General features: G+C 35.8%; 2 protein-coding genes across 2 annotated transcripts; both read left to right on the top strand.

Annotated features, from left to right (window-relative positions):
• The first annotated feature begins 44,308 nt into the window (after window positions 1-44,308).
• LOC135084070 (zinc finger protein 358-like) lies at window positions 44,309-129,031 on the top strand. Its single transcript, XM_063978811.1, has 9 exons — window positions 44,309-44,376; window positions 46,177-46,275; window positions 47,854-47,916; window positions 49,601-49,669; window positions 91,325-91,556; window positions 125,829-126,013; window positions 126,527-126,692; window positions 127,643-127,864; window positions 128,010-129,031. The coding sequence occupies exons 1-9, from the start codon at window positions 44,347-44,349 to the stop codon at window positions 129,029-129,031; spliced, it is 2,088 nt and encodes a 695-aa protein (XP_063834881.1). The 5' UTR covers window positions 44,309-44,346.
• Window positions 129,032-132,942: 3,911 nt separating this feature from the next.
• LOC135084069 (uncharacterized) lies at window positions 132,943-134,519 on the top strand. Its single transcript, XM_063978809.1, has 2 exons — window positions 132,943-133,137; window positions 133,386-134,519. Exon 2 carries the CDS (start codon window positions 133,410-133,412, stop codon window positions 134,517-134,519), a length of 1,110 nt encoding a protein of 369 aa, XP_063834879.1. The 5' UTR covers window positions 132,943-133,137; window positions 133,386-133,409.
• Window positions 134,520-144,179: the final 9,660 nt, after the last annotated feature.

Genomic DNA, 144,179 nt, shown 5'->3' with positions numbered 1-144,179 from the left:
TAAAGATTTTTTTAACTGACACGAGATCTATTCTATTCATTGATTAAATTACTAATTGTTCTCTACTCTATCATTAATTACGTCTTTAGAAAACAACAAATTACACTAAGCATAAAAAATACTAGAGTTTTCCTTGTTTCAATAGGATAAGTGGAAAAATTTAAGACCAAATCAAAACTAGCTTCTTAGCCAATCGATTTTGGAGCTTAAGTTAAAGGGCTTTAAGGCACTACTATGTTGTATGTAAGCCAGGTTATTTAGTATTCAAACATATATAAATGAGCGTGTGTGCGGTTACGTAACTAAATATGCAATAAACTGATATGTATGTACGTCACATCTTGAACGTGTTTCCATTTTACTACGGAGTTACTACGATTTAAAATAATTGAGGTAATTTTAAGTTGTACATATGAGAAAATAAATAAATAAAATAACCAAAAGCTCTTCTCATCTGACTCTTAAATCGAGTCTCAACTAGATTCTCTGTTATTGTTTTCTCTTGTGTGTAAACTCATATGACCAATTTCACAATGTATTTTTAAAGTAGCTATTTCCAGTTAACAATGTAAGTTATTCGATATTATCCAGACTACATTTTGGTTGCAAAATAGCATTTGAAACAAATAAATAAGATGCTACTGTTTTGCTCGATGTTCTGCCGTTTATTTATTACTTAGCTTATTGAAGAGCAAACATTTATAGTATGGCGCGCATGTAAGCTTCTTAGCCAAAATCGCAAATATCGAAATTTTGAATACTCATATAACTAACTCATTTTATTTTTGCAAGTGACCTTTTAAAAAGCACTTTTATACGTCCCAGTATTAACCATACCATTACTTCGGGACAATAAATTGGCCAATGATGAGAAGAAGCAGCGCAAGAAACTCAGTCACTTTTACTATTATTAGAATTTAGAGCTTTCCCCTATTCTCTACTCGTTAAGATTTTTAAGATAAAACATATTGATAACCACACGACCAATGAAATATTTTATTATAAAATCAAAAAATATTGACCAGCACTGTGAAGACTATGACCTAAATGATGAAGAAGCCACGGTGAAAAGTTGACGTGCCGTACATTGGAAACAAATATCAAAGGACGAACAAGCTTGCCCATTCAAGAATTTGCATACATTTCAATGGAGCCAGTTGCTCTTGGAAAAATGCCTCGAGCTACCGGGAATCGAACCTGCACTCGCGATACAAATCAGCTGCTATCGCCGTAGTATCTTATACTTTGTCGCTTGGAACCATCTGGATTAAAAAATTAATGTAATATTTTAATTTAAGAAACTTTCTTTAAGAAAAACCTGTCGTGGTAGTAAAAAAAGATTTAAACATTAATCTTTTTTTCTTTTTTATGCATAACAAGGCAGATTTTGACCACAATCAACCTGATGTTAAGTGGGATGCAGTCTAGGATGGTACATATCTGCCCTGTAAGTACCTATTCACTCAAGGTGAGAGTCGGGGGCATTTTTCGGGAAAGACAGCAGCAGGCAACGAATTCCAGTCCCTAGCTGTTCGCATTACTAGTAAAATTTAGTTTTAGCGAAGTTTTTCTGCACCAAAGTAAATTTTTTTTTATAAAACATTTTAGTAGAATATAAACTTCTTTAAATTCTTGCCATTTAATAGAAAATTAATAATTTTGTAATTTTATAACTCCTCTGTGATTAATTAGTTATAAAGGGTCGCTTCTCAGGAACGAGGTCTTAGGTTCTATTCCCAATACAATATAATTGAAATGTCATAATTTTCCAATATTTTGTAATTTTCTTATAGTACCTACCAAAATCTTACACCTTGTTAAGTTTTACACCATCTTACTTTTAATTATCAAACGTCAAAAGTCTATCAAATTCCACACAAAACACCGGTTAAACTTATAGACGGTTCAAGTTATACTTAGTTACGGTTAAAGTTAAGGTTATACAATTGAGGCGTATTGCTAAATAATGAAAACTTGAAAATTTTTGCCTCATTTCCTACGTTTTTAGTATCCATTTTTAATAGTTTACCAGAAATAGGTATCTAAAATGAATAATCGCGAAGTTTACAAACTTCATAGACATTTCTATTGTCCTTTTTCCTGCGACGGTGTGTTTAGACTTTATTATCAAAACACCGCCATTGTTCTTATTGTTTTTGCTTGTTGCCACCCGGCGGACGGATGGTCAAAGCTTGTTTGATTTAAAGCTACTTGCGGGTACTTTTATACCTTTAAAGGATACTATGGAAATTACTAGTAATCCCACTAAGGCTACTTAAACTTTGTTACTCGTATGTCTCCTGTCATACATTTTGCACTGGAGGGTAGTCGAACCTTAACTTCGAACTCCTATGTTCTTCTGATTAATTTCGTTGCGGGTCCAATGACAGTTTAACTTTCCCCCGGGACAAACTTGACCTTCACTGGTTGGGTTTTTATTGGCGGTCAAGCTGTAGATCCTGGCTACACAGGAGTTGCAGCGGTGGGAACGAGAGGTGGAGATAGTCCCGTAGTAATCCCACTATCCTATCCAAGCAAGCTAAATATGTTGGTGTAAGGGGTGGGTTCACTATCACAGTAAAACCATCGACGGGGATCCGGGGACTTTCTTATCGACAGTTCGATCCATCAACATCATCATCATCATCATCTCAGCCACAGGACGTCCACTGCTGAACATAGGCCTCCCCCAATGCTTTCCATGTTGTCCGGTTGGTAGCGGCCTGCGTCCGGCGCATTTCTGCTACCTTTATGATGTTCGATACCGAAACCAAATATGTTAATGTCTCACATAAGACAATAATAGGACCAACTTCACTCTTCCTAAGGATATCGAGGCGGAAGATGAAAAGAGAGATGAAGAACCGCCTCTGTGGTCTAGTGGTAAGACCACCTGCTTCAGACGCAGAGGTCCCGGGTTCGATTCCCAGTGGGAGCAGATTTTTCTGTTCGGTTTGGTTGGTGGTAGGGCTTGTTCTAAGTCCGCCTGGCTAGCTACCACCATCTTACCTAAATCTGTCGCCATAACAACAATGTTAACAGCATTGTTGTCTTCCGGCAGTTAGAGGTAAGATAGCCAGTTCCTCCGTGGTTGAGGATTCCGGGTGAAGCTCGCTTCCACCTTCGGCCTGATCGTCACTTACCATCAGGTGAGATACAGGCCAAGAGCTTCCTCGTTGTGGATAAAAAAAGAGGTGAACCAAATCCTCCATTTGCCTCTAACAAATCAGAGGTCTCTCGAAACAATTTATTCATCATATCAATTTCTTTGAAAACAAGTCCGCTACAAAACTAATTTACTTATAAAAAGCTAGATTACCGCAGGAATGTAATAATAACTTAATGGTGTTAAAAACAAGAGTGAGCTACATGGTGTCAATGTTAACGCGGATTACTGTTATACTGCAAGCGCAACTAGCCCGACTGGTCGGGATTATGGCTTTAATACGAGCTTTTTCCAGCTTAAATAAAGCTTTTTCTGGGGTGACAGACATTATGAGTCGCCATGGTGTCTACATTCCATATCCGTACACCTGGTCAGTTTTTGAAGTGTTAGAAATTCGATGAGACCCAATTTTTTAGGTGTGCTTAGAACAAAATCTACGCAAAGGGAGATTTTATTTATTACTTATTGTCCTGAAGCAGTGGTAGGGTTAATACTTGGACGTGTAAAAGTGCTTTTTTTAAGCCTATTTACAGAAATAAATGAGTTTTATGAGTTTTTACTTCGTACTTGCAAACTTAAATATCTCAAGAAAAGTACAAATGCTAAGGCTATATTTTGACAGATTTATTACTTAGAGCATAAGCTTTAGTTACAGAGGTGACAATAACCCATCGATTTTGGTGTCTAGTTTTTTTCTAAATCAAATCGTGGATTTGAACTTTACATAAAGACAAGCACGTCAATTGTTACATATTTATATAAAATTTTTAATTGAATCAGTGTGTTTAAAACTAAAATTAAAGCTATTAATCACTATCCTTCAGGCGATCACATGATGTCTAGGTATAAAACTTGTATACAGTAGTATACAAAACGCAAAACTTCCAAACGAAAAGCAGTTGTTCGCGCTGTAAACACTGTGTTTGTGTGCGTGGTGCGGTGTGGGAAGCATCACATAAACCAATGTTTGGCTGCCGTGCCAAAAATCACAAAGGAGTGTACGCTGACCGGAGGTGTTTGATACTTGACGCGATTTTTTGGAAAACGGTTCGGATTTTTGAACAAAATATTAAATATAACAAACGGCAAAAAATACCGGTCATCGTTATAGTTACGGTTAAGATTATGTGGTGCGCAACTCAGCCTTAATTTTTAAGTATCCTACTTTTTACTTTAAAAGCTTGCTTAATCTTTTACCTCACAACGGCGGTTAATTTCTAGATATTAAAATTTTGAGATGACCTAAGGATTAAGTAAAAAAATATATTTTTATTGCGAGGTTAGATCCTTGGGACCACACGTGCACACATTTAAATCATGGCGCTTGACTATATTTTAATGCTTGACTGCATTTGAGCTAAATGGAAATAAGCCAAATTTTTAGTTAAAAATTCAAACTTTTACCGGTTTTTGACTTCATAAAGTACTAAATTCTTCACAAACCAGGCAATTGGCCGCCTATTATCCTGTTACATCGGCCCTAGTTAACTGACCTACAGCCGCATGCAGCTACAATTTAACAATATGCTTCAAACTTCACGCATGCGCTTGTTGTCTAGTTGTTTACGAATAATTAACGTATTTTGTCTTACATGTTGTTTATGAGAGTTCAGTGCTAAATTAACTCAGCTAGATGCAAGAAAAATATTGATTTGGTCTAAATTTGAACGGGTTTTAGTTTTTATTTTATTTTAACTAAGCCTAGTTTTAAAGCGATTGATTAAGTAAAATAAGTATCTAAGTATCTAACTATCACACAAGATTTTGCACTGATATAATCAATTATTAGTTTGGCAAGCGAATCAATCACGTCGCTTTTTTGGAAGAGCTTTGATAGCTACTCCGTTTTGCTTCTTCATCATCATGACGAAGTGGAGTACTGAAAAATTTACAGTAAAAAAGTACCAAAAAGTCCCATTCTTAAATTCTTCGACACAATAGAATTAAATCCAATAGCGGAAGATAATATAATACATACATGACGCACTCAATAATAAAACAAATACGCTGCGTCTATCTCAATATAATCTCAAACTGGAAATGCTAAAACGTTTCCAAGTAATGTGTATTGCAAAAAACTTCTTGCACACTGTGATTTTTCCGAGACTCGAAGGCTGACAGGTACATAAGCGTGATGTAGGCATGATCGATATTAGAAAAACATCGATGTTGACATAACCGAAAGCCCAACATAGATATCGTCACCGTCGTGGCAGAATTAAATAACTGACACTTTTGGCAAAAACCACTTTTTCCACTTTTTGTATAGTAGAAAGTGTTACCTATATTTTGGTCTTACTCTCGTGGCAATATCTATGATATTTCCAAAGATATCTTCAGTTTAGTGAAACTATTGACCATAAATTACAACTCTGTTTGTTGTAGAATTTACGTGGCAAAACTGAATAAGTGACTTTATTTAATTCTGCCACAACTCACTGCCAAACATTGCTTCAAAATACTTGTACTAAGGAAGTCAATAAGTGACTTTATTTAATTCTGCCACAACTCAATCCGAAACATTGCTTCAAAATACTCGTACAATTGTGTTTGTGATTTATTTCATTTTTGTAACATTACTTTAAAATTTTACTTTTAATTTCAATGTTCATTACTCAGATGTTGAATCTGGATAGTTACCTTAATCATCATCATCATTTCAGCCAATAGGACGTCCACTGCCGAACATAGGCCTCCCCCAATGATTTCCAATATGACCGGCTGGTAGCGGTCTGCATCCAATGCTTTCCTGCTACCTTTATGAAGTCCACGTTGTGCTTTCCGGTACGTGCCCTCCACTCCAGAACCTGGCTGCCCCATCGTCTGTCAGTTCTGCGTACTATGTGCCCTGTCTCTTGTACAGAAAAACTGAGCATAGCCCTCTTCAAAGCACGCTGTGCAACTTTGAGCTTATTTATAAGGCCTATAGTAAGAAGCCGCGATCCCGAGCCGTCATCAGTGGTAACACATACAGATTGTAGATTTTGGTCTTTAGGTACTGAGATATTTTGGACGAAAGGATGTTGTGTAGTTTCCCGAATGCTGCCCAGCCGAGTTGGATTCGACCTCTTTCTCTACCTAGCTGAAACATTTGTCCGAGGTACTTGTCAACACTCTCGAGATTCAAGCTCCTAACCGAAACTGGGTAGGGCGCAACATAGACATTCGACAAAAGCTTAGTTTTTCCATGGCGTTCACCCGAAGGCTTATCTTTTGGGAGATTAAGGTCTTCGAGCATTGTGCCGAGGTCTGCCAGTGATTTTACCATGACCACACAATATCGTCGGCAAACCGAAGGTGAATGATGTACTCATCTTTGATGTTTGTGCCGAATCCTTTCTATTCAAGGAGTTTGAAAGCGTCTACCAATGCAGCGGTGAATAGTTTCGGAGATCCGGAGATATAACATCTCCCTCATGCCTCGCTGCAGAGGAATTGCCCTCGTACTCCACTCCTGTACTCTGACCAAAATGGTGGCGTTTCTGTACAAGCACTTCAGCACCTGGATATGTATCGATACTTTTCAGAAACCGGCTTGTTCGGGAGGCTGGAAGTCATCGAACCTACGCGCGAGATCTTTCGTGATAACTTTCGAAAACAGCTTGTAGACATGACTCAGAAGCGAGATGGGTCAGTAATTCTTCAGCAAGGTTTTATCCCCGTTCTTGAAGAAGAGTACCACCACGCTTCTGTTCCATACCTCTGGCATTGTTCCCTGGAGTAAGACGAAGTTAAATAGTCTCTGAAAGACTTGACTTAAATGTTCAGAAGCTCCGAGCCGGTACCTTGTTGATCTTTAGGTGTTTGAGAGCCATCCTAATCTCGTATAGGCTGATAAAGCTGATATCCACAATATCTTTGTCGAGGTATATAGCACTTCAATCTCACCCAGAACCTCGGCTTTTGTTGACGTTAAACCACCTTCCGCAGTCTTCAGCTTCGTCAGCTAGCTTCGCCCAATAGAGTTGTCTCTTGCGAACACTTTCGAGCCTTGGTTCCGCTCCATTGCCTCTTTAATACTATTTGTATTAAAGTTGCCAACATCATGTCGCAAGGACTTCCATATCTGTCTATTGAGCTGCCGATGTGCCTTATAGCGTCAACGGAGATCTGCAGTGACATTGAACGTCGTTCTGCCTTGACGTTGAGGGTAAGGGATCACTATGGATCCCTAGGGAGAGATCCCTATTACAGTTTTATTGTTTTTGGATTATTTTAATTTTGATATTCATTTTGATGTTGGTTCTTTCAATTTAATTTCAATGTTATAGCAATCTGATGTTGATGGTTACCATACCAATTTGTTAAACATTTATAAGTATTAAATAATTAGGTATATTCTAGTATTATTTAACAATTTTACAGATTTTGACTAAAATCGCATTAACAAAACAAATAAAATAAAATGAATAAATCAACATTTAGGTCAATAAAAGTGTGGCAAAATTAAACAAGTGTACTTATTCAATGGAAATATTCGTTTTTGTAATACCTTGGTTGTAGCAAAACTAAATAAGTGACATAGAAAAACTAAATAACTGCAACTTAGTTGTAAAATACGGTTGTGGCAAAACTAAATAATTACATTTTTATTTTTTTAATTTAAAATAATACAAAGTAACATCATCAAAGAATATTGAATTAATAAAGGTAACTTTGCTGTATAAAATATCAAAAGACCTACAGTAAAATATTTTTTCCCTTAAAAGTTATCGCCATTTTTAACGAAAAAAAACACAAAAACGTGAATATCTCGCAACTTTGGTTTTGTCAGTTATTTAATTCTGCCACGACGGTGACGATATTTGATATTTATCGCAACATCGATGATTTATGAACTGATAATAAACAACAAAATAAAGTACAATAAAATGGTTTTAAATTTATTAAGAAACAGAACAACTTATTGCATATTCCAATATTTTTTATCAACTGACTGAAGGAAAAGTCTTATTTCTTTGTTGATAAAGAGTAGAGCTAGCTTCTGAAAATAGTCTTTCGGATGTCATTTATGATAGATTCCATTAACATCGATGTTGTGATATTTTTCTTATAGTATTACGATGTTAAAACATCGATCTTTTTGCTTTCAACATCGATGATCATCGAGCATCCCTAGCGTGATGTAGATTTAACATAAAACAAGTATTAGTTAACATTCTAATGACCAGTGCAATGGTTGTTTGGTTATACTATTTATTTTATTACACCTCATTAGCCACTTCTTTTTATTCAATGCATCTGTTGCACTGCTTTGCATACACATAATTTAAGTGTTTTTCTATGCAAGTACACAACAATACTACATAACGTAATGTAAATGGTGGATTACGCAAGATTCTGTTTGAAATATTTGCATTAAAAATGTAGTTTATGGCCCGCACCTTGAATAGAATGAATGCTTATTTTTAGTACGTAAAACACATTGCAATGAAAAAACGTCACTTACTTTTTTGGCCTGCATCTCACCCGATGGAAAGTGATGATCAGGTCGAAGGTGGAAGCGAGCTCCACGTCGTGATCCCCACCACAGAAGAACTGGCTATCTATCTCCAACTGCCAAAACACAAAAAAGCTGTTAACATTGTTTTTATGGTGACAAAATTAGAAAAGATGGTAGCCAGGAAGACTCAGAATAAGGCCCATCACCAACCAAATATTCACGTTTGCGCTACTAACGTCTTTGATCTCAGCAATAACAATAACAAATTAAAAATTATGCATGACCCAAAAAGTATCAAGACTGCCCACTCCCCGCTCGAAAGGGATAAAAACTTGCAATACAAAAATAGACACGAAAAATTAACATAACCGTGCAAACTGGCCAATCGGAATGCTCTCTTCTATGTGTGCGTGCTATATCAGTGTGCGAGTCTAACATTTTTCTAGTGTGATGCCCAATAATCTTACGCCTACAATATTTGAAGATCTTAAAAAATGCGTGTGACTAAACGTTTTTGTTTCGTTCTTTCCTATTACAATTATATGCGACAGACAAGGACGCTAAACGTATCAATGATTAGGCGTTGTACCGATTTAGACTGTCGCAAAGATTATTTATAAATGAATTTATTATAATGCGAAAAGTATTTTATGTTCGCATGGAACATGTTTAGGCAATGTGTGATGTCATCAGTCATAGTGATATTAATAAAATCGTGCTTAGAATTAAATATGGTTTGAATGAAATTGAATTCGTTTTGAATTATACAAATTACATACATTGTAAATACTTTTAAATCTTTCTGTTCGCATGAAAAGTTTAATATGGAACGTAAAGAAATTATATTATAAACTCTTTTTCTTCTTTGTAAAATATAATTTAACTATTTATAAATATTTATACACACTGTACATATACATTCAAAGAAAAAGTCAACATAAATAAATAAGTATTTTTTTATATCATTCAGTCGCTGAAATTAAATTGTGACAATTCGAAAAAAGACATTACACTGACAGTTAAAACCAGGAATTATTATTGAGTTGCAAATTTCGATTTTTTTCAAGGGAAGTGATCAGTCAAAATGATGTTACTGCTCGATTCTAGTATATAATATCTAAAAGTTAACATAACTTCGACTCTTACAACTTTATGCACCACACGAATTTGCCTCTTGCGGGAGTCAAACACGTGACATTGTTTGTGTAACCACTAGACCAGCGCTTGTTACTGCGGTCACGTTGGTGTTATGTCACTGACAAACGATACGAATGGACGAAAGCTTTTTAGACATTTTAGTATCAATGGCATGATTAAAAATAAGTTTTTAAAAAAGGTTATATGTCTCACCTCCTTTTTTGAAGTCGGCTAAAAATACGTGCTAACTGTGGTATCATAAATTTTTTACCTTGTTTGTCTCCTCGGACTCCTCTTTATGTTCTTTTGATAAGTTTCGTCGCGGGTCTAAAGACAGTTTAACTTTCCCCCGGGACAACTTTGATATTCACTGATTGGGTTTTTATTGGCGGTCAAGCTGTGACCTGCACAGAAGTTGCAGCGGTGGGAACTGACCACCCCCATCGGCCAGTAATGCGCAAAGTATTTCCCGACGAAAAAAAAGGCTCTGAAAAACAAACGCTGCACAAAATATTTTGATTGCACGTTACTTTTTTATGAACTGTCAATACATTGATTCTTCATAGATTTAACCCCTAATTTATTATACTATAACTGTAAACGTCTTTTTGGTTGTCTTGGAAAATATTTTTAGAAGTAGGTACTCGCGAGTGGATCCGCGCAACAAAGCTAGTATCTATGATAGTACACGTGTTTATTTTTAATAGACAAGGTAAAGCAACAGAACTATTACACAGTGTATTTTTATTTGAAAGTTGTATTTACTATTACAAGGATTCGAACCAGTGACTCATTCGTCTCGCGAATTTCCTCAACCACTCAGCGTGGGCTGGACATGGCTTTCAGTTAGCTGTTAACATTCATACCTTATTTAAATTTCTAGTACTTACCTACTTATAAAATGGAAGGAAGTTTAAGTATAAATACAGGGTGACAGGTAAAGCGATACATTCCTTGAAAGGGGTTTAAGTAGAACTTATTTGCAGTCATTTAAGTCATATGACACCATGTCCGAAACTTGTTCATTTCCAAGTTATTCAGGATTTAAGTATTTTTAAAAAAATCTCCAGTTTTTATGTTAAAATGTACCCTTGTAATGAAGAATACGAAATAATGTTAACTTTTTTATTGTATTCGTATAGCTAAATAACAAGATTGACATTTTAAATTAAAATTTGCAAGAAAGAATCGTCATTACTCAAGTAAAAGCTAAAAAACCATGTATTATTTTGCAAAAAAAAATTGTTTTAGGTAATTAAACGAAGAATTTCCAAGAAACAATGTATGGAATGTTGTGTACAAATTACAGAATTTAGTTCCTTGATTCATTAGCTATTCAAAAAGGTACAGGTGTTTAACAAACACTACTTAATTATTTTTTTATTTGAATTTAAACGTCTAGTGAGATACTTTCATAAAAAAATAAATAAATAAAAAAGTCACACTAACAACTGTTCTTGGGTCTAAATAAATGAAAAACTTAGTATTTTAATAATAATTGTATCACCTAATTTTATCTAGGTACATTATTTTAAGTCCTGCTCAAACTGTGAGCCCCGTCTTCTAATACAAGCTCGTAGTCTGTTTCTCACTTTTGTTTTTGTGACTCTTGTTGTCAAACTGCTGAATATCTTGAGCTGCCCTCTGAATGCGCTCACGAAGCTCTTGCTCGTTGTTTACGGGGGTTACATACAAGAGATACTTCATGTGACCCCATAAATAAAAATCGCAAGGGGTCAGATCCGGACTTCTGGCTGGCCAAGGAATGGGTCCACCGCGCCCAATCCAACGAAGTGGATATTGTTGATCCATCCATTGGCGTACACTGAGCCGAAAGTGTGCTGTGTGTGTGAAAGCTTCGTGAGCGCATTCAGAGGGCAGCTCAAGATATTCAGCAAAGTTTGACAACAAGAGTCACAAAAACAGAAGTGAGAAACAGACTACGAGCTTGTATTAGAAGACGGGGCTCACAGTTTGAGCAGGACTTAAAATAATGTACCTAAATAAAATTAGGTGATACAATTATTATTAAAATTCTAAGTTTTTCATTTATTGAGACCCAAGAATAGTTGTTAGAGTGATTTTTTTATTTATAAATTTTTTTATGAAAGTATCTTACTAGACGTTTAAATTCAAATAAAAAAATAATTATGTAGTGTTTGTTAAACACCTGTACCTTTTTGAATAGCTAATGAATCAAGGAACTAAATTCTGTAATTTGTACACAACATTCCATACATTTTTTCTTGGAAATTCTTCGTTTAATTACCTAAAACAATTTTTTTTTGCAAAATAATACATGGTTTTTTAGCTTTTACTTGAGTAATGACGATTCTTTCTTGCAAATTTTAATTTAAAATGTCAATCTTGTTATTTAGCTATACGAATACAACAAAAAAGTTAACATTATTTCGTATTCTTCATTACAAGGGTACATTTTAACATAAAAACTGGAGATTTTTTAAAAAATACTTAAATCCTGAATAACTTGGAAATTAACAAGTTTCGGACATGGTGTCATATGACTTAAATGACTGCAAATAAGCTCTACTTTAACCCCTTTCAAGGAATGTATCGCTTTACCTGTCACCCTGTATAAGTAGGCCACTTTTAGGGCATTTAAACACGTTCCATAAAGCACAGAAACTTAATACATAGTCCTGCCCCCATGCCCTACCACCACTTTTGGACTCCACTATTTGACAAGTAATGAAACTGTAAAATAAACTCTTACCCCGTTATTGACAAAGTTACACCCTAGTTGAACTCTGGCTTAAGTTGTCATTTAGTATGGCAATGTCATTTTAATCCAGAGTTCATCCTAGGTGTAACTTTTTATTAATAAGGGGGTATGGTTCTTTCAAATTTATTTCTATCAACTTATTTCTTCAGCAACAAACAAAGAATTCAATTCAAAATTAAAAATATTTTTTTAAACTTTTTTTAAAATTTTGATTCTGCAATATTCATCTTGCCAGTTAAAGTTAAAGCTGTTCTAATATTGCAAAAAAGTACTAATTCAAATTTGAATCGAAAACTTTAAAAAAGAACCGTTTTTCTCTTAAAACTTTTCAGGCGGCGATTTTTATAATCAGCCAGTTCTGTGCCAAGTGCAGTAGGTGCATACAAAAATACCGGCAAATTTCAAGGTCGCTGCAAAAATAACGCGTGCGCAGCGCGCTGCGAATGCATCCTCGTTGGTGATCTCATTTTTTTCGATTGAGATTAAAGATTTTTTGAATAAAAGAATCTTTATTTTGGTATTTTCTTGAATCACGAAAAATTGATCTGTCTGATGTAGCTGAACAATATTTTATTGAGTGACCTGTATGTACCTACATTGTGCAATAAAAATTGTTTGATTTGATTTGGAACTTTAATACTCGTGTACCTACCTAATTGGGAATTTGTATTTTTCTGTAATAGTGCAGTTAACATTGAATAATAATGGCGAGAAAAATTGAAAAGAAAAACCTAGTTATTTTATATTCTATTAAAACCCGTTATGGTTGAAAGAAGGCAACTATACGATACAAAAAGAACTAATTATGTAATAAAAAAAAGTTATTCAGAAATTGTAACAAGAGCAAGAAAAATTACACCCTCGCATCCTTCAGTAAAATCAATGATTAGTTAATTATACTACCTAGCCATTCAGTTCATTGTGACGTCACAGTCACAGGTTTCTATTTCTATACAAACCTATGCAGCTATGGAGAAACCAACACAACAATTGAATAATTGTGTGCCAAATCAATCTCCTTTGACTAAACTTTAAAAAGTATAATAAAGTGTCTTTTGTTTTGATTATTCGCCTAATCGAATGTAGTTTTCTGCCTCTACCGATTTTGATTATTTTGACAGTCTCTATTAATGAGAAAAATATTGTAAACTGTGTCTAAGCTTTACCATTTACAAAATTACACAAATAAAACTGATGCGTTTCATAAAAACCACGTGTCAGAGGAGTGGTTACCACAGACACGCCTAGTCGAAATAAAAGCTGAAAGTAGAGCGTGCTTCCTGTTCTAAAACTGAATTTAAAAATGGCTGCCATCCGGTTGGATTATGCGTAAAACTGCATCGGCGCATTAGCCGATCTAAACTTTAAAAATAGAATTCGCTAGTGAGCTTGGTGTGCACGAGCGGGTTTTAATCTATGGTGAAATAATTATGAGGGCTCTCGTTTTTTTACTTAACAGTTGGCACCACTGGCGAGTTGCAGAACCTTACTCTAACGTGGCGATAGATGGTGAGGGCAAATACCATAGCCCTCATGAGGCTCTGGGCATAAATTATTACGGATTTCATTATGCACAACGGAAAAGCTCTTAGCGTGCATTTCCCAGTTATGGAAAGTGATGTTCAGGACAAAGAAAACGCCTTCACCTGGAATGCTCGAACGCAGATGAATTTTTATGTAATGGGATTCTGAAATTCAAGAAAAATGTCTGTGAATAAGGACAAACGTCTTCCAAGCATTTCCACAATGACCGGTCCTACGCTTTCCGCGATCGGTCTATCCAGTGGTTTTCTGCCCCAGCTGCCTTTAGAACTAAGCAATACTGGCCTTTAAATGGCTCAAAATTGTGTGCCCGCAGTATAGACTAAAGGAAGATTTCTGTCCAAGCAATATTGATCAGGTCGTCTGTCGTCATGTAGCAAGAAGGCGCTGAATGCAGGCCGCTACCAACCGTGCGATGTGGAAGTCATTGGAGGAGGCCTATGTTCAGCTGTGGACGTCCTGTGGCTGAAATGATGATGATGATGAATATTGATCTAAAAAATTGTCGCCTGGCCTTAACCAAAAGTTCTTTGCTGACGTCACACCGTGCGCCCCCAGCCTTACAAAAGCCAGATTGCCTTCTTTCAGCCAGCTAAAATAAACATTCGCGATATTTCCCAGCTCTTTCCAATGCGCTATGCACGTACAGACACCGGCACATTAGTGCATTTATAGATCGCCGGCTGTGGAGCAAAATGGGGTATGTGCGAAAGCTGCTTTTTTTTGAGAAAACTTTTGAAGATACAGTGTAAGATTTAAATTTCAACGTTTTTCTTCAAACTTTGACATCATCATTCTCAAAAAGACTACCAAAAATAAGTTTTTTATCTGTTTTTATGTGAATGAGTAGGTACCTATCGAGCTATCCGAGATAGTATTTGACTTGCCATAGGGGCCATAGTCTGATGATACTTACTCGACTATCACTTTAAAGTTAGAAGGTGTTCTTGGATCTTGAATCAACCCTGAAATGGTAGATAAGGATCGCGAAAAACAAATTCTCTATTATTATTTACCCACCCGAAGTACTCAATTTCAGCCCATATTCCTGGACTCTATTTTTCTAACTAGTTTTTTTGCACTTACACCCTTTTACGACGGAACCGTGGAAACTTCAAGCGCGTATCGTACAGCGTCGTAACTTGCAAAGAAATGTTTATAGTTGCAGCTTTGATCTTGGCTAGATGCGTTTGGAAGTCTAGAACTAAAATCAGTGAATAGGCAGGTTAGTGCATCTGTTACTAGAACATCTATTTAGTTTATCATTGCAAAATTAACCTTATTACAAGTTTCATCAAATTCCATAGTGTTTAGCTTGACGGGCAATAGTACCTACAAAACATTTAACAAGTGTCATCTTTTATAGTTACTTTTGTGAAGCCTCAATGTAACCTTGTTTGTGATCAAATAAATAAATAAATAAAAACATTACGTTTCAGGGACCTTAATTTATAGTTGTTGCAATTCACGAAGGCGAGTAAGCTTTACATATGTGGTGGCTCGCTACTGTTCGTTTTTTTTAAGTTTTGATAGACTTACACTATCGTCATGTACACACACAAGTAAAGCTCACTCGCCTTCGTGAGTTGCAAGAACTATAGTCAAATTGAAAGAAGGTTACGGTTGGTAACTGAAAGAAGCGCGATTACAAAGTAAAAGGACTTAAATGTCAAAAAAGTTGTGAGTTTAAGCAGTACCTTCAAGGTTTGTAGCGTTTTCTCTTTAAATTGCCAATTTGAATAGCGTAATTTAAATTAAACACTAGAATTAAATCTGGTATCATCTAACTTCATATTGCATGTATACTCTATAACTGCTTCTAATCGCCACTAGCTCATGAAAAATAAGAAAAATATCAAAAATTGCGAAACGAAAAACAAATAAATCGCAAAGAAACAGCTCGAAAAGTGTTACACGCAACATGGCGTCTAATAATGCCATTGTCTAAACTAGTAGAATTTGGTTGCAAAACCAGCGCGGGCGCATTGCTTGACTCATGCTGTGGGGAGGGGGGAGGCTGTGTGGGCTCAGAATAAAGGTCATAGCACACTTATCAACTCGGAAAGGGATCAACACCGTATCGCCTTTCGTGTTCCAAAATACTGAACTGTCCTATCCATGACATTGATAGTGGGGCGCCACCGTCAATACCGGATCGCTGGTTCCGATTTTTGCCATGTTGGAAACCATATAGTTGAACGATGGTAGCGCCCCCCTGTCATTGAGTTTGGTGGGACAGTTCAGCGTGGGTCAGCTATACGTTACGGTGCGGATAAAATTAAATCTGCGTTGGAGTATGGAGTTTCATACAAAGAATACTGACCGCCTCGAGTTGATACGGCTACGATCCCTTTACGGGTCGATAAGTGTGCTACGTCCTTTAAGTAACTTCTCGTTTGGTTCAACGTAATTTATGAGTAACTTGATTTAACTGAATTTCGTTAACAGGATCTTTGTTGAATTTTCGACTGATTTCGAGTCTGACGTGGCTTATTAGAATAAAAGGCGCCAGACGACGGATAAGTTGCAATTTAATGTAAAAGCACCTTGGTAGGTGTGAGGAACATTTAAGTAGACCCACTGAGTTCATTCGATTTTTTTAAACGCCACTCTTGTAGCAGAGTTTTGGACTGACACTGTGTAGGTTTGTTGTCGACACGACAAGAAGAAGAAGTACTTACCCGAAAAAATTAAAATTAATTTGAAGTTAAATAAGTATCATACATATTTACTTGGGAATTTTCATTTAAGGTTTTTATTTGTCAACAAAAATACTGATACTGATATAATGATATTAATCTTTTTAAGACATGTATCATTGGCGTAAAAATAACTTCCTGATGAAGATGATTTTGGCAATAGGGGGTCATTTAACCCTTTTCGTAAGCAGTCACCGGGCATTCAAAGGACATTGTCAGAAACCGCCTTAGATTCCTGGGCACAGCAGTAAAGTATCAAAATTAATCTCTTACTTTTTGAATACTTAAATATTAATTAGATTGTAACGGACACTTGAGGATTAAAAAATGAAATAATAAAAGTATTTTATATGTATTCCATAATACTATGACGACATCCGGACATTTTAGGGCGTGGCCTGCTCCATATCCTATGAAGTTCCATAATTTGTGTCGATAAAATCTATGTAAAATCGGCACAAGGCAATGCCGTACTTCATTGTTAGGAATCCATGTAATAGTGATGTTGACTGCGGTCATCATAGACAATAAGATACCGATCTTGTAAATAAAATAAATCGTCCAAATTGCTACAGTATGACTAGATTTTAATTAAAAGTTAAAAATATATTGCACGATACTACAAGAAGCTATCTAATGTGTCCAACTGGTCGAAGGTCATGAATAAAATAAAAAGAATTGTGATCATAACACTGATATAGACAATGACAACAATATGGGATCATCTTTAATATATCTGTTACAGTTTCAAAATTCGATGAAAAATCCAATGCCGCTTAAAGTGAGAGAAATGTCTAAAGTTCTAATAGAATTGAAAGTTTTATTCGCTCAAAATGCTTATAACAATAATTGGTAATACATTTCAAATAATATGTACCTTTATAATGTATCGATAGAACCAAAATGATATCCTCTCAGCTTGGAAAGGGAAAACCCAGGATTGGGGGAGCGCTCCAGGCAATTTTTAGAACATTTCATAGGTGGTAGTAAATAATATTTATTTTATTATTAAAATTGAATATTTTGATATTGATAAAATTGAATATATCTTTCGATTCAAATACCGAATATTTTTCAATCGATAATAATTATCGAGAATTGTTAATAATATTCAATTAAAAGTTGTTCAATCCCTAGTCATGCATAGACTAAGACGGTAACCATGGAGATAGTTAGTTTGGTAAGTCACGTGTTAAATGTCAAGAGTGGAAAGTAAACATAGGATTCATGTTATTTATTTACGTGCAAAATGTAAGTAAGTAAATCATAAAAGTGGAACGCCGAGCTATTTCCAAAACCCGTCCAATATTATAATACAATTTGGCTGCGACAACTACAATACAGAACATCTCCCAAATCGATGTGCATAAAATAATATAATACAATACTAGTAAGTAAGAGGTTATGATAACAATATTGCTATCAATAAGTTTATAGAATTGGTCCGCCAGGAATAATTGTTCTTACATAAAGATTTGTGTCATTTAGAACCTAGAAAGTATTATTTCGGCACTGTTGATCTAACGGCGAACAATGTATGGAGAACGAACATTGTCCTTTCATGGGTTCGAATCTCACTGAAGCAGTCGAATTGTCCAGATAAAAAACATAATCCTCCTTTCTGGATCAGTCCAGTAAATACTGTTTAGATTTCATTTTTATTCTATTCAATTAAAGCTTAGAATTTAGCTACAAAAACGCGTATTAATCACAATAGTTCATACAGATTTCACACGTAAGTAGTATTTCTTACCGGACAGTTAACGTACTCGTGACGTATATGAAACACGATACGGTAAAAAACAGGTAGAACGGGCTGCGTACAATGTTATTATGTTTCTTTTGGACGTTGTGTAACTTGTAGTTGCGCGAACGGACGAGGGAGTTCGCTATTCTGCGTCTGCGCACAATGTACTCATAATATTCAGGAATATAGTAAATATTATGATAAATAATAAAAATATAACTACGGTGGTTGCTTTTGCCTGCGACTTTTCCCGCGTTTTCAATTTCCATCTTTTTAAATGGAAATCGACATAATTATTTCACACTAGCTAAACCCGGCGAACTTTGTTCCGCCTTAATGGCAATAAATAAGCAGACTTTTTTTTTTAAATTTCGAACGGGATAAAAGTATCCTATGTCCTTCTCCTGGCTCTAAACTACCTCCCTGACAATTTTCAGCTAAATCGGTTCAGCCGTTCTTGAGTTATAAGTGGAGTAACTAACACGACTTTCTTTTATATATATAGATTATTTTATCGTTGTTATTTGGCCTAACTCAACATCTTTATAAATTATAGCCTATTATGTTGTTATGAGTATAATAAACAGTGAAACTGTAAAGTTTCAAATAGTTTTTGCTTGTACTCGTATATCCTTCCATCTACCCTCGAAAACTTTCACATTGAATAGGATATGCAAATCGATTAATAATCTTCCAAAATTAAATTCCAAATGGTTAAATCCATGCATTGCTACTTAGCAAGCAAGAGCAAGATGCTCAATAATATAACTTTAAAAAAAAAACCGACTTCAAATGCGTGAACACAAATAATACCTATTCAACAAAAAAATAATCATTCAAATTGGTTCATAATCGGCGGAGATATTGCGTATAAAAAAGTTCATCCCCAATTTTCCACCCTTGGGGGTTGTTTTTTTTATTATTAAATTTAAATGGGACCACCCTTGAGGTATTACCTATACGCCGAAAAAATATTTGTTTAAATCGGTTCATAATTGGCGGAGTTATCGCGTAACAAACAGAAAAAAAAAACATACGGGTCGAATTGAGAACCTCCTCCTTTTTTTGAAGTCGGTTGAAAATAACCATATTAAATCCTTAAAAACCTACTATTGAAGGCATTTCCTTCATATAAAAAGGCCAAAACCTTATAACCTGACGGTTTAATGTTGATTGAAGAATCAGACGTTAGTCGTTAACTAGACGTAGAATTATTCAATCACAGACAATGGCCTTCTAATTACGATCCCAATTAGCTGAAGCTAGGAAGCAATCTGGTACTGAAGAGCATCATAAAAATACGCAATCCAGCACTTAGTATTTAGAACGGGCACTAACCAGTCTGACTAGGTTTTGTTAAGGGGGAGACGCCCGTACTCACAAACATTGGTAGGTCTCACAGTGCGTGTGGATGCACAGGGTGACACACGAACCAATCACAGCTCTATTCAACGCAGTGCGGTTGATTTGCTGCTTCACTTAAGCAAGCATCTTTTATTAATACAAGCGAGAGTGTGTTAATTCCTTTTTATTAGTCTTCTCCCCAATATTTTCCAAAAAGTTGGTAGCGGCCAGCATCCAGCGCCTTCCTGCTACCTTTACGAGGTCATCTGTCCACGTTGGGGGAGGCCTATGTTTAGCAGTAGACATTATTGTAGCTGAAATGATGGTGCTGTTAATCAGTCTTCATCGTTGGTTCGTTTCAACCAAACGAAATCCACTGCTGGACAAAGTCCTTCCTTAAGGATTTCCACAACAACTGATCCATCGCTGTCCGTATCTAGGTTACCGTGGCCTTCACCAGATCGTCGATCTGCCCATCCGTGGTCTCCAGTTGATAATTTTTTGCCCCAACGTTCAGTTTTAGTGCTATGCGCTCCGACCACTGCCACTTGAGTTTAGTAACTCTGCGTGTTATGTCGGAAAGTTTGATTTTCCTGCAGATTTTCTAATTTCATTCGATCGTGCAGGGAATCTCCGAGCATAGAAACTTCCAGCGCCTAACTGTCAAGTTTTAATAATTTGATAGTGTTTTGTTATCTTTTCTCAACTTCGTCGTTGGGAGCGCCTTCCTGAAAATAGAAAACAGATAAACGTCATTTTAATTATTCGTAAATATTTACTTTATAAATCTTTAGGTTCATCATCATCATCATCATAATTTTTTAACCATATGACGTCCACTGCTGAACATAGGCCTCCCCCAATGATTTCCATGTCGATCGATTGGAAGCGGCCTGCGTCCAGCGCTTCCCTGCTACCTTTGTGATGTCGTCGGTCCACCTTGGGTTGGGAAAATCTTTGGGTTATTGTAGTCTAATAAAACTATTTAATTTATCGTCATCAATATCACCATCAAGTCTTTTAGTCTTCAATGCAGGAACACAACTCTCTCTAATTTACCAGAGGCAAATGAATATTTCCAGTACATTATGGCTTCCCCTTAACCCTCAGCTATAAATATGCCAAGAAAAAGCATCAATTAAAAAGACTCCTCTTATGCATTAAATCAATCCGAGACAGTTTCATTATAGGCCGTTGCATGACCCTTACACTTATGCACATAAGGTTCTCTTTCCAATTGATTGTCGAGTTATACTTAAATAGAAAAGGTATGATGCCAGACTTGAAAACTTCATTAAGGTCTAGATCATTGTGGTGTAATGATTATGTTATTGTTTCTATATTGCAAACTTATTGAGAGACTCTTGGATAAAAATAAATACGAGTATAGATCGTTTCATCCACGAAGACGCGCCCCACCATTCTTCCGCTAATGTACACGCTAAATTATCCATGAGTGCACACGCACACTACAATAATGACGCTCGGATTGCTCGGATGAAACTCCCAGCACCCCGCGCTTCCCTCGACCACAAATTGGTGGGTCGCGTCTTCGTTCATGAAACGATCTATGTATACTGTTGGTTTTTCGCAATTTGTTCTTCTTCTTCATAGTTAGGTTTTTAATAACTTAAAAGGATAGATGTTATAATTTAATAATTACTTGATTGTTTGATAAGTTAGCTTATCGTTTTGAGCTAGATACTTATCTACTGTTATTTGCCTACCTTTTTATGTTTGAAATCCTATATTATGTTTGAAATCCTATATTATGTTGGTAATCTTATAAATAAAGAATTTTACAATCATGAATTACAAATAGTTGACTTAATACTCGGTAGCATCTTTTTCCAGTCAACTAGATGGTCGCACTGACATAATTTTATAGTAACTTTTGCATAAGTTCATTATTCCTATCGTCAGTTCCACAAATTGGCATAGAACGGTTTGCATGATTTGATTACTAATTATAAAACTAATTGAAAAATCTAGTTTCAATTTCAAATAGGTATTAGAACTTGCTTCACTATGATTTACCTAGGGTTGACAGTCAAAATACCAAAGGAGAATAATTTTATTATACCTAAGCATGAACAATAACAACATAGGTATCCTATAATAGCTGAATTAATGAAGAAACTTAAAAACTAAAATTTTGGAGTAGGAACGGTAAATTCGAATGAGCCATGTTAAGGCTGAGTTGCACCACCTAACTTTGACGATAACCGGTGGTTTTTGTATGGAGTTTGACAGATTTTTGACGTTTGTCAAAGTTAAAGTAAGATGGTGCAACCGAGCCTAAGAGAAAAACAGTTTGACGCGCGGACATAACCGTTTCTTGCCATGGACAAACAAACACAAATTGAACTATTACAGTTGACTACGATGATTTTACCCAATTTTGATTTTTGTAATAGAATGTTTCCCTAAAAAGCTAACAGATGGCATTAAAAAGTCAGTTTCACAAAAAAGGTGACATTCATTGAATTCCCCGTGTGGTCTTCAATTGAGCTTTGTAAGATGCATATTATTATGACTCAAGCCAGACAATATAGACCTACTTATCTGACACCAGAGATGTAACTTCAGTAGTCTAAACCATACGTGAAAACTTTACTTAGGGACTTACTTAGTCTTCAGTGATTGTGTTTCATTGGACCAACTGTAGATCCTGGCTACACAGGAGTTGCAGCGGTGGCATCGAGAGTTGGGAATAGTCCCGTTCCAAATGTTCAGAGGCTTTTCGAACCCTGGAAATAAGAAATAGACATCTTTTAAAATTATAGAGCAATTGAAAGTTCTTGAGTTTATTTATCATCATCATTATCACCATAATTTCAGCCATAGGACGTTCACCGCAGAACATAGGCCTCCCCCAATGATTTACAAAATGTATGTAATAAGAGTTTAATGCCCGTTTTCACTATCAATCCCTAATTTTTAAGTGACTCCTATGAAAACAAAATTCCTGTTATGTGTTACCATACGGGTCACTTAAAAATTAGGGATTGATGGTGAAAACGGGCATAAGTCTTTGGAATCACTGGACCAATTTTAGATTTTTTTAATACCTGAGTGACATTTCCTACATCTTTCTCTAAAAGAACGAAATCCTAGAGTCGCGAGAAAAAGCTGGTAATTAATAAAATACATTTGCATGCATGTTCATTACATGAACGCGAGTTTAATAATCAGGTTTCTTTAATTGAAATCGTATGCACGATGTCAAACACATCCGTTTTCCGTTGATATGTGTAGTATTAATTTATCTCCATCTTATGCAAATTATTTTGTTAACGGTGTTCATCATTTTATGTTGTGTGTAGATGTCTGGTACTCTCACGGGGATACAGGCAATGGCTGGCATTAATTTCGTTTGGAGGTATAGTTTTTGCAACTCACGAAGGCGAGTGAGCTTTACTTATGTGTGTACGTGTACGTACATGCACATAACGATAGTGTAATGTCTGTCAAAACTTTTGAAAAACGTTCAGTAACGAGCCAGCACATGTAAAGCTCACTCGCCTTCGTGAATTGCAACAACTATAGGTAGTTGGTGTTTAGAAATTGTAATTTTTATCAATGAGAGATATTAATGCCAATCGAGCATCCTTTCTAATACGAGTAATTAGGGGGTTGATCGTCCCAGTCAAAAATTGGTCCAAAGGCCGAGATGCACTTTATCATTTTTAGTAATGGTCAACTAGGCCCTCGCTATATTGGTTAAAGCTCTCTCATACTGCCTATAATGTTCACCTAGGGGTGTCCACTTTGAAAAAACATCGATGTTTTTTTCGATTCGATATATTGAAACTGTACATCGATTTCTTTCGATGTATTGGAAGAAAACATCGATGTTTTGTATAAATCGAGTACTTTTTAAAGATTTTTTATAATCCACTAATTTAAGCATTGTATTATTAAAAACAGTAAAAGCCATACATGAGAAAAATCTTCATTATATATTAAAGTAAGAACAAAAAAAAACATCCGCATTAATTTTTATAAGTTTGTTATATCCTATTTCCAGTGTTCTTTTGGAAGACTTTGCAAAAACAACAGTTTATTTAAACGTTTGCCTTTCAGCCTATTTCTTTGTTGATTGACACAAACGGCTCCCCTCTATCTGGTAGAATCTTGTTACGCAGAAATTCATTTGGCATAACTCACTTGGCATAATCTTCTTTAACCGAATATTTATAAGGCATAAACATTGTTAAATATAATCATCGTTTGGCAGAAATCGGCAGAATGTTTATAAACCCGAATTTTCAATGGCATACTTTTAAGATAGCAGAATTTTATTTGGCATAATTTCGATTAGCATAATGTTTCTTTAGCATCACGATTATTTGGCACCATTATTTAATGGTATTCCAATGGTGGGATACGGCTAACATTTTAGAGTGCCTACCCAACTATTGGGTTTGCGTGTTTAGACGTTTAGTGAATAGAGTCCAGCCTAAGACTTCCTTTTGTCAGTGTAAGATCGGCATGATCTAGTTTTCAAATGTACCAACGAAGATCATTTTAAAAAACTTGTTGGACAACAAAGCTATAGGTTAGGTTAGACTTGCGACCTTACACAGCGGCCGCCGAGCGCTAAGTCTAGAATCGCGTACGTAACTAGTTGATTTCCAATAAAAACTACCCATAAAACGCAACTTAATCTCAAAATTATTCTTGTATTCTGGCAAATAAACGCTTCTTATTCTAATTACATTTTCAGTTTTTTCAGAAACTAAGTTTCCCCCATTCACAGGAGGAGTTGCCCTATCCCCCTCTCTCCCTCCACCTCACCCCTACAACAGTTGATAATGCGATAGGGGAATAAAAATTTTACCTTTAATAGTATGCCAAAAGATGATTCTGACTATAAACTTTCTGCGATATGATGGTTCTGGTTTTTAATAATTCGGGATTTTAAAGTTATGCATAAAGATGATTCTGCCTTACAAAATTATTAGTTTTGAAGGTATGCCAAATGAGTGTATGCCTAACGATTTTCTGCATAAAGAAGATTATGCTATCCGTTGTTATGCATAGTAAAATTATGATTAAAAAAGTTCTGCGAAAAAAGGTAGAACCGACACAAACAAACTCACCAACCGACACGCGTGACGCGACATTGACATAACAGTTTTTTTTTTATTGTCACTAGAGACTCTACTGACTGCACTCGTACGCAGTGTTGCCAACATTTTTAAAATACAAGTTGGGTTGTCCGTATAAGTAAAATTTTAGTAGTCAGACTTGAGTTTTATGAAATTTTAATTGGTTATCATCGATTCGATGTTTTAACACTGAAAACTTAAAAATATCGATACATCGAGTATTTCAATAGCTTTTCAAAACATCGGATCCATTCGATGTATCGCATTGTAAACATCGATGTTTTCAATACATCGATGTATATCGAATATCCCTCGTCGAACGTCCCTGTCACAGAATAATGATCAAAACTCGATTCAGTACTTACAGTCATGGCGTCTGTCCTATGATCTAAATATTGAAATTAAAAAAAACAAGAGTCTCAATTACTTTAAACTGAATCGAATTTTTATCTCCATTTTGTAATAATTAGAGTCTAAAATGCAAGTGATAGAAACAGTAAAAGTTCAAATTCAATCCGTCAGTTATTTAATTTTCTAACAGAATTCAATATTGAACAGCTATCATCATCATCTTTAGAAATTCCCATAAGTAATGAATAGGAAATGATTTATTCACTATCAAATCTAGCCATTAGAAACAGGACTAGAACCATAAACATAACTAATGCATCATACTCAGTGGTGGTCTAAAAAGATCGCGAACCAAAGCAGGAAGAAATTCCCGCGACGCGCGCGCCCCTAGCGGCATCGGTCGGTACTAATTCTCTTTCCTTCTCGCACGTGCGCGCGCGCACGCTTTTTTTGGCGCTAGAAAGGGATGGCGCGAAAAAAATGGAGAACGCACATGTGGGATGTTTCTTCTTATTTTTCGCAGTTCGTTCGCCTCGATGCTTTTAGGATCCGCATTGAGTTGTGGGGCTATTAGCTTGGGGTTATCGTGGGTCTATGCCATTGATACATTTACAATTTTTTTTTAATTTATGACATTTGAGTAAATTGTTTCATAACGAAATCTAATTGTGTAAATAATTAGGTAGGTAACTTCTTTTTTTTTCTATTAGAAAACTTAAAAAAAACTAGTTTTTTTTTCGAAAAATCGTGCTTGCAGTTAATTTTTATTTCATCATCATCATCATTTCAGCCATAGGACGTCCACTGCTGAACATAAGCCTTCTCCAATGCTTTCCATGTTGATCGATTGGTAGCGGCCTGCGTCCAGCGCTTCCCTGCTACCTTTAGTTGTCGTCGGTCCACCTTATGGGTGGGCGTCCCACGCTGCGTCAATTTTTATTTATGCGGTACTTTTTAATTTTTTATTATCCTTTACTTTTGTTTTCTTACATTTTATGAAACGCATCTACCAAAAAGATAAGTAGATTCCTACGTGACAAAAAAGTGTAGTAGATAAAATTTTTACAAATTTTGCACTGTTTTATTTAAATATTTTTTCTTTTATTAAGATTCGAAATGAAATTCCCAAGAAAGCAAAACTAAATTTTAACCAATTCTCGCGTACTAACTACACTCGTAGTGCCATTTAAAAATAAGGAATTAACTTATTCATACTAGAGTTTCAACAATATGAATTTTAATTAAAAGATTTGTGCGTTTAATATTTAAACGCACTGAACTCAAACATATTCGTCTCGCTCGCACTTGCCCGTTCTCTTTTGTTGCTCGTGATCTGCCGTCCTCTTCCCGCGTCGGTCGGGCTGCGTAGGCGCTCTGATTTATTTTTCAAAGCACTCGGATAAGTTTTCTAATGTTGCTTTTTTGCTTTTTGCAATTCTAAGCTGGGTTGAGATGGGTTATTTTATTTCAAATAAGTACGTGGTACCTACTAGTAATATTTTGCAGTTTTTTTTATATTGATAATTTTGTATATTGTTACTAAGTACATATTAACCTAATAAATAGAAAGTAAATAAAACTGAAAAGCCTTAAGTTGATAGCAACTTAATTGACAGCAAATCGACTGTAGAGTTTAATTTAGTAACTTTAGTTTTAGTAAGTAGTCTCATCATAAAAACATTTTTCTTAACTTTTGTATTTATAAGCTTTTGAGAAAAGTTTTTCAAACTGGGTCCTTTTTTTCTTAAAATGCCCGTTTTCACTATCAATCCTTAATTTTAAGTGACCCCTTTGCAAACAAAATTCCTGTTATGTGTTACCATAGGAGTCACTTAAAAATTAGGGATTAATGGTGAAAATGGGCATAGGGCTTAAAAAAGAAATAAAATACTTACATTAATTTTTTTTCTTTTAATTTTTTTTTTGTATTTAAAGTCCTTAGATAGATATTAACTCTTTTCAAACTACAATTACCTACTTAATACTCTTATATTAGTCGTATGTAAACAGTTAAAACACATTGTCCATTGACCCAGATCCGAGGTCCCCAACCTCAGAGAAACCGGTAACCGCCACCAATCTATAGCGCATATTATACAGGGTGTAATACAAGTTGGATTTTTTTAACCTTTGTGCAGAGAACTTAGTTCATTTTAAATTGAAAAGACTATGGAATTTCATCTCAAAAATTCTCATTGTATAAAAAATATTACTACTTGTAGTAAAAATAATACAAGAGTTGAAAATTAAATAATATTATTTTTATTTACTTACCATTTTTACAAATTAAAGCTTCACAAAATTGCTTTTAATACAGATTTGTCTGTAATGATACCTAATTTAAATTATTGATATCAAAACTACCACTATTTTTATATTTCAAAGTATTTTCTAAAAAAAAAAATCTCCTGAAAACTCGATAAACCTGTCTTAAAAATAAATAACAGTAAAAAAATGTATGAAAATATTGTTGTGACGTCACGTTTCACCAACCTGCCTTACACACCCTGTATACCTCCCTCAACCGCATCTCTAACTATTATTCTATTATCAATAACTTATTACTTAATTTTATCTGCAAGCACGAAATCAGATTAATTAAGGTAGTCGATTAATAATGGAATTTTCTAATCAAGTAAGCAGTAAAAAGATTTATCTTCGCTGGAATACAAGACGCATTTACCGGCTCTAGTGAGGTGTAATTGGAGTATAGATATCGATAAAATTTATCTTAACGGTACCCGGTGCCTAATTGGATACAGAGTGATGGGGATTTTGTAATGGTTTAATAGGCGCAAGTTATTGGTGGAGAGCGAAAAATTCATAATAATTTGGAAAAAATACGGGACTATTCCCACCTCTCGTTCCCACCGCTGCAACTCCTGTGTAGCCAGGATCTACAGCTTGACCGCCATAAAAACCCAACCAATGAAGGTCAATAATTTGGAAGTTAACTCGAGCAGTTACTAGATTTCTATATTTAGGGCTATATCTCACTCTTTCCGCGGATAACGTAAGAGAATACCTACTAAGGGAACGCGAAGGCCTCCACAATTTATCTGACAGCGTGGGGAGTGTATGCCAAATCCTCCATTTGCCTCTGGTAAATTAGTGAAGGTCGTTCTTCTGCAGTGGAGATTAAAAGAATCGATGGTGAATATGGAAAATTTTTGAATGTAGTTTGAATCGTGTTTTTTCTTTTTGATAACCTATGTAAATTTACCTCAATTAATAAAATAACTTCATTAAATCAAATAGATTCAGTAATTTTAATAAATTAAATGAAGAAAGAAGATTAATTTTAAAAGCTGAAACCATTGCTAGCTTTATGCTTGTGATTTTCATTTCAGTTAATGCCTGGCAACCTTTGGTAACTCTGAACAGTACTCACTCACCAAATAAATCATTTTGTTTTAATTACTTTGACTGTTAAACACAAGCCAATGTTTCCACCATCGATATCCTGACAACACTAAAACCTACTAAAGAACAGGAACAAAAGGCAGTTAGTCGAGAGTCGATAAATATAAATATTTTCTGTTTACTTTTAAACCCAAGTAACGAGGCTGACTGTACCATTCGTCTTTATTTTGAAACATGCAGCTTTATTAGATGGTGCACGATTTGAACGATCGTTTCTAATAGTTTTAGTTATTAATTGCAAATTAGAATGGTGTTTTAGTCTATTAAAAATAATAACATGGTACCTATAAGGCAGCAATCTTGCATCAGTATCAATTTATATGGAGTAAATAATTAAATGCCTTTTACTCGAAATATATTCCTCAAACTAAAACATTGAGGGTTTTATGAAATTTCAAAATCGAATTTTGAAAAGTCGATAAAAAATGGAAAATCCAAATTTATCGATAGCATCGCCACATCACTACAAGATACGGAAAATGCCAACATTTTATTGGTAACTTGAATGTAGTCGTACCGTTAATTTTAATTTTAGTTAATTTTATCCTTAGAATCTTTAAAAAGCTGACTGTTTTCTTATTAGAGTAGGCGCACACCGTTGATTTTTCGTCGGCCGATAGTTTAGTCGGGCTGTTGATCAGTATGGGCATGTATGGGAGTGCGCACACTACGCCGATTCGATTTGGCCGATTCTTCATACAATTTTAAATCGGGCACAACTATCGGCCAACTAAAAATCAACGGCGTGCGCCTACTCTTAGGCTTTATGGTAGTCAAAAATCTCTTTTCTATTCATGGTGTTAAAGAAAAGGGTGAAATGTGCCTAAAAAATTACGCCCGTATTCACAAACGATGCTTGCATAAGTGAAGCAGCAAATCGAACGCACAGAGTTGAATCACTTCAATAGAGCTCTGTGATTGGTTCGTCTGTCACCCTGTGCGTCCACGCGCACTGAGAGCTCATAGGAATGTTTGTGAATACGGGCGCTGGATTGGCGCTTACCTTACTGGTCATTTTGGAATAAAATGACTGATCATTTATTTTTTACTCAGGAACTATAAGGATGTTAGCTTTCGATTAACTTTAAGGTAACATGATATAACCCATTTGTTCCTGAAATAAAATAAAAACAATTTTTACAACTATGTCTTACGATACATTTATAACCTAGTTGGTAATCATCATGCATTTGTCCCCAATGGGACTCGAATTTGCGATCGCAGGTTCAAGTTTTTGTCAGGCTTTTTAGTAAATATAATTATTTTAATACACATAAAGGGATACCTATCTAACAATAATTAGGGTTGGTTTAATAAATTAAAAACTTTTACTTTGGCTGAGTTGCATCACCTAACTTTGACGTTAACCGATGTTTTTTGTGTGGAGCTTGACAGATTTTTGACTTTTGTAAAAGTTAAAGTAAGATGGTGGCAACCCGTGCAACCCAGCCTTACTTTATAGACTTAGCTTAATCTACTTTTCTATTAAAATATTTTATAAGAACCCGTGCAAGTCACTTTCACAAATTGCAACATAGTCGGTTTGAGTCCGTTGGAGTAGGCAATAACTTTCAAAATAAGTAAAAGTTGCAAATTACTTATTTTAGCACTTTATTGATGATCTTTAATAGGCTGTTAAAGTCTAATTTTCTGTGTGGAAAAGTCTTCAGTCTTCACCCTTAAAATGATCATTGTTCAATAATATACCTTTTAATATTCTATACTTATCATATAATTTTAATAAGTAAAGTTACTTACCTCCCACATTCCATAAATTAAGTTTTAAGTAAGTATTCTCTTTCAATAAAATGTTCTTCTTCATTTCATAGATTCGTAGAGAGCTTAAAATCAATATTGTAGCCATTGAAAATCACTTTCTTCCTTAAAAAAAATAAAGATTATTTTTTGCTTGAACTGTCCTTTTTATTTTTTAAATAATCCTTCTTATGTTATTCCAACACCAAGTTTCTTCTTTATTATGATTTATTGATTTTATAGGTAATTTCTGAAATAACAATTTCGTTAGTGTTTTTTTACTAGATTTTGTCTCATATTCTTTACAATTTTGTTCTGACACTAATTAAAATTACTTTAGTACGTTTGAATTACTTGAAACTAGCACTATAACCTATCAAAGACGTCACTAGATAATTAGTTCAAACACTAGGTATATCTAGAATCTAGGTATAGACCTACCTAGTCGAAACCGTGTTTGTCTTGAAATAGAAGTTTATCTACCCGCACAAAGGCAGTCTGTGCACGCGCACATGCAAAGCGATAAGAGAATAAACTGTTTATTTATAAGAAATTCCGTATTCATAACCATTACTCAAGAATATGCCTCCGTAAAATAAAATAAAATAAAAGAAAGTACTATTTTTTTTAATGCAAGACAAGGCAGGTATTTGACCGCAATCGCACCTGGTGTTAAGTGAGATGCAGTCTAGGATGGTACATATCTGCCCTGTAAGTGCCTAATCACTTTCGCCTTGAAAAGGCCCGGATTATAGTGTTCAGGAAAGACAGCAGCATTTTTTGGTAATTTGAAGTGGATCCTTAACTTCGAAATCCTCCTATGTTCTTCTAATTTCATTGCGGGTCCAATGACAGAACTTTCCCCCGGGACAAACTTGACCTTCACTGGTTGGGTTTTTATTGGCGGTCAAGCTGTAGATCCTAGAATTTGCAGCGGTGGGAACAAGAAGTGGGAATAGTCCCGTATTCTGGTAACCTCTAACTGGCAGTATAGTTACTTCTGGCAGAGTACACTAGGGACCCAGTCTCAGTACATGTCGTAAGAGGCGACTAAGGGACTATAATTCAAATATCAAGCCTCCCCAATCTATTTAGCAAGCGTGGAAAGTGTGTAGAGAAAATTCACCGTTTGCCTCTGGTAAATGTGAGGGTCGTTCTCATGTAGTGGAGACTAAATGACCTGCTAATGATGATTCTTTGGAAGTATGTCTGTCTACGCGGTTCGAAAAAAGATAAGTATATTACGAGTAGTTTATACAGAAACCATACCAACTGAATTTAGAACCTCCTCCTTTTTGAAGTCGGTTAAAAAACTAAAGCATTCTAGTTACAGGTAGTTTTAAAGCGGTGAAACAGTTCTACAAATTGCTTCCACAAGCAAGTCGATTTGTTTACTTCTTAATATTACTATTAAAGATACTGAAATGTGGTCTACTGGTTCTAATTGACCACTAATGGTAATAGCTCGGAGGCTTTAAGAGGCATGACGTCACCACTATTGGTAGTATTTGTATAGTCTATGCCAATAAACCACTACGCAATACTTTTATTTTTATAAGTAGGTACTACAGAAGCTTTAGTTTTAATTTCCAAAGAAACAGTGATATATCGATCAATAATAATAACCTATTTCATTCGCCCGCTGAGAACCAGATTCCTGTTATCAAACCACTAATGAATAAACTGACTTGATTTGTTTCGATTTTAAAAAAATATATAAAAAATAGATACTGTGAATTTTATAAAGAAAGAAAATACTAATTCTTCAGTGAAATTGAGAAATCAATCTGATAAAAATTTACTCAAAAATAGATTAATAGACCTATGTATCAATCGTATTTGGCTGTGTTTTATTACAACCATTTAGAATAGAAAAAACATTTATTTGGCATAAACAGAAAAAATACAAAACTAGACTTAATTTGATTGAAAATAATGCTAAAAAGCATCCCACTCAGCATTTAGCACGGACTAAAGAACCTAAATTAGAGACAAGAAATCCAAAAGTAAGGACCGGGGTATAACTATGGCCGCTTGCAGCTTTTTTCCACTCGCCCGGGCGGGGTTATCGTGGAAAAGTTGCATTTTTCAAAATTTTATCAAAGTGCACACACGCGGCGATAACACACACACGCGCGACTAGTGATGCGCTGTGAGTGTAAGTTGAATCGAGGGAATTTTCTTGATTGTGTCTTAATCGAATCGAAATTATAATAGGTCTCTTTAATTCCTACTGTCTAAAAAATTATGTAAAACTGGCTTAAGGTTTTCAATTGCAATAATTTTTAAGTTTTTTACCTAAATAAAACATTAAGAGAGCAGATAAAAGGAAACCTATTACACTCATTTAAAAAATTAAATGTATGGAAAATCAGTTTTGGCTTTCACGACGGTTTTACTGCACGGTAGTTTAATTTTGAATTTAAGAGCTCGAAAGTTCGATTACATACGCAGAAAAAGCACTAAAGAGGTTTTTTCATTAATGCAGTAATTCAAAACTGTTTAAAAAAATTGACAAACCGGAATCCACATAGGCAAAAAAACAAATTATACTTCATCAAATAATAATAATTCCAAAAACCTGCTAAGTACCATAAGCACTATTTACATAGTAAAATACGCTAACCATGATTAATTCTTGCGTTAGCAATTATTTGTAGTTTTTGTTGATCATTCGACTCCCCGCCCATAACGCCTACATTCTATAATTGGGTGCGCGCTGCAAAAAACCTAACTCATTATTGGTTTATCTTGGTTTGTCTTCACAATCACGTCAAGGTTAACCCTGTAGTCTTAAATGTTGTTGTAATAGAAGCGAATTTGCAACAAAAATGGGTAGGCTGATGTGCTTCTCAATGAATACGATGATTTAAACTTTTTGCGCCAAAGAATTCAGTGGGAGGAGTGTTTAATTCGAATTGATTGGTGTCTGTGTTTAAGTTTTTGTTAATTTTTGAGCCTGTTATTAACCTGAATTTGGATTTAGTTATTTCTTGCTTTGAGTGATTTACGTAGGTAAGCACCTATAAGGGATTTTGTTCCTTACTGTAGAAATAAAATAGGAAGATTTTTAATACATTTTAAGGTTTCTTGTTGAATCAAGTCCTTATATTTAATTCGTGCTTGTGCATATTAGTAAATAGAGAAGATTGAAATATTTCAAAAAATAAGTATTAATATTCTATGAGAATATTGTAGAGTATCTATGATTTTAACAATTTATTTTATGAATTATTAAAAAATTATTAATGTTATTTTTTTTTTAGTTTGTAATAAAACGACTTAAGAAGGCGATATCTTGACTAAGCCTTTAAGACAGTGATTGCACATCACTACCCTTTATGTAGACCAAGGAGTTTCGTTCTCCAATAACAAAGTCACAACTCAAAATACAGTGCAGTGTATTTCAGACCACAGCCGAATAATTTTAGGGTTGTTTTTCAATTGGCATAGCAAGGTTTTTAATACGTACAGTGTTGTGAAAAAAGCATTTTTTCGTTAGAAAAAAGATAATAATATCTGATGTTTTAAATGGGAGTTTTATATGTTGTCGTTGGAGAGGGCGGTTGCTTTTTCATTCGCAAGGTAAAAATTTCCACTGATTATGTAATATTTGCTTTTTTGTACTTTTTGTCAAAAAATAGTCAAATTAAAGAGTGTTTTTTTTTTGTGTTGTTTCGTAATGGATATCAAGGCACGTGTTTTATTTATTGCGTAGGTAGTTAAGTTCAGTTGAAGGTTATTTTTTGGACTCTACTTTTTTGGTTCTTTTTTTGACAATTACAATAAAATAGTTGAGTGTGACGTTTTCTAATTAGTTTTTTTTTTCATAGTAGGTTACTGATTTGATGTATTTTTTTTAATAAAATAATTTTAGCTTGTCTCTGGTAGAGTGTAAAGTCCAACCGTTATCTATACCGGGTCAGTGTGGTACGAAAATAAAATATTTATAGAAATTATATAGTCCAATAAATCTAATAAGACTTTAATTAGTTGTTCTACTCTCCGCCAGATGTCGCAGTTTAATGGGAATATGACTTCATGAATTCTTATTGGATTTTTTGTCCGATGAGGGTTATGTGGGCCAATTAGAATTAAAATTGCGGTTGAGTACTTATGATTTCTAGTAAAGAAGTGAAATTGTTAACTTGAGATCATATTTTACCTAGTTACTTGCCTAAAGTCTTGAAATTGAAGTGAAATTGAGTGAAATTTAACTTTTGTTGAAAATATCTACTGTAAGTAATATACTACCCGTAACCTTTAGATTTTCTTAACGTTAGTACTGACTGATGCTTCTAAACTATGCTAACGTAGAACAAAAAATAAAGATTTCAAATTATCTATTCACAATTCAATATAAGTATTTTCTTCTAAACAAAAACAATTGAATAGGTTGTAACTTTTTGTAAGTCCCAAGAATAATAAAGAACGAACGTAGATAAAAAAGCAACACAAAAAACTAACATGCCTAAGAACTGTTGTAAAACGAAATGAGTTATTAATCTTAAACAATTTGTCGGCTTAACGCTCTACGCCTTTGCCTAAAAAACTCACCCCACGTTGAAAAAGCTTAAAAAAACAACCAGGAAGTCGGCTCAATGTAGAAATGAAAAAAAAGTAGGGCGGCACGCGCCAATTATGTTTTTTTCGAACGCCGTTTAAACATATTACTTTTTTTATTGGTACATCGCGAGGGGCACTTTTTTATTGTACTTTTTTGATACGGACTTTTTTGACGCGTGCTTTTTTTCATTGGTCGCAACGATTAGTACGTGGGATTTTTGACACGCAATGTTTAGACAGGGAGGAGTTTTTTTAGGCTTTTTTATTACGTTTTTTATTCCGATTGGTGTTTCGTGAATTGATATTCGAGCTTCTGTTTAACGGGCCGTTTGATGGATTGTTAGCGTTTTTACGGTTTGGTTAACTGTCTTTTTTCTAATGTGTACGTACTTACTTGGGGTTTTTACGTGTGATGTTATTAAAATTTATGAGCGTCTTGAAGATAAGGACGTTTGTTTGTTTAGTGTATCGTATTCATTGGGTAGATATTAGTTTTTTGTGTTTATACGGAGAGGGTAGTTAACATATTTGGGTATGTGTTTTTCTTAGTTTCTTAAATTATTTGAAACGATTATATTTTAGAAAAAATATTGTCTCTTACACACGTCACGTTATGCTGAACTGGTTGATATAAAAAGAAATGAAGAAAATAAAACATCGGGCTTAAAAAAACCTACGTAATATGTAGCAGCCAAAAAGACAATTTTTTTTATAAAAAAAAAAACAATATTTATTTAAAAATATTTTAGTTTTTATTCCAATCACCATGACGAATGCTATTGATTGCTGGCCACAATTAAGTCCCTTCCCCCAAAAAATGAAGAGCTCAATCAGAACCGTAGTTATCGATCACGCGCACAAGAGGCTTTGTTTCGTGCCACACTTGTCACGGAATCGTACCATCAATAATGTTTTACTTTGTCGTTGTTTTTTGTGGAGACGGACTTTTTTTATTTTTTTATCATAAGATTTTCACCGTTCTTAAAATTAGAAAAAAATATTTTCGAGCATTTTTTAAAATTACAAACTAGGTATTTTCAAGTAGGTAACATGTTTTTTTTTGTAATTTTTTGTTCGTTTTGAATATCAACATTATTGTTGTACTTACCAAAGCTTCATTTTATTTTAATCTACCTCTATGGATCTACCATATGGAATTATAATATGGAATTTTTAGGCTTACCAAAGTTATTAATGCAATTTTCTAGCACTTAAATAGCAATTAAACTATTTCAAACGCCAGATTGTATAACACCCGGGTGAGATATAGTCCAGTTTTGAGTAAAGCGACGTATCACGTGACCGTGCCCACATTCCCACTGAGTTATCGAGTGTGGTGCGGGTTCGACTCCGCACGCGATCTAGATGTTGGTTTTGCAACTTTATCGCTTATTTTGTTACTATTTTCAGCTTTATTTATTAGTTTTGATGTTGCACGTTTGTTAATATATTTCTGGTTTTGGTTAAGAATTTAATCACACTAAAATACAATAAAAATCATTGAGATATGTAACTAAGAATATTACCTATCAGCATTAACACTTTGTGGTTTCATGAATTTAATCAGAACTTTTTCTGATAAATAAATAAAATATAATGTTCAATAAACTATCATTTAATCATATTAATTACAACAGCTGATAATATTATTTTATATTCTGGTTATTCCATTATAGTAACATAACAGAGTCATAGTCGTAGCATAGATCCAGCGATCTGTCAGTACAAAGATTCAACTACTAAGCCAGTGGAAACTAATACAGTAGCCTTTACAATAATGTCACTACAAAACGTTAATGTTTCACATTTAATAACTTTAGAATTATTTAGGTTTGGATTTGTGAAATCTTTTTTTATCTAAAAAGTCTTCTCCACACATTTTTTCTCATAACCCTTCGCTGTTCCAAAAATGATTAAAAATAGGCCTCGGTGCGTGCGCGCGCGGTCGTTATGGACGAAGTTTTTCCAGCCAGTTCCACTAATAAAAACTTTTCTAGCTAATCGTTCAGTCGATTTTCTGTTTGTGTGCCAGGAAACAAAATTACAACATTTTTTTCGTAATATTAAAGATGTTCTTTTGACCATTGACTTATTTTTTTATTATAATTTACAAAACTTTATATTCTGAATAAAGGTATTTATGATTAATGCTACTTGAGCTATAGTTGACATTGGTTAAAGTTAAATGTTTAAGTGATAATTAAATAAAAACAACATTTTAATGAACCTGATATAGCTTACTAAGCTATATCAGGTCAGCACATAAGTAGAGAAAAGTCGTATTAAAAAATTAAAGCTCAAAAACATAAACTTTTAGCAGTTGAACGTTAGAAATATTGGGATTTAACCTTTCATTGCAGGATATTTGCGCTCAATTTTAATTTAATTGTTGTAAGACAAGGGCGCCAAAATCAAAAGCTACTTCATCACACGTCTGCTCCCAAGATTTATCCTTTCTCACGTGCAAAAAACTTTTAAAACTTCAACCATCACTACAAAATAACAATAGTGCACTATCTTACAATCTAAGAATCAAACAAAAGACAACCCTCAAATGCGCAAGCGAAAAAAACCAACCAAACTGGTTAATACTGGTTCATTTTGTTTTATTCCGAAAACAAAAAATGGCGACATTATTAGTGCCCTTGTGAAGGTATTTCGGCGCATTCTATCAAATGAACATTTGCATAATTCGTGAAGGGTCAAATGCATCTTTTGTAGGTTTTTTTGAGAGCGGAACTGATTGTGTTAGGAAAGGTGTCTTGTTTCTACTAGTTTTGAATAGTTGATGTTAAAGATATTTTAGGGCTATTGTAGCAAACATTAACAGTTCAGCAATTTGATTTTTGAAACAATAATATCCTTTGCTGCTAGCCTTTTAGGTAGGTACCATTCTTAGGGACAAATTTTGTCTGTCACAGAAAAACTTTATCGTGCGCGTTTCAAAATACGGGATAAAAACTATTCTATGTCCTTTCCCGGGACTCAAACTATCTCTATGCCTTTTCATCAAAATCGGTTCAGTGGTTTAGGCGTGAAAGCAAGACAGACAGAGAGAGTTACTTTCTCATTTATTATTAGTATAGATTTGTGTAGGTCTAGCTTAAAAGTAGTGTCTATTTCTCATTGATTTTCGGATCACACCCTATATTTTCTTTAAACTCATCAATATTTTTTAAAATGAGTTCTTTGTATTTGCCGCGCTTAAATCAAACTTGTAGCGCATTCGTATATGGAGCGGATATTACTCGATTAATATAATACAGGCCGAACAAACAGCTGTCTCGGGCCGCGCTACAGTGGACGCAAATCGTTTTGGGTCTCAAAAAATGTGGGAATATGAAACTTATTTGACTTCCGGTCATATTACTTGAGCATTTTATTCCTCCAAATAGATGTCTTGTAATTCATTTTTTGCCTTTGTCCAGCAGTGGACGTCTTTCGGCTGAAACGAACGAACAAATTAATTTTGAAATTGTAATAAAGTTTTTTTTTATTCAGGGTCAATTTAAAAGTTGTCCTGGCTCAATATTAATACTTACTCATGATTATGACTTTTTTTACCACTTTATCTTTTGCACCAATACTAAGAATAAACAGAAAAAAACTGTCCCATTGTACTACATTGGGTGGATTTTTAATTGTTTCAATTTACATCTAAGACACTATTGTACCTAAGTAAAAAATAGTCCCTCGTTTAGTAACCCTGTATTTAATTTATAAAAAACATTTCAATGAACGCATTCACCAATGATTACAATTAACGGATCAAACCGGACAAATCTGTTGATTAAAAATAATAAACCGCTGCAGGCCGATTGCAACACCTGCGGTGTAATGGCTTCAAATTAATGACAGCGCCTTTCCTTCGAGCGCTACTAATAACCCAATAACCAGCGAGTCTGTATTAAATTTCTCTGATACGCTTAATGTGTCATGGACTGTAGAAAAATATTAAACCAAGAAAAACAATATTATATAATAAAACAATATATTCGATTCCGAGTGGGGGCAGATTTTTCTGTTCGGTTTGGTTGGTGGTAGGGCTTGTTCTAAGTCCGCCTGGCTAGCTACCACCAACTTACCTAAGTCTGACGCCATAACAACAATGTTAACAGCATTGTTGTGTTCCGGCAATTAGAGGTAAGATAGCCAGTTCCTCCGTGGTTGAGAATTCCGGGTGAAGCTCGCTTCCACCTTCGGCCTGATCATCATTTACCATCAGGTGAGATACAGGCCAAGAGCTCCCATCGTTGTGGATAAAAAGAAAAAAAATTGTGTCAGATCACTCGAGTCTTACAGGATGTCAGTCAGACTATTCTTACAACGTCACCATTCTTATCTTATTTGCTATTTCTAATTATAAAGTTCTGAGAGATGTCAGAGCAAATTCAGTTCGTCAACCAATGGCAAGTTCAGGTAAAATTATTTACCAGTAAGTTTAGTTTTCAATTAAAAATTACAAAGTATAAAAAAAAATCAGATTTATAATTAAAAAAATAGGTAGGTACATTGATTTTAAGCCATCCCTTTATGAGATCAATATATACCTAATATTGTCAAGTATTTTTGTTTTATAAAAAAAGTAAAAGATTTGTCTAACTATATAACTTTGCTAGCGATATAGAAACATGATAATCACATCGACAGTCAAAACCTAATAACTTTTAAAACTAAAACTGTAACACTACTAAACCAAACGCGGCCACTGTGGACGGGCCCCTTAAAAGTGGGGTCACCTCGGGCGGGGTCATTGTTTTCGATATTATTACTAGCTCAGCCCCCGGCTTGCTTCGGAAATGTCATAAACTAAAATAAGTTACACTTCCTGTTTTAAATAATTAACAACTTTTTTCCAAATGGTTTGCAAGATTAAACAAAAATATTTTATTCCACGTAACCATTGAAAATATTGTTATTTATCTTTTCAATAATAATAAAAGAATAGCAATAATTTTATTAAAAAATATTATGTCACTTTTTTATTTTTGATTAAAAGCTTAAAAATATAAAACTTATATTTTCTTTGCGCCTCTACCTTTGCGTAGTAAAAAGCGTCATCATCTATTTATACTCGAGCACATTATTTTAGATATTTTCATATTCATATTCATTTATTCACTTCGCAATGTTACAGAAGTTCCAACAATAAAGGGTAGTAGGTACAACATGTTCAGAATGCTACATTGCTACCTCCTAGAGGTATATGTGATTTGTAAACAATAAAATTAGTCATTTATTAGTCACTTGGATTCCGTAAAAAGTAAAACTAAATTATACTACGAATAATTTAACTAGCTGTATTTAATATTATTTTTCATAAAATACTAAATTCTATCCATGTCTTAATTTCGAGCGATCTAATTATTTCACAATATCGTGGTTCTCCCAAACCTTCGGGTTCATATCGTAGTGCGATCATACCTCTCCCGCCAACCCTCTAAGAATCTCTTTACCACTCACTGGAGGGCGCTGTGAGGTTGCAAACATCCCTCAGATCGGTGTAAGAACCATTGGTTCTTGCTTCTTATTTAGAAAATGAAAGATGATGTGGCTTGATAGAGTCATAGTCGCTATTTAGAATAATAAAATAAATACAATTGGGATATGGGATCTCTATTTCTTTGAAATAAAATTGAGAGTTTGCTCGGAAAATTGAGAGTTTTATTTTATTTTTAAAACAATAATAACAACGGTGGTGTCTGATGTGTCATTTATAAAATTCTAAGCTTATTGAATATGAAATTTCAATGGTTTCAATTTAATAAAGAATTTGAAATCCTTAAATGATTTCGGCATAGGTAACATTTGAAATAAATAAAAATAAAAACATATTTTTTGTATCATTCATAGGAAAATCCCACTGATTCATTGGAGATTGAATATTCTACAATCCTATTATCTAACATTATTTATATTTCAAAGAATACTTTTAAGTTCCTTACCTTAAACAGATACCAATTGCCATTTTGTAACTAAAGTTTCATATAAATTTTACACTTATCTAAGAAATGGTTCAACATTTTCCCCTTCTGTGTGAGGGTTCTTGGTTTGGGCTAAAGGGTTGCGATAACTCGAGTTGCGAATACATTATTAGAACCATGGTTCTAAGATCGCGGGTAAATGAGAACCAATGGTTCTATTTTAGATGAACCAAATGACAAAATGTTTGTTTGGTTCTTGTAAAAAGGAATTAAGGAAAACAAGAATATTTTATTAAAAAGAAACACTAAAAATCTTATAATTACTAAAATTAAAGTACCCGGGTCTTAACTCAATATTTATGAATGAGTTACATTAAGTTCACGGCTTGACTTTTAAAAGTTTAGAATCTTAAATTAGGTAATAATCCATAGACAGTCGTTTAAATGTAGAGCAACAATTTAAAATTTCAACACTCAATTTGGGAAAAGAACAAACAACAAAATTTATTGTTACCCAATGATTAATAAAATCGACACTGGCAGTTAAGACACGCAAGCCACAGAAAAAAAGTCTTTTAAATTTAAAATTCGAACGTAATGATTTAAAAATCGAACACTTGCATATCCAGCGCGCTACAGTGCATCGGTCACGGTTGGCGGCGCAGTCACTCCCATACGCCTGGCGTCACCACGCATTGTCTATGTACACCACATCACATCGGCCTATACATTTTCATTGCAAAATAAACTGTATTGCCACGATATAAGGCGTACTGTGTTTAGCTTCATGTGCTTATATACTGATGATTTGATAACACTGTTTTGTCTCGACCCGCCTATTTTGCTATTGTGCCGCTGATTTTTCCGTGGGTAGGAGTTAGCAGTTCAATAATTGTATAGCTATTATACTATGGACACTTATCAAAATGGATTACTCATGCAATCTAACGTGCTAACCATAGAGTGGAACAAATCGTTTGAAGACATTATGCTGAAAGCATTGCATATTTACAGTGTGATACTTTTTAGATACCATATGCAATTTTCAACTGAGTTTAAAAAAAATACACAAAATATTTTTTTAAACTGAATTTTCATGTCAGTTCTCTAGATTTTGTCTTTTATGGCTGGTAGAGAATGCCTCTTGGTATTAAGTGTACCATTAATTACAAACTACGTTTTGTTCCATATACATAGTGTCAATAAATAAAATATCTATTGCATTAGCAACACAATCATATATTTTAAACTTATTTAACATAAGTGGTTTCATTACGTTACAACACAATATTTAATAATTTAATGTAGAGGTGATAATTTGACTGATTAAAAATTTAAAATATGTATCAAACGCGTTGTAAAAAGCTGCTCATTTACATTTACAGCATGCGCTCGTGTACACGTAGGTACATACATATTATATGTATACATATGTATGATAATACCGAGTTGATTGCCTTGGTTCTTAGACCCGCCTATTTAAAGATTAGATCTATTATGTTGGCTAATTTTTATTGTCTAACTCCATGCCTGGCTGGGCAGCAATTTGATATACATTTTGTGTGGACTACAAAAATATCTGGAGCAGTCTATTAATTGGAGCTAATTGCCTAAGTACTTTTTAAACGACCATTTAAGGGAGGTACTAAATGGTAGAATTTTAGTATTTCATTTTGCATAGCTTGTAATGAGAATAAGCTTACACTATAATAACTTTGCATTCCTGAATTATTAAAAATACTTAGTACTTTACTTTATAAATATTACGGTCTTTAATGCGATACTAAAGATATTTCTTAACTCGTTCGGAACGCAGCACGCCATCTATTGAGGGGTAGTAGTAAACTAAACGTGGCGCTAAGGCGGCAAGACGTATGAACCTTCGAAGTTTCAGTGAAGAAAAGTTAAAGAAATTGAGAAAAGCGATAAATGTATTTTCTCATAACTTTATGTTTAGAAAATAGATTTTTTAAAATCAACCATGAGTGGGCAGTCCCAGATAAAAGGGGCTCAACATTTCCGTGGTAGGCAAAAATAAATGCAAAAGTTCTCAAGTCCCTTTTCCCCAACTTTAGGTAAAGGAAAAACGGTAAAAACCACATTAGTCCACCGTTGGCTAATGCCCCGTAGATAAGCCCCGCCTGGGCGCGAAAAAAATGCCATAATAAAAGAGGCGTTACGAAAAGAAATCCCCAAAAACTCAACCCGCGACAGCGCTATCTAATCCCCCCACGCGCGAGCGAGACAAATGATATTAAGAAAAAATCACAAAGAAGTCCATTCTTTTCATTTCCTCCCTCGATTAGAAAAAAATGGGGAGAGCCGTTCATCTCTTTCTAACTCGAAGGGGTGAAGCGGCCGCGGGGAAGCGCGAGCGAGAGGGGCGACCACCCCGGCGTCCTTCGCGCCCTTTTTAATAGTTCTTATGCGGCCGCGGTCCGAGCGGTCCGTCATGCGTTTTTGGGCACATGTCCGAGCCCGCTGGCGCTCACACCGCGGCCGCCCGCCGCCGGCCGACGTCTTTTCTTGACCGGACGCATTTTTCCGCGGAAAAAACGTCGGGCGCGTGCGCCCGGCGCCGGTGGGGATGTTCTTGAGGACGTCTAAGGCGGCGGGGGCGGCGCCGCATCTTGGTAGTTGGAGCGGCGTCTTCGGCTGGCGCGCGCGTCCGCCCCTCCCCGCAAGAAAGCGTCGCGGCGCCCAAGTTTTCCACCAAGAAGTTAGTCGTCGCCCGCCTGCGTCTCAAGGCGGTCTTCCGCTTTCCCGCGACCGCTTTTCCGGGCTTCGACTTCCCGCTCGTTTTGCCGCGCGATTCAAACGGGTCTCTCTTGCAGGACGCGAGTGCTGCGGTCGCGTCGCATGACTCGGTTGTGACGGTACGCCCGAAGCTGGAATTCATGTTGAAATACTTCAATGAGAACATATCCCTAGCGCTTCAGGAGAGGTACCGGGACCTCCATGAGTATCGGAAGACGGAAGCGTTAGAGGAGGGCTCACCGAGGGAGGCGAAAGTTCCGAAAATAGCGGAGGAGAGTGACCAGGTCGGCGGCGAGGGCGCGTTTGAGGGGAGCGCCGCGCCGCCGTTTCCGCGGCTGCTGGAGCCGCCGAAGGAGGAGGACAGCTTCGTGGCGAGCTGGCTGCAGAACTCCTTCAAGATGACGGCGGCTGAGGGTGGGGAGGCGGCGGCGGCGGGCAGCGCGCTGGACCTGCGAGCGGCGCCGCTGTCGCTGCACATTCCGGCGCTGCAGGCGGAGGCCCAGCGGCAGTTCAAGATGCAGGACTTCTGGGCGCGCAGCCGGCCCGGCTCGCCGGCCGCGGAGGCGCCGCCGGAGCACCCGCCGGGGCCCACGCCGCCCACGCCGCAGCCGCCTCCGACGCCGGACCACAAGATCATGACGGAGAAACTGGTCAACGAAATTCAGGTGAGTGATTTTTTTTGTTGACGAAATTTGTGCTGTTAGGGAATGAAAATTAAATAGGAAGAAGCCGTAGTTTCTTGGAGTTTTAAAGAATATTGGATGTAAATATTGAATTGAAAATTATTTTTGAAGTTAGGATTTTACAAGTGTTGAGTTTTCAGTCGGTTCTGAAATCAAATGCGATTTGTTTCTGGAAAAAACAATGATTTTTGATAGTTTGAATTTTTTGGGAAAAATTCTAAAAATGTGAAATATCAAAAAATATTATTTAGAAAATCCTAAAAAAGTTATTTTTGCATTAAAAATGTGTATACATAATAAAGATTTGGCGCGTGTACTAACAAAAACTCGTTCGACGGCATCGCCGTATCACAACAACAACTTACCGTTCCGCTGATGTAATCTAGTTTATATTTAGAATTACCTTATAAGTACCTCAAATTACTTGATATTCCGTAATTTTTCTCGTTTTATCACTTAGGAAAATTAAGATAACTTACTGAACAAGAGCTGTGTGGTATAAATCGTCTAGTTCAGAAAAAAATGTGTGTAAAAATTAAAATTATTTAAAATAAAATCAACGTGTTACTTCAACGGAGAATCTTGACGAACTGACCTCAAGATATTAACGTTCTCAAACCAGTTCCAAATTTGAATGATCCCTTCTTTAAAAAAAAAGGATAAGAAACACGGCAACATATTGTAAAGCTTTTGTTAGCAAGAAGGGTTAAAGGCCTTGGAGTCAAACTTATTATTAAATCGTTTTTGTCCTTACGTCGCATCCGGTCTCACAAAGGATATGTAAATTACAATAATCCGTGATAATTCTATTATTTCTGTATTAGCCCGTGATCAACTTGTCGGCGTTTTCGATTTCTTTCACCAAATGTTTGTTTTCGACATATGGCATTATTATTTTATTGGTGACGTTCCGGTTCCCGATTACTTTTATTTTGAGCTAATGTTTACTCTTTTCTTCCGTTCGTCCGTGTGTAATTTTAAAAACCAATTGGCCGTAAAAAGGAACGTCGGTATCGAAAAACAAAACAATGCGCGTTCGTAATTCAAACTAAGACGGAAGAATGAGCATTAAAAACAATGGAACTGCAATGGCTGACATTAATTCAAATTTTAAAAACAGAAGATGAAAGAATATTACTTTTTAAATTAGTTTCGGATTCGCTCACCTTGCATTTGTCTATTTCCCACGGCACGGATTAGGGGCTCATTGTGATTTTATTTTTAATTTTTTTGGCCCCGCTTTGTTTCACGGAAGGGGTGTTGACAGTTATTTGTTGCTGCGAATCTGTTCTCTTTACGATTTTTTTTGTTTTAAAAATTGTTTGAACAAGGAACCGGTTTTGATAGTCATGTTTCGTATTCAAAAGTTTTTTTTCGTAAATAGAGATTTAACGGTTCGTCGCTGTGAAGTAGTTGCGCTTTTGTGGTTACCGTTTTTTAAATAACGGTTAATTAAAATTTTGATTTATTAATATCGTCCCGCTGTTGAGTCAAGGGTTTGTAATCAAAATAGTGAATGTCGTTTGTTATCCGCGGAAAAAATATTCTCATAACAAATTGAAACTTTTAAAAAGTACTGTGAAACTCAAAAAAATCAATCATTCACAAAAGCCAAATACCTCTTGTAGCTAATTAGGACTAGAAAGGTTGTTAAAAAATATCTATTTTTTTGTTTACAAAATAATAGCTGGATTTAGATACCTAGGTACCTACTTATTGAAGTTAGGCATATAATCTAAGATGCACCATCTCTTTTTTTCACGCCGCATTGGAACGAAACAGCAACAGCAGCAATCACCATCGGCGGACTCCACCATGAGCGAGAGGTCGCTCGTGCCATTTGCACTGGTAAATTTACTGTCCTCACTCAATAATATCGATGTAATTATTTTTTCATCCTCACTACTTCAATGTGTGTCACGTGATTTTTTGAGTTTTTTTTACACTTACACGGTTTTCGCACGCGACCGCCGTAACAATTTTGCATGCACTTGATTTTTGTTTATTTTGTAACTGCATGCAGCGTTGATTTTGAGTGTTCTTTTTTCGGTTGTATTAATTATTTTTTCGAATGGAACAATATTTTTTTAGATTTTGTTTTCTCGTTATTTTAACAGTAGATAGCTATGTACTTAATTTAGTAGAAACCATTTAGAAATAGGTACTAGTTTAGTACTAAGTTTAATAAATGAATTACCATTTTGCCTAGACTTATCATAATTGACACTTTTAACATTTGAGTTTATGTTTTAAATTCCAATTAATTTTAAAATGGACTTAAACAAAACGAACTTAAATACTTACAGCTAAGTAAATGTACTTAGTGTTTTAAGAATCAAAGTAACACATTGTTTAAAATTTCACAACTCAATTGGCAAGATCAACAAAACTGGCAATTTGAAAATAGAACAAATGGAAAGTCTTAGTTCTTACATCACATACAATGTGGATGAAATAGAAAACATTGGTTTTTCCCCTCAAATGTAATCGGAGATTTAGTTATGTATTTTGCTAACACGACCGTTATAAAGGTAATTCCATTATGTTTTTACCAGTCAATAATGATCGTGTTTTACAGTACCTACTTTTAACATAATACCTAAATTATTTTTAGTAGATAATAAACGAATACGAATATGAAAACTGAAATTTGTCGCCGCGCGTTTATTCTTCGCTGCAAAATTTTGTCGATTTTGGTTTATCTTTAACTGTAATACTATCATGGTTTTTGGGTCATAGTTGTCAAGACCATGTTGCATAAGTATTATGTATAAATTATGCGTATTATTTGTAATATTTGCGGGGATTTATCAATTATTTCTTGGTCACTACTAGTCATCTCCTAAAGCATAATATCATCCTACATACAAAATTAGAGTAGCTTATTATCATAGTTTAAACAATGTTTATTTTTCTCATTAAAACCATTCAGTCACTTGCATGAGATAACATAGTTGCATGTTATGTATAACAATTAACATTACAAACGTCACCCACATTTTCGGGCAAAAGTCAATCGTCAAATCCCACATAAGTAAGGGCTAGTTCCCACGGCGATATCCCGTTTTTTGCAGGATCCCGTTTATTAGTATACTTACTGTTTTAATATTAACATTCACACAAACATTCCGTTTGCAGTGTGCCGGAAAAAACCGATACGTTCGAATGTTCGAATTTGAAATTCTAATTTTAAACACAAATATTAACACGACAGTCCAGTTTTGCGACAGTCCCGATTACTGGATCTCACGAAACCTGTGGGAGCGAGCCCTAGCAGTTGTAATTTTTCCAAAACACCCACAATAACGGTCGTTATTTTTCCAAAACACCCGCAACAAAGTCCGTTATTTTTCCAAAACACCCGCAACAGCGTTCGTTTTTTTTCCAAAACACCCACAATAACGGTCGTTATTTTACCAAAATACCCACAATTTTGACCGCCATGTTTGTTGCACGCAGCCGCAGCAGTCGCCGACCGGGGAAGGCCCTGGCGACCGGAACACGATGTTGCCATTCGCTTTGGTAAATTTCCTGAATAGCCTCAATATTGATGTAATTATTTTTTCTTTCTTTCACCACTTCGGTAGGGAAACTTGAGCAGTTTTCGGGGATTTTAATGTTTGTTGGATTAGTTAGACGTTTAAAATGATTTACATGACTTTTATAGCTGCTTCTATTCTAAGAAAGTCATAGCTATAAGATATAATGAAACTAATACATACAGGGTACCTATTAAATTGCAACAGTCGTTACAATTTTATACCTACCTAAGTAGAGTTTGAAAAGTGGTCTCTTGACACAAAATTTTTCAAAAATAAGGTATTTAAAGAAAGTTAAAAAATATTTTCCATGAATGTGTTTCAATAACTCAAGCCCGAACTGAATAGGATTCCATTGGAGAATGATTTTTCATCATTTAATTAAACCATCAACTAAAATTAATTTAAGCATAGGTATATTCAGTTTACTAAACTATAATGCGTATTCTTTAATAAATTATCTAATAAACATAAAGTCGAACTGTGATGATTCAGAAGGAAAATTCAAATAATTAACACATTCAGTTTTGAAGCTGTTATCACGTAATTTACCTATATTGTAATCGCTTACGTAATGTCTGAAATTATACATTTAAAAACAGGTTAATGAAAACTGCTGAAGTTTCTACTGTGTTACAATTACAGTGGGCTCTATATTTTCTTCTTGTGTTTCTTCTTGCGTGCTCTATCTTCTTCTACTAAGTTCTATACTATGCTTTTTTATTCCAGTCAAAAAATTATCACTTTAACCATTTTCTTTCTTTCATTTAAAACGATTAATAAAACTTTTTAAAACGAAGAAAAAAAATTTATTGACTGGAATAAAAAACGTGGCCTTATTACAAAAAAGTTAAACATACGTTAAATAGGTACTTGTTTAAAATCACATTTCTAATACTATAATATGTCACTTTAAACAAATGTTCAACATGTGTTTAACTTTTTGTAACAAGGCCCTTGGAGTTTAAAAAAACATGATAGAGTCCACTGTATTGACGTAAATGCAAAAAAATCGCGGCCGCGGAAAAAAGTGCCTAAGTAAAAAAGCTTAAGTTTTCTCATGTATATCTCTCAATAATTCATGCGTGAATCCATCATTTTACTAAATTAGCGAGCATTTACTAACACATGTGTTGAGCTAATCTTTATTCATTACTCACCTCTTCTTTGTAACTTAACGCTTAATTATAACACTTTTTGTAAAATGACGATGAAAGGATAAGTTGTTTTAACTTATGATCTACAAGATACTTTAAACTGTTAAAGAGTTTGTTTTGCCTTGGTTTTTTATTTGTATTTTGTTTTGATTGTTCTTTTTTTTTTATAAAAAACGTTACGTAAGTTAGACATGAGTCTAAGTACGTCACTTAGGCTGAGTTTGTACCACCTTACTTGAACCGTAACTCTACCAATAACCGGTGTTTTTTATTTGGAATTTGACAGACTTTTGACGTTTGCAATAGTTAAAGAAAGATGGTGCAACCCAGCCTTAAAGTTATGACACGATACGAGGTATCATCAAATCTAAAATTGATTGTAGAGACCTTATTTTCATGCAATTTCTTTTTTTTTTGCGAATTATGCAATCTGTGCTCTTAAAAAAACATCGTCATTTTACAAAAAAACGTCCCCATTACGTCATAATAAAACCGCGTTCCGTTCCACAGCAACAGGCGCGCTCGGGGCAAAGCATCAGCGAGCGCACGCTAGAAGAATGCTGGTCCACACTGCAGCGAGTGAGTTGGCACCTGTTTCAATGCGTATTGTCATCTTCCAAAGAAACGGAACGCGCGGCGGCGGCTGCCGGAGTTCGATTTTCGAATTTGAATTTGAACTTTTGTTGTTCTTTTGTTTTTTTCGTCTTCGCGGTTTGGTTTCCATATTTTTTTATTGATGACCTTTTTGTTGATGACACAGTTATTTTTTTTATTGATGACACAGTTTTTTTTTAATTATTAATTTAAAATGCAAAGGCATAAAAGTTAAGCGACTTGAAAAGTAATTCGAACTCAACGCAATCGCTGAAACGCGTTACCGAAACGGGGTATTGGTTACAAACCAATCACTCAATATTTAATTTTAAGGTGAGTTTTCATAGCATTTTAGTTTACCACACACTTTTTACCCGACTGCAAAACACGAGGGTTATGTTTTTTTCACAAGATTTTAATCAAAACAACATAGCTGCGGGTGGCGAAGGAAACACTAAGCGGTCAGATAAGAACTTTTTAAACAGGAACTATAAAGTATCTAGTGCGATCTATAATTTGCATATTCATTAGGTAACATTTTCGCATAGAGTCGATTAAGATAAAAAATGTCCGATAAAGGCGCTAGGGGCGTGTTAACAATTTATTTTATCGAGATTTTTTTATATTTTTTAAACAGGCGAAGGAATTGACCATCTGCATACAAGGTGGAGCGATTCAGGAAGTGATGTGTAAGCGCATTTTGTGCAACATCTGCATTTGATAGGGCTGCCTTTAAATTTTTGAGACGCGAATCAATGTTCGAAAATTCGAAATTCAAACAATATTTTTTTTTAACAAAAAATGGCGCAAGTATTGAAACGTTAACTACCACGCAAGTTTTTCAAGTAGAAACCTAACAAAGAAGAGAATTATCTAGTGAGCTCATTATAGGATGGAAGTTAGTTTTCAAGGAAAATCTCTTTTGCATTAAACTGTATACTGATATTTAATTTTGCAAAATATGGACTTCGAATAATAATGCTATCAAGAATTTAAAAATCCCTATTTACATAATCCACCTAATATATACCTACCAAAATTCTGTACAAAAATAAATTAAAACATCTTATATAAACTACACACAGAAGAGAATCATCTCTCTGACAGTCCAGACACCTTATTCCAATCTCCAAACAAGTCTATCATCGAAAAAGCTCCAAAAAGTCCCAAAGAAGCTTAAAAAGTTCGGCCAGCACCAAAAAGCTAGTAAACAATGTAACGAAAAGCACAGGTGCGGGTAAAAAATAGTAAAAAAAGCACCAACGGAAAGTACACGGCGAATAAAAACTGCACTCTTTGTGCTGGATCGCGTACTTGATCTTTTGAAGTAAAGGACAACTGTGGCGTGGAGTCGCTTTAAACACATGTTTTTTTAAATACTTCAGTTAATGATAAAATAGAGAGAAAGAGAGCCAAGCTCATGCCTTGTCTCGCTATAGTGATAAGGAAAAATTTAAATAAACTTAGCTAAACAATACAGACTAACGTGAAGTTTTCAGTGAATAATAGTTTTTTAATTGTTAATAAAAAACATAAAATATTATTTAATAACAAGAAAAAAAAACTACTCAAATTGCTATCACTACAAAGACCGCAATTTGATATTATTAAAACATTTATTACCAGAAATTGAACAAAATATTACATTTACATTGAGTTAATTACAATAAAGTTTAACTTGAAATATTGTTGAGGTACGGTTTCATTAATCGTGTTATTTTGATTTAACTATCGATTTAATCAACTAAGTATCTAAACTCATTTAAATATTTCTTTAGGCTAAGTTGTAACCGAGTTTACGAGTTCTAGTTTCTGCGGAAATATCACCCGTAAGAGCAGTAATCTATTTATTCACTAATTACTTACTTTATTTGGATAATTTTTGAGTTACATAAGGTTTCCTGGTGTAAAACTACTATAAATATATTATGATGAACAAAAATAACTAAAAAGTGAGTAAAAGACCCTAAAAACTAGTAGCTATTAATAAGATTTCATGAAACAAAAATAATGTATTTTATAAAAAAAAGTGCTATTGTATTTATTGCTGTCTTAGATACATACTTGATGATGATACCATCTTAGTACATATACTACATACTTATGTAGGTACAATGTGTTTATTCCTAAGTGCAGCCACTTCCTTGTCACTTACTAAGTATGGACACTAAAAACAAACGAGCCCATTTCGACTCCACTCAGCGCTGTCCGACAACAAAAGTACTTGATACGTTGTCGAAAAAAATCCCCAACATTTGCATGTCGATCGCAATGAATTTATAGTTATTGCTTCCAGATTTATTATCGGACCGCTTTCCGAAAAAATCCGCCCGCTATGACCGCGTTCCGAATTTAAAATTCAAATCCCAATTGTTTTTCCGTTCGAAATTGAGACGATTTTGACGTCCGCCGTCCGCCCGAGACATGCGTGTCTTTTTATTCTTTATTCCCAAATTTATTTCCAGCCAGTACCTTTTTTCGGTTCGATTTTTAAACTTTCGTTTTTGCGATAGTAAATCAATTGCGTTGTCCCAACTTTTTGCTGTGCGGTGTCTTTATAAATATTGTTTTAAAAATGTTTTTAATGATGGACGAAGGATTCAAAGTGTTGTTGAGTAGTTTATGGCCAGAGTTAGATGTGCGGTTCTTTTGAGTGCCGACTGGAGTGAATACTTTTTAAATCGTTCTTTTTTTGAACTCGTGAAAGGTTGAAGCGAAAGAAATTGTTTTTTTAGACGAGTTCGAGTAACATCTTGTTACAAGGGGGGTGGTTGAGGGGAGGTGCGGTAATTAAGAAAAGTGTTGGGGGGACGAAAAATTGTCCGTAGCGAGGACGTTTATAAAAACCGGTTTAATGACCGAAAGGCTTTCGAACTTAATAGGTTCAGAAAGATTGTCTCATAGCGAGACTTTTCTTATAGTTGTATCATAAAAGCTATTAGGGCTGGTATTAGAATGAAAAGTCATTTTTCTCGGAAATTGTATTAGAAAATACAATTTTAATTTGTGAAATAAGAATGAATCTGCGTGTTACGAATTTATAAAATGTTTCAAAAGAGTTTAAATAAAATCTCACAGAGAGCCATAATATGTCGCGGCTAATAGAGCATTTAGGTATTTCCATTAGTAATGTTATTGATGACTATTTAAACTTAAAGCTTCTAAAATTATTTATTCAGAAGTAAATTAAACTATTTTAAGTTACTAGAAATACTTACAGTAACTTTATAAACATACAATTTTACACATTAACTTCTTAGCTAAATCGGTTTTCTCTAGTTTTCTACCACTAAGTAGAATAAAAATTAAGGCAAAAAAAATCATCTTAATTTACAATAAACAGATTTTTTTTAAACTAAGGCAAACTTAACTCTAAACAAAATAAAATATAAACTTATTTAAAAAAAATACGAAACATAAAAAAACAAGAAGCTTGTAAATTTTTAAACTAACTTCTCTTAATGTCCGAACAACAAACCCCTTTTTACAAACCTCCCACTTAACCGGTAGCCCTGCTGTAAATTTGAGGAGATATAACGTTATGAGCTCGCCACACCAGCGCGGTCTCGATTTTTCTCACTTTTCCCCGATCTTTTATCATTTTCTTCAACCCTTTTCGGACGTATTCATAACGCGAACCACTTTTACGACACTCCAGAGCAATTTCATAAAAGTAACGTTCATGAACCTCATTTCTGTAATATAAAATTTAAAATCAGCTAAATTAATTAATTAAAAATATTAGTCACAGTCTCTAGACACAATATTTTAATTTGATACGTAATGAAAAACAAATGCAATAAAAGAAAAAATATTTCATTCAAAATAAAAAGAAAATTATTTTAAAATAAGCAAAACAAATGTTAAATAATAATAAGAAATTACTCAAAATATGCAACTAAATAACATACAGGATTTAGTATCTTGTATCAACTCTACTGAAAACATTTTTAACACGATAAAATTTACATTTCCCAAGTTTTTAGCTAGATTTCGTGTCCGCTATACAAATACGGCCCCACTAAAGCGGTGGATATTTCTTTCGCTTGTTTTTTGCCGTAACTCATCGCGGCCGGTTTTTTGGCGGGAAACTGGGAAATTTATTTTGCAATTAACGTTGAGGCTGCGACATTATTAGAAAACTTCGAGGTGCTCGTAAAAATGGTTTTTTCGACCACCTCTTACACCTGCTTACGAATTTTGAATATTTAACTTTTTTGTTTTACAACCTTTTTTGATGGGCAACTTTTTACAACGGGTTGTGCAAGGGTTTTATGGGTTTTTTAACTCTGTCGTGCAGAGGTTTTGTAATGTATATGTCATAGGTACTTTACGTAGGTACATGTTATGTTTAAATATTGAGCAATATCAGACGCCAAATGCAAGTTTAGAAAGTCAGGACTTATAACCTACTCGTTAAAAAAACGCATAAAGTCACTAAATACTTTAGAAATGTTTCTAATTTTGTTAATTAATACATTTTACTTACTTAGTAAAATTATTGAATAAACTTCAAAAATGTTACTTAAAAAATTAAACAACATTTACCTTCCCATTTCAAATTTGAATTGCAAAGCAAAATAAAAGCTTGTAAAAAAGTGTACATTTTAAGGTTAATTTTTGACAAACACACAAATTGGCGGGAACAGGCGCCCCGAGGAGCGGAATAAGAGAAAAACTTGCTAAAAATTAGATTTCTTCGTTTCGAATACTGCGCTCTACCGGATTGACACTTGAAGCGAAAATTAACAATACAATTTTAATTATTTTTGCTTTATTTTTTAAAGATTTTATAGCAGAAGTAAAAATATTATGAAATAAAAGTGATGCATTTGAGAAATGTCGATGGAATTATTGATTTGTTTATGTTGATTATTAAAAAGTTGCGTAGCTTAATAGAAAAAAAATATAGAAATTTGAAAATATTAAAGATTTAGAGTAGCAAATTAAGGTAATGATATAAAAACATACCAACTTAGTCTAAACCAATATAGCAACCAAAAAATCAGCTGATCAAAATCACCGTCAAGCTTCCCTAACTCCAGCAGTCTCTTAACAAAAACTAACGGTGACGTATTAAAAAATAAATAACACTTTCTTCAATCAAGTACCAAGATTGTTGCGCTTTCTACACGGTAGCTAATGGCCTGTGCTCAGTAAAAAAGCGACGGCGCCAAGATAAAAATTAGCTGAAATTAAAAGATGCTAACGAACGCCATTCTGCGCCCCCCTCCCCTAGACGATCCTGGGCTTGTTCGGGCGATTCTGGGAAAAATGTCTTGTACACTTAGTGCTATTTGTTTTTAATAGATCTTTGATTTGGATGTTTTTGTTTTTAATAATGTTTGTTTTAATAAACTATTTGTGTAGCGTTTGAGTCGCAATAAAACAAAATTGCGTTATAAGCTTAATGAAACTTCGCCCACGTGATTTATCTAATATAATGGTTTATTTAAGTATAAAAAATAAATCTATGTGATATTGTGTTATAGCCTTGTAAAGTTTCATCAAAATGCATGCAGTAGTTTTTTTAAGTGAAGACGTAAGCAACATCCATCTGTCCTCACAAACTGTCGTTCATTGATTCCATAAACCCCTCCAACATAAAATGTGTATTCCAATCAAATTTATTTTTATTTAAAATCATCTATTCTACAGGGTGTTAGGTAAATGGGTATATGAGCCGACACTAGCCCATGTTAACATAGTCATATAAATAGTATGGTGAAGTCAGAAATTTGATATCATCATTTTAATTTTTTTAATTTTCATACAAAATTAATTTTATAAAATCCGATTTGTATGAAAAATAAAATAATTAAAATGAAGATATCAATTTTCTGGCTTCACCATTCTATTTATATGACCATGTTAACATGGGCTAGTGTCGGCTCATATACCCATTTACCTAACACCCTGTATACTATAATATTAATCTCAGAAACTATTGGTCCGATTTGCAAAATTATTTTTGCGTTGGATCCCTGGACATCACCCAATAGGGGCGGAGCAGTAAAGCAAAATGTTGCAAAAAAGGGAAATATTGATCAAACTATTTTCACGCGTACGAGTTCGCAGGCACAGCTAGTTATTTTTATACAAAATCACATTAAAAATATAGGAAAAGGCCTCAAACATCGAATAAAAATCAACTGCACAGCGTTGACAACATAACGTATGCCCTGTACAGCCATTACGAAGGTCCTAATTTCGCCATTTTGCGCTCCGCTGCGCCCTAAGTGACGAACTAAAGACCTAGCCGGGGACAGGATACGTACTTATAGGCTTTTAGAGATCTGCAGGACAGGGGTTTTCTCAAAAAACATTTTTTTAACACTTTTACAAAGACCAGACTTTTTTGAAGGCTCTCTTGGTTCGATTCCGCTTAACAGGAACGTTTGTGAGAATGATCGAGTAAATTATTTGTTTTTATTTACAACTTATTTAAGAACATTATACGTTGTATGACATCAATATACGTCATGTTTAGTTTAAAATAAGATGGTGCTGTATGAAATCTCCAAGAATAAATATTTTGGTTCCATCGTATTGATAATTGATTACAAACAGTGTCAATAAAATTAATATCAAACTTAATATGCGCTTAATTCAAGGTTTGTAGATTGACGTAGTTTAAGTTCTTCCTAGAACTTTCGCCTCCATTAATTACCAAGAATTTTATTTAAAAAGTTATGTCAAAAATAGTGTGTTAAGATGAAAACATTTTATTCATACGGAACAGTCAATCCAGCTCATTTGTACTTAACCAGATACAATTTTTTATTAAAAAAATACGCCAAGGGACACATTTTTAATAGCCGCTTTTAGCAAAACTGTCGTAACTCAATATTAAGCGATTTCATGCTACTGCCGAAGTTAATCGCCATTATGCTTGCCATCGGTTTTTTGTTGAACTTATTAACTCAAATTGACGTTTAAATGGTTGTTTCCTTAAAAAGTTTTGTAATGGGACGGATATTTGCGTTTTTAATATAGCTGTAATTACTATCTTTCGTTTTTTCTTTCACTATTTGCTTTGGTTGTGGTTTTTCTTTTAAACTGACTTGAGGCCAGTTTTTTGTTTTGAATATTATTTGATTCTGTGCGGGCTGATTTAAAAGAAATAATTGTAAATTCGGGATTTAGGTATAAGTACCTAGTTTAAGTACAGACGTATTAATAAATTTAAACATAAAAATGCAACTTTTTACATTCCCGTTGTTCAGTTTTTGACTCAAAATATTTACGTACGTAAAATATTACTGACAAACATACCCAATTAATTTTATTTTATTCATGTTTTAATTATACCTTAATTAATTGCAATTTACTCTTTTATAACCAACACGGAGTATCAGTGTCGGATCATATCAGAAAAACAAGTGTTATCCTTTTTTGTCGCAACGAGACCACCGCGAGTGCTCGAAAAAATATATTCGTAAGAAATCACTGGCGAATAAGGCAAGTTATAAAAACCGCTTGAAAAAAACCCAACTCCGCGCGAGAGTGCAACGAAAAAACTGCATGTATAGCTGTCTCTGTTGCACGCGAGCTATCGCCTACTGCGGCTGAGGTGGCTTGGTGCTTGAGGCATTGATGGCTGCAGAAAGTTTTGTTAAGTAAGCTCTAGTATGGAAAATAGTTTGTTGTGTTATGGAGAAGGTAGCCGTATAAATGGTTATTATAAAAGTGAGATTAACAGCTAATTAGGTTGTGTGAACTCTAATAACTATTATTTTAAGAGTATGACGTCAATGTAGAGCTCCTAATAAATAGGCGTATTATATCTGTAGAAATCCCAATTTACAGTAATAAGTAACAATATTTTGTGATCATAAAACCTTATCGCGACATTATAATGTAAAATTTCAAGATTTTGAAGCAAAAATTGGGAAATAAAACTCTATTTCCTTCAAAAACTAAGTTCAACAAAGTTGAATTCCTAAAACTTACTTGACTCTTTCCATAAAACCATCAGAAGAGTTTTCGGTTACAAACTAATAAACTTAGATTAAAAAGTATTGTAGACTAACCTTGATTAATATTCTATTACAAAAAACAAACTTAAGATTTAATTTTCTGAACGAAACATAAATAGTTTTTTCCTTCTGTATCTAATACTTTAGTCAACTTTATATCCAACAGACTTCGCCGTTACGTAATACAAAAAGTATCAAGACGACTCGCTTACGGCTAGCACGCAAGCCTCAAACTAAGGAACCGCGTGGATATAACAACTATAATAAAAAACTTAGCGAGTACCTACACATAAGTGCATTACGATGCCACACTAACTCTACAACTATAGTACTTATAAACAGAACGCCTACGGCCCACGAGCCGAGTGCACAGCCATTTTTTGCGGCTAACAGACATTTGAAAAATACATTTTGACGAAAACGGACATATTTCGCGTTAAAAAAAGTTTGTGCGGTTTGACAGCGCGCGTTTTCTTAATCTATTCGGTATTTAAAATCTGTGACGTAATAAGCTTACCGCGTTGGGTTTTTCTTTTCGGGCTGGTAAAGGAAGTGTGTTTTTGTGAGGACCGAGTGAGATGCTGGACCATCGAGTTGGCCGCGAGTTCTCGGATGAGTATCGATGCAGGTATTCCATTTTCGAAATTCGATATGCTGGCCCTATGAGCGACAGCTTAGTTTTAATGCTGCCAGTTAAGAATGTTGATGTTTTTAAAAAGTTGTTTGTTATGTAAATACTTACTGCTTTGATAAAATGAAAGTCTGTAAGTTGCCAGTATTGGAAAGTACAGGTTTCAGGTAGGTAATTTTATTTTATCAAAAAAGTAAAACAATACTGGGTTATTACGGCATTTGTAGCGGAATGGCCTTTTTTCAATATTGAGGAAAAATATAAAACATATTTTTAGAATTGCAATGAGGAAATTAAGAACAATGTTTTATTGATAAGCTATAATAGAGGAAAGTACCGAAAAAACTAACAATTTCAACGAAAAATAAATACGGACAACATCATTTTGCAACTTTAGTTTTTAGCTTATTTATGTGTTTTATTTATTTTGTCGTTAGTGTACAATTTGACTGGCTTATTTACTAATGTGTCCGTAATGTATGCTATCTTTTAAATGCAAATATTTAATAGTTAAATAATAGTGTTAAGGGAAAACGTGTTAGAAAAACATTATAATAAGCAAGTAGTACCTAATATGGAATATTATGTAGGTACTAGGTATGTACTTTTACAGGTGCATTAGGTAGCAACTATAATATTATTTCAAAACTCTACTTATAATTGTAAATATCCACTAATCAAGCAGCAATTGTTATATAAAAGGTAGGGTAGACCGGGTACAATAGTACCACGGGTCAATAGCACCATCGGCGATATTTCTTCATACAAGCGACGTTAGATTGTGTGCATAGCGTCAGAATATGCGCTTTTTGTGTTTCCATCCGCTCACCAGTCGGCGGCGCTTGCGCTGAAAAACGAAGGTGTACAGGAAGGATTTTTGTTTTTTGCCCAGCCGCAGTAAGTTTTTATGTCAAATATATGAGCCCATAAGTTGCCTAATATGCTATTTGTTACCAAAGTATTGTTGTCAATAGTTTATCCAGGCTCTAAACTTTGTATCGACAGCGAATTATTGGCATTCACTGTGAAAATGACTGAATTTTAGGTGAAGTTCTCTTGACTACCTACTTGGAACAAATGTACCAGTCTCCATGGGGTCAATTGTAGCGGTACAATCAACCCCGTGGTACAATTAACCCCCGGAACCTTATTTTATACTTAATATTTTAAATTGGTTTTAAAGTACCTATACTTATAATAAAATGAGTTATTATAAAACATTCACGTGGTTATTTTACATTTTTACAATTATATTTTTATAATTATAGGCATACCTACCTACTGAAAAAATAGTTAATGTGTTTTATTAAATAAGTAGGTAGATGTCGATAAAAAGGTGATATAAGTACCTAAATGCCTACTTAAAATATTTTAATATAGGTTTCTAAAACCCTTCTGAATATGTACATTTTAGCTTAATTCAGTAAGTAACTAAGTATTTGAACGTTTTGTTTTAGATGCCTCGACGTAGAGTCAAAAGTACTGATCACGGATCAACGGATCTATTCCTTTATGAACAGGCTTATGAAATTTTTTTAAAAGGGCAAGCATTAGTAGGTATAAATAAATCAGGGTCAATTGTACCAGGGGTCAATTGTACCCTCATACAAAAATAGATTTTTAAGTTTTGATTATTCTATCATTGTTATTATGCTTATTGTTGTTTCAGGAGCAATATCCGAGCCAAATAAATGACATATTATGTAGAAACAGTTAGCTTTTTCGTTTTTATGGAAGAAAAGTTATTGTTTTGTTTTTAAACTTTAGTGTTGATTTTTCATACTTGTTCCTAAATATTTTCGATCTCAATTAATAAAGAATGATGATTGTAGGAGATTAAGAGTACAGAATACCAATAAAGGTGATGATTAGATAAACATAACGACTTTTATAGCCTCATATATTATTGGTACAATTGACCCGTTGTAGGGGTCAATTGTAACATGAGACATCGTACAGTTCAAACTCGTTTTTCATTAAGTATTCGAAAGAATATTTCAACTCTGCATGCTTAAATTTGTAGCTTAGGAGTCTAGTTTTTACAGCATACTAACAGAATAAGTTATATTTCATTAGATTTCTCAATATTGAACAATTTCCAAAAAATGGTACTATTGTCCCCGGTCTACCCTACTTTGTTATGAATATCATTGTGTTTTCCATTTTAGGTATTTTATTAGCTTTAATAGTTACATAATAATATTATTATTATTTTGACGAAGAAAACTTATGTAACTTATTAAATTAACAGCAAATGAGTACAGTTTTTAAAATGTTCTTTATTTTCTAAACTTCAGTCGGCAAACTTCGTACCGCCTTATGTTCATCAGAAATAATGTAGTAAAGATTCTAATGATGAAAGAATTTTTCTAATCGATCTGGTAGTCTCGGAGTCAATTCTATACTACCAACGACAATGAAATCTTTCCTCTTTGTAATATTTTTTTCTAAATTACAGTTATAGATTATGTTTCCACTGGCCATAGGTAAACAAAATTATATTGCACTAAAACAAAAAAAAAAACAGCCTAATTTAAAACAAAAAAATGTGTTTGAATTTTAAATAAGGTACAGTTACTCAAAACCGTGGGCGGTCAAATTTAAAACGCCATAATCGCACGTATGCGCTTAAAAATGGCTGAAATGCACAAAAATGGCCGAAAACGTTGAGATAACAAGATCACGTTTTCGAAAAATGTTTTTATTAAATTAAAAAGACGCTTTTCGTGTCAGTAGGTACTTGGTCACGTACATTTTTGAGTTAAAAATAACTTGTTTTGTTCATCGTTTGAGAGCCAAGGCTGGTTGAATTTGTTTCGATTTTCTTTTGTAAATCTGCATAATGCGCTCTACATTGTTAATTTTTTGAAAGTTTGTATTTTTTAAGTATTGTTCATTTTTTAAATATGATTCGTCTTGTACATTCTGTTTGGGTGAGGAACATAATGTTTCTTTAATTAATGCATCTTGTATGTAGATTCTGCTTTCAAGAATAAGATTCTGTTTGTGTTTTAAAAACTTTTTAACAATGATGATGATGATGTTGGTAATAACCACCTTGTTTTCAACATTCTTGATCTGCAAAATATTATGACAGTATTTAACCACAATTAAAAAAAAAAAAATGCACACAATTCTTTCCGTTAAAAAAGACTATCCAGATTTTGAACCCAAAATTAACTAGACCTAATTTACAATATCCTAAACATAAAGTCAAACAATAATTAGTAAGGGAAACATTCGCCAGGTTTCACACCTGTTCCCCACAGGAATGGCGCAATTATCAGCAATTAAACACTTAATTAACATTGACAAGTCTACCTGATGGTTTATAGGGTAGACGGTTTGCTCTATTTTTAAAGCTAAATGAATTATAAAGCTTATTCTCTTTAAGGGCCTAGCCTTCCCCACGGTTATTTGAAGGAAATGTCTTCCTGATCATTTAATTTTAATGTTACTGAAATTTTAAAGCTGAAGTATTAATTGAGAATTTTTAGTTTTTCTGTGTGATATCAATCTCAATCGAAAGATTGTCCATTAAAAGTTGAACTTCATTTTCATGTTATTAGTCAAAGGATTCCACTGCTTGTATCTACGATTGCGTAAATTTTGCGCATCGATCAATTCACAAAAGTAACTGGCCGAAAACATGAATCAAATCACAATAAAAAGAAAACTACAGCGCCTAGTTCCAGAAATGACTCATAAAAAAACAATAAACAAAAAAAAAGCGTTTGCATCAAAAACGATTGACATTGCGTAACTCGGCGTGACTCACACAGCCGCAACGTGCGGTAGGTCAAGAATCACCCACACACAAACAGCAGAGAGCAATGCACGCAGAAACTTACGGTATCATTTTTCGCAAATAATAACCATTTTTGTTGTAAAACGCAGACATCCGAAACCATGCCCTTTTTAACTAGGACATTGTTATGCTGACTAAAATTGCAAGAAATGTTTACGGTCTATTGGCGTGACGATTACGTTTGCAATTTTGACGTTGTTATGACTGTCCAAAATAGCTTGTAAAATCATAATAATATTATTGTTATTCCAATCCTTTATTAGGCCTTTATCTGTCTCAAAATACAGTTTCCCTAAAAAAACTTTTAAGAAAAATCAATGTTGTTAATAGAGACAAAAAAGAAACAAAATCGAACACTCTATTTACTAGACTTTGACTTGAACTTTCAAATTGAACTTCTAAAGAAAACTTAAAAAAAAAAAAATTTTTTAAATAAAAATTCCGCATTTACATAAAAAGGGCCGCTCAAACTGCGCAGAGACATTTAAAACGGGCACAGAATCAGCAAAAGCCGTACCTAAAAAGAGAATAACATTTCTTCCGTTTGACTAAACTGGCTCGCGCACGCGCTAGGTGTCTCTGTGTGCGTGCGCTAGTGTGCGTGCGGCCCGCGCCTGTGTTGCGTACGCGCACTCTTGTCTTAGGTTAGGGAGGTGAGCGACCTCCAGTTTCGCTGGAGTCAATTTATTTTTATTATGGCAACACGTGGACTGGCCAGATAAAGCGATTTTATTACGTTATCTTCCTCTACCAGGAATTTATGGATGCCATTTACGCGGTTTTTAGGGGTAGGACTAATATGGCAAAAATACGCAGTAATCTGTATAGACTTCTCCAAAACGAGTACCTTAATTCGATGCAGAGTTGGAACGAGTCGATTTTGTTTAACGGCTTTTCTATTTTCGACTGCTATTCATGATTCTTCAATTAAAACGAGCCTTGAATCTTGAAGAAAGAAAAAGGCAGGGAAGGAAAAGGGAAAGAAGGGAAGGAAGGGAAGAACAATGGCTAAGCATTGACAACAAGAAAGAAACAAAAAACAAACCTAAATTTATCGATATAGAAACAGGTAAAGATATACATAAAATCATCAAATCTAATTTGCAAACTAAAACCAATGCTCCAATTAAGACTGCTGTCATTGAACGAGAAAATAAAGTAAATGAAAGAATTTACACACAATCGCTTTTTAACTAAATTGGAATACAATATCCGTCGAATGCGTAAAAACGGTATGGATCGTACGGGCGTTTCGATCGCATTATCAATTCTAGGGTTGCCAGTCTAGGAAACACATTCGACGCGCCCCACCAATTTTTGGCCGAGGGAAGCGCGGTGCACTCATGGATGATTTAGCGTGTACCGATAACACTCAAACATTAACGGAAGAATGGTGGGGCGCGTCTTCGTGGATGAATTGATCTATACAGCGTACTCTTACCCCGCATGACTGTATCATCTTTATTGAGTAAGTCTCATCCTTTAAACAGCCAAGGAGTGGGATTCCCTGCCCTAGTCATTAAACATTCCAAAATTACAAAACCTCATGCCTTCAATGTACACAGTCCAGGAGGCATCTTCTCCTTTTTGCTTAAATTTTGATCAAGAGTTAGGCTGAGCCATCTTACTTTAACTTTGACAAACGTCAAAATTCTGTCAAACTCCATCCAAAAAACGGCGGTTATCGTTATAGTTACGGTCAAAGTTAGGTGGTGCAACTCAGCCTAAGCCAATTTAATGTAAAAAATGAACTATTTTTTTTAATTTATCACCAGATTCTGCGATTTCTTTATTATGAGTATTAAGTGCATTAATAGATTTCTTAGAGCTCTCCTACAGACCCTCGATTTTCTCTTTTTCAATAACTGCAAATTGACAGCATTATGCATATTTTATCATTTACTCTTACCCTTTGCCAAGAGAACACGTCTAGTCCATTAGTTACCGGTTCTATTGCTATTTAATGCAGTCGAACACTGAGCACTATGCTTGGTGACCTAGCACACTTAATAACTTGTGTAATGACACAATAAACGTAAAAACACTGAAGATATTTTCAGCTTCTTCAGTAAAAGCTGTCTTTTTGATTGACAACGCGAATAGAGCTACTCAAAAGTTATTTAAACTTGTTTTTTTTAACGCACGTAGTAGCACTGGCCTAAAAAATGCAATAAATTAGTTAGCAACTAACGTTATGAAAACAAACCACAAAAGCCAAATTTTAGATTCTCTTTTCAACACTTTTTTCTTTTCTTGATGGCCAGGCCAGTCACTAGGGTTTTTCTTTTCTAAGAGTAAATAACTAAAACCTTAGCAACTAAAGTTAGAACTCAAACGACGGAAGCCAAAACTCGTCAACAATCTTTTCTTTCGAATTCTTTTTTCAAATCATTTTTTTTCTTTTCTTGATGGCCAGTTTCTAGGGTCTTTCTTTTCTAAGTGTATTTTTATTACCTGACAGGGCAGCCCTTATGATATCGATTTAAAAATGCAAGTTCGATGTCCCTGATCGTGACCTGCGCACGCATGAATACTGTATGAACGTCACATTGTGGTTTCAAACGTCGAATGTTAGGATGCGGCAGTTCGTAATAGTGACATATTTCTATATGCATTGTTTCCTGGGCGATATGTTTATTATGCCAGTTGTATGGCCAGAAGATGTCGTACGAGGTAGGTGTGGGTGAACTTTGGCGATTTATGAAGAAAACCAACATCTGGAAGCATTGTTGCGTATTTTATTGAACAAACAACACTGCTTAGAATTGAAAATAGGAGGTAGCGATTACTGAAGACAAGAATGTAGAGACTGCTGCTAAAACAAACTCATTTCTCTAACATAAGCTTTACTTACATGGTAATAATTTTATGCTGACAATTCTTTACATTAAACTAAACCAACATACTCAAAGAGGGTAAGGAGCAATCATATTTTCTATATACGTATTTCCTGAAGCAACCAGAATAGTTTTGCCATATTCGTTTCGTCTAAGAGCCACTCCGGCGCATAATACATCCAAATGCGCTCTCCTTGGCTCACGCATACGTTATAAGGACTAGATCTTTCTAAACTGTATTTTTTTACTCCGAAAAAACGATCTTTTTTTACAAGAAAAAAAAATTTTTGTCAGCATTTAAATTGACAAACTTTTACTTAAATCGTTTTGATTAACTACACTTTTGACGACTTATTTCGTTGCAAATATGTTATTTAAAAAATGCTGCAGTCATTTATTTATTACACAATTCTTTAATGAAATATTTAAAAATGGAATTTAGTGGCCGTCATTTAAAAAATAGTAAAAAACCAGGAAATAAAAATGCAATATTGTTTCAAACAACCAATTAATACTCAATATCGCTATCGGTTGTTTTATCGTAAAAATGACGATTCAAGGCCCGAGGGTCACCGGCCTCGGCAATGCTTATAGTGATAGTGGCCTTTGTTGCCTTATCACTGGCCCTGAAGGTGCATTAGCCCTATTTTTTATAAGGCCTCAGCCACTTCATAACTGTGTAGGTACTTTTTATTACGCATTTCCACAACAAAGAGTTTTTATCTTGTCGGTTTTTATTTATATTTGATGTCACTGGCCAGTGTGGCCTTGCAAAGATGAGAAATCGTGTTTTTATTTAAAAATAATATAATAAAGGTACTGTTTTATTGACTTTTGAAAGGCCAACACAAACGTCGACCGCCAAAATTTACCTAAAAAGAAAAAAAGCATTTGAAATTCGAATTATATTTTGAATTAATAAGGTCGTTGTCCTGGCTTGCTAGTAGGTAGTTACTAAAGGAAAACCCAAACATGAATATGAAAGTCACAGAATGACCAATATTTAATACACACATAATAAAAAATATCCAAATAACATAACAACAATGTCCCTGACGTCAAATTACGACACAGTACATCGACAATAGTTACATAAGCGAATAAAAATGCGAGACACATAACTCTACGATAAGCATGATTAGCTATTGCATCACGGGACACGCACACATACGTGAGTGCGGTGACGATGAGTCGTGGGCGAGTGTGAGAAAAAATAATGTGAGTTAATAAAAAATAACATAAATGTACGAGAAGGTTTTAAAAAATGTAAGGTTTAATAAAGTGAGCAAAAAAACTGATAAAAATACAGAATTGTCCTATTGTGAGGTCAATGAACTGTGCCTGAAGTTCTATCAAAAGAACGCGTTTTAAATTCAAAATAGGAACGGAAAATCTGATTCCATTTCTCATTATTATTTTCTTCTTTTTTATGTTTGAATTCAGTCTCATAACCAGCACAAAATATAACAGAAGACAAACTCCATACTAAACGCGCTCGAGCCACGCACACATAGACACCGCTCCTAGCAAGACTGTCTTGGACGAATGCGAGCGCGACGTGGCGCGACCTCAGATCATAGAAGGGAATAGATGTGAAACGGGGGCGTGGCGCGTGTCTCCGCGATATGCCCAGAAACGAACATCGCCCGCGACGCCAGGTTAGTCGCGATTCAGTCGTACTGAGGAAATGTTCTCCGATATTGTTGGATAATGCGTCGTAACGTGCAATAACATAAGTGAAACGAAGAACTACAGGAACAATGAAGTCATTTACCACATGTAAGTATTGCAAATCCATTGGTATTTTGCTTATAAATAAAAAAAACTAAACATTTTTACGAACGAATTCAGTGCCGTGACATTTACTGCGATATCGAAATTAGTGTTGATTAAAATTCAAACACGTTGTACATTGACGATTTAGTTAGCAACCACTTTATGTCATGCGTAACTACTGCGCAATGTATTTTATTTCTTCCGATATCCACTGACGCGTGAAAATACACAGTACGGCCGCATGTGCCGGTCGTAACATAGTGCAGGGCTCGTGTTCTAATACGGTTTCCTATTATCGATAAATAGAAGTAAATTATTATTTTCTATTTTCTAACTTTGAATGAAAAAATCATGAGTTGCTTGCGATTTTTAAGTTTTTACAAAAACAATAACAATAGTAGAAGGGATTAGTAACTGTCAACTATGTAATTACTATAAGAGCTAGTTGAAAGCCTAATATAGGCATTATTTTTGATAAACATAGGCGGTACGAATTTCGCCATAATTAAAAAGTTAATGCGCGATAGTAGTTAATAATAATTACAGTGATCCTGTTATTATTATTAAAGTAAATAATAATTATATTACCAATATTGTAAATACTGGTAAAAATCGCAAGTACCTAAAAGTCATGGGTTAAGCCCATGACTTTTCATACAAACTTTGTCAGTCTATAACTTCTATACTCCATCGATAACGACATTGAGCTTTGGTTGGGGTAAATTAATATAAGGTAACTTCATTTAGTCCCAATAATTGATTCTGAGTTTTTCGTCCATACAAAATGGAACTGACTCCTTTATGCAAAAATCGTTAAAGAACATAATAATAACGTATAATAATAAAAAGGTTTTCATACAAGCATTTTTTAAACCAATTTCGAGCCTTGCCCCCAGGATTTAAAGTATCGATACCTTATCGACTCCATTTTATCTTTCTTCTCTCTAATTGCTTTTTTCAAAGTGTGCGTCACGTCACGCGGCCATTGATTGGCCATAAGGCACGCCTTCTGGCCAATCACAGCACTTTTAAGCCGGTTGCACATGTTGTCGTAGACTCTCAGTCGCTTTGTTTTTACACAGTTGAATGTGTGTGTGGGAGCTGTGGTGGGGGAAATGTGGGGACACTGGTTCTCGTTGTAGTTACGCGCGACTTCATATCTATTCTCTTTCTATGATCTGAGGGCGCGACAGACGTTCGCCACACGTTCGCTGTGGTTCGCTTGAGTCACGCGCCGGTCAACCGCCTGTGATATTATTTTGTTTTGCGAAATTGACGAAAATGAGTGAACAGAAAAAGTCGTATTATAATTGTTCGGTATTTGGTTGCTTAAACTCATCATTAAATACCGAATTTTCATTTTTTAAATTACCAGTTGATTCGGGGAGGTAAGTTATTTATTTGAATTTCAATTGAAATTGAAAGCCAACTCAATTATTAGGAATATCGAATTGTTTTAGAGAGGTTTTAGGAATTATTGGATAACTAGCTTTTGCCCGCGGCTTCACCCGCGTGAAATTTAGTTTGTCACAGATCGTCATAAATTATAGCTTGTATGTTATTCAGGGTTATAAACAATAATACTGTAATGTTACATCAAAATCCGTTCAGTAGTTTTTGCGTGAAAGAGCAACAAACATCCAGACATCCAAACTTTCGCATTTATAATATTAGTTGGATAATAGTGTCAACCACTCAACTAAATACTACTTCCTTCTCGTGTATTTGTTTGCAAACTATTACTATAATAACGTACTAAATATAAATAAGTACACGTGGATATCTGTTATTGTCTTTCTTGCATAGTATTAAGAGTAACATTTTTCTATCATAACGAAATAAACACAACACATGACAAGACAACCCTGGCGCGACGGCCGAGCGTGCGAGCGAGAGAGGTATGCAAAGCGAGGTACATACATGAGTTTACCTTCTGTTATATTTTGTGTAACCAGCCAGTATTTTTATTTAATCGAAGATTGCACTCTTAGCATGTGTGCATTGCTTGCGTGTGCAATGTGACAATTCAATGCGCTAGTGTGCGTCATCAGAAAAAGAAATGAGGTTATCTGGAATGCGTTGTCATTGTACGCCTGGATTCGTATCTAGAAATATCGAAAGCTGTTGACTTCTTATCGCTGAAAAAAGTTTTTAAATAAAAAATAGTACCTATACTTTTTACACACAAAAAAAAATTAAGCAAAAATATAAGCAGATGTTATTTAGTGCAATCTTAGACTTTACCCAAAAATAAAACTGATTTTGTAGGTTTGTTAGAAACTTCCACGTAAATCAAACTACATTATTTATTTGATGAGACTAATTTAAGATGTCGTGGAATGGTGATGAATGAGTCCTCATTCAACAATGTCTCTACATTACATTTTAGTAGCCTTATAATTATTGTTGTCTTACCAGCCAGTTCATTCATATATTGAACCTTCTTTCGTCTTGATTTAAAAAAAAATTAGGCAGTCTTTTTTAGCCAGCACTAAAAAAAGTCTTCACGCGTTCCCTATTCCACACACACGTGCACAGTAGAGACGTCGTTACACTATCTCGGTTTGTTGACATAGGTCAGTGACGGGCCACTCGAGCTGTGGCGATCAATTTCGATTAAAAAAATGTGTGCTTTTTTGCAATTTTTTTTTCTATAATTTTTTGATACGGAGTAAACTTCAGATATTAATTTGATAGTATTAGTTACCTACCTAATTGTTTTTTTAATTCAAGGTGTGGTAGCTAGATAATGTCAATTACCTACCAAAGTTCTTTTTTAAAATAATATGACCGTTTTTTATATTATTTTTTAATCTGCTGGCACGACTAAAAATAATAAGTCTTCGCATAAGATACAGGCAACTAAGAAATAACGCTCTACAACAGTCTTATCGTTTTTTCTTTGTGTGTAATTTTATCTTATTATGTTGACATAGGTCAGTGACAAGCGTCGTTTTATTACGTTTTTTATTGTCATAAGCTCATTGCAAATGTGTTTCGTGGTATGCACCGTCAGTCTATTTAAACGGAACGCTTATGCGAATAGAACCTTTATGAAAAAAGCTTTTCGTCAAAATACTGTCAAACCAAAAAGAAACCCAGGATTGTCATACTTTCCAGTATTTATTCCATGACTCTACCGGCATCATTAATCCATAATAAAACATTCAAAATTCAAATACTTGAATGTTCTACACAATTTTTCTTTTCTTTTAAAAAATGGAACTCATTCAGAACTCAAAAGGTCAGGCCACAAAGAAATTGAACGCCATTTTTCTAGTCAAGGAAGTGGGCATAGTCCGTGGGCGGTCGGCAGATAGTGTATCTCGACTATCTCCGAGCGAGAGCGCGTGTGTTGTCTCGCTCTGTGATGCAACACAGTGAGGTTTGGATTGCTGGTTCTTTTTTCAAAGCATTTTTTTAATAACGTTAAATTTTTTTTTAATAACGTCAAAAATATAGCACAGGAAATAGTACCTAAATCTAATAGCGTAGGTACTCAAGAATACATGCAAGAACTGTATTTGTCATATAAGCTAAAAATCTGTATTTACCTATGAATTTTTAAATACGTAATCTTTATATTTTGATTCGATGTGCGTCCAAGCAATTTTTACTCGATTTTTTTACAATAATTAACATAAATTATTTTTAAAATTTTTGTTTTTTAGTTAACCGACACTAGATATTTCCAACAATACCTAACAATTGCTAATCACTCAATCAAACAAAAAGTGACAATCAGTGCAAATGCGTGAGCAAACTCGCCCAGGGCCAAGGCTGTTACCCGATAAACAGATTTAGGGTTCCGTAATACATTGAATAAAACATTACAGTAACTGAAAAATGCTTTAACTGATTATTTAATTTTAAATCTGCAAAAAATTGTAGCGTGGGACATGTAAGTACTACTGTGCTGGAAAGGTTATTTCTACACACAAAGAATTTTAATTGAATTCTCACCGTTTTAAAATGGCAAGTAATTATATTTTTTGTTTTAACTTCTCTAAACTATCTCAATTTTAAAATCCTTCAATAAATATTTACTCTATCGCGTGAACTAATAAAAATGCCTACAGAACCTTGAGAAAATAATAAAAGTCCCTTTTCTTTGTTAACCCGTGCAAGGCTGTGTATTTAAAGAAAGACGATGAGCAATCGCCTTGGATCGGTTAATAATATCTTTACGATTATTTTTCTCGACAAACAAACGTTTCGTTTTCTTTGTACGGACGAGCACATAAAGCTGTATGGTAAGCTTCTTAATTGGTTGTAATAAAGGCTATTTTGCAATAAAAATTAACAGTCTGATGTGCTGCCTACTGAACAAACCCTTTGAGATATCACTCCAATGCCAAAGAATGAAATTATCATTTTATTGGAATTGAATCATAACCTAACATTTTAAATGTCTTGTAATGATATTGTATAAGTAATAAATGAATGAATGAATGATACTCTGGTTTGAACGCTGGCCTTTTTTTAGATTTTGAAAAAATCATCTTCAAAATAGAGAAAAAGTACATTGATAAAATATTATTCAATTAAAAAAATAGTACAGTGAACTCTACATCCCTAGAATAGGTTAATTCTAGCGATGTAGAGTCCGCTGTATTATTTTTTGAGATTTTTTTCATCAAAAATGATCTCAAAATAGTTAAAAAAATCGTATTTTATGAAGTCAAAATCGATTTTAACTCATTCTAGAAATGTAGAGCCAATATTATTTTGTTATAAGTTTTATTCAAAGATAGGTAACTTTCTTCTAGTACTTACGAGATTTGTAAATACAGCTATGTCCATTGTCCATAATCAATAATTGACTTGAATATTAAATTGAATCAAACCTGTCAATTTATAAAACCAAAAATTCCCAACCGCCGTGCATGTCGCGTTCCCCGTAACTCCTAACCGGCCATTATCAAACTGACAGGTGTCAAAGTGACAATTATCAACTTATCGCTTCCTCGAGGGCGTGGCTGACGTAACTGGCTGCAGAAAAAGGGTTAACAGTGTAATTAAAAGTGGCGTTTACAAACGTAGCAATTTGTTTGGTTTTTTACCTGTTGTTTTTACACCGTGTCCGGTGCGGTTAAAACGGTTGTGATTTTGAGTTATTAGTGTTTGTTATGTGGACACAACTGTTAAAATATTAATTACTGTGCTAGAGGTATGCGTGTTATATCGTTTTATCAAAATTAGTTTAGTAATTTTTGCGTAAGAAACTATTATTCTTTCATGCTCACGTACTTTTGGCTTAGAAGCTGGCTGTGCTTTTAAACAATCATCAGTTTTTTTTTTTAATATTACTTATTTAGGTACTTCAAAATAAGATCTTCTAGGACAAAGTTCACAAACATAGTTAATCCACAAACATTATCTTAGGTCTAGCTAGATTAGATATTTAAATCAGTATGAATGCCTAAAGGCATAGTCTAGGACCTACAATTCAGACTAAGACGTTGTGTCTACTACAGCATTACTTGTCAAGGGATTTAAAACATCAACTTTCTCAGTAAAAACAGCTGTTAAAATTCTTCAATACAAAATCTTTATAATAACTACATACAAACTAAAGTATGAATCACGTTTAAAAACGCTCTGAACTTGGCTTCATTTCTTTTAGGGCGAGTTACATTTTAAAAGTCGAACACGATGATTCAACCGACCTCATTTTTATCTTTTTTTATTTCGCAACAGATTAAAACGTAATAAAACCTTCTTTTACATGACACTGGCAACGCTTTATGCGAGCCACAAAAAAAATCGTAGGCGTAGTGTTATATCATTGAATACAGTCCAATTCAAATTTTTGGAAATAATTATATTTCCAGTTTTTCCTGTAACCTGGCGCTTTTAAGACTCCAGTGAATAGGTATTTACTGAAGCGTGCTCTGTCTTAGATCTCATTAGCAAGATTGAGGTCAAGTTCCAAGAAAAAAAAATGCTGTTCAAAAATAGCTCGAAGTAAGAGGAAAAAAGATATAATTAACATTTAGTGTTAATTGAAGCAGCGCTTATTAAAAGCCTGTTTGCAGAAAATAAAAGATTTTTATTACTTGAATAATTCAACAAATACTTTCTTAGCTTAAAGTCTGCTTAAGGACCGACTAACAAAAATAAAAGATAATTAAATCTTGTTCAATTTGATACACAAAATATCTATGATAAATATTTTAGCTATTTTCATAGTATAATGTCATACGGCATATTGTTGTGGGGCTCAGCCGCGGACATTGAAACTGTGTTTGTTCTGCAGAAGAGAGCAGTGCGGGCCATTTATAACCTTGGACCCCGATTTTCCTTGAAAGATTTTTTTAAGGAAATAAACATACTGACAGTAGCTTCACAGTTCATTTATGAAAACCTTTTATATGTCCGCAAAAATATAGAGCAATTCACGAAAAAGAGCGATTTGCATAACTTTAATACAAGAAACAAAAATAAACTTGCCGTTCCAAATTTCAGATTGCATAAGATTGGTAATTCATTTATGGGAAAATGTATTAAATTCTTTAATAAATTACCACAAACTGTTGTAGAACTACCCATTCATAAATTCAAAGCACATATTAAAAGTACCTTAATGAAAAAGGGCTACTATAAAGTCGATGATTATTTAAAAGATAAAAATGTTTGGGATACGTTACTGCCTAGCTCGCATAAATATTTATAACTTTGTACATTTTAAAGCATGTAAACCTTTGAAAAAGAGGCTGACAATAGTGACTGAGTTTCTTGCGCTGCTTCTTCTCAGCACTGGCCCATTTATTGTCCTGAAGCAGTGGTAGGGTTAATACTGGGACGTGTAAAAGTGCTTTTTTTAAGCCTATTTACAGAAATAAATGAGTTTTAATGAGTTTTTTTAATCAAAGCCATTCCTCCATACAATCAGTTTTCACGTCTTTTTCAATACGAAATAAAGGCTTAATACTCAAAAGCGGTCAAAACAACATTTTCCCCGTTTCCCACGGGCACAAATCACAAACACATCTAAACTCTCCCATTTCCCTAAAACCCGGTAACGTGCGCAGGGAAGTAATTTTTCTTAATAGACCCGTAATAGCGACTGCGTACAATTTGTTAAAATGAACTGTGCATTTTTCATAGCGTTTTTATGCGCAGCGCTCAATTTTTTATGACGCTAATTATACCCTGAGGGTTGTCCGCCAGTTTACTTAGCCGGGCCACTTCGGTAAACGGTTTTTTTATTTCACACTTTTTTGTTATTTTTTTGAAAGATTGCTGTGTTGCGCGAATATTTTATTAATTAGGTTTTGGGCTGTAATTAAGCAGTTTTAAATAAGCCTTAGTAGGACTAATAATTCAATCGATTTCGAAAACTGTTATTATTATCATTATTAATTTAAATAAAGTCATGAAATTATGAAATATTTCATATAATTTGAAATGATGTATTGAGCATATATTATTATTTATGCAAAATAATTTGCTTTATAAAGGAAATGTTTATAATTTATTCTAACATTAATTTGAACATCCTTATTCGTCAACATTTCTATGATAGCGAAAATATTATTAATTGGCCATAATATACAAATATACCTATTTTATATTAGAATACAATTCCCCAGAGTTTAATTTTAGAAAAACTACTGGCAAAATTTTAATAAAACAGTACAATTTACATAATATTTTCCGTATTTTTTATATTTTTCCTGTAATGGTTATAAATAAAAATAATCAATCCTACTTTATCAACTAGTAATTTAAACTAATAATGGTTATTATTTAATCGTACCATTAGGTACGTATATTTGTTATTGACTTATTTTGCTATCAATAACTTATCACCAAAATTTTATTAAACATTTTAATAAACAAAGAATATGAGTAATTTGTAAATTTGTACCTCCAATAAATTAAATATGGATTGTGTGATTAATTTATTGGTCACTAGCTTTTGCCCGCGGCTTCATCCGCGTGACACAGATCGTCATAAATAATATCCTATATGTTATTCTGGATTATAAACAACAATACTGTAAAGTTTCATCAAAATCCGTTTAGTAGTTTTTGCGTGAAAGAGTAACAAACATCCAGACATTCAGACATCCAAACATCCGCATTTATAATATTATAAGTAGGATAAATTAATTTCTAGAATGCGTTAGTCCTAATCATTCTTTACAATTTTTTTTTTAAGTTTTCAAAAAATCCTATTTTTTAGCAAAAAAATATTTTCTAAGAGTCCCGCCACCCCTACCGGCACGATCGTTTTATTCAGTGTCGCTTACCGCGGGATGGTTGAACGTCACTCTTTTTGTTTTTATTGGACACTGCGACTTTCCGCTTTCCCGGCCGCCCTCGGTTTGTGAACTCAAAATTATGTCATGGAACAGATTTTTTGTTCTTTATTCAAATGGAATGTAAACCTCTTTAGTGTTTTTTACTGGTGTAAACGAAAAAGAAGAACGGTCACGCCCCATACAAAAAAAACCCAGACCCGACAGAAACGAGACATACCTCAGTTTTTTTGTCATGTCTTAATTAGTTAAATTATATATTTTTTATATTCGAAATCTATGTATAACACCAAAATATTACCCTTTGTTATTGTTCAGGCGTTATACAAAAACTAATACAAAATGCCTATTTATCACCAAAATTGGTAAATGTATGTACCTAAATGTCTATTACAGCTGCTATGGAATGTATCTAGGTAACCTGGAGATACAACCGGATTATACAGGGTGGTTATACATTTGGAACGATAAGTGATCTCACTCGATTATTTCTAAACTATACAAGATATCGAAAAACAAGTTACTGATTCTGAAAGTGCTTCACGAGCTCTTTCAAATGGTACCAATAATAGGTTACAGATTATGGAAGCTGGTAACATTGAATTTATGGATTTTGTAACTTCTCGTTTCCACCCTGTATAATCCGGCTGCATCTCCAGGTCACCTAGATACATTCCATAGCAGCTGTAATAGACATTTAGGTAGATACATTTACCAATTTTGGTGATAAATAGGCATTTTGTATTAGTTTTTGTATAACGCCTGAACAAAAACAAAGGGTAATATTTTGGTGTTATACATAGATTTCGAATTAAAAAAAAATATAATTTAACTAATTAAGACATGACAAAAAAACTGAGGTATGTCTCGTTTCTGTCGGGCCTGGGTCACAGATGACCGTTCTTCTTTCTTGCCAGTATTATACAAAAACAGATTTTGTTCTTCAAGTTTTGGGATATTTTCTTTAATGTTTTTTTTTTACTGAAGTAATAGAATTTTTCTTTCTTCTTGCCAGTTTTATTTAAAATTGGTTTATTTAACCTAATTTTTTCCGTTAATGCTATTTTACAGAAACTAAAAAAGTTACTGCCATTGAATTGGGAAATAGCTCTTAAAAAGCGCTTTTACACTGCCAATACAATGCTCGCCAAAACAATCAAACCCAAGAACCTCAAACACCCCACGAACAAAATTACACAACTTACAGAAGCCTAATTCCCATACATTTCGTTCGTACAGAAATTGCAAAAATGAAACCACAAATAAGTATCATGTTCGAAAGACATTACAGTACTGGCTTCTCAAATTGCTAGATATCAAATTCGTGGCTGCCCTTCCGGGAGTCGAACTTTAGACCGTAGCCGCATCGGGCATAAATTCTTTGCAATTTCTTAGTTGCGTGATCAAACCGTCTAGTTCCACTTTCTAACACGCGTGAAAGGGCTACACTCGCGAGCAAAGAAATTGGTACACACAATTTTGTAACAAAATTACTTTATAATTATTATTTTCGTGTTGGATCTGTATCCTCATGAACGCCTTCCAAAAGTACCGGCCTCCGCGGCGTGCTTATCAACAGGAGATATACAAATAAAAACAATAATCCTTTTATTTCCCATAAATCATAAAGAATCAATATCCATGCATTATTATGTATTTGACATCATGTTATTATTAAAATTACAATTTACAGATGTTTTTTGCAAGTTATTTTTTAAGCTAACATAGGTACGGAATAAAAGTGTACACTCGTAAAGGAAAAATACAGATGCGTATAAAAATAATCAGGTTTACCTAACATTTTCCCGGAATATATTTTTATTTAGGTTTTTAACAATTACCTATAAAATGATTCACAAAATTTTAATTATAACGACTTAATATCATTATGTTTATGTTTTCCTTCACGTTTGGTTTTTCAGTTTGTTCATATAAAAAAAATATTCACAATGAAACTAGAGAAATAATAAACAATCAAAGACTTTTGTAGTCTAATTTTTTTAAAAGTATTTATCGACTCTCTACTCGAAAACTTTGTAAGTAGTCCCAATCAGGAAATCGATTTTTAATTTGTAAGAAGTCGTGAGAGGGCAGAGTTAGTTAAATTAGTAATTAATGTAAAAACTAAGCGATTTCCATCTGATTTACAAAATGCCAGTTATTAAAGTAATAAAATTCAATACTGAAGCTTAATATAGAAATGACTACCATTACGCAACATACAAAGCGGAAAATAAGCATTTTATCTGCGGAAAAAAGTGGATAACTAATGAGATAAAAAATATGTAATAAACAAGGAAATAAGTTGTTTGAAATAAAACAACGACACAAATAAAATAATTGATATTTTTCGAACAAAACTAAGTTGTTTTTCAATGTTTTCCTTCCTGAAAACGGGAGCAAAAATGAATATTCCTATCAGTATCATCCTGTTGCTTCACAAGGAAGCTTGTTGTTTTTAAGCATTTTGTGTTATTTTTTGAGCTTTTTCATCCAAGATGTGGGAGTATCCTCCAAGAGCGGATTTACTTTTTGAGGTAAATTCTTAAGTAATACTTTACCTTCGTAACTAAGTAGGATAGGTACTGAAGCTTAGTAGCATCTGTATGTATTTAATAATATCTATATGCCACACTTTACTGTAATAATAGTAACTATAGTTTTATGATAATTCGCTGCGAAATAAAACAACTTAAAACTTTTTTATATGTAAATAAATGTTCTGTGTACTTACATGACTTGAATTTTTTTGGAAATACAACTGAGTTAAAATCAAAATAAGCTGTAATGTTGCAATGAACGCACCATGTTATGTATGTAACAATAATCATCTAAAAACGGAAATCTAGTTAACCAATTATTGCAACATTACGTGTATCCAATGTAAATATTTCAAATAATAACCTAGTCTTTTTGAAGAAATAAGTATTTTTCAGCTGCTTCTTTTCCTAAATAAATTCCAAAAAAATCCGTGGCCACTTTCCTTGTCCGCAACTGTACCCTCGCGTGTTCGAAGTCGTTTCTTTGCGATCGCAGAACGAAGGGTTTTCAATAAATACACGAGCAAGTATACAGCGAGATTGGCGAGATAAAACATTTTATATGACGACTGTATTGATAAAACTTTGGCATAGTTCTAGTGCTTGAATATACTAGGCCTCTTTAAATTCCACTGAGTACATGGACGGATGACCTCATAAAGGCTCTTCGAATTAGACGTTTTGAGACGGACTTGACGGATTTTGTAGGACCGAATAAAGTTGACAAGTACCAACAGTGCGACTAGTCTTTCAGTGACTTGGCAAAGTTTTAGATTGGTCCACGGGCCAAGTCACTGCATTGAATTTTTAAATATTTTTCTTCCAAAAATTGGCCCCATTCTATTACTCTATCTATCTATCTATATCTATAATATATAAAGCTCGATTACCACTGACTCACTCACTCACTGACTGATCAGGGGTATTTTTGGGGTATTTAGAGGGGAGGGGGGTAAAATTGTTGGTGTTTATTTTTTACTAGATTTTTTGACACCCAGGTTTTTTAGATTTTTTGAACCAAAAAACAAAATGGCGGCACTTTTTGAAACACAAACTTTTTTGTCTTTGGTCCTGAATTTTTTCCTTTTTGGGAGTTTATTAGGGTTGCCAAGGTGTGTTCAAAAATGTGAGAAAAAAATGGAAAAACAAAATGGCCGCGCCGCCATCTTGGATTGAAAACGCGATTTCAGGGGTGTTTTTGGGGAGGTGTAACTTTTTGATGCGCAATTGTTTTTGAAAAATTCTTTTGAGTATTTGTTACATGTATAGTCTGCTTCAGAGCCCCATTCACAGATTATCAAAAAACAAGATGGCGGCTGAGCCGTCGGCCATTTTGTTGCGATCAAAAAATTCCCAAACTTTGACACCAAATTTCGAATAGATGGCGACACCGGAGTGGGGTACAATGTTCCGGGCGATTGTTGGTCTGTTGTTCGAGTGTTGCCATGAATAGGAAAAAACTACCATTTTGGAAGAAAATTTTCCACCACGGCCCCGGATAGTAGAAAATGGAAATTTCCAAAAATTCCAAAAACTTGGTATGCAGTTTGGTGACGTTTGGGGACCAGAATGACATTTCACCATTTTTATGAAAAAAGTCTGGCAACACTGAAAGTTATGGGGAAAAGTTTTTTTTGCGACATGGGTGACTTTAAAGTTAGTGACAGACAGAAAGAATTGTGGCAGAAAAAAAATAAAAATGACGTTTGGTCGGATATACGACCCAGATTATGGGAAAAATCCGAAATGTCAGAAAATCAAGATGGCGGCTGAGCGGGCGGCCATTTTGTGAAAAGTTGAAAATTTCGAAATATTGGAATTCATTTTTCGAGTACATGGCAACATTTTGGAAAGTCGAGTTGTATGAGACGGTTGTGTGTCCTGTCAAGAGGTTTCGCTTGGGTGAAGAAATTTCTCCAGTGTTGCCACACTTTGGGAGATTTGGTCCAAAAATGTCGAAAGTAGAAATAACGACTTCCGGTCAAAAATTTGGACGACGCCTCCTGCAAAGGGGTCGTGCAAATGACATTTGACCATTTTCATCTCGATCACCTGGCAACACTGGGAGCTACGGGGAAAAGTATTTTTTTCGACATGGGTGTCTTTAAAGTTAAGGACGGACAGAAGGAGATATGGAAGGGAAAATCTGAAAATGGGGTTTGGTCGGTTATACGACCCAGATTATGGGAAAAATCCGAAATCATGGAAAATCAAGATGGCGACCGAGTGAGCGGCCATTTTGTAAAAAGTTTCAGATTTCTGATTTTTCAAATGCATTTTTCAGGTAGTTGGCAACATCTGAGAAAGTCGGGTTGTATGAGGCGATTACGTAGTTTGTTAAGGAGTATCGCTTGGAAAAACGAAAATTTCCAGTGTTGCCATACTTTGAGAGATTTGGTCCAAAAATGTAAAAAATAAAAATAACGACTTCCGGTCAAAAATTTGGATGACGCCTCCTGCAAATAGGTCAAACTAATGACATTTGACCATTTTCAACTCGATCACCTGGCAACACTGGGAGTTAGGGGAACTCAAAGTTTTGAGACAACGGAGGAATAAGGAATTGTAGAAACAAATGAATTCGGGATTGGGTGAAGTTAGAAAAAAAGTGAAAATGGGGTTCGGCGCGGAAAATGGTCCAGATTAAGGAAAAAATGCAAAATTTTGGAAATCCAAGATGGCCGCCAAGCGTTCACCCGTTTTCCTAAAGGGACTAAATTCTCCATACAAATTGTATGCAGGGGGGCTTAGCTAACGTAGAAAAAGGCGAGGCCGAAGGCCGAGCGATAGTTTAAAGCCTGTGAGTCGCCATAGATTTATTTTTAATGCGTCAAAAAAGGACTAGAGCCCAGTGACAGACAGAAAGGCGAGGCCGAAGGCCGAGCGATGGTTCAAATCCCGACAGTCGCCATAGATTTACTTGTGTTGCGTCAAAAAAGCACAAGAGCACCGTGACAAACGACAACGCCCCGTGTAATTTTTGCGAGGCCGAAGGCCGAGCTCCGAATGCGAGGCCGCAGGCCGAGCGCCGCGTAGGGCGAAGCCCGGAGCGGCCAGCATCGCAGATCTAGCTTTTGTAGCCCGCGTAGCGGGCGACCAAAGCTAGTCTATAATATATAAAGCTCGATTACCACTGACTGACTGACTCACTGACTGATCAGGGGTATTTTTGGGGTATTTAGAGGGGAGAGGGGTAAAATTGTAGGTGTTTATCTCAAACTAGATTTTTCGACACCCAGGTTTTTTAGATTTTTTGAACCAAAAAACAAAATGGCGGCACTTTTTGAAACACAAACTTTTCTGTCTTTGGTCCTGAATTTTTTCTTTTTTGAGTGTTAAGTGGGGTTGCCAAGGTGTGTTCAAAAATGTGAGAAAAAAACGGAAAAACAAAATGGCCGCGCCGCCATCTTGGATTGAAAATGCGATTTCGGGGTGTTTTTAGGGAGGTGTCATTCCGAGATGCGCAATTGTTTTTTAAAATTTCTTTTGAGTTCTTGTGACATGTATAGTCTTCTTTAGAGTCTTATTCACAGATTATCAAAAAACAAGATGGCGGCTGAGCCGTCGGCCATTTTGTTGCGATCAAAAAATTTCCAAACTTTGGTAGCAATTTCCCGGCAGATGGCGACACCGGAGTAGGGTACAATGTTCCGGGCGATTGTTTGTCTGTTATTCGAGTGTTGCCATGAATCGGTAAAAACTACCATTTTGGTAGAAAATTTTCCACCACGGCCCCGGATAGTAGAAAATGGAAATTTCCAAAAATTCCAAAAACTTGGTATGCAGTTTGGTGACGTTTGGGGACTCGAATGACATTTCACCATTTTTATCAAAAAAGTCTGGCAACACTGAAAGTTACGGGGAAAAGTTTTTTTTGCGACATGGGTGACTTTAAAGTTAGTGACAGACAGAAAGAATTATGGCAGAAAAAAAATAAAAGTGACGTTTGGTTGGATATACGACCCAGACTATGGGAAATATCCGAAATGTCAAAAAATCAAGATGGCGGCGGCGTGGGCGGCCATTTTGTAAAAAGTTGAAAATTTCGAAATTTTGGAATTCATTTTTCGAGTAGTTGGCAACATTTGGGAAAGTCGACTTGTATGAGGCGGTTGTGTGTCTTGTCGAGAGGTTTCACTTGGGTGAAGAAATTTCTCCAGTGTTGCCATACTTTAGGAGATTTGGTCCAAAAATGTCGAAAGTAGAAATAACAACTTCCGCTCAGAAATTTAGATGACACCTCCTGCAAAGGGGTCGTGCAAATGACATTTGACCATTTCCGTATCGATCACCTGGCAACACTGGGAGCTACGGGGAAAAGTATTTTTTTCGACATGGGTGTCTTTAAAGTTAAGGACGGATAGAAGGATATATGGGAGAAAAAATCCAAAAATGAGGTTTAGTCGGTTATACGACCCAGATTATGGGAAAAATCCGAAATGTCAGAAAATCAAGATGGCGGCTGAGCGGGCGGCCATTTTGTAAAAAGTTTCAGATTTCTGATTTTTCAAATGCATTTTTCGGGCAGTTGGCAACATTTGGGAAAGTCGGGTTGTATGGGGCGATTACGTAGTTTGTCAAGGAGTATCGTTTGGGAAAACTAATATTTCCAGTGTTGCCATACTTTGGGAGATTTGGTCCAAAAATGTAAAAAATGGAAATAACGACTTCCGGTCAGAAATTTGGATGACGCCTCCTGCAAATAGGTCAAATTAATGACATTTGACCATTTTTAGCTCGATGACCTGGCAACACTGGGAGTTACGGAAACTCAAAATTTTGGGACATGGGTGGTTTTAAGGAATTGTTTTACGGGATTGGGTTAAGTTAGATAAAAAGTAAAAATGGGGTTCGGCGCGGAAAATGGTCCAGATTAAGGAAAAAATGCAAAATTTTGGAAATCCAAGATGGCCGCCAAGCGTTCACCCGTTTTCCTAAAGGGACTAAATTCTCCATACAAATTGTATGCAGGGGGGCTTAGCTAACGTAGAAAAAGGCGAGGCCGAAGGCTGAGCGATAGTTACAAGCCTGTGAGTCGCCATGGATTTATTTTTAATGCGTCAAAAAAGGACTAGAGCCCAGTGACGGACAGAAAGGCGAGGCCGAAGGCCGAGCGATGGTTCAAATCCCGACAGTCGCCATAGATTTACTCGTGTTGCGTCAAAAAAGCACAAGAGCACAGTGACAGACAATAAACACCCCCTGTAATTTTTGCGAGGCCGAAGGCCGAGCTCCGAATGCGAGGCCGCAGGCCGAGCGCCGCGTAGGGCGAAGCCCGGAGCGGCCAGCATCGCAGATCTAGCTTTTGTAGCCCGCGTAGCGGGCGACCAAAGCTAGTCTATAATCTATAATATATAAAGCTCGATTCTATCTATAATATATAAAGCTCGATTACCACTGACTCACTCACTGACTGATCAGGGGTATTTTTAGGGTATTTAGAGGGGAGAGGGGTAAAATTGTTAGTGTTTGTTTTTAACTAGATTTTTTGACTGACAGCTTTACCACATTTTTTGAACCAAAAAACAAAATGGCGGCACTTTTTGAAACTCAAACTTTTCTGTCTTTGGTCCTGAATTTTTTCTTTTTTGGTGGTTGGTTGGGGTTGCCAAGGTGTGCTAAAAAATGTGAGAAAAAAACGGAAAAACAAAATGGCCGCGCCGCCATCTTGGATTGAAAATGCGATTTCGAGGTGTTTTTAGGGAGGTGTCACTCCGAGATGCGCAATTGTTTTTGAAAATTTCTTTTGAGTATTTGTGACATGTATAGTCTTCTTAAGAGATACATTCACAGATTATCAAAAAACAAGATGGCGGCTGAGCCGTCGGCCATTTTGTTGCGATCAAAAAATTCCCAAACTTTGGTAGCAATTTTCCGGTAGATGGCGACACCGGAGTGGGGTACAATGTTCCGGGCGATTGTTGGTCTGTTATTCGAGTGTTGCCATGAATCGGAAAAAACTACCATTTTGGAAGAAAATTTTCCACCACGGCCCCGGATAGTAGAAAATGGAAATTTCCAGAAATTCCAAAAACTTGGTATGCAGTCTGGTGACATTTGGGGACCCGAATGACATTTCACCATTTTTATCAAAAAAATCTGGCAACACTGAAAGTTATGGGGAAAAGTTTTTTTTGCGACATGGGTGTCTTTAAAGTTAGTGACAGACAGAAAGAATAATGGCAGAAAAAAAATAAAAATGACGTTTGGTCGGATATACGACCCAGATTATGGGAAAAATCCGAAATGTCAGAAAATCAAGATGGCGGCGGCGTGGGCGGCCATTTTGTGAAAAGTTGAAAATTTCGAAATTTTGGAATTCATTTTTCGACTACATGGCAACATTTTGGAAAGTCGAGTTGTATGAGGCGGTTGTGTGTCTTGTCGAGAGGTTTCGCTTGGGTGAAGAAATTTCTCCAGTGTTGCCACACTTTGGGAGATTTGGTCCAAAAATGTCGAAAGTAGAAATAACGACTTCCGGTCAAAAATTTGGATGACGCCTCCTGCAAAGGGGTCGTGCAAATGACATTTGACCATTTTCATCTCGATCACCGGGCAACACTGGGAGCTACGGGGAAAAGTATTTTTTTCGACATGGGTGTCTTTAAAGTTAAGGACGGACAGAAGGAGATATGGCAGGGAAAATCTGAAAATGGGGTTTGGTCGGTTATACGACCCAGATTATGGGAAAAATCCGAAATCATGGAAAATCAAGATGGCGGCTGAGCGGGCGGCCATTTTGTAAAAAGTTTCAGATTTCTGATTTTTCAAATGCATTTTTCGGGCAGTTGGCAACATTTGGGAAAGTCAAGTTGTATTGGACGATTACGTAGTTTGTCAAGGAGTATCGTTTGGGAAAACTAAAATTTCCAGTGTTGCCATACTTTGGAAGATTTGGTCAAAAAATGTAAAAAATGGAAATAACGACTTCCGGTCAGAAATTTGGATGACGCCTCCTGCAAATAGGTCAAACTAATGACATTTGACTATTTTTATCTCGATCACCTGGCAACACTGGGAGTTAGGGGAACTCAAAGTTTTGGGACAACGGAGGAATAAAGAATTGTAGAAACAAATGAATTCGGGATTGGGTGTAGTTAGAAAAAAAGTAAAAATGGGATTCGGCGCGGAAAATGGTCCAGATTAAGGCAAAAATGCAAAATTTTGGAAATCCAAGATGGCCGCCTAGCGTTCACCCGTTTTCCTAAAGGAACTAAATTCTCCATACAAATTGTATGCAGGGGGGCTTGGCTAACGTAGAAAAAGGCGAGGCCGAAGGCCGAGCGATAGTTACAAGCCCGAGAGTCGCCATAGGTTAATTTTAATGCGTCAAAAAAGGACTAGAGCCCAGTGACAGACAGAAAGGCGAGGCCGAAGGCCGAGCGATGGTTCAAATCCCGACAGTCGCCATAGATTTACTTGTGTTGCGTCAAAAAAGCACAAGAGCACCGTGACAAACGAGAACGCCCCCTGTAATTTTTGCGAGGCCGAAGGCCGAGCTCCGAATGCGAGGCCGCAGGCCGAGCGCCGCGTAGGGCGAAGCCCGGAGCGGCCAGCATCGCAGATCTAGCTTTTGTAGCCCGCGTAGCGGGCGACCAAAGCTAGTCTATAATATATAAAGCTCGATTACCACTGACTGACTCACTCACTGATCAGGGGTATTTTTGGGGTATTTAGAGGGGAGAGGGGTAAAATTGTTGGTGTTTATTTTAAACTAGATTTTTTGACACCCAGGTTTTTTAGATTTTTTGAACCAAAAAACAAAATGGCGGCATTTTTTGAAACATCAACTTTTTTGTTTTTGGTCCTGAATTTTTTCCTTTTTGGTGGTTTGTTGGGGTTGCCAAGGTGTGCTAAAAAATGTGAGAAAAAAATGGAAAAACAAAATGGCCGCGCCGCCATCTTGGATTGAAAATGCGATTTCAGGGTGTTTTTAGGGAGGTGTCATTCCGTGATGCGCAATTGTTTTTAAAAACTTCTTTTGAATAATTGTGACATGTATAGTCTGCTTCAGAGCCCCATTCACAGATTATCAAAAAACAAGATGGTGGCTGAGCCGTCGGCCATTTTGTTGCGATCAAAAAATTCCCAAACTTTGGTAGCAATTTTCCGGTAGATGGCGACACCGGAGTGGGGTACAATGTTCCGGGCGATTGTTGGTCTGTTATTCGAGTGTTGCCATGAATCGGAAAAAACTACCATTTTGGAAGAAAATTTTCCACCACGGCCCCGGATAGTAGAAAATGGAAATTTCCAGAAATTCCAAAAACTTGGTATGCAGTCTGGTGACGTTTGGGGACCCGAATGACATTTCACCAATTTTATGAAAAAAGTCTGGCAACACTGAAAGTTATGGGGAAAAGTTTTTTTTGCGACATGGGTGTCTTTAAAGTTAGTGACAGACAGAAAGAATTATGGCAGAAAAAAAATAAAAATGACGTTTGGTTGGATATACGACCCAGATTATGGGAAAAATCCGAAATGTCAGAAAATCAAGATGGCGGCGGCGTGGGCGGCCATTTTGTAAAAAGTTGAAAATTTCGAATTTTTGGAATTCATTTTTCGAGTAGTTGGCAACACTTTGGAAAGTCGAATTGTATGGGGCGGTTGTGTGTCCTGTCGAGAGGTTTCGCTTGGGTGAAGAAATTTCTTCAGTGTTGCAACACTTTGGGAGATTTGGTCCAAAAATGACGAAAGTAGAAATAACGACTTCCGGTCAAAAATTTGGATAACGCCTCCTGCAAAGGGGTCGTGCAAATGACATTTGACCATTTTCATCTCGATCACCTGGCAACACTGGGAGTTACGGGGAAAAGTAATTTTTTCGACATGGGTGTCTTTAAAGTTAAGGACGGACAGAAGGAGATATGGCAGAAAAAATCCAAAAATGTGGTTTGGTCGGTTATACGATCCAGACTATGGGAAAAATCCGAAATGTCAGAAAATCAAGATGGCGACCGAGTGAGCGGCCATTTTGTAAAAAGTTTCAGATTTTCGATTTTTCAAATGCGTTTTTCGGGTAGTTGGCAACATTTGGGAAAGTCGGGTTGTATGTGGCGATTATGTAGTTCGTCAAGGAGTATCGTTTGGAAAAACAATGATTCCCAGTGTTGCCATACTTTAAGAGTTTTGGTCAAAAAATGTAAAAAAAGGAAATAACGACTTTCGGACAAAACTTTGGATGACGCCTCCTGCAAATAGGTCAAACTAATGACATTTGACCATTTTTAGCTCGATGACCTGGCAACACTGGGAGTTACGGAAACTCAAAATTTTGGGACATGGGTGGTTTTAAGGAATTGTTTTACGGGATTGGGTGAAGTTAGAAAAAAAGTAAAAATGGGGTTCGGCGCGAAAAATGGTCCAGATTAAGGAAAAAATGCAAAATTTTGGAAATCCAAGATGGCCGCCAAGCGTTCACCCGTTTTCCTAAAGGGACTAAATTCTCCATACAAATTGTATGCAGGGGGGCTTAGCTAACGTAGAAAAAGGCGAGGCCGAAGGCCGAGCGATAGTTTAAAGCCCAAGAGTCGCCATACATTAAATTTTAATGCGTCAAAAAAGGACTAGAGTCCAGTGACAGACAGAAAGGCGAGGCCGAAGGCCGAGCGATGGTTCAAATCCCGACAGTCGCCATAGATTTACTTGTGTTGCGTCAAAAAAGCAAAAGAGCACCGCGACAGACAAGAAACGCCCCCTGTAATTTTTGCGAGGCCGAAGGCCGAGCTCCGAATGCGAGGCCGCAGGCCGAGCGCCGCGTAGGGCGAAGCCCGGAGCGGCCAGCATCGCAGATCTAGCTTTTGTAGCCCGCGTAGCGGGCGACCAAAGCTAGTCTATAATATATAAAGCTCGATTACCACTCACTCACTGACTGACTGATCAGGGGTATTTTTAGGGTATTTAGAGGGGAGAGGGGTAAAATTGTTGGTGTTTGTTTTTAACTAGATTTTTTGACTGACAGCTTTACCACATTTTTTGAACCAAAAAACAAAATGGCGGCACTTTTTGAAACACAAACTTTTCTGTCTTTGGTCCTGAATTTTTTCTTTTTTGGCGGTTGGTTGGGGTTGCCAAGGTGTGCTAAAAAAATTGAGAAAAAATTAGAAGAACAAAATGGCCGCGCCGCCATCTTGGATTGAAAATGCGATTTCGAGGTGTTTTTAGGGAGGTGTCACTCCGAGATGCGCAATTGTTTTTGAAAATTTCTTTTGGGTGTTTGTAACATGTATAGTCTTCTTTAGAGCCACATGCACAGATTATCAAAAAACAAGATGGCGGCTGAGCTGTCGGCCATTTTGTTGCGATCAAAAAATTCCCAAAGTTTGACACGAATTTTCCGGTAGATGGCGACATCGGAGTGGGGTACAATGTTCCGGGCGATTGTTGGTCTGTTATTCGAGTGTTGCCATGAATCGGAAAAAACTACCATTTTGGAAGAAAATTTTCCACCATGGCCCCGGATAGTAGAAAATGGAAATTTCCAGAAATTCCAAAAACTTGGTATGCAGTCTGGTGACATTTGGGGACCCGAATGACATTTCACCATTTTTATCAAAAAAGTCTGGCAACACTGAAAGTTATGGGGAAAAGTTTTTTTTGCGACATGGGTGACTTTAAAGTTAGTGACAGACAGAAAGAATTATGGCAGAAAAAAAATAAAAATGAGGTTTGGTCGGATATACGACCCAGATATTGGGAAAAATCCGAAATGTCAAAAAATCAAGATGGCGGTTGAGCAGGCGGCCATTTTGTAAAAAGTTGAAAATTTCGAATTTTTGGGATTCATTTTTCGAGTACATGGCAGCATTTTGGAAAGTCGAGTTGTATGAGGCGGTTGTGTGTCTTGTCGAGAGGTTTCGCTTGGGTGAAGAAATTTCTCCAGTGTTGCCACACTTTGGGAGATTTGGTCCAAAAATGTCGAAAGTAGAAATAACGACTTCCGGTCAAAAATTTGGATGACGCCTCCTGCAAAGGGGTCGTGCAAATGACATTTGACCATTTTCATCTCGATCACCTGGCAACACTGGGAGCTACGCGGAAAAGTATTTTTTTCGACATGGGTGTCTTTAAAGTTAAGGACGGACAGAAGGAGATATGGGAGGAAAAGTCTAAAAATGGGGTTTGGTCGGTTATACGATCCAGACTATGGGAAAAATCCGAAATGTCAGAAAATCAAGATGGCGGCTGAGCTGGCGGCCATTTTGTAAAAAGTTTCAGATTTTCGATTTTTCAAATGCGTTTTTCGGGTAGTTGGCAACATTCGGGAAAGTCAGGTTGTATGGGGCGATTACGTAGTTTGTCAAGGAGTATCGATTGGAAAACCAAAAATTTCCAGTGTTGCCATGCTTTGGGAGTTTTGGTCCAAAAATGTAAAAAATGGAAATAACGACTTTCGGTCAGAAATTTGGATGACGCCTCCTGCACATAGGTCCAACTAATGACATTTGACCATTTTCAACTCGATCACCTGGCAACACTGAGAGTTACAGGAACTCAAATTTCAGGACATGGGTGGTTAGAAGGAATTGTAGAAACAAATGAATTTGGGATTGGGTGAAGTTAGAAAAAAAGTAAAAATGGGGTTCGGCGCGGAATATGGTCCAGATTAAGGCAAAAATGCAAAATTTTGGAAATCCAAGATGGCCGCCAAGCGTTCGCCCGTTTTCCTAAAGGGACTAAATTCTCCATACAAATTGTATGCAGGGGGGCTTAGCTAACGTAGAAAAAGGCGAGGCCGAAGCCTGTGAGTCGCCATAGATTTATTTTTAATGCGTTAAAAAAGGACTAGAGCCCAGTGACAGACAGAAAGGCGAGGCCGAAGGCCGAGCGATGGTTCAAATCCCGACAGTCGCCATAGATTTACTTATGTTGCGTCAAAAAAGCACAAGAGCACCGCGGCAGACAATAAACGAACCCTGTAATTTTTGCGAAAAGGCGAGGCCGAAGGCCGAGCGATGGTTCAAATCCCGACAGTCGCCATAGATTTACTTGTGTTGCGTCAAAAAAGCACAAGAGCACCGCGGCAGACAATAAACGAACCCTGTAATTTTTGCGAAAAGGCGAGGCCGAAGGCCGAGCGATGGTTCAAATCCCGACAGTCGCCATAGATTTACTTGTGTTGCGTCAAAAAAGCACAAGAGCACCGCGGCAGACAATAAACGAACCCTGTAATTTTTGCGAGGCCGAAGGCCGAGCTCCGAATGCGAGGCCGCAGGCCGAGCGCCGCGTAGGGCGAAGCCCGGAGCGGCCAGCATCGCAGATCTAGCTTTTGTAGCCCGCGTAGCGGGCGACCAAAGCTAGTATATACATAATATAAAAGCGAAAGGTCACTGACTGACTCACTCACTCATCACGAAATCTCAGAAACTACAAGTGATACTTAGGAGTCTCAAATTTTGTATGGGGGTTCTTTTTAAAACGTACTTAGGTGCTCACTAAGAACGGATTTTACGAAACTCTACTCCTAAGGGGGTAAAACGGGATCCACGCGTACGAAGTCGCGGGCGGCCGTTTGTACTATTATAAAACCATATTTATAACAATAGCAACATTGAAATCAAATCTTGCATTATCCAAGCATCATAAGTGTTGCCATAAATTATTATCTTAGAGCCATATAACTTTCCTCTCTGGCGCCATTTCTTTAGAGATGACGGTAACCTAACGCGAAGAACATGCTGTATGTTAGATTTATACAGCGTGTTCTCTCTTGTTATGTTTTTGAATTGCTCAATATATTTTTAATAATGGAATTAATAATGACCCTTTTGGATGTAGGTAGAAAGAAAGAATGAAATCTAAGCAAGAACTTATGAAACTAAATGTTTTAAAAATTAAGTTATGTTGATCATTATTAGTGAGAGATCTTCAAGTTCGAATTTTGATATACACTTATTATTATAAACACCTGTATTTAATTTATTTTTATGATTTCAAACTTCAAAAAACGTTTACCTAAGCTTTGTCATTACTCCGAATCAGTATTTTAATCTAGAAAGTGAACAATATTCATAGATTTTTATGAAAATCATATCAGTTATTAGGTAGGTAGGCTCGTTTTGTTACACAATATTTCTTTTTCAAACACCACGATTGACGTAAAAACCGCCTACAACTCGTCCACCCACAGTGATTGTATTTTTCAACATTTTTTTTCCAAGAACTGGGATATTAGAAAACAATGGCCTTCGTGAGATTCAGGGAAACGCCTTTCCTTCGTCTAATTCGGGAAAAACAATCGATTCTATAAATACCACCTTCTTTTTGGTACCTCTGTAACCGTCTTGATTGTATCTTTACTAACAACTAGGTACGTTTTATAAAAGTGACCCAACCCAACTATCTTATTATGTATTAAAGTTTCTCGAAATTTCTTTTAAAATGGTAACATTGATCCCTCTAAGGCAGAGTTGCACCACCTAACTTATGTCGTTACTATAACTTCAACTGGTGTTTTTGTAAGGAGTTTGACAGATTTTTGACGTTTGTTAAAGTTAAAGTAAAATGGTGCAACCCAGCCTAATACTTTACGTGGACTACGTAATCTTGTATAGTTTTTAAATTCAAATTCAAAAAGAACCATCGAAGCTTCGAAATTTAAATCCGACTCCATTATTCATTATCAAAAAAAAACTCTTCCAAATTAAAAAAATAAGTATCCAAATCAAACTTTACAAATGACTATCGCCAACAAAGAATCACTTCGAAGCTTCGAAATTCAAATCTTCAAATTCAGATTCCCAAAGTACAGTCCACAACACTTCAAAATTCGAACGCGTTCTTCAACTGTCATCCCGTTTCAGATCTTCATGCACAAGAACGCCATGCAAATGCACGCGCGCGAACTTCAGCGAGGGTTGGGCGGTGAAGTGAAGCCGCACCAATGCCAGCAGTGCTTGAAGTCGTTCAGCTCCAACCACCAGCTCGTGCAGCACATCAGGGTCCATACTGGGGAGAAGCCTTACAAGTGCAGTTACTGCGATCGGAGGTTCAAACAGCTGAGCCACGTCCAACAACACACGAGACTGCATACAGGTTAGTGTAGAATAAGTTCGTTGTAAGACTGCATCTCACTTAACTTCAGGTGCGATTGCAGTAAAAAACCTACCTGTCTTAATAATACTTTTAATGTTCAAAAACAAAAGAAAAGTTCACATCTGTGACTTATTTCAAATGATTGCATAGCAAAGTTAAATGTGACTGGATGCATAAATGTCAACTCAGAGAAGTATAGATAAATTAATAACAGTGAAATCATAAAAATCTGTTCTATAGCTCTGCAAGTAGTCTAAATGTACCCAAATGTGACACAGGGCATTGTCTAAAATTACAAACTTTTTGTGCAGTCCACTTCCTATGTACTTAAAGGCAGATAGATATGCAATAACACGAGTGTGCACTGGAGAATAAATTCAAACAGTTATTCGTATATTTCATCGGAAACCGCCAATAAAAAGTATATTAATCCAGCAGACCGAACGCATGTCATCGCCGCGCATTCGTCTTGTAATTGAATAAAACGCATCAAGTATGCAGCCGTTAAAATAAACTGGAAACTCATAAACGCACGTTCCAAATTTAAATCCGTACGCCATTGACGCGACGCGTTCCCGCGCAAAATCTTCTGGAACGACTTTGATTTCTTTTTAGTTGCATTTGTCAAGATGCAGACGGTGAAACCTCTTTGGTTTGTTCTTAAGAAGTTTACGTTCTTAATTCAGCCAGTTTTTGTCTAAACGTCAACTTTTCGTTTGCTTTAAATATTTTTTCAAGATATTGAGCATGTTGCTGAAAAAGCAACGAAATAGATCTGATAGTGTCTAAACAAATTAAAAAACTATGTTATCTCAATTGTCCATTTAAGCAAAACAAAAACGAATCAACGAAACACATCAATACAACCCGAATAACACAAAAACTAACTTCCAATTGAACACTAACAACGTCCGACAACTATTCAACGTAACTCCCAACGCGCTAAACTTTAGCAATTAAAAAACTACGTGTCTGCGATTGGCCGAGGTTTTCTACGGGAAAAAATGAGCGTGGAAAAGCGGGAAAAAAATCCGGCCAATGGCCGCCCGCCGCGGCACCGGCCAATCGCACGGTGGGCAGGCCGCAACGTACACTACGTGGCTTAGAAAAAAAAATTCACGTGTTTTTCCACGTTCCCACCGGCCAATGACGACCTCGCTATAATCTCGGCGTTCTTTTGTGAATTTTTAGAATAGTTATTAGCTATTTTAAATAGGAGTGGGATTATTATGAGTACTTTATTTGATTTAGCTATGTCTACTTCAGTTTTAGTGTTCTCTTGTTTTGTAAGATCAGGTGCGAATTTTAGAGTTTGAATGAGTAATTAAGTTCATGTAAATGAGAAAAGTTAAATACCAATTCATACGGTTCTTTGATTTTTTCGAGATCGAGATTGGAAACGTCAAATTTGAATTTAGAATTATGACATTTGTGGTAATTTCGTTTTCTTTTTCTGTCGCCTGCCAGTATTCAGTTGTTTTTCTTATAGCCATTTTAAGCTAGCCATGGGAGGAGATAATTAAAAACTTTCCTACTATTGTTTGAGTGGGCGTAGGTTTAGTTTTGTCGATGCTGTTGAGTCATTTACCTATTTTACAAGTCAATGTATAATAATTATAGTAAAGACAATTTATTATGAGTGACTTAATTAATTCGCGAATGGAAGTTATTGTTTTGCAAGCAAATCAAGATTTTTCCTGTAGATTTAAAATGATTTTGATGATGTTTCCTTGCGTACATCTATAGAGTATTAAAACGGTCCATAAACGAATTTTATTAAGAATAGTACCGGCCGCAACGTTCTTGGCCGTCAACGTCAACCTTGATAGCACCTGGCGTTCTAAATTTGAAATCAAATAAAACAAAAATCCGCCAAATGAAAATCAAACTTCATTTCCCGCATTCGAATTTCAAAATTTTTAACGTAACCAGTTTATAACTTTTAAATCGGAACCAGCCAGTATTTAAAGTGCATTATTAATTTGAAATTGGAACTACAAAGTTACAAAGCGAACCTGTTGTTTTTCCCACGTTTTTTGTCTAGGCAAAGGAATACGCGAGTGGGGAGCCGTTATTAAAAATGTATCGCTGTCAGGCGACGATTGTCGGGCGTTGCGTACAAGGACGTAAATGAGTTTTTTAATTGTCATAATTGGCACCTCGCTTGTCACACATGACGTGTCGAAAGACGTAGCACGAATACCGACTAATTTTAAAATTAACCGATACGGAACAATGTTTAGGTGTTTTGAAGATGGATTATTAAATTAATAATTACGAAACAAAGTTTCAGTGGAGACTTGTGTAAAAATAAGCCACAACAATAACAAATACAAATTAATAATAATGTTGTTATAAAACTATTAATAACATTGCGGTTTAGGTGTTTCCTTGAACTAATTGGTATTTAAAGTATGAGGAATTTAATTTGTTTATTTAAAACGCTATTTATCTGTTTTCAAAATAAAACAAAATTAAAAAAAAAATAGATTTTTTTTCGAGTTTATGAAATTTTGTGAATTATCGATCACTTGTTAAAAGTAATTTTGGAAACAAAACAGGCCAACACGTAAAAAGGTATAACTCGAAATTTCATAGAAATACCCACTCGCCACTATACTCGTATATTCCGCCCTCAAAGAGATAATTACATGTTATAAGTAAGCCTTCGGCGGGGAAAAATACCGGTCGGGCTCTATTTAGTGCTTGAATAATTCCGCCTAACCACAGAGTGAGGCATAAAGCTGAAATTAAAGATATAAGTGAACGCGGTGAAAAATGGAACTACGAAAAATTTTGAAAATTGTTCGGGTTTGACATTTTTGGGAAGAAATGGCGCCCTCCTCATTATCTTTGTCTTTATAGTTGCATATTCACATTTGTTTTTATGAAAACATAACATTTTACAATCAGTCATGCTGTAAGTCATTCCGAAGAAATCATTACTTTTAAAAATGTTTTGTCTTGAAGAGAGAAGGTAAAAAGAACAATGCAAAGTCTTTTTACAAAGAAGTTTCAAAGCAAGGCCCCTGAAAAACCAATCAATCGGCCATTTTATTTTCCCAATTATTTGACTTAGCATGACAATAGGCCAAAAAACATTACGCAAAGTTGGGGCTTCTTATTTTGTTGTCGTACTTAAAAAGGACATTTCAAATGAGAATATTCTAAAGCCATTGTTTGTTTTTTGCTAATGTATTTTTTTTAATAAACTTGATGAGTTTTATAGATATACTTAATCTATAAATTTATATATGCAACTGGTAACTGACGTTAGTAGAAACCAAATTAACTCCAGTTAATAATAAGCAAAACAGGGGCATTTGATGTTTAGGAATAGGTTCTTACTTTAAACAATAATATGTAATTGCTTTTTGTCAATTAAAAACTACAAAACATTCGATTTTTGTTGAAAACAAAGTTTGTCAAGGACTACAGAATCTTTAATAGCGTTTTTAAGCTATAAAGAATTACTCAAAATATCTTTTAATTGAAATTGGCTAAATTTTGCTACAATCTTTGTACTTCAATTGCTGGGTATATGCCTCTCCAAACTCTGCAACCTGTAACCAAAATTTTAATAACTGCATTATTTCGAATAGAAACATCCGAAATATGAACAAAACAACTAAAAACTAATTTTAAAAGAACACAATTTACAGTAGAAAAGCATGTAGACATTAATGTATACTTTTAGTTACTTTTCTATTATTATTGTATTAAAATAATTATTAAAATAAGAATGTTTCTTGCTAAAGATAAAAAACGTCAGGTGGACAGAGTTTCTAACTCGATATTAAACTTTGAAAGTCGGAGGTGAAAAATTCTCAGAAGGCACAAAGACTGTCCAACTCCTCTGGGGAAATATTTTAATAATTTTCAAACGTTTTTCCTCTTTGGAAACTGTTAACGAGTTTTTTTATTAACACGAATTCGGAATTTGTGAGTTTTTCACTTAGACGGTTCTTGTCTTCAAACTGTTTAGGTACAGAAGCTATTATAATAGTATAAAATAAAATATTCTTTCGTTTTATCATAATTATTACACTCAGACAACATTATTAAGATAGTAAAATTAATTTTCGTAGAAACGTAATTAAATTACTGATCTATATTCATGTCATGTCAAAAAACTTTCTTCAAAAGATACAATATTATGTTGTGGAGGAATCGAATTTGAGACACGCCGCACCAATCCATCAGGTCACTAAGGCCCAGTTTTTTGATTCGTAGTTAAAGTAACCAATAGTCAAATTTGATACATGTCAAATGTCAAGTGGTTAAATATCAGAGAAAAATGTTTTTCGAACACTTGTCTTTTCGTACATTTTTTTAACTATTAGTTTACATTTTGTTAATATTTAACCATTAGTAGCAAAATTTAACAATTAGTTATTTTAACTATGAATCAAAAAACTGGGTCTTAATGAATGAAAGACTCATATCTAATTCTAAGTCTGACAAAAGCGGATACCTCTAATTTAGAACTTCATTTGTCTTTATAATATCATAATTTAGGAATTCAAGACTTTACTAAACTGTCTTAGTGAGATCACTCAATGATTCAAACGCTACGCACACTTACGCCCGTATTTATAAACATTACTATGAGGTCTCACAGTGCGCGTGGACGCACAGAGTGACACGCGAACCAATCGCAGAGCTCTATTCAACGCTGTGCGTTCGATTTGCTGCTTCACTTAAGCATTGGTTGTGATTGTTGTGAATACGGGCGTAAGAGGCGTACGGTAGTAAGTGCCTTCCAGACATAATGAATGGAACACCAAAATCTAAGGGTTCTTTACTACGGCGACATCCTTTTATTTGCAGCATCCCGTTTAGTGTATACGTGTCCCGTCCCGCAACACGACAATCCAGTTTTGCAGGATCCTACTGAATCCCATGAAACTGGGTTGTCATGGGAAAAAGCCCATATTTTGCAACGAAACTGTATGACTGATGTACAAAAGTATTGAACCCTTAAACCATGGCACCCCCACGGTGGTAACTGTGGTTATAATCGCATCAAGGCCCGTAAAGTTGTTAAAAAGCAATTAGACAAGGAAAAGTGAAAATTATATGTCATCGGTAAAGAAACCAACACGTTAACTAAAAATTAGCAACTTTATAGTAGAATGAAAGAGCTATTTCGTTATTGATGCTCAATTTGTTTCTATCATTGAAAGTTTCGTTATTTTCAAACCTAAACGACGCGGTCTATTATTTTCTAGCTAAAGGCAATGACATGCATGGTAAAATCGCTCAAAGATTAGGTACTTTAACTAAGGCTGAGTTGCACCACCTAACTTCAACCGTAACTATAACGATAACCAGTGTTTTTTGTATGGAGTTTTACAGATTTTTGCAACTCAGCCTAAGTATTGATCATGACAAAAACCGCTAAAAAATCTACTTTACCTGATGTTAGTTACCTAAACACATTTCAATATCAATTTCAAAATAATCAAGTTAAACACTACGACATCTTATGTAGTTGTGTTTTGCTATAACACCGTATAATCTACCATGTAGTGCTCTTGACTTTACTTAAGCGGTGATGATACGAAAAGTCTTTATTCGTATAGTTTCCGTTCATGACTGCAGTAGTATTTCACAAATCGAATCAACATTATCTACTGCAGAATAGCTATTTACTATCAAATTGTATATTTCCTTTAAAAAAAGTAGTGTTCCATCAGTCAATAAAAACTAAATCAACAAAAAACGGGCCCAGTGGTCCGCACCCGCAAAAACTCCAGACAAAAAACTTCACGCATTTTGTGGAATTCACATCGTATATACGCGTTATTTGTCACATACCCCCACCCTGTCATTAATGTATTTACATAGTGTGTAGCGGGGAGGCATCTCGCACGAGGGGTGGGGGGATAGTGAAAATCGATAGAATCATTGCGCCATGCGTTCGATGATTGCAACCGTAAAAGTGGGGACCGTAGTCGGTTAATACAATGATTTGGGCAACTGTTTTAAAACTATAATATAATTTTAAGTGGTCTTACTAGCACATGTTTATGTAATAAGGCACTGGAAAGTCTTTAAAAAGTAATGTAAATTGATTGGTATATCGACTACTTTATAGTTGCATTGAAAGCAAATCAATTAATTACTCTGAAACTAAGACAGAGTGTATGCTTAGTTCATACTGTCGCCAGCTCATGAGACTGTTCAATTTGGTTGCATAATAGAAATTACTACGACCACACAAGATACTAAATTGTTTAGTTAGAGTCGCACAAAACCAGAAAAACTTGGGCTATAGATTATGACACATTTATTAAACAAAATAAAATTATAATCGCACGTATCATTGAAAACGCGGAGGGTCCGAACTTAAACGTTTAAAATAACAAACCGATCCCAAGTTTTTCTCACCCCAACACCACCTTCTTTCACCTTAATGGGGCGAAATTTTATGTAACTTTCGGTCGTATTCCACGCCGCGTCGCGTACGGAAACCCCGGCTATATTTTACTAAATACTAAAATGGAGGTAGCAAGCCATTTTCGAATATTCCACTCGCTTTGCCTGCATTGCTGATTATGTGACACAAAAACAATATATCAAGTTGTTTTCTAAGAACGCACGTTCGTTCTAAGTGCTACAAAAAGTCACTAAAGTTTCAAGCTACAAAAATCATGTTACTTTGCTGTAACTGTTTTAAAAATGACACAAAATGTATCTTTAGATACTGAAACTAAGTAAAGATCCCCAAGTATCATTACCATTGTCTCAAATTCTTTATTTTAAAAGAGTTGCCACATTTGCATAGAGCATTACCTAATAACTTTTAGCGAATATTAAAATAGAGATAGCACACCAAATTCTGTACCTACGCTGCGACCGCAACGCTGTGGGTTTCGCCGCTCAAATGCATTTCCTTTATACAACTAATGCGTTATTGGCCGCAGCAAATAAATGATAATTCCCGGACCGTAATAGTAATGCGGCCCATTTGCCTCTAAATACGGCATTAACATAATTAAACTGCAAATAAACAATATTGTAATCAAGAGAGTGTGATGTTGTAAATCAGACGAGATTATACCTTGTTTTATGTTAGTGTCAATAATCAGTTTTTTACTGTAAAAATATCATCACATTTAGTGCTTGTTCCCACGGAGGCATCACGTTTTTCACGTTTTCACTTTTATGAACTGTTTTTGAAGGATCCCAAAGTAGTATACGTGTTTTAATAACGTTCACACAGACATCCCGCTTGCAGATTATGATTGGATTATGTAATTCTGTGATTGAAATTAATCACAATTTCCTTCAATTCCAACCTGTTTTGAGATAAATAAATACTTTCTATCAAATATTGAGTGATTTTGAGTAGAACTCTGATTGATAGACTTTATGAAATCAAAATGATAATACAGTAGGTATTATGTACGTAAGCACATGACTGTATTATGAAGCCTATTGCAAAAAAAGAACCAAAAAAATCACATAAGTTATTAACTGGCATAGATCGATCTCAACCCGCCTACTCTAAACCACAGTTCCCATTTGCCCATTAAAATTCCATAAAAAACCTCAAGTCTAAAGGGGATAATGAACCGGGGACCTCTGGGAATCGTAACTCGAGCTTGTAATCCATCTTATCATTTTGGAAAAATTGTCTAATGGAAATTTTTGCCGAAAGAAATCCCCTGCCCACTGGGGAATGGGGAGGCTTATGTATAGGGCCTGTACCACTGTGCACTTATCTCTTAGTTATTATAGTTATCAATTTTACCTGAACCATTTGCCATAGATTTTGACTGAATATTAAAAAGAAGAAATATTTGATTGTTTTTTTCTATTGAATAGGCTCCGAAACTACTGGACCGATTTGAAAAATTCTTTGACCATTAGAAACCTACATTATTTCTGATGAACAAAGGCGGTACGAAGTTCGCTGGGTCAACTAGTAATAAAGATAATTGAATTGTGTGTGATAATGTCACTGATAGTATACAAAGGAGTTATAAATAACTGGCTCTATTTGGCATCAAAGTGTTTATTACGTTATTATTCTTCAGGCGCGTATAAAATCTCAATCAGAAGTAAGGTACTTGATACAAATAAGGCCTACCTAACTTTAAATGCTTATATTTCAATAAATATTAACGCCAGTCAACAAAAACAAGGTTAATTAACTTCTTCCATTCTTTAATTTTAGCAATATTACAAAAAATAACACAATTTTTAACTAAATCTATTCAAAATAAGCAAATTACGAAACCACTGATTTTGGCTTTATTAAATCACCTACACGGAATAAGGCCTATATGATTCAAATGCCTGTAGACCTTAAAATTGAGGTTGTATTAAACAAAATGGGGTCATAAAACATTAAACACGTCGATTTGTTTGCGTTATCAAAATTTTACATACCAAGTAAACAGAAATATACTGTATATCTCTAGATAAACTTAAATTCCACTTATTAAGAATAATACATAAATTATAGATAAAATTAAATATTCATAGTAACAAAGTAATGATTCCTGACTTAAATTATCAAAAAAAATATCAAAAACAAACAATATTATTTTTTTGTATAGGGCTTATTAAAACACCGTGTTCGAATAAGGCCTACACATAAAACCTTTTAAATAAATCAGTTTAGGAACATCATTTAGTCTTGATTTTTTGTAAACAAAATGAGATCTCAATTTTTGTTAGAACCAAGGCATAAAAAGGCTTCTGAATCATCTTTACGAACTCCTACACAATCTTTATGATACCACCAAAAGCAGTCCTTCATGGTAGCATATCTGCTACATTGTCTTCGAGACAAACATAATAATATCAGCTTTAATCCTTTAGAATTATATATACGGCTTTTTTTTTCTTATTTTTTATTGGTTTTGTATTTTGTTTCTTTTTTTTACAGGTTTAGTAATTTTTTTTTACTCTGTTTTCTTTTTATTTTCTGTGCTGTTAGTAACATTCTTATTAAATAAATATTTAGTTACTCTTTGACTCATTTAGTTTAATGAATTTGTCCGTAATCAGGTGTTGACATAAGTATCCAATATGGCCTACCATGCTGAAATAAGGCCTAGGCCTTATTAGATATTTCGCTCTTGTTGTCTTTAAAAATTTACAAATAATGCATCTATAGCCAGTAGTACAAATTAAGGTAATTATTAGCTAGTAAGAAATATTTAGAAACGATTACTAAGAAAAGCTTAATCTAAAACAGCGTTATTTTACCGAAAATTTAAGATGAAATCGCCAGATTTTTATAAGAGAGCACGAAATCACCCACCACCTTAGAAGAACGCGTGCCAATTGGTGCTGGGATCGTGGATCGGGACGCTCTTGCACTCTACCGGGTTGTAGGGCATATGAGTACGTGTCCTTGAAGTATTATCCCGGTTGGATTGGTTTATCTGTGTTTTCTGATGTATAGGCCTTATTAGAACGTAGGCCTTATTTGTATCAAGTACCTTAGACAGATAGCTACACTTTATTTCCAACTTATACTTATAAAACTGAAGTTTGTTTTTGGTTTGGTTAAAAGAGCTAATCTCAGGAACTACTGGAAGGCTTATACCATCATGCTATGACCACACAAGCAGAGATTCAATGAAAAATGTTACGAAAAAGGGAAAATAATTCAAACTATTTACACACGTACGAAGTTGCGAACGCAGCTATTATAAGAATAAAGAAGAGTATCATTATTTCAGATAGCATTTTTTATGCTTTTAAATCAGAAAATAGTTTTCTCTCAGTTTTTCTGCGGGCTGAGTGTGAGTTTACATCAAAAGTCCTCACTAGTGAGTGCGTTGAAAAAATGTATGAAAATTTTAGTTCTTATACGTTTCCGGGCGCTGTAAGTGTACAATCCGTCATACATTTAATCTCACTTACGCGGTTGACAAATTCACAAATTCAAATTCATTTATTCATTGCATCATGTAGTACATTGGATGTTAAATTGTAGTGTCTTAGATCTAAACATCGAATGCTTTTGACGTAAACTCACACTAGGCCCCCTGTGTGCTTACCATGAGTTTACGTTAGGTGTGCTCGCTAGCGAGTAGGTCAAAAAAATCTTTGAAGATTTTTATTTCTTGAAAGTAGCCGCTAGGGGCGCTGCACAATATGTCATACATTTATTGTAATTTTTTTACGTAGTCACTCTAGCGAGCACACCTAACGTAAACTCATGGTGAGCACACTGACCTCTTTACTGAAGTTTTCTAGCCCCACGCTCTACACGAGGTACAAGTCTGTAAGAACGTACCTATATCTACATTATACAGCAGTTAACAAAGCCCGTAGACTTTTATACCTCCAGGAAAGGTCAGGCGGCCACTTAAAAATATATCTGAACTAGCTTTTGCCCGCGGCTTCACCCGCATGAAATTTAGTTTATCACAGATCGTCATAAATTAGAGCCTATATGTTATTCTGGGTTATAAACAATAATACTGTAAATTTTGATCAAAGGCTGTTCAGTAGTTTTTACGTGAAAGAGTAACAAACATCCAGACATCCAAACTTTCGCATTTATAATATTAGTAGGATAAAGGTCCGCATTGATTTTCTAGCGGAACAGATTTTATTTTTACGACAAGTAGGCTGAGTATTGAACTTAAGAGGGTAGTAGGTGTATCGTGTATGTGTTGAAGATTCAGTCTAGACAGAAATAATAGTGATTTTATAAGAATTGAGCTTGTTAGATGAGTTATTGCTCGATAATTTGACAAAGTGATTGAGTTTCTTAGCGCTATATTGACATTAGACTACATTCCAGACTTAAAATAATGAAATAATATCGTTTCTCTTTATTTCATAGTGTGACTTGTAAAACCTAAGATTACTAAGTATATGTTATTATATTTAGATAAGTTTGTGACAATATTAATGGAAACAGCATTGAGATGATTGACCAGTCAAGTTAAATGCAAAATTTCAATAATTTTAAGAGTGTGAAAGTGACTAAAAGCCGTTTTCACGATGTTCAATTAAAGTTTTAAGTACTTACTGCGTCATGGAGACTATAGCAAGTAAAAGTATGAAGTATTTTAGCATCAAAGTCTTGTCAGTGTCATAGTTTCGTTGCTACTCTATTTGTTGCAATTCACGAAGGCGAGTGAGCTTTACATGTGTGGTGGCTCGCTACTGTTCGTTTTGTCAACTTTTGACAGACATTACACTATCGTTAATGTGCATGTACACGTACACACACAAGTAAAGCTCACTCGTCTTCGTGAGTTGCAAGAACTATAGTGTAACTTTAAGCGAGCCTAGTGGACACTTTACTCAGAGATAGAACCTTAATTTTTAACTCCTCCTATGTTCTTCTGATTAATTTCGTTGCGGGTCCAATGACAGTTTAAATTCCTCCGGGACAAACTTGACCATCACTGGTTGGGTTTTTATTGGCGGTCAAGCAGTAGATCCTGGCTACACAGGAGTTGCAGTGGTGGGAACGAGAGGTGGGAATAGTCCCGTTTATGATACTTGCGACTTAAAATCAGAGATAGAGACACCTAAAAAAACAACAAAAGGTCCAAATAAGTCGCTGATAGAAAACACGTGTTTATTTATGTTTATTTACACCCCAAAACACTCACCCCAGAAATAAAAACGTTAACCAATAAGACGTAATTTTCATGATTGGACAGTCGCGAAGGGCTCGGTTATCTTTTTCCATTTTTTCCATTTTCCACCGCGTCTTTGTGCCACCCTCGAGAAAGAGGGCAGCGTTTGAACGAGGACCGACACTTCTTGATACTTAATGAGTTGGGATTTACTTGAAAACACCTGATGTTTTCTTGTTTTTGTAATTCACAGCTTTTTAATAGATAAAATATCACCATCATCAGGTCATTTAGTCTCCATTGCAGGAGGACGACCACTTTTTTTAATTTGCCAGAGACAAAAATGAGGAAATGAGGAGATTACATACTTTTATCGGCCGATACTTTGGTCGGGCTGTTGATCAGTAGAACATACTATAAAAGTGCGCACATTACACAGATTCTTCATACAAATTGGAAATCGACTAAACAATTGACGGACCAAAAATCTGTAGTCTGCGGTGCGTCTAAACAGTTACCTACAAATATTGCTTTTTGAGCACCACAAAGTCTATTTTAAAACCATGCAACTATTATCTGCTATTTCAGTAGCACATGTTGCATTACAGCTAGAATATGATAGCTACGGTGACATCTGTCACTCTATAATAACAATGAGGTTCAGTTCCAGAATTAGATCTGTTATAATGTCGATATCATTAGCAAACCAACAGTGTTCTATTTTGTACGACAAAAACATAAACCTACCTGACATAGGTACAGTCAGCGTCAATAGTTCGTTACACCCAAAGTGGCCAAAAGTTGACAACAACCTTATTCCAATTGTAACAAAGACGTGTTGCGAACTTTTTGGCAACTTTAGGTGTCACAAACTATTTGACGCTGACTGTACAATATACCAGAATACATTTTTGTTACAAAATAACACCTATTACTTCGAAATAAGACGCCATAGTGTTTACCTTGTAATGCTGTCGTCTGTACATAGAAAACTTTAGTTTGCTATATTGAATACTAGCTCTCCGCCCACGGCTTCGCCCGCGTGGAATTCTGTCTGTCACAGAAAAACTTTATCGCGCGCATCCCTGTTTTAAAAACCGGGATAAAAATTATCCTATGTCCTTTCCCGGGACTCAAACTATCTCTATTCCAAATTTCATCAAAATCTGTTTAGTGGTTTAGGTGTGAAAGCGAGACAGACAGACAGAGTTACTTTCGCATTTCGCGTCGGTGAGTTAGGACACCATGGCCTCTCATGCCAAATGAGCGCTGGTCGAGTCTCCCGACACGCCTGCATCAATGACGTCATCCGCAGAGCTCTTGTCGCCGTCAATGTGCCAGCAGTTTTAGAGCCTAACGGCATATTCCGTGACGACGGCAAGAGACCTGACGGCATGACGCTCATTCCCTGGAAGCAGGGACGTCCTCTTGTGTGGGACGCAACATGCGCGGATACGCTTGCTCCGTCTCATACAGGAGGTACCTCCCTTGCCGCAGGCGCGGCGGCGGCCTCGGCTGAGTGCTCCAAGCGGCGCAAATATGCAGCTCTCAATGAGAGTTATATATTTGTGCCGTTTGGGGTTGAGACTATGGGACCATGGGGTCCAAGCGCTCGTTCCTTTTATAAGGAACTGGCAAAGAGGCTCACCGAGGTGACCGGTGATCAAAAGGCTGGCAGCTATTTTGGTCAGAGAATTAGCCTGGCCATTCAACGTGGCAATGCTGCCAGCCTTTTGGGCACCATTCCTGACTGCGGCGCTGGGGGTGAAGTATTTTTTATTTTGTAAATAGTTTTTATCATTAGTAATTTTTAAATTTTAGTTTTTAAGTCATTTTAAGTTAATGTATTATTATAAAATTTATTCTTTAGTATAGATTATAGTTTTCTTAAAATGTTAGCCTTCTTCTTCTTGTCGTGTCCACAACAAACCTATACAGCCACAAGAGTGGCGTTGTCAGTGGCCTTCATTAAAATAAATCTTCCTGCGTGCAGTTAATAGTCAATGTTACCCTTTATTTTTTTAAATTACTATAAATTAATAATACTAATGCATCATTGGCAAGCGTTAAAATCATGTCATTCTACATAATCTCAATAGCTTAACAGTTAATTTGCCTAAATGAAACGTCACAATCACAGATCATAAACTTGTCACATTTTTGACCATGACCATAAAGTGGTGAAATAAATAACTGTCAGTAATTAAATATTTATTAAACCGCCGACCAGTATTCTATTAAATTAATCGGATCACTCCGTCTGTGGTTTATTTGAAGCGCCATCATGCGGATGACAGGGGTAATCAGGTATTTTTAGATAGGGTATTTTTGTTTTACCGCTAGGAAGTGGATCCCAGAATAAAACTATATTAATAAAGAACTACATAAAAATTGTATTTAATTTTTTTTTAAATATTTTGTCACACTTTAGAGCTCAGATTGGACATTGGACACAAAACAAAATTGACTAGAAGAAAATAAGTAGGTAGGTATCGAAGCTGAGAAAGTATGACAGATAAAAAAATTAAACTATAATTTTATTACGAATACGCCACAAAATCTGTCAAAACTTATTTCAAACGCGATCAAGTGTCAAGGTTCCCACAAAAAATTGTTAAATAAGATTGACAAAACCAAACAAGTACCAAAAGTGAATCTAAAAAAACTATCAAGTATCAAAACCTCTGGTCGGCGTACAAAGAAGCCTATTTGCAGATGCCGAGAAAGAAAAAAGGTTGTTTCGCGCGATCGCTCTTTATTTGATTCCGCCGATGTTTGCGTTCAAATTAGTTCGCGTCGGTACCTCTGTCCATTTTTCCTTTTCCTTTTTCGGCGCTGTTTTTCCTTTTTCACAGATTGTTTCGACGGTCCCTACGTATAGTAACGTATCTGAAAACGGCCAATTTTACAGGAGAGCGGTTTGAAAGTTTAAACATGTGTAGCTCGCGTTCTATTTACCATAAATTGATGAAATTTGGTATAATAGTTTTATATGAGGTATATTTTATAAAACATGAAGAATTATCAAAAAATAATCACAAGAAGTGTATTATTTGTCATTTACACACTTATACAACGGAATGTTTCTAATTACAAATGACGTAAGTGGTACTTACTGACTTTTACGTTGGAGTAATTTAATTGTTTAAATTATTAACTGCCATATAAGTAATTGTACACGGGAATAAAGTTCAGCTACACTGACCGTAACTCTCACTCTAGGCCCATAGTCCTGCTCGACGAGGCATAACAGCGTCCCGCCTCGTTTCCCAGATAGTTGCAGATTGGAGGAAATTCAATACCTTAAGATTCTTCCTTATCTAAGGGGTCTTTTGACTGAAGAGTACCTGTAGAACCGGTAAATTCTCTTTGTCAATAGAACCGGCCAGGTTTGACAGCATGTCATCGAGTCCGAAGATCCACATGGGTATTTTTTGAGTTCGATCTTGTGGAACATTGGATACAACTGGGTACTAAATGGAACCCTTTTCAAGGGCATGGACAAGGTATCATCTGTCATGCAGATAGTTTCATCATTACAAGAATATCCCTCATTATAAGAATATATGCCTCCCCTGCAACAGCGAGGCGGCTTGCCTGGGCGCCACAGACGGTATTATGGTCGCCCCAGGCCAGGGACCACAAATATTTAAAAGCATCCCTGACACCCACATCAAATATCTAAGAGTAAGGTCCTGTTAATCACCAGTGGCGCCAAGTAGTGAGCGCGGTGACCTTAATTGTACATAACCAGTGGCAGCTCGCACTTTTTCCAATCCGTCGCCATGCTTATGGAAAACAGCTTGCTTTTTCGTGGCTGCTTTCCTAATTTGGAGGTCCGAAAACTCTTATGTCGGAAGGCTATGGAGAAAGACCGGGAGCTCATTGATTCTGTACAGGACTCCCATCTAAGGCATCACCCTCGTAGGGAAGGGTAACGCTGCCCATCTTCTAAGATCTTAACAGGCCCAGAAAGTCTACAGGGCTACATCGTCGGCTTAACCGCAGCGTGAAGAACCAGGTTAAAGCTCCGCCTTAGGAGGACAGAGAGGCCGATTTATGTGACAATTGCTAGACTATGATGTAGTCTAGTAGTTGATAAACCATCTCGCCGTGGCTAAGTTGGGTCACCGAACCTTATTCGCACTCGTGCTGAAGTTTAAGGTTGCTCGAGCGATCGCACCATGACTGGGCACGGATCCTTCGAGCCCTACCTGTATTGCGGTGGCTAGGAGCATACGGCACACCATATTCTTGCGGGATAGCATAGTCAAAGCTATGTGGACGGTAAAAAAACCTGGGTGGTAATGAATCACCTCTATCTGAGAAGACAAGGTGCCGAAAGAAGCTGCGGTACGATAGCGCGACTACGAACGAACCAAGTGCGGGTGTATTTGAATTCGCTCCAGGGAAGGTTACAGTATGATTGCCTCCTATCTTCCTTCTTCGGTAATGGCCAGCGTAACGGGGGCGTGACGCCGCACGGGAGGCACTGCATAGGCCACCCCACCACCGTCTGCTGACGGTGAGTGTGTGTACAGGAAAGCTGTGTACTTCCAGCTGCTCTCGTCCCAACTGTCGCCGTGTAGGCGGGAGGTCTTTGTCCGGAATCTCAAAGTTAGCACTTATAGCGAGAGACGGGGGCACCAGGGTATTTTTAGTGGGTATACCTCATCCTTCTGACGCAATGCAATATCATATAAGCATTATCATGTAATTAGCTTCTAAATGCAGTTAATTGAAACTTTTGTTTGTATGTGTTACCTGCTTATATTTATTTCTGAATGCCTTATAAATAAAAAAATATGCTTGATAAATAAATAAAATAAATTTAACGATATTTTTACTTATATCTTGTATTATAAAGTAACATAGGAGAAGAACTTGGTTGCGTTAAGTCTAATAAATGACTAGATACTTCAGTCGTGTTGTATATCATATTTTACATTGTTTTGTCTTCACTTTTATCTCCACCAGATATTGCTAAAATACAATTTCTCAGCGTAAAACACCGTTACTGGCACTAACTTATAGACATAAAACAAACTTTTCCAAAGTAAAACATTTATAGTGGCAGTTACGGCTAGAAGATACTTTAATTTTCCAACGTAAAAATAGGTAAGTGCCACCTACTTATAATAGTAACTTTAATTTTCCCTAGTAAAACAACGCAACTACCAGATTCCAACAGTTAATTGATTAAATTGCCGTTGGTCTAATGTTAAGTGAAATAAATTAGGCCAGAAACCATAATAATACCTATTTCCTTCATAAATTACGTATCAATTTACTCGATCTGCGCGAATGAAAGTGGCAGTTGCGGGGCTGGGCGCGCGGGGTTAGGCGTGCGGTCCAACGTAAAATTTCGTAACTCCCACTAATGCAATTTTACTGCGGAAATCGTTCTAATTTTGTAGTTGCGGGATTTGTTTTTTGACGTTTTAAGGTTCAATTTGAATAAAAACTGTATCTTTTTTTAACTGAGCCGTAACTGTTGGGTGCTCTGAAGATTTTGCAAACAAAAACGGCAAATCACGGAACTGGTAGATACTGAATTGTACGTAGGGACCGTCGGTTTGTCGTTTTTTAACGTTTTCGGCCCGTTTGCCGTGTTTTTAAATTTTTCGTTCGGTTCTATTTGAGTTTGTAATTTGATAAGTAACAATGGTTTTTGCGTTTGCCATTTGGTTCATATTTTAATTAGGAAGGTGTTTATAGCTTAATAATAATGTAGATTTTTTTATGTTTTAAAAGAACGTTCACTAATATTATTACCTACATAAAAATGTATTATTGTTTTCATAATAAGTATTGCTGCTTTTCCAGCATTTCAAAAACCTACAATAATATGAAATGTTTTTGAATTTTAGTTAATAAAATCACCGCGAATGCAGCGTACAAAAATAAAATAAGTAAAAAACTCAAACTTTCTGTTATCAAAGACAAAATTACGTGGAACGATTCAAAAGAGCGGAGTTCATAAATTTAAAGTAAACTGAACCTAAACCCTTGCTTTTTTAGAAAGAATCGAACCCTTAAGTTATCTTTTAATTAATTTGGAGTGTTTTTACGTTTCAGAAATTATGATTTCACTCGAACGTCGAGGTAGAAATTAATTTTTGTACTTATTTCTTTTTGCAATTAACTCAATTCATTTTTATTTTGTGAAAACTGATTCTAAAATAGGATTCTCTTTTTAAATCTAAATTGGAACATCATTCAAATTTTGAATTTCGAATTGCTCGGTTCACATCAAATTTCGAACACCTGAATCTTAAGTTGGAACTTATTAATTTCAAATTTCGAACGCCATTTTAAACCTACCTTTTTTCCAATCAGCACATCCCAACGTTATAACCTCTCGAAACACATTAAAGCCTTAACCCAGGGCACTCGAATAGTAATGGGGAAAGAATCACGTCTTACCCCAGCCCCGGGCGCCAGATGGCGGTAGTCGAAATGAGCTTTCGCCTAATTTATTTTTTGCCGCCTACTTTTGCCGGGTAAATATTGACATGTCCCGAACGAATGGAGTGGATGCGCCTCAAATTTTACGAATTTTACTTTTTATTGGCTTTAATAATGTGATTATTAGCTTTATTAATGTGATGGGTGACTATAGGTGACGGATAACATACACATTTCATGTAAATAAACGCTTACCAATGACAAAACTTGTGTATCCATACTAGCGTTTGCTCCTACGGGGTTCAAACTCAACTAAATCATGAAGATGTTCTGATTGTGTGTGTTCGAAAATTCAAATAAGCTTCATAAATCATTAAGATCACTATGTAAGTCCTAAATCTAACTCTATAATGTAGGTATCCATTTATTTTTATTGAATCTATGAGTTTATAACTCATTTATGATCTATTATTCACATTTTTAACCACACTATATCGCATAAACTGAATACAATTTATGCCTTTGCCTTTGCAAGCCTGGGCAAGCCTTTGCTTGCCCAGAAAAATAAAAAATATAAATTCAAACGTCCGAATTAGGGCTTGAATACCGGAATTCCAGAATTTCGTAACTCCGGAATTTCGGATAGATTTTTTCCGATATTTCAACTCCGGAACTGAAGCCAATATCGTATTCCGATATTGAAATTTTTCATAAATTATTTTAAGTTTTCAAAACGTTAAAGTATCAAAATAGGTCCTTAGATAAGGAAGTCCTTGAGATATGTATTCGCAACTTTATTACTAATTATAATTAAAGAGACAATACAGGGTGGAAACGATAAGTGATCTCACTCGATTATTTCTAAACTATACAAGATATCGAAAAACTGGTTATGGATCCTGAAAGTGCTTCATGAGCTCTTTCAAACGGTATCAGTAATAGGTTACAGATTTAACTGGATCTATCTGAAAATTCAATGTTTTCAGGCTCCATACTAAATGTATGCCAGCCACACAATATTGGAAGTGTTAATTTTTTTAATTTAATAATAAACACTTAAATTGAACTCCAAATTGCATTCTTATTTAAAATTATTCATGAAAAACATTGGTTTTAGGCTGTACTTGCTATAATATTATCAAGACGTGAGTGCCATGACTGTGGCGGTACTAAATGTATGGAAGCTGGAAACATTGAATTTTCGGATAGATCCAGTTTATTTTGTAACCTATTATTGTTACCGTTGGATAGAGCTCCTGAAGCACTTTTAGGATCAGTAACCAAGTTTTAGATATCTTGTATAGTTTTCAATATTATGTGATTTTATTAAATGTATGGAAGCCGGAAACATTGAATTTTCGGATAGATCCAGTTTATTTGGTAACCTATTATTGGTACCGTTGGATAGAGCTCGTAAAGAACTTTTAGGATCAGTAACCAGTTTTTGGATATCTTGTATATTTTAGAAATAATCGAGTGAGATCACTTATCGTTTCCACCCTGTAGAGCGGAACAAAAGCTCCAAAATGTTCGCTAGAGACAACTCTAATGGGCGAAGCCAGCTGAAGACAGCGAATTATAGTGTAAATTCAACAAAAACTGAGGGTTCTGGGTGAGATCGAATAGTTTTTATGGACAGCTATATTATACCTCGGTCACCAAACCTGTTAATAGCTCAGCCACAGGACAGTTTCAAGAGCTAAGCTAACTCGACACTATCCCGAAGATATCCCGGACATCAGCCCTTACGAGATTAGGATGGTTCTCAAACAGTTAAAGAACAACAAGGCACCGGGTGATTACGGAATAACCTCGGAGCTTCTGAACGCGGCGGGTGATAAGCCGATACTGAAAGTCCTTCAGAGACTGTATCTCCGTCTTACTCTAGGGAATAATGCCAGAGGCACGGAACAAAGGCTTGGTGGTATTTTTCTTTAAGAAAAGGGTAAAAGTCATGGAGTTACAGACCCATCTGGGTTCTGACTCTGAGTCATGTCTACAAGCTGTTTTTGAGAGCCATCACGAATAGTCTCGCACATAGGTTCGATGACATAGCTTCTCGAGGAAGCCGGTTATCGAAAAGTTTACACTACCATATACCGCATCTATACGCTACGGCAGGTTATACAGAAGACCGAAGAGTCTAACTTGCCTATATGCCTGGCGTTCTTAGACTATGAGAAGGTCATTGAGCCTGGCTGAGCACGAGGGCGATTCCTCTGCAGGGAGCTGTGAGGCAGGGAAATGTATTAATACGTCTAATTCAACTCGGCTGGGCAGCGTTCGGAAAACTACATAACATCTTTTCGACCAAAACACCTCAGTGCATAAAGACGAAAGTCTACAATCAGTGTGTGTTACCAGTAGAAATGACATACGGTTCGGAAACGTGGCCTCTTACTATAGGCCTTATAATAAGCTTAAAGTTGCACACCATGGTATGGAGAGTGCTATGCTCGGTGTTTCTTTTCGAGACCGAACCAGGAATGAGGAGATTCGTAAACGAATTAAAGTCGCCTGACATAATTATAGCGATCGGATTAGCAAGCTAAAGTAGCAATGGGCAGGGCACATAGTACGTAGAACAGACGGCCGATGGGGAAAGGTTCTGAAGTGGAGGCCACATACGTGTACGTGTTTGTCGGGAGGCGCTTTCTTTTTTATCCAATTCCGGAACTAGAACCGGAATTCCGGAGTTGAGTGCCCAATATCGGAAATCAGTTCCGGAGTTGAAAACTATCCGATATTGCAAGCCCTAGTCCGAATCTTATCCACGCAAATCAAATTTCGAAGACGTCTAGTAAGGCCGTATCTTTTTTTGTCCGGAAACGGACGTTCGGCCCAGTGATTAGGAAATTATATTGGGGACGGAATTTCTTCTCCATTTTTTCCCTCTAGGTGTCGCTCGCGATTGGTTATTAAATCGGACTTACGAGAGTTTCCCTCTTTTAATTGTCTTTGGACGTTTTTGAGAAGTTTTTTCGCACCGTTGTTTGAGACGCTGTAAAATTTTTCGAGCGATTTCATTTTGCAATGTTATTAGTTTTTTTTGTAGGTGTCAGATATTTTTTAAATATTGAAATGTCGCATGAAGTTAAAAAAAAATGTTCTAAATGATTCCTAATTTGAAAATTATAAATAACTTGAAAGAAACGAACTGCCTTAGGCGGGAACCCACGACTGGATTTGAGATGCAACTCTTAACGCTAAAAATTAAATAACTAAATATTCCTTTCTTCATTTTATGATTTCTGGAGTGATTATGTGGCATTTGCACAAAATGTTAACATTCTAATTTCTAGCATAACTTCCTTTTATACGATAAGTATCTATTACTTATTATTAGAAAGATGTGTCATAATAACATACAATAGAGTAATTTTTATCTTATTAGCCATTCCTGAAATATATTTTGTAATTTTAAATTATCTTTAACGTGCATACAAAATTTAATAAAACTTCTTTTCTATCTCTACTCCAACTTTCAAATATTAATTAAAAGAATCCAAAGACAAAGTCGACAGACGCGTAAGAGCGTGCTAATGTAATTAAAAAAGAAACAAAAACTCTATGGCGCTTTAGAAAAATGACGTCTTACAATAAGTTTTTGTAAAGGGTAATTAGTAGTATTAATTATAACGATTTTTTGTTTTTGTTCGCACCCTCTTGTTATATTATTGGGGTTGAAATTACTTGTTTTTGATTAATATTACTTACTTTGGTGATAGTAATTATTATAATTTAGTTTTCTTACATCTGGTTTAAAAAAATCTGTAACAAAAAAATATGCCAAATTTTATTTTTTCATTGGGAAATCGATCTATAACTTGTATTTTTTAAATCTTAATCTTGATAGTAAAATAGTAGCTAGCTACTTCATAGCAAACTAACTAGCAAATAGAAACTTTCCGCGCGTTTTTTTCTAAAACCATAGACAACTTGCATAATGAATCGAGGCCGCCATTTGTAAAACAAAGATGTCCGACTTTACATGACAATTAAACCTGTATAATGATGAGACACGCGCTGAACAATATCGTTGAAAAACAGGTTTCCTGCTTTTAATGTGTTTTAATGTTCTTAAAGTGTTTCTAGAAGGAATTTTCGCACGAACGTTTTTTAAGTAGGACAGTTAAGTTTAATTGTGTAAATCTTGCTTTAAGGAGGCTTTTATTTAAATCTTATGAGTAATTTTAGGAATATATTTATGAAATAGTAAATTAGGAGAGTCAGTTGAACAATAACGAAAATTTGTATTGATTATTCTAAAAAAAAATAACTTTATTGATTACCTTTGAATCCTAATTTGGTATCTCAATAAATCACTTTATTTAAGCAACTGAACTTCACTCTTGCAATAAAACAAAAATTAATCTCAACAATCTGTTGAAATAACGGAAACTTTAAATGAAGAATATGATTTAAAAAATGACCGGACACGCGTGTATGCGATCAAGATTACACTGCCAATAAATAACCATGGAATCAATATCAAAAATCGAACGCGAACAAAAACCGGCAACAGATGGCACGGCCGTCGTAAAGGCTTGTTTCCTCACCGATCTCCAAAAAACCGGAAAGCGCTCATCAATATATCCGAGCACTGATTTTTTACAAAGATCTTCGGATCCTACAATACAACAGATGCTCGCTCAGTTACAAAGTAAAGTCATTAACCTTTAGAATAAAGGAATAAAAAACAAAACACGGATTCTACAAGAATAATTCAAAAATGGAATCCCGCAACTGACGCAGACATGCAAACTCGCTCCTGTTCCATTTTCAAATCCCCGGCCGCCGTTTGTTTATTTTTTCCAACTCCTAACTTGCTACTTAACCGTTTCTTTCATTCTGTTTCTTTAATTAGCAACAAAGAATGGGATTGCGATTATGACATGCAAATTGTCGGTTTTTGTTTTAGAAAAAATCTCACGTTTTGTTTAAAGCGGCTGGGCGATTTAGCTGGGATAAGTGCACTATTATGTTATTATAGGCATCAAAAGTTGCATCAGTACCAGATGGTGGGTAACGGGACCCGAGTGTGCAATACCGCTCGTAGCCGGTCAAAACCGGTTGTGTTTAGCAAAAATATGTAGATGTATAACGCTTGGTTTCAGACTTTAGTTGCGTGCGGGCACTCGTGACCTTTGCGTCTGGGAGGGGTTAGGTTATTTATCGTCTAAATACCATTAGATTTTAACTATATTTTATTGGCAATGCTAATTATTAGACGCGGGATTTAAGGCTGACATGTAAATTATTTCTCGTTAAAGTCGTACATGTGATATTTGCGCGTATTATTGACAGATAAAGAAAAGATTTAAATAACATCAACGGTTTTATATATATCAATATAAGTAACACTTGTCTTTATACTTATGTAATTGTTCCTCTAATCGTAAAAAGCTCTATTTTCTCTTTGTAAAGAAAAAACAAAAAAATGTTTATTTTAAACAATTTATGAACTGAAGTGCTACTTAAAGTCTGAAACACTGCCATTCCCTAGACATATTCGACAAAAAACGTTTTTTAACAAGACAAAAACGCGTTCTCATTACAAATGCAGAAGTCCAACGAAGACTATTAAATTCTCTAAGAAATTAAAGTCAACTTTTCACAACTTTTCAAATCCGAGCTCCTTTGTGAATCCCAGACGTTTCTTTTCTTACCTATCGATTTGCTAACCTTTGCCTCCGTTAAAAAACTTTACGAAGTTTTTTCACTTAATTTAAACTCAAAAGATACTCGAGATAATTGCTCTCCGCTCGCCATTCAGTGGAAACGGCGTTTCTCGCCATTTTCCCCATTTTTTGGCATTCTTAGCGGTAGGGGATCGACGGCCATTGTGAATGAAGAATCGGTGATTAAAATTCAATTTATGAACAATCGGTCGTGTGTCTGCTAAGATGACGCGGTGCATTTTAATTGGATGGAACGAATTTGAATCCGGCGATTAGAGCGTTCGATTTTTGAATTCGAAGAAAGGAACGGTGATTTATTTTCTTTGAATTTTCAGTCTTTGTGGCCAGTGTTTAGACAAGAATCTAGTGTTGTCGACGTGAAAACTTTTTCAAACTTTTTTCTTAAAATAAATATTGATGGAGGTCCGATTTGTATTATTGCAAAAACGTTTAAATAAAAATAAAATCACAATCATACCTGAGAACCATGGCAATCGCAACCAACACTAGTTCACCGTCTGAACTTTAACCCCAAACTGCTCGCGTCAACCGGAACACACCATATGCGTTATAATTCATCAAAATTAGTCACGTTCGAACAAAACTAACCCTTCACTACCAAAAAAATTCTGGACACAATAACCGGCCGAGGAAGACGCTACCTGTGAAATAATGCAGAAATTAGCATAATAATAGTGTCAATACTATTATTTGGGATGGCTAACATTACTGAATGGCCTAAGGGCAGCTGCAGGGCATTTTTTACGGGTCATTGTGGATTCTGATGCTAATAATAAGAACGTGAAAGGTCACCCTTTGCGAAATAGTTTTTAAATGCCGACCGCTATCTGTGTAGCAATGCTTGGTATTGCACTAGGATAAAACGATGAATGTGGGCCCGAGAATTTTGCGATAAGTAGCTTTTTAAAACTATTCTTATAAGAAAACAATAGCTTTGTTACAGGTTGGATATTTTATCTTGCACAAAAAGTAAAATTTAAAAAAAAAATCAAACAAAATGAAAAGCTCAGCTCAGCTCAGTTCAAATTAATGTACATAACCTCAATTTTATGAATTCGCACTACCAAAGTTATTTTTATAGCTGAATATTTTTAATAGTAAAAACAACATTAGCATTTCGTTAATACTGTTCACAATTTACACATTCGTAATAATTAAAACCCGCTTAGGAACGCCGAAATAATAATTAACAGTAAAAAATTAATATGGATTGACAGACCGGACCCTTCGAAGCAGGTAATCAAAGGGTTAAGTTTTAGGGACAAATAATAGAGCCAAAATTGATATAAAAAACATAGAAGGGTTGAAACGGAAGATTTATAAATGGTATTGTTTTTTAGCTATCATTGTTAACGGTCAAGTTTGAGCATAATAATTTTGAAAATAGAATTGGGGTCTCATATGGTTACGCGCAATGTTTACCTGGCTACCGAGCAAAGAAAGGGTTAACGTTGGCGTAGATGATTTAAATATTTGTGCAGAATGTTTATTCTTTGGTTCTTTGGTGAAATAAGAAGAGAAATGGCTAAGGAAATGCTTATTTTTTATTATTTATGTTTTTAAAACGCTTTACTAACAATCACGCTTTTTAATTTTACTTTGTAATCTTTTATGATAATTTCTAAAAAAAGTAGTAAAACCTTTGTCTAAAACGAACTGGCAGTAAACAAATTAAAAAAAATCTTGCAATGAAGGTTTCCCTTCTGAATTCGAATTTCAAAAAACTTAAAACCAACCCTGGCAATGCGGATTGCAGATTCCGCTCGCTTTTAACAAAAAATACAAGTAACAAGTAGTAAAAAGTTACAAGTAGTAAAAACTAAAAACCGAGCATTTGGAAAAGTTTCAGTCGGGCTCCGATGGATCTGAACGGGGCGATGAATTTTTAAACCCCTCTGCAGACATCTTTTTTTGGACTTATGAACTAGGGAGGAAATACTAGACTTAACTGTTCGTAGACGTTTGCGTGATTGTTTTAATAACTTAATGTTTTAGTTTAATGCCATGTTTTAAGATTTTTGTATTGAGTTTATGTAGTCTCTCACCTGATGTTACTTAAGTGTAAAATAATGTAGTATACAGTCTGGGATGGCTTACAAAATGTCTAATGTCTAAATTACTTTTGCCTTAAATTGCACAAAATCGTGTTTTAGTGATACAGAAATTAGCAACTAACTTAAATCAATGAAATGGTTGTCTTTTCTAATATTAAGAAATATGTCAGTATTTTTTAAAGGCCACTAACTACTAAATTAATTATTACCGAAGTATTTACAAAGTTTTATGTTGATATTGCAATATTATCCTTTTTTAGGTAATTTATTTAAATCATTGTACATTTGTTTTTCTAAGAAGTATAAAAATCTTCATCAAATTGCTATAATGGCCGACTTCTAAGCGTTTAACCGTTTGCTCAAAGTTTTATTCATTATTTGACGACGCCAAATAAAAGTGGTGTTCAGTAGAATGATGCACTCAACGTTTACTGGCCGGATCTCAGTTGTTATCAGGGTTGCCACTTTGTTAGGCTAGACATGATACCCTTGAAATTAAAATAAACAAAAAGATCTCAGTACATTTTTTGATCAATCTCATTTGATCAATCTGTGTCATTACACAGAAACTGAGACAAATACAATGAACACTGAGGTATTACACAGCACTTTTGTTTTCAGTATAGCATGCATCAAATGAAATAGGTAAGTAGTTTATACAGTACCTACCATAGGCACACTCCAGGACACTTACACATTCCAACGATTTATGTCAATTATTTGAAAAACTAATTTCCATAATTATGAGCTCACTGTAAACATACAAATTCCAGTAATAATTATTCACATTTCACTGCTCTACACGGTTGTGTTACCTATTTGCCTTGACTTTTAAGTCAAGGAACCGTAAAATTACATAAAACTTCGATTTTTAGATTTCTAAAGAACATTTTTCTTTGTAGACATTAACTTCTGAACGCTCTTTCTGAAATCTTAGTGCAAAAAATTAAAACGAAACACGTCGTAACAGATAAAAAACCCTTAATTACAGAACTCAGATAAAAGTAAGCTCGTTAGGCAACCCTGTGCAGTCGCACGGGAAAACTTGCCAAGTGCAGTTCTCCTTTTGCATTTTTCCGAGCACAAACGGTTGTTTTTTTTTGCTTTTCTCTCTCTCCGAGGAATCTTTTTACTGAAACGGTGTACCCTTTTCAAAAGTTGGCTGGCTATCTTTCTTAACTTGACTGCGCTTGGGTGGCGTGGAGTCGAACATTTGGAACAATTTTTTAATGACGACAAAATGTGGTGATCTTTTTAACTTAAGATTTTTTGTAATATGACAACCGTGAGCTATTTATATCTTTAAATTGTCACTTATAGAGCATTTTGACCCACTACGATTTTACGTATTTTCTCCGCCTTCTGTTGTTTCTTGATGGTATGTACCAGAAGAAATAGTTCTTCATCAATTCATCTATGCCATTCCAATGCCATACCATAATTTACGAGACCATCGATTCGAAGCCCTTGGCTAACGCAACGTAAAAAAATATAGACTTAATAAAAGTATACATTTATATTCTGAAGAAAAACATTTAATGTTGAATGCATGTCCGAAAAAAAGTTTGGTAATCATCGTAACAACATAACGAAAAACACACTAAGAAACATCTCATTTTAATATTGAATTCTGCATTTAAAATACCGAAAAAATAACATTTAAAAATGTGTCAAAGACTCCACAGCGTTCTTGCTCCATGAAAACTCTTAAGTTTTTATTTGACCACTGAAGCATTCGCGAGATAGCGCCGCGGCGAAAATTAAAAAAAGCGAAAGAAAAACGGAATCTCAACGGAAAAGTTCGCTGGGAGGGGATTTTTTATTGCTCTTAACCAACTTCGCTGGTTCTCAGCTTGTTTTCATTCATTCAATCCGCGTTAAATTCATTAAATATTCATTAGACTTGGACTTTTTTGCCCGTGGGCAGTTTAAGGGTTAAGTGTTTGAGTTTAGTCTTCAAGTGTGCATTTTTATTGCCCGAAGAAAGATGTCAATCATAATAATTTACACTGATTTTCTTACAAATTCCTTTTGATGAAACTAACTGTTTATGATATTTGTCTTACTTAGTTCTTTTGATTAACTAGTTTTAATAAATTAGTGACTTAAGGAATAACTAAGTACTATTATTCCATAAGATATTAGTTATTACCAATCAAACTGTGTACCTAAGTATGGAATGGAGAACAATAAAATTGTTAGTACAATTTTTCACACAGTTCATTTTTCCGAGTAGGCTATTGAAAAAATACAAACACATTTTCATATTTTTTATTGTCAATCAAGATTTGCTATCGTAAATCTTTTTTACAGCCTGCCAAACGCACAAAAACATGCCCCAACAATGTTATATTCAAACTCATAAAATAATACACAAAACCTATGCCTTTGCTTCAATACGGCAGTAACATAAAAAAGTAAATGGCCAGTTTCAATTTAAAAAAAGAAATAGTTTTATACCACTCACAAGCGAACACATTCGAATTTAAACATCGAACGCACCGTATAAAAATAACGCACACACATCCATGTATTGATTTTAAACAAAATGGCCGCGAATAACTTGCCAATACGCGCAGGTGGAATAGTAATTTTTTTTCTGCCCGCTGCCCACCACCCCTCGAATAGTTGGGGGGTCGGGGGCGGGCGGGGGTGCGTGCCACCCCGGGGGTCACCCCCTGCACCGTGTGTGCACGCAAATTCGAGCCCAATGATTTAAATTTCCGATATGATAAATGCAGCATTAATTTTATGTATTTCCCGTACATAGGCTAGTAATTAATATTTTAGAGGATTGTTTGAAGTGTCGTATTTAATTCTGGGTAGTGTTTAGGTTTTGAATATTTGAAAGCGTGGGAAATGATGATTAGTTTGTATAAAGTAATATTTCAATGCTGTTTGGAATGGCTGCCGTTTGCCTAATTGCAGAAGGGATGGTAATGTTTAACGGCAGTAGGTAATGATACCGTTCGGTTCTTGTAGATTAAAATAGGATAGAGTCAAACTTTATTAAATAAGTCGCAGCGAGTCGCAGATTTTTCGATCTTCTATCAATGATTTCTTCTTCTGTCTTGTCTATAACCCCTACTATCAGATATTGTAAGCCATAAGCATTAAGTACAACCCATGGATGGAACCATCCTTCACTGAAAATCGGGTTCATTCCATCTGTACCCTACCCATTGTTGAAGTTTAGGAGATTTCGCTTTGTGGGACACGTGTATAAAACGACATGTCATTGACATTAAATTCTAGTGAAAACCAGTAGGTAAGTTAACATTTTCCGACTTTTCTTTGCGATTTTGAACAAAGAACATAAAGAAAGCACTATCAATTTCATTTTATCGAATGTTGAATTCTATCTTTCAGCAAAAATATAAAATTATAAATTCATATTTGGAACAATAAAAAACTTTATTTGAGGACCTACAACTACTTGCATAAGTACCTATTCATAGTTTTGTTTTTCACAGGTTAAGTTTCAAATGCGTATTATTGGCCAGTTGCAAAAGAACTGACAAAACAAAATGTGTTCGAAATTTGAATCCATTTACAACGAGTACTCTTTACTTGTCTTGTTCACGCACACATTGAAAGAAATGATTGACCTATAAAAACAATTTTGTTATTGCAGTGTTGTTGACAAAGATAACTTTATTGCTTGTAGGTACCAAGTTACTAACGATTTGATGCGTACTGTATTGTATTATGTAGTATTTATTTAATAACTAGTTACAAATAAATAAGAAGAAAGGATGCCTTAAGATTTCGTCTTATCAAAAAATATTTGTTAAAGACCTCAACTGGTAATCAACTCATGAGAACTGTATTGTATTACATAAGAAATTATATTTTTTATGATAAATGATGTTTATTTTGCACAAAACATGGTAACTTTAGGGACATGGCCTGTGTAAGTTTCCTTTTTTGACGTTACTTATTTTGTAATTAGGTTTTTTTTAAAACTGAATTATTTTGTTATACCTACTTATTCCTGCTAGATTTTAAACTTTTCGTCGCTTTCACATCGTGAATTAAACGAATCAAATAAACTGTAAAATGCGCGGGAATACATGCGAACTCAAAATGGCGCATAAGTCTGCGTTCCAAATTCAAAAATAAATTCGTTACACGCACGCGCGCGAACGACGTTTTAAAATCGACGTCGCGAGACTGCAACCGTGAATCCAATTTTTAAATTTAGATTTTTTACTGTGTTCGTGAAATATTTTTTATCTGCACCAAAAAAAAAATAGGCAATCATTTCTTTTCTAAAGCTCTAAGAAGAAACTTAATGCCTTTGCTAGTTAAAATACAAAAAAAAAACAAGGAAACGGAAACTCAGCAATATTTTCTCTATGGTCGTTTACTTTTTAAATTGCCTGGCATGCTTTATGCCTACGCTATGCCAGTCAGAGACTCTTGTATCGCTGGGAAGTACTTTTGTATGTAAATGCAATGCGTAGGCTTACGGTCTTGCAAGACCTGCTCCTACCTATATCTTTTTTAGGTTCTAATTTTGAATTTATGCGGTTTTAACGAGTGCCGATTGTATGGTATTGAAATAATTCTACGCTTTTGAATTTAATGAGTGTTTGGATTAATATTTATGTGATATTCTTGATTTATTATAAACAATGTAGGTATAATGCTATTAGATTCTCTAAGTTGGAGCTCTATTTAATTACACGTTAGGTATATGACTCAAGAAACAGAATAATCGTCTCACATTTTTAATAACTGTTATTTGAAATACTTAGTCATAGTCATGCATAGAAATCATACAATCTTAATAGCTTAACTTCAATCACAGTTATATGATTAATCAGAATAATATACTTAGTTTCAGACACAAGCAGTGTATAAGACATGAAAAATAACATTAATTTTCTATTCAAAGAACTACTTCAAAATAACTTTTCTTTTCCAACTAATTATAAGTAATTCGAACCAAGTTATAAATTCATGGCATAATCACATCTAATTAAATCAATCGTTAACATTTTAATGGCGGCTAAATCAAATACTAAAGTTAAATTCCCGCTCGATTCAAAGAACATCCTTTATACCATCGTGCATCATGTAAACTGTGCTAAGGCGAACGCCTTTCCCTTCTCTACATTTATTCATAGAGAAATAACAAAAATAGCCATAGACAACATGGCCAATATACGCTGACCCGCCAGAGTGAAGTTCCTCGTAAACTTTTAAGCGCGTTTTCGCGCGCTCAGAGCTCTATTCTCTATGGTCGGTCGAACGCGTAGGTTGTATAGGTTGAAAAATGGCTGCGCAGCTACAATAGTATGGAGACCAGCGAACCCGGAAATGTTGGGCATAGACAATTTTAATACGATGATATTGTGCATTTTTCGTTTGCGCAATCTCTGCTTTGATCCTATTAAGGTAAAATTCACTCTCTATTCTACTTAAAGCAACTATTTCTGATTTATAAGAGAATTTACTCCATCTGGTAACTCTATGTCAAAAAGTTTTACTGCAATTTTTCATTTAATTAGCACTTAGATACTGGACATTATTTTTAGGGGATCTTTTTATTGAACTCTACAACTCTACGTTATTTTTACTCATTATCTATAAACTTAAGCAACATCCAAAATTCTTTCATTTTTGATTCGGACTCAAAAATGTAACAGAAATCATTAGGAACCCCAACGGGACTGCAAAGCAGCTAATTATTTTTAATCTGTGGCAATATGGCTCTCCCAGGCGCTCGGACGCTGTATCCCGTTTCTGGTATGTCCGATAGCCGTTTTTGGCGTGATTAGCATCACCTTATAATGTTCTATGCTAGTTGCTTTTCCTTGTTAGCATTTACACGACTTTAGCTTTTAACAGCCAATAAATAACATCTATAAACGCCCGGACCGTGTCTGAAATTCGAACGCGTTCGATTCGAAAGTTTAAAAATCCGAGTCAGTACCTCTAGTAGGAAAAACTTTCGAGTTCGTTTCGTTGCGTATTCAAAGTGTCATCGAAAAATTTTGTATGAAAAATTAAACAGCGCCCCCTATATTATAGCCGCCCTAGGGGGCGCTGTTTAATTTTTCATACAAAATTTTTCGATGACACTTTGAATACGCAACGAAACGAACTCGAAAGTTTTTCCTACTAGAGGTACTGATCTTTTTTCGTATTTGAAAATTCTGATCCTTTTTTGAAATTGGAATGGTTTATTTTAATTTTTTATTTTAATGTCTTCTTCTTTTTATCTATGGCCAGGATTCGATATATAAAATGCATGATAATATTATAAGTTATTAGCCAACAATAAGGACCAAGCACTAAAATATTGTATACTTTAATGTAATAAATGTTCGTAGGTTTATGTTAGCCTGGAGCTCTTGATTAGATAGGTTACAGTTAAAGACTTGTACATTCACTTAGCCATAAAATAGAGAGGGTTCAATTATCTTAGTGTAATCATTTACAATATTAAAAAATACAGAATAGATGTACCTACTTAACTAAGAATTGCTATTGGTTTTAGATGAAAAGTCGCTATTTTATGTTTTCAAAGTAAATTTATGATGCCTGCATTTAATTACACCTATTAATCAATATGTTAACAATATAGTACGCGTTAATGCATCACTTAAAATAAATCACACACAATACACACTCAACTAGACAATTTTCAAACTAGAACTAGCAAAATAAATCAATACCACAATATGATTATGGGTCCCATAACAAACAATTACCTATAAAATACCCCCAGCCCTAACCATCATAAAGGGCTTAAATATCGCAATATTTTACGTACACTTTTATCTACAAAACCAACCTAATAAACCCAACTCAGTTATAAAATTTAGTGCCAATAAATAAAGCAATCGAACCGTTAGTGGCCGATTAGCTATACAAGGCACAAACCAGCAATATTTCTATGCATTTCGCTGTGTCAAGCCGCACAAAACCATATATCTAAGCTGTAGCATCTAGGAAATAATTCCACAATATCTCTTCTTACAGACGCACTGTGTTATACACACGCATTCTTCTCAAACATGCAAAATCACTAACACAACCGAAGCGCAGGACTATGCAGAAAAGATAGCCTATATCGTGGGTACGTGAGCGCGTTTGTGTGCGTGAGTCATCGACCCCGCCATTTGCTTGCAATACTACAGGCTAAAAGTATGCGTTCGTTTATTATGGTCTTATTTTAAAAATGGAACGGCGGTCATCGCTTTCTTTCGTTGGGTTAGGTCGCGCACGGATTTTGGCGCGAACTTTCCGAAACGGGTTCTCTTGTGTAACCTTTGGGTTACAGTTACGCCGTTCCAATTTCGAAGCCTGGTTTAGGTTCTCTTTTTGAGTTTTTGATTTGAAGGTTACTGGCTGGTTTGGTCTTGAACTCAATCATGAACGCTACAAAAAGCGAATTTTGATAAAAAAGTAGAGCAATTTTTTTTTTCGAAGACTAAGCCATCATCTTTCAAATTGCAGAGCAACTAGAGTAACTCAAGGAAATAATGTAGAGTCAAGTCTTTGCGTAAAACAAGTACTACTAATTGTGCGTTTTTTCTGGAAAACTCTAAATTCAAACCAATTTTAAATATATTTTTTATTTTTTGAACAAAAGGAACTCTCAATTCGAAAATTTTAGTTCTAAATTGCCAGTTACCTCTGAATTTACTCGTGAGATCGCAAAAGTAAGCATTTGAAGAATGTCGCGATTGAAAATTTCCTAACTGGTTTGCCCAGATGTCCGTATTTGATACTGCAATTTAGCCGACGAAGCGAAATCGCCATTATTTGTTCGTAATGACTGAATTAAACTTAATTGAGATAAAACACGGCCGTGTGACTTTTTAACTTGTTTATATGTGTAATATTTGTAATGGCTGTGTAATTTTATTGTAGGATTATGTAACTTGGCATATTTGCGTAGGCTTATTACTTCTTCATCGCCATGTTACTTGTGATTAAAATGATCAAAAACGAGCTTTAAATAGAGATTGACTTCTTTGCCCATATTCTGATAGCACGATTATACACTCAGTCTCTATTTTGTGTAAATCGGAGAATGCAGAAGTCTGTGATTGATCTTTAAAATTAAACCAATCGACTTCCATACCAGAATATGAGATGAACTACTCATTATATAAACGAGGCTTAGATTTTAGAACTCTTTACTTCTCTGTGTTTGAGAAGTCCGGGTAAAGCTAGCTCCTACATTCGACCTGAAGTGGAATTGTGTAAAGCAATCGTAATCATTTGACAATTCATAACGTACGATTATTCTGTCAAACGCTTTGTTTAACTGACTTTATCGTACGTTATAAACTGTCAAATGATTACGATTGCTTTACACAATTCAACCTCAGATCATCCACTTTCCATCAAGTGAGACGCAGGCCAAAAGCTGCCTAAAACACTAAGGCTGAGTTGCGGCACCTGACTTTAATCGTAACTATAACGATAACCGGTGTTTTTTGTATGGAGTTTGACAGATTTTTGACGTTTGCTATTGTTAAAGAAAGATTTGCACCAGCCTTACCTTTTTTTTCTTTCCAGGCGAGCGGCCCTACAAATGCCACCTCCCAGAGTGCGGGCGCGCCTTCATCCAGCTCTCGAATCTTCAGCAACATCTTCGGAACCACGACGCCCAGGTGGAGCGGGCCAAGAACAGGCCCTTCCACTGCAACATCTGTGGGAAGGGCTTCGCCACCGAAAGCAGCCTTAGAACGCACACGGCAAAGGTCAGTATTGAGAGTTTTTTGAGGGGGTTGTGGGATATTTAGAAATTTTTGGGATATTTAGAAATTTTTGAGATATTTAGAAACTTTTTATATTACCTATAATCAAATAATGTTAATTTAATGAAGTCTTTTCAGTGTAGAAATAATGTAAACTCTTACTTATATTTTTTAAGATTTCAATTTTGTAAGATGTTCTCTTCTAATGAATTTAATTTTTTTATATTGTAACTAGTTATAATACAAATTGCACCAACTCTATTTGGCAATCACCAAAATCACATGTTAACAAAATTTTGTTTCACCAAAAATCTCTTTGGCAATTTCAAATTATTTTCCAAAATTACCTTTTGGCCGTTATTGTTATTTTCGACCTTTTAACTCAAAATTCAATTTGGCTGTTTTACTATACTTTACTAAATTCCCTTTGGTCTGTATTTTTGTTTTGATGTGTTTATTTGAATGTGAAGCTAATATTTCAATGCTATGCCCGCATCGCCACCGCCGGTGGAACAGGAGCTTCAGCTGCACCTTGGTGTTTTGCAGCAACATGCCGCGCTCATGATCGGGGGCGCCACCGCCACGCCATGCCCCATTTGCCACAAAGTCGTATTCGGTGGCGAAGCACTTGTAGAACACATGAAGAATACACACAAGGACCCTAATGCGTCCGGCGTTGCCAGTAAGTTTCGAATTCGTGGCGGTTTTTGAATTCCGAAAAAAAGAACGTCGTCCTTGGATCTCTTTCTTTTTTCAAACAGGTTGTCTAGTCTTAAGTAGCATAAGCAACCTCCTTTGCGCTGAGCGTTCCTTCGTTCTTAATTTAAATTTAATGCAATTCGATGTTTAAAAATGACGCTCCCGCAGATGAGATTTATTAGTTTATAAGAGCAGCCACTGGAAGTTCGTACGTTAAATTCGTTGGTCTCCATAAAATAACTGCAACAGTAACAACAAAACATTTTGTAATCAAACATTTTGCGATGCGAGAGCTTCCAGCTGGCACAAAGCCATGAGGGGTGTTGGTTCCTTAAAATCCAACAAAAACGTATCGTTTCCATAAAATATTGCTAACTTAATAAATAAGCGTGTCCGGACGCCATCTTTGGAGCTGTTATTGTTGTAGAATTATTGGAAGGGTAAATTGTTTTGTAAACATTTGTTGCCTCTAAGAGACGACAGATTCTTCGGATGGCGTTCAGACTTTATTATGATAACATGTTTTGTTTGTGTATCTAATAGCTACATTTTCCTCATTTTCTAACGTCAACTTGCGTTTTGTTAGTATTTCTGTTCCGTTAATTGGTTTCTGTTTTGATTTACCTATTGTGTTTCCAAGTCAATTAGTTTGGTTATTATGATTTATATTTCGGTATTCATTTCTTTATTACCATAAGAAATACGACGACTCTTCGCTTTGCGTAAATACGTCCATATTTACGCCACATCCCCTTCATCCAGATCAACTTTACAATTTCAAAGAAAGAAAAAAAGAATCTCCAATTTTTGCGTAACTAAAAGCAGAAGAGTCGTCCCGAAACATTGGCACTAACAATTTGACTAACCTATTTTGTTTTTTCTTCTTCCCCCCTAACCCACTAACCTTCCCAAATCCTGGTGATGATGGCGAAGGTCCACCCGCCACGTCACCGTACCCGGCGCAAGCTAAACCTATTGATCCTTATATAGCCAAGCGGCGGACGGCGAACCACCCGTGCCCGGTTTGCGGGAAGCACTACGTCAACGAGGGTTCCCTGAGGAAGCACCTGGCCTGCCACCCGGAGACCCAGCTCACCAGCGGCCTCCGCATGTGGCCCTGCTCCGTGTGCCAGGCCGTGTTCACGCATGAGAGTGGTGAGTGAACCCATTGAACTCCATTTGTGTTTGGTTTTGACTAACAGCTGTCGATGTACTTCCAAAACCTCCAATCAAAATATCACTAAGAAAACATTTATAATGATTATATCCAAAGAATCTAAGTTAGAATCTCACGTTCCAGGTCTTCTCTCTCACATGGAGCATATGAGAATGGAACCAAAACACCAGTTCGCCGCCCAATACGTCCTCTCCCGCGCTGCGGCCGAGAGACGAGAACGTGACATACTTGCCGCTGTCTCCGCCTCGGCTGGAGGATCAGGCCTTCTGAACCTAGCGCCACCCTCGCCAGCGCACTCTGACTCCTCCTCCAACGGCCGGTTATCCTCCTCAGCCGGGTCCGAAGCGGGCGCCGCCGTCAACAAACTGACTGACCTCCTCCGATCGGCTAACAACGGCCACCAAGCATACCCAGATGAAAGAGTAGCGGCGATCGCAGCGGCAGCCGCGAACATGATGGCTCAGCCAGGAGAAGGTGCCAATGCTGTTCAGGTGGCCGCAGCGAACCTAGTATCAGCGATGAGACAGCAGCTGGCCAGAGAACCGCCACCGACGCAGCCGCCGGCTGAAACACCGCCGGCGCCCTCGGAAGCAGCACTTCGAATTCAACAAGCTGAAGCCTTACTCCGGAGTCAGGCCGAGGCTCTCCGATTGGCCGTGTCGCAGGCTGCGGCGGCGCACAACACGGAAGCGGCCAGTCCCTTGAGACACAACGGAGGCTTTCCTCCCCAACCACCAAACGACGCGAGTGGACAACTATCACCAGAGTTAGTGGAGGCGTTCCGAATCGCTCAGGAGCAGAGATTGGAGCAGGCGTTGAGGTTACACGATCCTAGGATGTTGGGCTTTAATTTGCCGTCGCCGGTTCAGCAGGCGGCACAGCAGGCTGCACAGCAGGCAGCACAGCAGGCGGTGGCCGCACAGCAGGCGGTAGCCGCGCAGCAAGCTGTGGCCGCGCAGCAAGCAGTGGCAGCGCAGCAGGCAGTTGCCGCACAGCAAGCAGTGGCCGCACAACAGGCCGCACAACAAGCCGCACAACAAGCTGCTCAACAGCAACATATGCAGCAGCAGGCTGCCCAGGCCGCCCAGGCCGCCCAACAGGCCGCACAACAGGCGGTCCACCTCCAACAAAACCCTCAACCATGAAAATTCAGCTATTACTAATCCGACGCGATTTCGGCCAAACACAAAATCGTATAGCAGTAATCTAGGTATAGTAAACAAATCGTTCGGTATTTTTTGGACAAAAACATTTTTTTCGACGGAGTGTGAACGTGAAATCGCCTCTGGTTAGTAATTTCGTTGATACATATTTCGGAAACATTTTTGTTTCGATTTATAATTTAAACCGGAAAAATATGGTAAAAAAAAACTAAATTAACGCTAAATCTTAGATAGAACTAACTATTGTAAATAACGGAAGTTTAGTTGGAAATGTTTCTCGTGTAAATATAAAGAGGAATGCGATTAGTTAAATAAATGAGCAAATGGAACAGAAACTCGCCCGAACAAGTAATTAGATGTAGAAAATGTGACAAATAATATTCAGTGCAATCTTCAATAATTATTTGTTTGGTTGTTATTGAGTGTTTTTATTATTATTAATAGAAATGAGGTATTTATTTTTTATTAGCTTTACCACGAAGCAGTGTATTTCTTAGCTTAGTACAAAGTTTTGGATGTGCCAAACTGGTTTAAGCACTTTTAATCGCATTTAGCGAGACTTGCAATATTTAGTTGCTTATTAAGTTTCTGTAGAGTAATTTAGATGCTATTATATTATTAAAATTTTGTTTTTTTATTATATCTTTTCTTGCAATAACACGTCTTATGCTAGTCACGTTTTGAACGCACAAATTATATTCTATTGAAGAGGAAATTTCAAAAAGTTTTTATTTTTATATTTTTCGTTTGAGACTAAAAATGGCTAACTTTTATTGGCGTATATTTTATTTTTATAATAATTGCCATATTAGTTGTTAGTGTACATACGTAGGCCCGTTACGTAATGTTGAAGCTTTTGTTTAGATAAAAAGAAACCGTTTATTTTTATTATTGAAATACTATTTTTTATTTTAACAAAAATCAATTATTTACACAATAATTTGTATAGTTGTATATATAAACTTTATTGATTATTATTTTTCACAAGACTGCCGTTACTTATTCTTTTTATGTACATAAAATGATTGTTTCATGAAATTGTACGTGAATAATAACAAATAGCGATTTTTCACTCCACTAACAGACAAGACAATACAATAATTATTTATAAGACATAAATTGGACATCGTCGAAGAAGAATTATAATAATGATCACTTCACAAGAAAAGAACATCTAACTTCGACAATAAGCTTCGAATAGACATCAGACAACTAACACACAAGACATTCTTTCCGTCATAACGAATGTTGAGAAATAGCCCAAATATTTTACATTTTTATTTATTTTATATGTACTTACACGCTTTTAAATGAACCACAATAGCCCAGTGAATCATTTTAAATGGTTAAAAGAGAAGCAGATCGCTTCCGTTTAACCACCAGAACAGTAACAAAGCATCTAGGATGCATAGCAGTTGCCATTGCAATAGATTTATAGTTCAAGATGAACAAAACGAAATTACAAAATGTGGCACAGATTTTGCAAAAGCTGTGTACCATTTTGCAATTTGCAATAAGAATGTCAAGTGTTGCCGAATATGAATTCTTTTAATATTATCATCATGTATTATAATAAGTGTCGATTGATGTGGACAAAATTGTGTTCGTAATCAATATTGTCCACAGAAATTGTAATATTATACGTATAATCGTAACATAGGTAGGGTATAGTAAGCTGATTTTAATGTACGTAATTATTTCATTCTTGAATTAATATTGGTATTATCGTGGATCAGTGTCGTGACACGTCTCAGGTGCGCACGCTGTCGCGGTTTATCAATGTAAATAAAGAAAAAAATCACAATGCAATAGCCCAAAAATTCATTATAATTTCGTCGTGACATTTGGTTAAGGATGGGAGTTATTATTGAACTTTTAGTTGGTGTATGTCTTTTTTTTTTATGAAATACAAAACTTTTCGGCAAGTGTTAACTTATTATTTGGAATGAAACGGCCAGTACCATCAAGACGCGAAGGTTACTTGATAAAGATTATGTTTTCTAGGAAACGTGAATCTCTAATTAGACTAAAACTACATTTTCGACTGAAAAAATTACGGTTTCGACAATGCAATAAAAAAATCAAAAGTGAACGGATCGCTATTTATGTAAAAAATGTCCTCATAAATTAATATATAAATAAATTTAATATAACAACAAAAGAAGTTCCTATGAATATTGTATAAATGGTATTGTTTTAAATTTAGGTCTTAGTAGAAGGAAAAATTTATGGACGTTTGGTATTTTTAAAGTTGTAATTAAAGAACCATCGTGTTAGGGAACTTAATTCGCAGTGGCGAGTTGTACAAACTAAAAAGCACGGATCGTGAATCCTAACATTAGATTTTTAGATCAAAAGTTACGTTTCCAAGAAAGTGTTCAAGCGGTATTTAGGCTTACATTTTTGTGCGGCATGTGTATAATGTAAAAAAAAATATTTGTAAAAAAAATATAATATTGACGTTGTATTTTCGAGATCGGAATTTAAATTTAAGATTTTTGAATATACGAAAAATACTCTGAATAGGTGTTAGTGTATTGGCATGCCACACGAAAAAGTAAGTGCAATCGTAATTTCTGTGATCATCGAAAAAGGAATAGTTATAAATCAGATCGTGTCTGTGAGTTGACAGAGGTTACTTTTAAGTTTTCGATGGATAAATTTTTTAATGTTGATAAAAATATGAAAAAAGAAAATTTTTTCTACATTTTATTTTACGACAAAAATTCCGTAGTTAAGCTGTGTACATTTAATACTAATGCCTAATTAACAGTAATGCGATGACATAGCTCACCGCGCCATGGCGAATATGAAGAAAACTGCCCCGCTATTTCCATTTAAGCATTTTTCTTCAGATTTGCGTCTTAGTATCAATAGAACTGGATTCAGTTAAGTCGATACACAAGTGTGTGATTTTTACCATCTCCACATACCACATTTTCCATAGAAATGCGCTGTTAGTTTTATTTTTACTGTGAAATGGATATGACGCTTACAATTAATGTTGTAGTTTAATTGGCTATTATAATAATTAAAGTTAAATAATTTTGTTGATGATTTTGTGTTGATAGAAAAATTGGTTAAATATTCTCAAGATAATTTTTATTGTTGCTCGCTCGGTAACAGTTAAACCGCAATTCACGAGTAAACGAATGAAGGTATTTATGTAAAATACCTATTACTAATTGCAACAACATCCAGCAATTACATTACATTTTTTATTTGTATGTTAAGGAAACGCTGTGAATTGTGTGTGTTATGTACACACGTTTTGCAATTTTCCAATTTATGTGTACAAAAATTGCAAAGTTGCAAAACGTGATTAATAAAATAGTACACGATTCACAGCGTTTTTTGTTGAGTTTGTTAAAATGACTTGCTGTTGATTTACATTAAACATCCTCATTGTCTGTTAAAGCTTTTGTTTTGAAGCTTTGTCGTTTACGTTGTTTGTATTTCAGCTTGTTTTACAATATATAGTTAAATATACACAATTATTACACGTAATTTAAGAGTAGACAGGATAGCCAGGTTTTCAATTATACCACACAGTAGTTATTAACGTATATTATTGTAAGTTAGCATAATTAATGTAATGTAATTCAACGGGACTAATTTATAAAATGTAACCATTTTCAGATAACACATTTTTATAAATTTGTCTTTGTGTGACGTATATTAGGCACAGCATTATGTCCTTGATATATGTTACGGAAGTAGTAAACAACGAAATAAAAAAAACACATAAATACAAAAAAAAACCGTGTACTTATTCGTACTTAATGTCATAGATAATCAGATCTATTATTATTGGTGTTTTATGGGAATATTTGTATCCCTACGGTAGATGTTGTATCCATTTCGAAGTGAAAATACCTTTACTTTGAAGACGCTAGGTGGCGCTTTACCTAGCTAGACTGTATAAAGACGCTCCGCGCAATTTTGATAATTAGGAGTGAAAATAATAATCTAAATCAAAGTTACTATACACCATTTTAATTGTAAGGACATGGACCTCTAATCAGTGAATTCGATTCGTAAACAATAAGGCTGCAGTGAGTGTTATTAGCAAATAAATTCTCCAAAAAGTGAGTTATCGACTTGAAGTGACAATCTGTGTTGGTGTATGTGAAACAATTTTGATTGTGTATACCCGACACAAATACCACTTGCGTCCACAGTAGTGTCAAGTACGACTGTTTAGTTCGTTGGTGACTCACAAGAGACTTTGACGCAACGGCTAACACGGCCGGTCTAACCCAGCATACCACGGTTCGAGTCTCACTTGGAACTTTTTTTTTGCCTTTTTTTTTTTTTTGTTTATTTTTTGTTTTAGTCTGCTTTTTTCTTCACTAAGACAATGTCGCTTGAAAATAGAAAAATCTGTGGTGGCTGTTTCGAGCCGATTGAAGATAGTCGAAGATGGCTAGCGTGCCACCTCTGCAAGGAGTTCTTCGACCTGAAGTGCGCCGGGGTTACCGAAAGGCGCTTCCACGGCACGCTGGTTGGTGAGCGCAGGAATGCGTGGAGGTGCGTCACATGCGTCAGTAGGCAGCCCAAGAGGGACAACACTGAGACGCCCGTCCGCGCTGCTGCGGACGGCGTTATGGTGCGGAGGGGGGCCGCCACCATGAGCCCCACTTGTCTCGACGCCTCAATGCTAGAGCAGGCCAGTCAGGAGAATCCGAACGCTACTGCACTGAATATTACTATGGAAGTGACGGATGTGCAGGCGCTCTTCTTGGAGATCAGGCAACTTCGCGAGGAGATGCGCGACGAGTTCAGATCCGTTCGGGCCCAGATCGACACACTGATCGGCAGAGTCTCACTGTGCGAGCACAGAGTCGACGCTCACGACGAACGCCTGGGTGACATCGAGCGAAGACTCGAGGCCGTGGAGTCCCGTCAGGCGTCGATCAGCTCGGCGCCCGGGTCGGAGACACTCACGCAGATGGAGCGGACGATATCGGAGCTCAAGCTGGAACTCAACGAGCGGGACCAGGAGGCGCTCGTCGCCGACTTGGAGATCGGCCACCTCCCGGAGGAGAAGGGGGAGAACGTCCTCCACAGCGTCGCCGTGCTCGCCGGGCGCCTGGGCGTGGCGCTGGACGAGCGGGACGTGGTGTTCGCGGAGCGCGTGGGCGCGCCGCCGGCCGAGGCGGGCGGGCGCGCGCGCCGCGTGGTGGTGCGGCTGACGCGCCGCCACCTGCGCGACGAGCTGCTGCGCGCCGCTCGCGTGCGCCGCGGGCTGGCCGGCGAGGGCGGCGCGCGTGTGTTCATCAACGAGCGCCTGACGCGCTCCAACCGTCAGCTATTCCACCGGGTGCGCGAGGAATGCCGCAGGTTGCAGTGGAGGTACTCTTGGACAAGGCGTGGGCGCATATTCGCTCGCAAGAGCGACGGTGCGCAAGTGTTTCAACTCCGGTCGCTAGGAGATCTTGAGCGGGTGTTTGGTTCATCGTCAATATGACTAATTGAGACCTGCAATTATAACAAATTATTTGACATATGTGCGAGAATGATAAATTCAACTGATTTAATTTTCAAAAATATACTATTACCTGTATTTGTTTCTCTTGTAATTGATGTTATGGTTATTAATATAATATATGTTTTGTATCAATTCCAAATGCATTGGTGTGCCATAGAAACAGTCGTGATGGATGGAATTAATTGTAATCGTTTGTATAAATTATTTATTTTAAACCATAGTTCTTTAAATATATTAATGCATGTACACAGGAGTGGAATTTTGTGCCAATTGATAATTCAATTTGTTCATAAACTTATTATTATACATTTAATTATTGACTCATATAATGGTCGTATTTTTTTGCATGACATAATTCAATCTTATTACATTTCTCGTGTTTATCTAGTTCGTATCTTGGATTATATAATTATTGACATATCTCTTAACCTTATTTTCTACATTAATTCCTGTTCGTTTTATTTGTTTATATTTACAGTTATCACGATTATTAATGACATTTTGATATCCCGATATTGGTGTTTGTATACATATCCCAAATTACAGGCCTTAAGCTAAAGAATCTGTTGATAGGGTTATATAATGCAGGGTCTCTCTGCACAGGGCATGATGAATTTACTGCTGCAATGATGGAACTGGCTCCAGATATTATGGCCATCAATGAGACCTGGTTGCGGTTGGGTGAGGAGGATAGGGCGCCAAAATTGTCTGGCTATCGTCTGAGACATATTCCGAGGCCGGATCAGGTTCGGGGGGGTCGGGGAGGGGGGGTTGGTTTTTATATACGTAGGGGTTTAAATGTCAGCCGACTGGAATGTCCTGCGTCTATACCATCTGTCGAACAAATGTGGCTGAAAGTTCGCTCACACCAGCAGAATATAGTCGTGGGAACTGCATATAGACCACCCTGGCTAGACGTAAATATATTCCTAGACGCTATCACTGAATCGGTCACCTCCTTCTCGCACTCTGACGGCTTGATATTGGTGGGAGACTTCAACATCAATCTCCTTGATGTCAGCGGCCGTGGGTATAGAGCCTTCGCACAATTCATTGAGAGTCTGAATTTAAGTCAAATTGTCAAAGAACCCACCCACTTCACAGACCATAGTGCCACTTTAATAGATGTTGTGTGCACGGATGTTCGGGTTCCAAATCTGACAGTTAGGCACTCACCAGATCGAGGTGGGCATGCCATGATACTGGCAGAAGTCAAGATTAAAGTGAACATACCAAGTCCTAGATGGGTGACATATAGACCGTTTAAGAACATTCTGCTTGAACGGCTGAATTCGGACCTCAGTGCCATTCAGTGGAACAATTTTAGGAAAATTAATGAGGTTAATCATCTGGTACGGGCATTCACATCATGCACTGTCGGATTGATGGATTTACATGCCCCAATAACTACCAAAAAGTTTAAACATCCTCCCCACCCGTGGATAACAGACACTGTCAAAACAATGATGCGTATTAGGGATAAGTATCACAATAAATATAAAAAACTCAAAACATCAAATTTGAAAGAATGTTACGGAAGAATGAGACGGGTAGTACTTGAGGCGATGGAAAGGGAGAAAAAATGTTACTTTGAAAAATATATAAATACCAACATAGGTAACTCAAAGAAACTGTGGAAGAATTTAAAAAATACGGTGCTTCCAAATAATGAGAGGACCAATGAGCTGCCACCAGAGTTCAATGAACCTAATGTTATAAATCAGCACTTTCTACACATACCAGGCTCTAACGAAGTATCGATTTCTACATTATCTTTTTATGAGCATAATAGGTATAATGCCAAGGCTGTTTTTTCACTCCAAACTGTAACTAGCAGGGAGGTGATGGAGGTTGTTGGGGGGCTGAGGTCGAACGCACAGGGAAACGATGGCCTGGCACTGGATGCTTTGCTGCTCACCTTGCCGCACTCACTCGAGACCTTGACAGCTATTATTAATTGCTCACTACAGCAAGGAACGTTTCCCGAGGACTGGAAAGTGGCAGCGGTGACACCATTACCTAAGACCAACCAGCCGGCATCAGTGCAGGATCTTCGACCTGTTAGTATCCTTCCATGCCTTTCCAAGGTCTTGGAGAGAATAGTATGCAAGCAGCTAACCACATACTTGGAGAAGTACAACATATTACCTGGTTCACAATCAGGTTTCCGCAAGGGACACAGCACGGCGACCGCTTTGGCGGACGTTGTGGATAGCCTTCTTGCGGGTCAAGATCAGGGGATGGTGTCAGCATTAGTGCTTCTTGATTTTTCTCGGGCTTTCGACTCAATCAACACATCGTTGTTGCTGTCGAAACTCAGCTACTACGGTCTTGATCGCCTCACTGTAAAATGGTTCCATAGTTATCTGAGCGGACGGAGTCAATATGTCGAACTGAGGCTCAGCAATGGAAAAAAAGTTCGTTCACGCTCTCTGCCGGTAAGTCGCGGGGTCCCACAAGGTTCGATCTTGGGGCCAATTCTTTACATCTTGTACAGTGCTGATATTGTAAAACATATTGCGCACTGTCGCTATCACTTGTATGCAGATGACTTGCAGCTATACCTTTCATTCGCTCCTTCTGACCAGTGCGAAGCTATGGCTATGCTAAACAAGGATTTACTTAGCATTTCGGCCTGGTGCTTTGACAACTGCCTCACCTTAAATCCCAAAAAGTCCAAGCTTATGCTAATAGGGACTCCAAAAAACACTGCTAAGATTGACAGCTTCACTGTCAAACTAATTGGGGAGCCCATAATGTTGGTTGAGGAAGCCAGGAACTTGGGACTGGTGTTTGACAGCCATCTCAGGTTTGAAAAACATGTGACTGAATGTGCAAGAAATTGTTTTTATAGGTTAAAGCTCCTGTACAGAATAAGACCTTATTTGAGTGAAAAGCTTAGGATAACTCTTTGTGAGGCTCTTGTATTGTCTAAGCTAAACTATTGTGACACAGTTTATGGGCCCTGTCTGTTAGCAAGTTCAGCGAAGTTGTTGCAGCGGGTTCAAAATGCATGTGCTCGCTTCTGCTTCCATGTCCCGCCACGGTCTCATGTTACGCCATTCCTCAATGCAGCCAATCAGATGAAGATGGAGGCCCGTAGAAAGTTGCACTTGGCGACAATGTTGTTCGGCGTCATTAATACAGGACGGCCGCAATATCTCTTGGACAAGCTAGTCCGTGCACCTTGTCGCAGTGAGCATAAGAGAAGGGTGATTACTCACGTCTTCCTCACTCCGAGACATCGTACAGCGGCATTTCGAGGATCGTTTAGATTTGCAGCGTCTCGATGCTGGAACGATTTGCCCCCACCATTGCGTGCACTGAAAGTGAGACACACCTTTAAAATACAGTTGAAGAAGCATTTATTAGATTTACAAAATGAAATCTACTGATTTGCATACCATCGGAGCACGCACGTCGTTCGTTGGGCTTTGGCGTCGTTCCGGCTTTGAGAACGCTGCTCTTCTTAGTTCCCTTTTACCATATGCCCTTAGTCGTTCCGATGCTCTCGTTGGGTGGTTGAATGAGATCCCAATTAAATGTATTTAGGTCTCCCCTACTGAACACTCTGAAAATATGTCATTTATGTGGGTAATTGTTTAATTAGACACGCGGGATTATTCGTCAAGGTTAGAAAAATCCACTCACCTATCATGTTCATCAATTTTCGGCACCTGATTGACATTTTTATTTATTTTAACCACAATATTATAATTTCTACTCAATGGAATTTAATCACAATTTTATAAAAGTTAAGTTAATAACTATGTACATTATTGCTAAAACCGATCACAGATTACTTATTAGAAACCGATTGTTAATTTTATTTTTTGTTACGTGGCTGGTGGACGTGGCAAATGTCAAGTCAACTTGACAAGTGATACTTTTTTTTTTTTAATGTGTTTTTTTTTTTCTCTTCTGTCTCTGCCTCGACTTTTATGGCCGTGCAGTAGAAATGGTTTTTGTTTGTGACATGTCTATGTATGTATTATTAATATTGTTACTTATGTTTTAATTTAATTAGTTATGCATCTTGTTATTATTAATTTTTAATTTTTTATAATTGATCAATGTATTGAATGCTTAATTTATGATTTTTATTATTATTTTTTTTACTCTTTTTTCTTCTGTTTTTGATAAATAGCGCTGCAAAAAGGCACCCACTGAAAATCAGTGTCTTGGCAGTCACACTGTCAAGATATTACTGAGTGGGTGACCTTTTTTGGCAACTTAGTAATATTTTTTTTTTTTTATGTAATGTCTTTATTGCCTGAATCTGTGGTTGTCAAAATAAAATTATTTTCTTTCTTTCTTTCTTTCTTTCTTTACGGACAAATAATAATTATATTCTTAATTATGAAAAAAATTCTAAACGATGACAGGGATAAATTTCGTCAGGTTTGACAGGCAGTTTGATTCCTCAGAAATCTGAAGAAAACTTTTGGTTTTAAAAAATACTGACAGCGCATTTAATTTTCTGTCTACGTTGTATTTCTAGCCTCTATAATGTCACATAGGGCATTTTCGTTGTTGCGGCGTACTTTTATTTTCTGAAAAATTGTTGCAATATTTGTGTGCAATTGTTCTGTTACAAAAATTGTACCATTGAATCTTGCAAATTGTACCTTGCAATCCTGTTGCAGAAATTTTATCTAAATGTTTTTATGATTGGTGTATGTCTAGTCTTATTTACGAATTTTTTTATCTTTAATGAGACAGAATCGTTTTTGTAAACGTCAAAATTGTGCGATTGGTACGCAAAAACTTTTTCGGGGATAAAATTGTAGAAATTTGGACATTGGAAACGCAGTTTTGTAAGAGTCAAAATTGTACCTATTTCGGCGTATAAATTATTGTAAATTTCAATAATGTTTAGCGGTTTAGAGTAAAATTTTCATTTAGCTAGCAGTCAAAATTCGTGTTTGGCGTTAAAATAAACAAAATTGTATATACTTTAGGCATGTGATGTGATGATTAAGATGTACCTAATCGATGTTTAGGCCAAAACATAATACATAAAAATTGTGTTGGATTTCTCAAATTCATAGAAGATTCTGTATCAGTGTTCATTCATACAAACTTATATTTTTGTTTATTAATTTTTATTGTAAAGTTATTTAAGGTTAACTTAAGTTTTTACATTAATAAACGATGCCATGTTTTTGATTAATTATTTTAGTATTAAACAAAATGTGTTTATTGAATATTATATTTTTATAAATGGTTATTTTTTGTATCCGATATGTATGTAGTCAATCTTACGGTATATTGTATAGTTTTTTAGTGTTGATTTATGTTAAGGTTTAATTTAGTTGCTGTCGAGTTTTGATTGAACAAATTTGTATGTTTATTTGATTGTGCAGTTAATTTTAACAACGGCAATGCTTATTGTGTCATTAACGGAGATAGTAATTATTATTGCCGAAACGGTTAGCTATAATTATTTTAAAAAATAAAAAGGATGATTCATATGCGCGTTTCTTTTTCCTCTTTTTAGGTATATTGCAGTTGCGAATAATAATTGGTAATTTCATACAAATGGTAAAACCTATCAAAAATAGCATATTTACTATTAAGTAGATTTAAATCGTATTATTCTCTAGAAATCCGACAAAGCATTAGATAATTATTAATCGAAGTTTATTTCTTTTACTAATATTTTTCAAACAATTATTTTATATTAATAGCTACCATGATTGAAAAGTATGCAAAGTATTTGTATTTATGAAATACTTACTCGATAATTTCTATGAAAAATCCTATAAGACATTAAATTTTTGCCGATTGTTGTAATTACAAAACTGTTAGCGCCATCTAGCGGCGAGCGGACACGGCTGAATTAAAGTTTTAGCATTTTTTGCAAAAAGAAAATTTAAAAGCTAAAGAAGGAAAATATGAACTAGTGTCCGACCGAATATAGATTTTCAGCCGAAAACGGAAACGAAAACGAAGCTTCGGCTGCAGTCTCATTTTCGGCCGAAAACGAAAACGAAAACGAAAATGACCTTCAACTCTCAAATTTCAATCTGAAATTATGTAAAAAACTTTGAAAACCGTTAATGTTTTGACCAAAAACATAATGACGTTTGACAGTTGATTTTGATAAGGATTGATTAAAGAAAACCGGCATTAAAACACAAAAAAATTAATCATGCATTCTTAGTAGAATATTATATCCGGTGTATATTGAAATATTGGGAAGTAAAGAAGAAATAAAGGGTGTCCAGTGGGAATTTTTCAACTTCAAAAATGAATACAAATAAATTAATGTTTTTTTTGTTATTTATTACAAATGCAAACTGGAGTTTAACAATGAATTTTTTATAGGCAATGTCTTAGATGATGCCCGTTTTACTATAGGCACTCTCACAGCCGGACCCTTACATTCGCAACTATGCGAGAGCAAATCGCGCTAATAATTTTCCTGCAACTTCACGGCGGATATTTTCTCACAGAACCTGAATTATTTAAGGATTGTTTGCTGTAAACTATTGACTTGAGATATCCCCACAAGAAAAAGTCGCATGGTGTGATATCTGGTGACCGAGGCGGCTAGGGTATGTCCCTGTACATGCTGATCATTTATTTGAAAAAAAATAATAGTCCTCAGTGTCTCCATCGAGGTAATCTCCGTGTGTGGTGAGACACCTTCTTGCTGAAATAGAGTTACGTAGTTGACTGGGATGCAGTTGCAGTTGTGGTATCAGACATTCATCGATCATTCGACAATACATTTCAAATACTTATTGCTCAACTGCGAACGCTCTGTAGGCTTCCGACCAGTGACTCATGGCGTATTTCAAATCCGCATTAGACTCTATTTTGAAACAATTAAAGTTAATGAAAACTCTTAGGTTTAATTTGTATTCAATTTTGAACTTGGAAAATTCTAGCTGGACCCCCTTTTCAACGTAACCTCACTTCACAACTTCAAAAGAGTGTGACAATACCGCGTCCGTTCAAGTCTGATTGGAACCATGAGTGCACCAGATTCACTCCCGAAGATATCGGAACGATAAACGTCACCATCTTATTCACGTATTTCTGATATTCGGTTTGGCCGAAGCTTCGGCTGGTTTTTGGCCGAAAACGAAAATATGGCCGAATGTCCAATTTTTGGCCGAAAATGGCCGAAAACGAAAACGAAAACGAATATTCGGTCGGTCACTAATATGAACCCATACGTAGTACTTATTATTATTATTCTGTGCCCATACCTAATTAATATTTTTTTTAATTAAATACATTTTTACTTTTACTGTCTTAATAACTTACAATATTTCTGCCAAACTCCAAATCCTTGCTTGTGGTGATTTAAAATGTCGGTTTTAATAAAAAAGATTTGTTTAAAAAAATATTATTGTATTGTTTGTTATTGAGAACGAAACTTTAACGTTAAGTAGGTAGGTACCTTCACTGTGCTTTGCCAAATCAACATTAGGTACAGCAGAAATTATTGTAAGTAGATAAATAAATTGATTATTTTTTGAAGGTGATTTTTCCGTCTTCTGCTTTAGATGGATGCATTGCATTTGCATAGACTCAGACAGAGACTGGAGGAAATTAGAAAATAATTTAGGACTGCTACAACATCATGAAAGTAGATTTTTGCAAAAAATGCTTATTAAGAATATTACATTATATCATTTAAGTACGTGAGTAGGTACACCACATTATATTAAAGTACTAAAACATTCATGCTTATTAAACGCCATCTATTCATGTAATAGCAAACTCGATAATATAATTTATTTTCATTAACGCCATCTGCTTCAAGCATTAAAAACTACTCGACAATAACTGCCTACTTTCTACTTCAGCAGCTATTAGTGCCATCTGTGATTAAGACATTAAAGCAGTTCTACTAACCATTGTCTGCTTAGAAACGTTGCGTTTGAGCTGCAAGTAGTTCGGGTTTGAAAGTACAGATGGCGTTGATAAAAAAATGTAATTGATATTTTTATCGCTAGATGGCAGTAAATGCGTTGCAAAATTAGTGACTTTTTACTCCGACAGAGGGCCATAGTGTGCAAAATAATTTTAGTAGTGACACTTTTTGATTCGAAAGTAAGTCGAAGAGTCGACCATTTATTATAATTTTGATGAATTTAAAAGAATTTCAACCATTATAGCAAAACGAGTAGGTACCGAGTTCGTATCAAATCTATTTGTAATAATTTTCAACCGACTTCAAAAAAAGAAGGAGGTTCTCAATTCGACCCGTATGTTTTTTTTTCTATGTTTGTTACGCGATAACTCCGCTAATTATGAACCGATTTGAACAAATCTTTTTTCGGCGTATAGGTAATACCTCAAGGGTGGTCCCATTTAAATTTAATAATAAAAAAAACAACCCCCAAGAATAGATATTATTTGTGTTCACGCATTTGAAGTCGGTTTTTTTTTTTTTTAATGGAATATCAAATGTCCAAAAACTGAAAACAGCTGTTTCTATCGTTGTGGATATAACGTTGAAGTAAAAAAAAGTTAACACATCATTACTAAAAATTTTACAACTGGAGACAACTGGTAACTTAAGATGCTCTTACTGAATCTTTAAAAACTCAACAAAAAGTGGGTAAAACTATCGTTGAACACACATCAAAATTAGTCTAAAGAATTTTAGAGAAGTAAGAATTTAAGGATCTACTTATATATATAATTTTAAAATAAATTAAAAATAATACTTATACTATACTATAATTTTAAAATAAAAATGCCAATGTTTATGGCGTCCAATGTGACGCTCTTTTAAAAAAGTGGCCTCCGCAGAATAACAGCGTCCTGTTCTGGGTCTACCTCAGAGCAGGACACAATGCTGAGCGGATGCCATTTTGGTCCACAAATGTGCAAGTACTGTAAACTGTTTACTGTAATAATTTAATATGTTGGGCCAAATAAAATATTTTCTTTCTTTCTTTCTTTCTTACTTCCCTCCAGCCGTTACAAAGCAGATGACGACAACCAAAGGGTTTTTATACCTAAATAAAACCTTTAAGAAATAACCTGCACAACGGACAGAAAGCATTTACCTACTTTTAAGGACCTATCTCGTGACCTGATTAGGTACCCACTTAAACGATCAAGACCCAGGTTTTAAAAAGTTTTAACCGCCTCTGTGGTCTAGTGGTAAGACCACCTGCTTCAGACGCAGAGGTCCCGGGTTCGATTCCCAGTGGGGGCAGATTTTTCTGTTCGGTTTGGTTGGTGGTAGGGCTTGTTCTAAGTCCGCCTGGCTAGCTACCACCATCTTACCTAAGTCTGTCGCCATAACAACAATGTTAACAGCATTGTTGTGTTCCGGCAGTTAGAGGTAAGATAGCCAGTTCCTCCGTGGTTGAGGATTCCGGGTGAAGCTCGCTTCCACCTTCGGCCTGATCATCAGTTACCTACCATCAGGTGAGATACAGGCCAAGAGCTTCCTAGTTGTGGATAAAAAAAAAGTTCACAATCACGTTTGCCCCTCATGGGATTTGAAGCTAGCTAACGCCGATATTCACAAACGATGCTTGCTTAAGTGAAGCAGGAAATGGAACGCACAGCGTTGAATATAGCTCTGTGATTGGTTCGTGTGTCACCCTGTGCGTCCACGCGCACTATGAGACCTCATAGTAATGTTCGTCAATACGGGTGTAA

This window comes from Ostrinia nubilalis, chromosome 25, assembly GCF_963855985.1.
Source record: "Ostrinia nubilalis chromosome 25, ilOstNubi1.1, whole genome shotgun sequence".
Taxonomy (NCBI): domain Eukaryota; kingdom Metazoa; phylum Arthropoda; class Insecta; order Lepidoptera; family Crambidae; genus Ostrinia; species Ostrinia nubilalis.
Note: the sequence above shows the minus strand (reverse complement) of the source record. Positions and strands in the feature narration are given on the sequence as shown.

What these genes read in the sequence shown, in the direction of transcription:
- LOC135084070 (XM_063978811.1), top strand. Translation starts at nt 44,347, where the DNA reads ATGACGGAGAAACTGGTCAACGAAATTCAG. An exon ending in CCTCACTCAATAATATCGAT is followed by an intron (nt 46,276 to 47,853) that starts GTAATTATTTTT and finishes TGTTGCACGCAG; the next exon opens with CCGCAGCAGTCGCCGACCGG. An exon ending in TTAGAACGCACACGGCAAAG is followed by an intron (nt 126,014 to 126,526) that starts GTCAGTATTGAG and finishes CCGGTGGAACAG; the next exon opens with GAGCTTCAGCTGCACCTTGG.
- LOC135084069 (XM_063978809.1), top strand. Translation starts at nt 133,410, where the DNA reads ATGTCGCTTGAAAATAGAAAAATCTGTGGTGGCTGTTTCGAGCCGATT.